This window comes from Candoia aspera, chromosome 11 (genome assembly GCF_035149785.1).
Source record: "Candoia aspera isolate rCanAsp1 chromosome 11, rCanAsp1.hap2, whole genome shotgun sequence".
NCBI classification, from domain to species: Eukaryota; Metazoa; Chordata; class Lepidosauria; order Squamata; family Boidae; genus Candoia; species Candoia aspera.
This window is the reverse complement of record NC_086163.1, coordinates 7,439,238-7,542,597: the sequence shown is the minus strand read 5'-3', so window position 1 is coordinate 7,542,597 and position 103,360 is coordinate 7,439,238. Positions and strand designations below refer to the sequence as shown.

Here is a 103,360-nt window from a genome sequence, read left to right as displayed (position 1 = left end):
TGGAGCAGACTTGGAAAATCTAACTTCAATTCCTCAGCATTTCTAGGCATAAGAATCAAATTTTGGGTCATCGGTATTTTTTTTGTTTGTTTGTTTTAAAGAGCTGAAAAATTATTCCATTTATCTAAGAGGTTGGATTGCCAAGCAGCTAGAAGTAAGGTAGCCCTGACTGATAAAGTCACTCTTCTGCATTGGAAAAAAAGTGTGGAATATCAGAGGACATGTTACCATATCCACAGCCCTTTGAGATTGGCCAGGTCAAGCAATAGATACTGCAGAGATTCCAGAAATGATCTTTATTGTTGTAGGGCAGAATAACAGGATCTTGAAAGCCCGACTTAGTTTCTCTCTGCCCCATCTTATACTGAAGAAAATTAAGGCAGCATTACTATGAGTTTCTTTTTCACCCTTTCTTCTTTCCCGGGACAGAGAACTCTTTTCTGAAGCTCCCCCCTTAACAGGTTGCTCATTCCTTCCCCATTTCCAAGACCAGGTGTACAATCCTTCACAGAGAGCTAAATCTGCTTTTCTGGCTGTTCCTATATCACATTCCATGGATGTTTGTTCCAAAATAAATGGTCCTGCAGAACAAGTATGCATACTAAGGGTGCATAGGATTGTAGCCCTTTGGTTTCAGTGACTAACCCTGTTCCTGGCAAATAGAAGATAAGCTGGTTCAGACCAGAGGTCTACCTTTCCTTTCCCTGGCTATGTTCAGATGGGGGCTGGACACCCATCTGTCAGGGATGCTTGAATTGGGATTCTGGCATTAGCAGGTTAGACTCAGAGGCCTCTGACACCTTCCAGCTGTAGGATGCTGTTTTACTTTCTAGTCTGTCACCTAACTGGACCTTACTTGGCTCAATCAGAAGAGTCAAGACTCAGCATATTAGCTGCGTATTTGTGCTTGACCGCAATCTCTCTCTTGCTGGGGGAAATATACAGAGCCATAATAACTAATAAGCCTGCGCAAAGTCTTTGGAGGGACATTCCACAGGAGGAGAGAAGAGCTCTCCAAAGCTGCTACTCAGAGTATCAAGGTGACCACGTCCCTCAACAGCTCAGCCATTCGAGGTCCCACCTTGAATTTCTGAGCACAGACGCCACTGATAGCTTTGGTGGGCACGTCGGTGCAAGCATCTTCGCTAATGCAGACAGATGCTTTGGTTGCTCTGCAACCAAATATTCCCCTCCCTCCCCCAAATACATTGCCCAGGCCATTAACTAGTAGTCACTGATAGCCTTACTCACCTTGAAATTCTCTAATCTCTTTTTAAAACTGGATGAATCAGGTTCTAGCATTGGAAAAGTGGGGAGGGGGGGAACACTTTTTTCCTATTTGCTGTCTCTTAATCAAGCATGCTTTTTCTGGGCTTTGGACCTGGATGATTAAAGAAGAAATCCTGTTCATGATCCAGTGCTCTCACTTAGATTCTTGATGCTGGGACCCAAGGAACTAAATGTGGGAAATTATTCTTATCGTAGCCTTGCCTGCTGGATTTGTATATAAGAACTCTGTTGAGGCTTAAGTGTTCACCCTGTGAATATATCACTGTGTCTTTGGCTGTATCCACATTGGCATTCTTTGTAGGCATTGTCTGCGTTATTTGACTGCTGCTATTTATCATGGCTGCAGCATCTGCTCCCTGTGAAACACCAATTAATTATGCGGGAAAGGTGTACAGTGCATAAATCACAGCAGTAGATAATATAGAAACTTAAGAGAAAAAGGAAAGTTTTGATGTTGGGAAAAAGTATGGAATTAGAATTTCGAATTGGTTTTCTATCAGCTGCCAAGCAAAACCTTTCTCTTTGTTTTAAATTCTTGATGGTGGAGGGACACAGAGAAAGAAGGTTCACACTGAACGTTGATATCTTTTCAGCTCTTTTAAGTAGAAACTTAGTAAAGGCGTAGTGCAGGTTGTTTATTTTAGCAAAGTCCTATGTGATCAGGAGGTGATTAAATTTAATCCTAAAGGCTCAAGTGAAGTGCCCTCTTCACCTTGTGAATTATGAACTGGTCTGAAGAAAAAAGGCCCTATCTTAAATGTTATTTAAGTAGATTTCCAAATATTGGCGGAATCCTAGCCTCGTTTAAGTTCTTGGGGCTATTGCAGTGGACCTCTGTTTTATTGGCTAAATAGAAACCCCTTCCTCCAATGAAAAACTGAAGGAGATCGAGCATGACCCATCAGTGCTGTCGGGGACACAATCCACTGATGTCTTGAATTGTTGGAGGTGCCCAAGACCCCCTTCAACCAAACTGGCTTAGAAGAACCCTGCAGTGGATTGTATCCAAGGTTTTTTGTTTTTAGTAAAGAAATCCAATTATTTTTTCAGCAGCTGATGGCTGAATACAAAGGTGCAAAAGGAGCAGTGTATTTTAGCACAGCTTCTGATTGTTGCAAACCATTCTGCATTTAAGTTTTTCAGCATTTATGCTGCCATCCTCTAGCTGTTCCTTGTGGTATTATCACAAGCTGGCAAACTACAGTGCATGGCTAGTGAAGTGTATGTGGCAGGCCTGCATTAAGGTAAGGCTCCCCCATCTGGGCTGCAAGACATGCTCCTGTGTAATCGTTGTCTAGATGCTTGCAGCCCAACCCTAATTCAGCTATAAGCTATTTTGACTACTGCCCATTCCTATCAGGACCAATGCATATTTAGATAGGGAAGGTGTTTATTTTTATATAACAGTGTTTTAATAATTATCAGAAACATTGAGAATAACGTGTGTATACATAGATACAGATATAGATATGTATATGTACATATCTTACCTTTATATATCCAAAGGCTATCTTGAGCTTGCTTAGTTTGAGCCGAACTGCACAATCAAAGCTCTTCATGATCCGGTCTAGCTAATGCATCCCTTTTCTTGTTATCCAAAAGTCTTAACACATGCTTGCCTATCAGATACATGACAACAATAATATTGCACTAGTTGCTTAATAACCAGCGAAGAATATTTATGATTTACGCTGCTGACTCAAATTCCTGGTGTTATAGAGTTAGCTTTCATGTACTGGAGTTAATGCACTTTGGTTTGATGGCTGTTAAGCCTTCCTCACCGATACTTAATCCTGGCATAACTTTGCCCCAGCAGCAGAGGGTTGTCAAAAAAGTCAAGATGGTGGCCACCACAGTGCGACTCACATAAAAACAGGCAGAGTTTCTATTGTACCATTGGGGCTGTCATCCTGACTGTTTGATTGTACTCTGCCTGGCAGCCTCTTTTTTCGGCCATGTCCCCACGATGCCCCCCGCTACATCTCATCACCAGCCCATGAACTAGGCAAGCTTAATTGTCCTTAGCTGCCCAGTGCTAAAATGCTGTCTTGCCCCATCCAAGGGCAGTGTGTGTCAGATCAGTTGGGTTTTGCCATGATCTTGGAAGGAAGTTGGATGATTGGAAGTGATGGAGGACAGATGCAAGTGGGACAGGGGAGGGATCGGGGTGGGAGTAATAATCTCACACCAGTATAGTTTTTTTTCCAATTCAAGGATGACTAGAGATTGTTTCAATTTGGCTGTGGAGAAAGCCCTGAGTCTCTAAAGGCAGATTGCCCAGAAGAAATGGACTGAGCTAATGCAGAGACCATTGGTGTCGGCTTCTGTTTTGGGGGGCCCTTGCACAAAATTAAGTGCCCTTATATCCACCCCTTTGTCCATACTGCCAAGGCTCATCTCACATACATTTCATTCTGAACTCAGCCTTATAACCTTCCAAAGAAAACAGTATTTGGGGGTTACCGCTGTTTCCTTCACCCCGCTGAATCTGCTCACGAAGCAGTTCTAAATCAGCAGCCAAGAGGAGCAGGAGCGAGATCAGGAGGATCCGAACCCTGGTCCTGGAAGCAGGGGTGGAAGATCTTCCCTGGTTAATTTCTGCGTATTGTAAAGTCAAAGACGCAAGAAAGGACAGTGGGAGCATCCCGGTGTTCAGGTCCTAGCACTAGCCACGTTCCTAAAAGATTTTCTGAATCCTAGCGGGCTTACGTGCCCATGAAATTTTATAGAGCAAGGGTAGAAATAGATATCTTTTGGGAATCTGTGGCTTCTCATCTGATAAGTGGTTAAGTTTCTGTTTTAATTGCATTGAAAAGAGCTGATGTCTCTCCTCCCCACCCACCCATTTCATCCCATTAGTAGCTGAAGAATGTTCTGATCTCTTAACAATCACTCTAGATCTTGATCTCCTGGGGACCACTCATTAGTAAGTTAACTGATAGGATTGCTGATAAGCACCATCTGTTCTTAGCACATGCCTAGACATTATGCATCAAGCCTTTTAAGACTTTAGCTCTGGGTGTGTAAATCATGATTATTTTCTACAGATGTACTGAAATGTACCAATAACAATTGCTGGTACAGTTTTTGCACTTTCCTAAGTACTGAATTACTCAGCTTTGATGGATTGAAATGTTCAAAATTGCTCACTATACCCAGGACTGTTGAGCAGCATTTTAGAATGTTTGTTAGCAAACATTGAGGCACTGAGAAAAAGCACTTTCCCAAATGGTTTGCTTTGCTAAACATGTCACTGCAGTCTGGATGTAAACAAACAGTAGCTGAGGTCCCTGTCTCATGACAGCCAAATGTTTTATACATTGAGAACTCTTTAAAGAGCAAGATTTGTGTGTGATTTATTGGATCAAACCCACGTTAATTTCAGTGGACACTGAAATACCAGGCATTTTTTCTTGTGAACCAAAGGTGCATAGTACTAGCATAAAACAAATATCCTCTTTTCTCTTTCTCTTTCTCTATGCTCCCCTCCTGATGGTTGTTAAATACTATATAGTTTTTAAATACTATATATTTTTAGAAAAACTATCTGTTGTATTGTGTCCTTCTCTGTATGCAAACCAGCAGACTCCTATCCTTTTTTAGCAACCTTAGAATGACTTTTCCCCAAAGCAATATTTAAAGCGGATCTCTGCTTGGATGAACACGTGTTAAATTCAAATGGGGTTTACATGTTTGCTGCTTAGCATGTTGAGTCAAATTGGCCAGTTCAGGTGACCTGACATTCTGGGTTTGGGGTCTAGCGTGCTCACTGATCCTTCAATAATCGCTTAGGTTGATCTGTGAAGGCATTTATAGCTCAGGAAACACTGGGCTTCCCAGGAAGTTTACGAGGGGTTTTTCAGTGGAAAAAAAAGTAAGTAGGCATCAGACAATCTGTAACGTGTTACAGCTTTACCTGTAGGAACTGCACTAGGAGGGCTAAGGTTAGAATCGATAACCACAGCTTTAAAAAGTTTCCCCGAGATGCAAATCCCTGATTCTAGCAGGGATCGTGATCAGGTGCCAACTCCCTGAATTTCCAGCTTGGGGGTGGCAGAACTATAATTTCCCACTTCATCCAAATTGGAAAAACTGCAGTTAACTGTTTTAAAATAAGTGAAGATATTTACCAATGGTTTGAAAATGGCTTAATAGTATGTTTTTTCCCCCAAAAAAAGTTTTACCCCTCATCTCTGGTTTCCGATAAGGAGTATAAGCATGAAGAAGTCTTTAATTTGTCTCTGATTGAGGAGGAAAGCAAAGGAAGTGTGTTTGTTTATCTGCCAAAAAAGTCAAGACGTCCTTCTTCAAATGCCAGAGGTAAACTAGGGCATGGCATCCAGGGCCTCTGCCCTACGTGGGTGTGCAGCAGAGTTTGAAGAGATCAAATATAAAAGAAAAACCCAAACCTCCCTATCTTTGCATACAGTATGCTTTTTATTTTTAGCTTTGCCTTTTTTTTTCTTCCCAAATGAAAAGGGCTTGCTGTCAGTAGAAAAAAACAGCCGTTTTATGGAAGCTGGCATGTATACGGCAAGAGAACAGGTTGCTCAGTCGAAAAAGTTTCCAATCAGTTCAGTGATGAGATAACAGCGTTGACTTTTCCCTTCTAAGCAAGATGAAATGCCAGCCTAGGAGTTTCATCGAAATGAATGATGCACAGGGAGGAGAATAGCTATAATGCTGAATATCAATTGCTCTTGAATGTGAGGCGCATACCTGAAAGATCCATAAAAATGGTTGCACATGGTTAGGTTGGTACCCACATGGATGCTCTTGCCTATAAACGGTCAAATGGAGAAATGGGCGCTCGTTCATAATGCTATTCTTTTCTCCTTTAGATGAAGCCTACCAGCAAAGATCTGCTAAATATAGGGGTATCTGAAGACATTCTAAACTTGCCGCAAATTTGGATCATTTAGGTGCTTTCCAAGGATAACCATTATTAAAATACTCAGTATTGGCTCTGTTCTTTAAACAGTTCCTTTAAATCAAAGGTGTGTCTTGTACTACTGTGCATCTGCTTACAAGGTATTAAAACGAGACCTACCATTTGCCAGCCTACCCTTCCCCCAGTGTTTTCAAAAAGCCGAATGGGTTGTTAAATTTTTCATGCTATCACAGTAACAAATGTTGTAGGGATAACTGTGCTCTACATGTCCATTACAGTAACTATGTACTGGGCTTAGGAAAGAATAATGTGAATATTACATCGTATATATCAGATCTTACATCAGTGTAATCAAGTTCTAGTTTTTTAAGCTTTGGTGCAGAGTTTATTTTATGAAAGTGGTTTGCTCTTATGCTGCATTTGCACTCTCACTTGGAGTTTCTCTCTTGCACATGTTGAAGCATTAAAAAAAACACACATTTGCCGAAGGACATTGCTTCCCCATTTTTGCACGGCTCTTTAGCAAAACTTGAATAAACGTGTTGTATGTTGGTCTTGTGGGCAGTCTGAGTTGTTGGAAAGTCTGAATTTTAAGTCGCTCACCTTGTACCTCATCGCAAATGCAATAGCCTTGGCACTCTCTTCATGAACCCTTTCAGAACCCATTTAATTTTACTGTTAGATTAACTTTTTTAAAGCTTTCACTCTGTGGAACCATAAAGTATTGCCTTGTCTCTGACCAAACAAGCGTGCAAAACAAATGTATTTAGAAGGAAATATGCACTAGCACTTCCAAAGAGCATTTCCTTTTTCTTTTTCCCCTTCATTTTTTGTGGTTTGTGCAACATGGCAATGCTTGGGCTTTGTGTGGTTTAGAAACTTCCCCAAAGTACCTTCTGTTTTGAATGAAAACATGTTGTTCATACCAGGAATTTCTCTATGCAATAAGCTGCCCATTTCTTCTGCATGTATTTTGGTTTCGATTCAAAGAAGGAAAAATGAAAACATGAAAAGATTTATGCATTGAGCACTTTATAAGGCTGCCAGCCTGAATATGAGGATACATAAGGATAAATCCCAATTAACATGGGAAGAGGAATGTTAATTTCTGAGTAAATAAGTGTAAGAGTTTATTGTCTGTTTGGTGGGAGGAACTATGAATTTGTGTTATTTCTGTTCTGAGCCACTTTGCAGCACAGGACCTTCAAAGTGCAATCAGTCTTCATCCAAGCTGGGTTCCATTGGAAGAAGGAGAAATTCTGATAATAAACCAGATAATAGCCTTTCTGTAACAAAAATCCTTGGATCAAGACAATTGACTTTTACAGTAAGGATTTATAGTGAAGTTACACTATAAGTATGATCTGGAGACCAAAAATATATCTGGCAATGATTAACACTGTCTCATCTATGTGGGATAAATAAGGTTTTTTTTTTCCTTTTGAAAACTGGGAAAGAAAAAACACTCCCATTGCAGCAGTCTGTTCAGTGGAAGAGAAATTACTTATTACTAATTTTTCAGGTTAATATTGCAATCCTGTCTTTAATCCTGCAGCTAAACCCTATTGATTTAATAGAGGCAAGACTGATTAGACACGTTCATTTCATTTCTGCATATTCAGTTACATATTGGGGTCATGTTCAGCCTTTTGAAATAGTTTAAGGGTATATCTCCACCTGCTTGTGTTTTTTTCCACTAATCACTAAGATTGCAATCTATACATTTTAGAGGGTGTTACATAGGACAGTGTCTTGTGGATTGTACCCATGCTTGCTAGTCCTCAGAAAACTCTTACTTAAAAACACATCTGTGTTGTGACAATGTAACTTGGTTATTTATTTCCACTCACTGTGTTCAACAGTTGATCTCTTTCCTGCTGAGTGTCTTGAAATGTTTAGATTTCAAGCATTGGTTGATAGCTTTTTTCTGATTCTTTTTCTTGGTAAAAAAGGGTTTCATGCTATTTTATATTACTGTCTTTTACTTTTTCTGAAGCCAGTGAATATCAGTGTGATATCTTGCCTTATGATAATATTACACGTCTCGTCTAAAAATGTTACCCAGATTGTCCTAGTACACTGAAAATATATATTTGTAAGTATGTAATTACTAAATGTCATTAAAAACTGGTGCAAAATGGAGTGTGACAGTGGGGAAAAAAAACTTTTTTTTTTACAGTGTGCAGTCAGCTTAAAGGAAAATCTGGGTTCCAATTGCGGAGCCATGGGCTAAAATTGTCATAAAGTATTGACAGTGGAGAATCTAGTGGTACAATTCTTGCCTGATTTCTCCCACCGGTGCAAATAGCTAAGCAAACCAAGAAACCATGCCAATCTGCTTCACTTGGGATCTGAACCAGGATTTATTTATTCATTCATTTATTTATATTTTCTATCCCACCTTTATTATTTTTATAAATAACTCAAGGTGGGGAACATCCCTATTACTCCTTCCTCCTCCTATTTTCCCCACAACAGTGACCCTGTGAGGTGGGTTGGGCTGAGAGAGAGGGATCTAAAGCCAATTTTATTCTTGTTTTCCCTTTTCCTGGTGTGTTGCAGAGCCCAACTCAGGTGGAATGGAAGATGCCATGGTTCCCCATGCTGGAAAATGAGCGTGGATCATTCCAGTTGAATTTGCACCAGAAGTCAACCCCAATATCCAGTTCAGAGCAAGAACACGCGTTGCTCAATACAACTAGGAAAAAGCATAGCTCGATATTTATTAAACATTGGCCGACGGACACAAGGGGATAAAAGTAAGGGGGAAAGAGATGTGAACAACAGGCAAGAGAGGAAATTGCAGAGGTCTTAAGATCACTGACTCACGTGGTCTGGATCCTTGTCCCAGAACTTTTCTAGAGCCACCAGAAATAATACTGTGGATAATTAGTGCGGACAATGTCAAAGGGGTTGGCCCTTGGTTATTCCAGCTGCACCCCTTTTAAGCACATAACAGCATCAGAACAGAGATGGAAAATAAGACATCAGACAATCCCTCTAGCCTGCACCATACAAGAAACAATTTAATGGATGGGAGGTGATGTATCCAACGTTCCAGAATGATAATTCACTGCAGTTTTGCTTTATCGTGAGAAGCAAATCAGGTCATTCTCTCTTGGGGTAGCCAATGACTAACCGGGAAGTATTCCCAAGATGGAAAGATTGCTCTCTGCAGCAGAAGGCTTGCCAAATGCATCGTTTAGGTCTCCTGTAGAGCCTTGTGCCAAGGATGCAAGGAGCTATCTTTCACAGAGCACCGCATGCTAAAATTCTTGTTTTGCCGGAAAGAACAGACCAAAAAAAAAGGCCAGTCAGACACAGCCAGAATCTGTAACAAGGTTGCTTTAAATTATCTAATTATTGCCTTTATTATGTAAGTGCAACTTGCAACCAACTGGAAGTGGTGGTATATGAGTTTCAGCCAGCCAGGTTAATCGTTGATTGGTTTCTCTAGTGTCCCTTCTGCTGTAAGGCTTAAGACATTTCAGTAATTCTTCCAAATTTGGAGGTTTCAGAGTATAGGCAAACTGCGATTCTTATCTGCTTTCTCTTTGTTCAAACACGGCAGCTTCTGGAGGTCTGATGGCCTCCAGATCAACAGCTGGGACATCCATTCAGGCATCTGAGCAAGTCACATTTAACATACAGATGCTGACTCCAAATTCTTCAACCATGAAAAGTTATACAATGATGATTCATTAAGTGCATTAAACCACGGTTAAGGGTTCCGTAAGTGTGGGCTGAAGTGAAGTATGTATTCAAATGACCTGTCTATTCAAGGGGCTTTGTAAGGCCTCGACCAGTGTGTGAGTAGATGTACAAAACTGAGAGACCATATGCAACATTCCCAGCATGTAGCTTTTCCATCTGCCAAGATTTCCTCTTTTGTTTCCATACAATTCACATATCGCTCAAAGCTTTGTTTGGTTTGGGCTTTGCCATTGTTGTTTGAAGCCTAGCTGGGTGGTTGCGCTTCACTAACCTTGGCTGGTGTTAGAAAGCTAAGCAAGGTTAGATCTGGCTGGGACTTGGATGGGAGAGTTCTGGGAAACCCTGGGCTGCAGTTTAGAATAGGATGTTGGACAACACATCCTAGAACTTGACCAAGAAAGCAGTATGGACTATCCCGTTAGCCATTGTGGTTCATAAATTATGGCTTAGCATGTTTGCTACCCTACGTTTTTGCATGTCTGGCAAAAAAAATGACAACAGCCTAGTCCAATGAACAAACATAACCTGACTTTAGTTTGCAAAAAATAAGAATTATAAGCTACAAAAAAAAAGAATTATAAGCAGAGCCAGTGTTATGAACCAGGAGTGTCTTCAGACGGGTCCAAAAAAGTATAGATGGTGGTCATAACCATATGATTGAAGACCACCTTTTATATGTGAGTTGTGACATGTGGTGACTGCCATCGTGACTTTATTGACTCCTTGTGGACACCCTATTATGAACAGACTGGATGTGTTGCTTGTTTTTGAACATATTGGGCAAACTATCTCAGTTTTAATTCCCCTTTACTGAAAGTAGCGGTATCAGCCCGTTGGAACAGGCCTGTCTTGGAAATCTCCATCTTTAGCTCTTACTTCCCCATAATGCAGCTTTTTAAAAAAAAGATGGAAAAAGATAAAAGCCACATACTACCACCACCCCACGTGGTAAAGAGTGAAGGTGGCAGGTAGAGTGGCTTAGCCAGCAACTGAGACAGCTGAGCAAATTCTTGGATTCATCCTATGCAATAATACAAGGTTCTTTCAAGGTTGTTGTTGTTGTTATTATTTGCATGGTTTGTCCCCCTCCCCAGCCCCCTTTGCTTCATTTCTGGATTGGTGCTTTGTAATCGAAAAGCCTTTGATCATATTCCCATGCTGTACACCATTCAAAGAGAGGGTTTGCATGTTACGGCCCTATTCTGCGCTGGCCTCCCCCCTCCACCTCATTTTATGGTCTGTTTGCTCTGCAGAGCAGTTGGCCCATAGGATCTTTGAAGACACTGAGGGGTGGGGGAGATGATCTCCCACAGCACCCCTACCTCCCATCTCCAAGCATGTAGTTTTCTTCCAGCCTTTCCCTCTTGCAGTTCACTTCCAAATATGGAAAATAGCAAAAGCCAACTGTGGGTTGGGGTTAGAAGACATTGTGGTGGATGTTTTAAAAACGTCAATGAGCGGAACACAGTTTTTCAGCCAGTGCACGCTGCTTGCACCCGAGTGAATAAATTCTACTTCCCATCAATGTGCTCAGGTTTTTATAGGTGAGACTTTGCACTCTCTTTTGAAGGCAAAAAAGAGTTTGGATGCAGTTCTCTGTACACTTGAATGAGATCTTAATTCCTTGTTGGTTTTATATCCAAGTCAAGCCTGTATGGGGTTGGGCTATTTCACCGCCTGCTTTTGAAACTCCCATTGTTGCTGAAGAATGAGATGTAACAGGAAAAAAAATCAGAAGGATCAACTAAAGAAGCTAATCCTTTCCCCTCCATGGGTGTGTGTGTGTGTGTGTGTGCACGCCTGCGTGCCCGTTTTAGATTGGGAGAGGATGCTCTTGGTTTACATCCAAGCAAGTCTCCGTGGCCTCTTTTGCACACAGTGATAAAGATCCCTTCCAACTCCTGGTAACCTCATGGACACCTCTGTATGGGTTTATTGGCAGCCAGATAGAAGTGGTTTTCAGTTGCCTTCTTCCCAACCTAGCTTCTAGTCCTGGGACATGCTGGCAGTCTCCCATCTACATATTAGCAGCTTAGCTCCTTCAAGATTAGCCAGGTACTTTCACTTGGCAAATAGTGTCCATGCATGTGTGTGTGTGTTTAATCCATCAATTGTGTGGTCTGATTCTTGGAGACTGCCCTGCAGTTTTCTTGGTGAGGTTTTTCAGAAGTGGTTTGCCATTGTCTGCTTCCTAGGGCTGAGAGAAAGTGACTGGCCAAAGGTCACCCAGCTGGCTTGGTGCCTAAGGCAGGACTAGAACTCACAGTCTCCCAGTTTCTAGCCTGATGTGTTAACCACTATTCCAAACTGGTGTGTGTGTGTTCCTTGACTTATGACCACAATGGGGACCATAAAATTCATCATTAAGTGGTGCAGTTGTTAAGTGAAGCATCACGTGACTGCACCTGACTTCATAACCTTTTTGCTGTGGTCATTAAGCAAGATACCATGTGACCACAACTTGCGACCTTCCCTGCCAGCTTCCACATTGACTATGCTTGTCAGAAACTGGCTGGGAAGGTTGCAAACGGCGATCTCGAGGCCGCAGAACACTGCAGCTGTCGTAAACTGTGGTGTGACAGTTACCAAGCACCCGAAATCAGGCAAATTACCTGCAAGGGGAGGAACTATATGCTGTATAGGGTATCTGCAGGAAGGGGCAAAAACAGATCAAGATGGCAGCCACAATGCCACCCCTTTTTATGTGCATCCGACCCACTTAAAAGGGGGCAAGGATTTGACTGTGCAGTCGTGGCTGCCATTCTGAATTTTTTTGACCTGACCCATGGATGCCCCTGGGTATATAACAAGAGGTAGCCAGCAGAGATTCCCTGAGCTTGGAGATGCTTTGCTTTCAGCCAATCTTTCTGGCTTTAATTTTTGAATAGCAAGCCCCCTCAGAAAGCTGCTTTTCTTGTTTTTGTTTTTCATAAGCCCCCTGCAGAGGCTGTCCTCTGATTGCATTCCCTGCGGGCAGATTTCCTATTCTGGAAGACATCCAGTGCCCTTAAAAGAGCATTAAGGTTCTTTTGTCTAGGCACTGACTCCCATCAAAGGAGACTTTAGGCAAAAATCAGTAGCAATAATCAGATTATCCAAACTCGTAACAATATTTTAAAGTGAAATGGTCCATTGGTCAAAAAGCCTGACACATAAGCAAAATAACAAATGTATCTACTCAGGAAAAACAATTATTCTTCTGTAATTCCTTCCCAACTTCTCCAACTCATTTTTTCCCCCAAATAATAAAAGAGAGAGATGCTTTTGGGAGACATGCTGTAATGTAGAGATTAAACTACTGAATTTACGCCAAAGGGATCTGGGTTTAAATCCCAAGTACAAAGTTCATGTACAAACCATAATCCTTGGACAGTCACAGTCTAAATTTACTCATTGCATTTAACTACGGTTTGGTTAACTGATTGGCCAAATAAACCACAACGTGCTAGAGTCACACATTGTGCCACGACATAAATCATTGTTTACAAACCAGCATAGCTGGGGTCACTCCCTTAGCCAAATCCAAGCCGTCTTGTGGCTTAGTTTAATGCAATGGGCGACCTCAACCACCGTCTCTGAGCTTTGTTACCAAAGCTTCTGTTTAGCGTTTTCTATTTTCAGGACGTTTAAGAATCGATGAAAAAGCTAGGAGACTAAAACAGCCTACAACATTAATGGATAAATTAAAACCCTAAAAGCACTAAAGAGCATCACTGCCAGCATTGGACAAGCTGCAAAGGGCTTGACCCTGAAACTGATTCCTTCTTTGAGCAGTAAAGCTAAGCATGCAGGGAAATCCATACCATCTAGTATGGTAGCCCACCTTGGAGAAGGCCAGATGGAATAGGTAGGGAAGGAATGTCTCCTGTCCTGCATGCCTTTTTTTTTGCTTTTTTTAAAAAAGCAATTTTACCCTCGCTCGGTTCATAAATCAAAAGTATTGCTTAATTATCATATTCTCTGACTTAGTCACTCTGAGACTTCTTTCTTCGAAGCCTCTTTGGAACAAGCCATAAACCAGAGCCATCAATTTTAACTCACTTAGATTGGATTTTCTTTTCTCCTTCTGTTATATAATCTGCTATCCATATAGAAGGAGAAACCTTGACTACCAGCTCCTTGGAGGAACTGCTGCAATTATACCAGGCTGCTGAAATAATTATCTTGGTGGTGTGTTAACTCTTGAACGGGGGCCTTCTGCTTTTAAAGTATGTCTGTTCAGCAGGAGCACAGCTAGCAGAAGCAGACAAATGTGAAAAAGCCAAATGTCTAGCTTGCAACTCAGGGCAGCCCTTAAATAAAACCTGGAGTATGTCACGTAGACAGATCAAGGCAGATTTGCAGAAGCTATTTTCTTCTCCAAGTCAATACTGGCAAGACCTCAAAGTGCAGCCTAATTCATGTACCAAATTCTGAAGTTGGACCAGAGGAAATACGTTAATCTTACAGGTTTTTTAAAAAGTAAATATAGCTTTATGCTGCCTTGATAGGCTAAATCCTGCTTCACGTGTGTCTCTATCTGAATCCCTTCTCTAAATTGTGACTGAGCTACAAAATCTGGGCTGCAAAAATGGGCACAATTATTAGATGGCAACAGAGAGAAAGAGGCTTTCCTAACACTTGCCTAACCCTAACCCAATCCAAACCCTAACAGACCCTGGGAACATGAAGAAGCAGCAGGACAGTAACAGAAAAAAATCCTGCAATGGTTTGTGGGAAAGACCTTGGGAGAGTGGGCAAAGAGGTGCTGCCAAGGGAGCGGTCAGATAAGAGACAGCATAACCCGCAGCTGGATAGTAGGCAGGGCAAGAGGCTCAGAGGCTGAGACCCTCCTTAGTTTCTTGGGCTATAAAGGAGACAGTGGGAGAATTGTGCTTTCAGTCTTTCGAGACTTTGTCAATATAGCTTTACAATAAAGTAGAATTAGCTCATCTGGTCATTTCTCCTGTCTGGTCTACCTAGTAAGGTGACATCAATCTCGCAAGTCTGAAAGGACAATTCGACACACACACCCCATCTCCTCTACTGTCTTGAGAAACTAGGGAGGGCCTCTTCTGAGCCTCTTGTCCCACCCACTATCCAACTGCAGGCTACGCTGTCTCTTATCTGACTGTTCCCTTGGCAGCATCTCTTTGCCCAGTCTCCCAAGGTCTTTCCCACATTCCATTACAATTCCTTAGTCCAAGGGAGGAAAGAACATGAGAGACTCAGGGGAAGTCCACCTTAATTACACTAGGTATAAGTTGAGCTGGATAATTGCTTTGACAGGCTTTTACGGTTCTGTTACATTACTCTACTAGCAATAAAGATCATTCCAGAAATCCAACGGTTTCAAAGGGCCTGACAGTTGCAGTATAATAAACTTTGGACTTAATATTGGTTTTTAGGCTACAGCTCTTCAGATCTCAGGTAAAGAGCAATTTTTGTCTTAGACTTTTCCCCAGTTCTCATCTACCCACCAGCCCTTCCATCGGGTTCCATGGCTGTGCAGAGATTTTGCATGCTTAACCATCGCTTATCCAGCAGCTCTTCCATAACTCTACTTGAAGTTTCTTCATCCCAGTTGATCTTGGTAACCTGAGAACTGTCACTTGAGGGACTGGGGCCTGAGCATGGCGTGGTCTCTTCCCTTGGTATTCCTTCCCCATTTGCACTGTATCTTCAAGATTATAAATCCGAAAGCAGGACAATATCTCGTTACTTAAGCTTTAGTTATTTTTGACTGAAGGGCAGAGTAAAAAATGCTAGAAATAAACTCATAAATATAGACATGGCCATCTGCTCAGGTGGCTTTCAAGAGGAATGAAGTTAAAAAGAATTTTGCAGGAGGAATGCTAAATATAAACACTGTGAAATGGGCTCGACTGAATGCCAGGTGCAGGGGAAATCAAGTTCAGCAGCAGAGTCCTACTTTTCCATCCAGCTTTACAATCTTCCTAAAAGTGTCTCTGGCCACAAGAATGCTCTACTTGATAAACTTTTGCTATCACAAACAGTCACAGAAAATACAGGCTGTGATCCCTGTCTCTGATTCTTGAAAAGCAACAGGGAGTACCATTTATATTCACGTAGGAAGAATAAAATGAAGCAGGTGGCATTTCCCCTGCAGTCATTTTGGACTGCAAAAATCCTAACCACTAGATGGCAGCAAAGATGCAGAGTTCCCTATATCTCTTTGCTCCCATCTGGTGGTCTTCTGGAACTTTGCAAGCCAAATTTAATAACCCTAAGCAACAAACCACCATCACAACTGGAGTAGCTAAGCAACTACCTTTCTGCTGTTTGCAATTCAGGAACATTATGGCCACAATCAACCACACAAATAAGAAGGGATTATTTTAACCAGAAAAGGCACTGCCTACAAGCTAAGGAAGTTTTGCTGTCCTTTCCTGGCTGAACAAAAGAGCCAAATCCAATTTCTCCTGAATTGTCTATCATCCTGAAAGACACCATTTGAATCTGTCTGGCTAGGTAAGTTCCTTCCTGAAGAAAACAATGCCAGGATTAATGTGACAATTAAAAAAACCAAGGGGCTACTTGCATGAAACATGCTAATTACAGTTTGTTTTAATCTTGGTTAATTTTCTCTGAGGCCTAGCCTATTGTGTTAATCAGCCCATTTGATTAATTTACATTTCAGTGTATTGTCCACCCCACCCCTCCACTTGGTTATTTCTGTAATCAGCATGCTGAACAAACAACCAATGATTACTAGTATGATTTGAGAATAATTTCTATCACTCTCATAGCCAATATATATGAAAAGTGCTGGTAAACCTGAAGCCAAACTAAGCTAGTTAAAAATAAAATATCTACATGTTTGCCAGGGAGTGTCAAAAAAAGCCAAGGTGGCATCTGTGATTATGTAATTGAAGTCCTGCACATTTTTTACATGTGTCACATCCACAACACACATAAAAAGGGTGTAGGGCTTCAACTGTGTGGTTGCAACCACCATATTGACTTTTTGACTCCCTCCCTGCCCTCTGGATGCTCTTGAAGACCCACAGGTGCAAAACAAGACAGAGAATCTTTACAATAAACCTCAGCCCCTTGAGGGCCAGAAGAATGAAAACACTGGTGGTGGTGGGAAAGGTCTAACTGGAACATTTATGGTAGGAGAAAGTTATGCAGTCGCACCATCCTAGAAGCATAAAAGTTGGAAGTCATTAGATCTGATTCCCTGCTCCATACAGAAATCCAGAGCAGAGACTCTTCACAACAAATGGGTCCTCATCCTTCAGCTGAAAAATTCCAAACAGAGGACATGGTCACTTTGCTGAGTAATGGTTCACTGTTCATGATAGGTCTGGCTTGCATTGTGTTTTTGATCTTAGTACTGCAATGCTTTAACTTCAACTTTCTGATTGGAAAACCAGCGTACAAAAGTTACATCAAGCCCAAATTGCACCAGAGTGCTCAAGATGCATGTTTTATTTGCTTCCTTTTCGCTTTATCTGAACATTGGTTGCTTTTCAGCTGCATGAAAATCATTGTTTTTCAGATTGATGCCTTTGGAATGCTAAGTTTTAGGAATCAAGTGGGAAACCATGACCGCATCACTGCTAAGAGAATCGATGAAGCAGGAATGGAAAGAATTGTTTCATTAGTTCTTAATGGGGACTTGCTTTGGATCATATTTCTTGGATTCTATTTGTAGCTCTTCATCTTTGGGTACAATAAAAAGACCTACCTTGAAAAAACAGCTTGTAAGCAGAACGTTGCTAACCTCTGGGCTTGGAGGTTAAACAAGGCTGGGCTCGGTGAGTACTTGGATGGGAGGTGACCAGGAAGTCTCAGGGTGACAGGCTAGACCAGGAAGTGGGAACATATCCAGATGAAGTCAATGAGAAGCTACTTTCATATGGCTGCCAAGAAAAGCTTATGGGTGTCGTGAAGTCCCCTGAGTTGAGTTCAAATGGAAGGAGACTTAGCTACTTACCTTGCCTGACCCATTGGTGGGAGCTGGTCCCTTCCAGACATTTTAGACTTCAGCTTCCATCTGATGCATCCAGCCTGGCCAGTGGCAAGGATTTATGGGAGTTATGGCCCCAAACACCCTTTCATTGATGTCACTCTTTGCCCTGCTCTGTGTCTCCCAAAGCCCCAGCTCAGTCTGTGTTTTCTCTCCCTGGACCTCTGCCAGGGATAAAACATGGAAGGCTTTATATTTCTACCAGAAAGGTTGCCAGAGCTGTGACCAGCCTTTCTCAGCCCATCCTGGTGATGCATGGCTTGTCTCCGTGTCCTTTAAATGTCGGTTTCAATTACTCTGCTGGGATTGTGCACCAGAGACAGGAGGCTGAGAGAGTCATAAATCTCACAGCGTTCCGAGGATAAACGAGCAAAAGAGAGTCTTTCTCTCCTTTGAGCTACTGACCTGGAGGCGCCAAACTGAGGCAGGGCCAGAGTCGTCCCACCCAGTGGGGAAGGCATCAAGATGCACTGCCTTCAAAGCTGACATAATTGGCTTGCCTTTAATGGAATCCGGGATGAAGGGAAGCTGCCTTGGCCCTTCCGATGACCCAGCTAACTAAGGAGGGGCCCCCTCCATCCTGCACCAAACGCTGCACATTCTCTCTCCTTTGGGCAGTGTTTCTCAACCTCGGCCACTTTAAGATGGGTGGACTTCAACTCCCAGAATTCCCCAGGGGAATTCTGGGAGTTGAAGTCCACCCATCTTAAAGTGGCCGAGGTTGAGAAACACTGCCCGTGGGTGTGGGACTGTAATGGTCTGTGGGAATGACCTTGGGAGACAGGAGGGAGAGCCACAGACTGAACAACCAATGTGTAAAAGGTATTTCAGCTCATAGGAGGACAGAAGGTGTAGGAAGCATTTCAGAAGGGACCCTCCCTAGTTTTCTAGTTTTCTTTCAGTCTTGCAAGATTCTGTTAAGGTAAGGTAAAGGTAAAGGTTTCCCTTGACGTAAAGTCCAGTCGTGTCCGACTCTAGGGGGCGGTGCTCATCTCCGTTTCTAAGCCTTAGAGCCGGCGTTGTCCGTAGACACTTCGGTGGTCATGTGGCCAGCATGACTAAACGGAACGCCGTTACCTGCCCGCCGAAGAGGTACCTATTGATCTACTCACATTTGCATGTTTTCGAACTGCTAGGTGAGCAGGAGCTGGGACTAGCAACGGGAGCTCACCCCGCTGCGCGGTTTCAAATCGCCGACCTTCCGATCGGCAGCTCAGCGGTTTAACCCGCAGCGCCACCGCGTCCCTATTAAGGTAAGGTAACCTTACAATAAAGGTAGAGCTGGTCCTCCTGGGTGTGCTTCTTGTCTGGACTCCCTCTCAGGGCTAACAGTGATGCTGTTTAGGTTGCAGTGCATCTTTTAAAAAAAAGTTTCAGGCAATTTTCTAGAGCAGGAGTCCATATTACTGTGAGGACAGGGGCCACATTTCACATTTTAAGTGCATAATCAGGATGCTTTCACAAAATGGCTGTCACAGTGGCCATTGCCAGTCACAGAAAATGAAACCCATTCCATGCCCTTTCGCTTCCCAGCACATCCACCTTGTGTGTGAATAGGCATCTGGGTGCCTACGTGTGTTTCTGGAGATTTCCCAGGAGAATGCCAGGACGTAGCCTCCTGATACTTCTTGAGAATGCTTCTGGGGTTATGCAGACCCTTGAGTATTCTTAGAAATAAAGCGGAGGTATCAGGTTGAGGTTTAGTGTTTATTATTTATTTTAAACAAAGCAGCCAAATATCCAAAAATCAGTTAGGACAAGGTACCTTGTGGTGGGTTCTCAGTCAGCTTCTCCTTAGAAAGATTTGTGTTTGCAAGCATCACGTTGGGGACATGGAGCATAAGACATAGCCAGTGACAATGAAAAAGAAACAGACATTACAGTCCCCGCCGTGACATCAGTGAGTTGTCTGTGGTCTTGGCCAGCCATTTATCATGACTAGCAGATGCAGGCAGACGGAAAAAGCCTGCCCTTTGATCGCTCAGACTCAGACTCTGCTTTTAGCCAGAAATGGCTGCTAGCAACAAATCAATCAGTGGAGCAAAAAAATAAAAATAAAGAACAGAGGAACAGAAGCGCAGCCTAAAAAGCAACCTAAAACCAAAGAGAAGGAACACAGCAAGTTAAAAATAAATTCAGCTCACCTTTAAGCAAGCTAGACAACCAGCCACATTAGACAGACATGTCCTTGCTCGGGTGTTTTATACCACCATCTACCCCAAAGGACAGGTATAGGTTTTCTCCCTCTGATGATACTCCATTGGTGCTGAAAGCTCTGAATTAGCCAGAGAGTTGCATTGAGTTCCTTTACTCATCTCCATTGATCTTAGATTATATTTACCGTCAACACTGTCGGAGCAGACCCGTGTTAGTCTTTGTACAAAACATCAGGAGGAGTACGTGGTAGCACCTTTTCTGTCTAACAAATTGTATTAAAAGGCTGCAGACCACTTCATGAGATGCAATGAAAAAACAGCTAGACCAGGTTTCTCCACCAGGGTTCCGTGGCACCCTCGGGTTCCGTGAGAGGTCACTAGGGGTTCCCTGGGAGATCATGATTTATTTTAAAAAGTATTTCAAATTTGGGCTACCTCACATTAAAAAGGTAAACTTCATTCTTTACTTTTAGTTTGAGAACACTGTGAATGCATATAGACAGGCCTACACAGGAAACGAATATAATATTTTTGTAACTTCTGGCCTATATTTGAGCCTGAGTGTGCAGGAGTTCCCTGAGGCCTGAAAAATATTTCAAGGGTTCCTCCAAGGTCCAGAGGTTGAGAAAGGCTGGTCTGGACTGATGGAGGGTTTAAACTGGGATGAGACACAGGGAGTGGGGGAAGGAGGGAAGACAGGCTGGTTATGTAGATGCAGATGACATGCAAGTTGCAGGTCATGAAAGCTTTGCCTTTTAATAAAATTTGTTAGCCAGAAAAGGTGCTTCTAGACTCCTGCTATTATATCGCCAAGCGGATGTTTGCTTTTCTTTTGGTTTTAGGGCCAGAAGTTGCAGAAAGAGAAAGAGAGAAGGACTGTTGTACACCACTCTCCATGGGGAGCTGCTTGGAAATAATAGTTGTGTCAGCTGCAGCTGTTATTTTCCCAGCAAGTGTTTTGCAGCCCAGCGATTGAAAATTAAGGTAATCAAAGGGAAAATGTTTCCTTCAGACTGATTCCATAGGAGGCCCATGCATTCCAGCTGATGGGCGAGCCCTAAATCTTGGCTGAGCAGACCAGTGATAAGAGATGTGGACCTTTTGCTACAGGGACTTCATGGATAGTCCTTTCATTCCACTTAACATTTCCTTGTTAGCGTGTTACACCGGGGTGCGTAGCCTGAAGTCCTCAAAACCCTGAAATGTCCAGAACCCCTCCAAAACTGCCACCAAATATAATTAAGTATGACCCATCCAATGAAGATGAATCATTTCTTGTATCTCACCATCAAAATGATTTGCAGGCCCTTGTAAAGATACATTAAATCAGACCAATTAAGCTTTTTGTTCCACCCTTCCCCACCGCCCTTCTTTTTGGAAGAATGGCTTCTGTACCCAACTCAAAAGCCAAGGGTTAACGCACAGCTTGAAAAGAAGCTTTAGGCCCACAGCGACTTCCTTTGCATAACGTTTCTGGTTTTCTATCACGCATCTGAAAAGTCTTTTCGTTTTTGGGTGTGCAGCTTAAGAACTGCACTTGTCATAGAGCAAGAATGAAAGAACTTTTAATTAAAAAAATAAGCTTGATGTTCCGTTTTATGAATTGCAACCTCTGCCTGCAGACCTGTTCTGGGAGTTGAAGTCCACACCTCTTCAAGTCGCCAAGTTTGAGAAGCACTGACCTTGGTTGTGGCACAAGGATACATGTTAAGAATAACTTTGGAGAAATTTCAGGGCATACATTTCATAAAGGGACAATTTTCTCTCAAAATGCATTTGACTCCTAGTGACGCTGCAGATCAATAAAAATGAGGTAGTTGTGAATCATCGTTGTTTGCTGGTCTATTTCATCTCTAAAGAAAGCTTTTTGGGAGAAATAAATGTTTCCATGTGGTAGGGTAATGTAGCCTTGTTCCTGAGATAGGTAGATGAAAATTTTATTTATTTATTTATTTTTCAAATTTCTATCACCGCCCATCTCTCCTGAAAAGGGGACTCTGGGCAGTTTACAATAAGATCAAAATTAAAACATATAAATTACAATATAAATAAGAGGGGCCGATCAAGGGCAAGGTGGATGGAGGATATTCTAGAGGTGACGGACTCGTCCCTGGGGGAGCTGGGGGTGTTGACTGACAGGAAGCTCTGGCGTGGGCTGGTCCATGAAGTCACGAAGAGTCGGAAGCGACTGAACGAATAAACAACAACAATATAAATAGATCAATAAAAAGATAAATAATAGATATAAAATCCAAGCGGCGCAGATCTTATTTGTTGGGAAGAGCTTTATGGTACTAGCCACCCCAAGATGAACTGGTGCCCCTCCCATCCCAAGCGAGGCGGCAGAACCAGATTTTCAAGTTCTTCCGAAATGATAATAGATAGATAGATAGATAGATAGATAGATAGATAGATAGATAGATAGATAGATATAGATAGATAGATAAGATAGAGAGAGAGAGGCTGATGGTTTTTCTTTAACTCATTTAGTCTTACAGAAAAGAAAAACTTTAAAGAGTTCCAAAATTGTTCTGTTATTCATTGTGGATACTGTCCAATAGATTCCCATCAAAACTGCAAACATTTCTCACGATGTCTTTCTATCTCTGTCCCTCTGTGTGGGTCTCTGGGTCTGCATGTGAGAGAAAAAGAATTGTGGAATCACATATGAAACAATACCAAGGTTTTTAAAACTGATTTGTCGAAGAAGACCTAGTAGTCTTGTTTAGACGTGCAGCTAAGCCACAATGGGTTTACATTTTGTAGCTAGTTTACATACACATTATATATAGTTAATTGCGAATCAGAGCCCAATCAATCTTTATAACAGTCAGCATAATGTGATTATTATTGTTGTTAATGTAACAGTAATCATCATCATCATCATCATCATCACATTAATGTGAATCCAGCTACTGTGGTTGGTAAAATACATCCAAGCCTAGACAGTGGGGGTTTATTCAGTAAACCACAATGAAACAAGCACTGGCTTAGCATGATATATGGACCTGGTCATTATACAGAGAACTACCTTTGCTTTCTCCAGGAAGTAAATTTGAGGACTATGCAAGACTCGCAAAATAAATGTTTACAGAAATCAAAACTGGGCCTTGTGGCACAAATTTCTCCAAAGTTATTCTTAACATGTATCCTTGTGCCACAACCTAGATCAGTGTTTCTCAACCTTGGCCACTTGAAGAGGTGTGGACTTCAACTCCCAGAATTCCCCAGCCAGCAAAGCTTAGCAACCTAAGCAGCTGCACACGCTTGATGCACTCCAGACCCTGTGGGGTTAAAGAGACATTAGGATGCCAAGCAGTAAAATCTGTTGCTGCCTGGAGTCTGAATTGCGTGTTCACCCATGTGTACTGTTCTTCCACCCTTCCCCATGCTGGTGCCCTCTAGATGCATTGAGATACTTGGGGAACTCCGGTTGCAGGCCCAACACAGCTGGGAGGTAGCACCTTGGAGAATACCACCTTAGTCACTTGATGGCTGCTTAGCAAGGCAGCAGTGCCCTCTACTGGAGGTATCCAGTACCTGCTCTCTTTCCAGAGGTTGACTTCCTGGCTATTGCAAGTATGGTTTACTGTGCTGGTGGGCATCTAATGGAAGTCACAGTGATGTCACGACAGGCATGATGTCACTTCCCTGCTCATCCCAACTTGCAGATGTGTGTGACTGTGCTTAGCCCAGACTTAGGGCCTTTTCCCTCTTGTATTTTCCCGAGTGCTCACCACTCATCTGGAGTCAGCAGAAAATCATGCTGGCATGACATGTGCTGCCCACACGGCCAGTCCTTCTTTTGCCTCAATCTCCTTTGCTTCAGTGGCCGCAATCAACAGATTTCCCTCCCTTGTACACCTTGAGGCTCCCTTTAAATGGAGCTGGAATAAAGCGGGACATGCAACTTTACCATCAGCACGGCTCAAGATGGCTTAAGCCTGCTCACTCTTGAGTTTTTCCACGCCGCACCCTTAAGCGGCTTGTTTCCTCTGTGTAAACTGAAATGAAAACCAGATTAAGAAAATCCTTTCTGGATTTCAGCCCCTTCTGCTCTCATCACAGCAACAGCCTGATGTTACATCCAGGCCATATTTACCATAGCCCGATTGGTAAATTCCCATTTCTTTATCCCTCCAGGACTGGTAAAGAGAGACATTATCATTTTTCCTGTCTCTTGGGGCAGAAGAGCGGAGGAGGGAGGAGCAGGAACAGGAACAGTCACCGAAGTGTCCTGCCGGCCTGTGTTGTTAATGCTTCTGTTTTCTCTTGAAGAAAGTTAACTCTAAAGGGGTCTAACCCTCATGAGGAAGCCTGGAAAACTCTTTCCCGCACAGCCATCCATGTGCCTGGACCAGATTTGCACATGTTCTTATTAGTACTTCTGTGAGAGACCACCAGGACTATGGATTGGACTGGGAAGTCAACAGCCCTGTTGTCCCTTTAATCCAATTTTGCTAAATGGTCAAAGCAGCTTGTTTTTGTGTTTGTTTTTGAAGTAGGACGAGGCCGCAATCCAAAACTGAAGGGTCCGACAGGCAACAAGCTCTTTCTGCGAGACGCACAAGCTTCACTAGAGTCTACAGTTGATGCTTACTCTTTTCTTGTCTCGCCAAAAAACACATGCAAGAGTAGAAGTCACAGCTAAGGCAACTGCAGTAGTGAGCAGCTACTCAATGCTGCCAAGCGTTCTAGGACTCTCCAGAACGTACTATTTGGGATTATCAGCAAAAGTAATGCTTCAGCCAAAGTACTGGGTGATAATCATCTTGACGAGTATTATTTATTACCAAGGTGTTGGACTAGGAACACAAAGGACCAGGTCCTAGTCTGCCCTCAGCCACAGAAGCTCATTGGCCAGTCCATCAGTTTCAGCCAAGAGCCAGCGTGGCACAGTGGAGATGCTGGGCTAGGAGCAGGTTCTAGTTCCCTGGGGGATTTTGGGCGTTACTCATCCTACCTCGCAGGGAAAGAGCAGGGCTTTTACTGGGCTTAGAACTATAAAAATTAAAAAATGCTAAATACAATCCAGATCTTACCGAACTTCGATTCCCAAATTCCTAGAAAGCAAAACCGGTGGTAAAGAATGCTGGAATTGGAGCGTGGCAACATCTGGAGGACACGCTTGTCTATTGCTGTCCTAAGCTCACTGTGCTCTGTGCACAACTGGGAGTGGCTGATCCATTTTGCTATGTGCATGATGAAGCTGCCATTCGCAAAATTGGTTCCTCCAATCCAGATGTTCTATCAACAGTTCGTGTCTCAAGCAAAGTCTCATGTTGAACATGAAAAGGGTCAGGGCTTTGACCACATGGGCACAGCTATCATCTTGATGATGTTTTGGACACTCCCTGCAGACATCCCTAGCCCTACACCAGTTTGCACCTCCTCCATTCCAGTCTTGTTAAACTGCAGCTCCTAGAAGACCTACCAGCATGGCTATGGCTGAGGGAAGCTGGGAATTGTAGTTTAGCAACATACACAGTCAGGACCCTGCCCACCCCCCAGCTTGCTCTGAATATTTATTGCAGATCCCCAGCAAACCCAACCTACTCCATTTTACAACTGGAGAAATGTTAAGGAGAGCCTTCCCCAAGCTGGTGTCTTCCAGATGCACCATATTGGAGAAATTTGATCTCTATCTGGCCAGGAAGACTGGCTTTGAGTCGGTGCTGACATTGACTTCCTAACTTTCCACTAAACCACAAGGTAAAAAACCCAACCTCAGTCTTTTCACCACTTAACTATTAATCCTATGAAGAGCCCACAACAGGAACAACAAATACACTTGGTAAAGTCAGGATTTTTTATTAACTTCCGTTATCTTATCTGCTGCAAGGCAGAAAGCTTTAGCTGGAGAAGACCTCCACGCCTCCAGCCCGGCACTTGCACTTCGAACCATGAAATCCAGTCCTGCTCTACTCTCTCTGAGGACTTTCACTAATACCAAAGGCAGCACACAGCTTTTGGATGACCAAAAACTGACTGAAAACAGATGCCCTGGGAAGAATGGTGGAAAGGGAGGAAAATCTGTACAAATAAAAAGGTGGAATTAAGGCCGTTGCATCGTTTTCCACGCCTATCATTAGCAACAGACCGGGTTCATTTTAGGAACAAAGGTCATTCTACCCCAGAAGGAATGATGGACTTCAAACTTCGACCTCATGGGATTCATTAGGATGGGTGGCGGGGGGGGAGAGAGAAAAGTTGAAACTACTTATAACGCTGCCTAGTAAGAGAAGCTACAAATGTTTTGATTTACAGACATTTGTGGGCAATGCTTAGCAACTTGAAGAAAGGCAGTGCTCTTCTCCTTGAGGACTTCCTCCACCAGCTGCTGCGCCAACTTCTCTTTGTGCCACTAATTTAGGACAATCTACATCGAAGAAAGCAGTTGGTACTGGCTCAGCTTGGCCCCTTCTAGCTACTCCTCAATGGATTTGATGTATTTTTCATACGCGTCTTCACTCAAGAGGTCTTCGAGTTCAGAAGGATTATCCACGGTCATCTTGATAAGCCAACCTGCAAGCCAAAAAACAAACCAGGTTTAAAAAAAAGCCACCAGGATATCCAGGGCTCCTGTAGTTCTAGTGAATGCTATTCTTAGGTCCAGGAGTTTCTAGTCTTAACTCTTGTGCTTATCCAACAACACTCGGTTGGATAAGTTCCAATATTACCATCGCAACATTCTGCAAAATATCCTTCAGAATCCTTTGGAAAATGGGAATGCATTCTCTTACCATCTTGGTAACAAGATTTGTTGACAAGCCCAGGGTTATCAGCAAGGGCGGTGTTAATTTCTGTGACTTCTCCCGTGATGGGGGAGTAAACTTCGCTAGCAGCCTTCACACTTTCCAAGGCCCCAAATTCATCTGAAACATAAAACGGGAAAGACATTGGCACAGGAATCCAAAAACGAGAGTCTGCATTGGCATGACGTGGACATAACTGTAAATCTGCACCTGCAAGACACAAGCAATCCACCTGAGCTTCTATCAACAGAAGCTGATGGAGAGTGAACACCCTGCTAAGCTACTATCTACTTAATATTGTCCCCTTTGGTGGCAAAGTTTGGAGAGAGTTTAAGGGCTGCACCCATCTGGGGAGCAAGGGGTGCACACCGCCTTGCTAAATGACCACAGAGGTCTACATTTAGTTGTGCTCTTTCTGATACAGGTAGTCCTCGACTTACGACCACAATTGGGACCAGAATTTCCATCGTAAGTCTTTGCGGTCATAAGTCGAGTCACCATGTGACTGGACCTGATTTTACCACCACTTTCATGGCAGCCATTAAGTGAATCATCAGTTGTTAAGCGAATCACTGCCATTAAGCAAATCCAGCTTCTCCAATGGGCGTTTTTTGCTGGAAAACGGCAAAATAGTTGCAAAATTCAATCACGTGACCACGGGATGTTGCAACCAGTTGTTAAGGCAAGCCGGTTGCCAAGTGCCCAAAATGCGATAATGTGACCACGAGGAGGCGGGGTGGTGACATTCTGTGATGCTTGAAAGTGCTTTGCATGCCGTAAAGCACCCATTCTGAGGCTGTTGTAACTTTGGACTGTCGTTAAACAAACGGTCGTAAGTTGAGGACTACCTGTATGTTTTCCTAAAGCAGCTATCATTTCAGAAATAACAGTCTTTCAAAGCCTGTTTTTCCTGTCATCTGGTAAGGCAAGGGATGTGGGGGGGGAGGCCTGCTGTTCAAAGTAAAGGGGAAAAAAAATCTTTTGGGCATACCTGTACCCTTAAAAAAAACCCTAACCTAACTTTATTCCTCCAAGGATGACATTGCCGCTTAATGTACCATTTACTTTTGGGGGAGAAAAGGGTTTTTTTGACATTAAAAATGCTTACCCTGTTTGTTCAGCTTTGTCCCAATTTCTGGAAGACTGCAATAAACAACATCTCCCAGTGCTTCCTGAAATGAGAAGTTCCTGCATCAGCAGTGGTTCAGAGAAGCAGAAGAGTTGTGGAAAGCTAAGCATAGAATTCAAGCAGAAAGCAAGTCCACCACCCTCTGTCAACTGGCCAGGCAAGGCCCAAGGCCTAACCCCAAATGTGAGCAGCTTTCTCAAGGACAAAATGAGAAGTGAGAGTAAGCTTCTCATATTTGGGGTCAGGTCTTGGGCGTTCTCTAGTCTTCAAGCAGCCTTCTCTAACTTGCAGAATTCCTCACCAATCTGGCTGAGAATTCTAGGCGTTGTGGTCCCCAGCAGAGACTGTTCAGAGCAACCAGAAGGTGCTTTCACAAACATAAGGACAGCAGTTGACATTAGGAGAGTGCTGCTAACCCATTCGGACAATGTGAGGTTGACTTTGAAATGCTGACATAATAAAATAGCCTTGAGTCTGCCTGGAGGGGTGAAAAAGGAACAGAAAAGCAGCTGGGAAATCTCTCAGCATCCTATGTATCCCTTCCCATGTGCAATTAATTGGACAGAGTTCTGTGCCCCAGCTAGTGCAGAGAAAGCGCCAAGTCTACTCCTCCAGTGCATTTACTGGTCACACTCAAATGGCGGAACCAGAATTAATCTAACATAGTAAGATTTTAGCTGGTTGGCACTTTGGGGATTTTAGCTACATCACAGGTGTATCTGCCATGATGGGTGTGTCCTAACCCCAGGCCTGGGCGCAGAACCACATTTTCATTGGCTTGCAGAACTCATGTAGGGTAGGAACTGTGTGAATCTCTGGGAGGATACTTCAGAGGGCAGATGCTGCAATTGGGAAGGCATACTTCTGGGGTCCCACACTGCTGCATTTTGGACCAGTTGTAGCTTCCAAATGTTCTTCAAGGGCAGGCCCCTGTAGAGTCATTACAACAGTCCAGCCATGAAGTGAGTAGGCATGAGTGACCATCTGAAGGACCTCCCGTTCTAGCACTGGGTGCAACTGGCACACAAGATGGACCTGTGCAAAGGCCCTCCTGGCCACAGCTGGCACCTGCTCTTTGAGCAGCAGTTGTGAGTCAAAGAGGACTTGCACACTAGTCTCATATGGGGAAGTTCCACCCCATGCTGGTGACTATCTACTCCCACTTAGAGAAGGAGCCAAGCAGGACTATTCAGATAAGCTAGGAATACAAGAATCCAATGGGAAGTCCAGGAAGTTGTCCATGCAGTTCCACTTCCTTGAAGTCAACATTTGCTCTTGAACAGTGAAGATTCTGAAGGGGTCTGCATAGATACAGAGGCAGTGACTGTAACGAGCAGAGAGGGGACCTCGTCTTCTGCTTAAATTTGCTTTATTCTTCATAGACGGAGAACGGAATCACTGCTGTTATGTGAGCAACAAAGCTCTTGCAGGCAACTTGCCAATCGTCTGACCCACCAAGTGGAAAGCAGGCAAAAGAAAGGCCACAGCATTCATTTTAAATGGGAAAAGTTCTTATAAACACAACAAAAAGTGAATGTAAAGTATATGCGTGCAGGTCTATAATCTATGAACCAAAATATCTTCATCTCTTAGGTTCCTGCTTAGGAAATTCACAGCTTGTCAAATATCCAGAAAAGGAACCACTACTCCTGGAATTTCCAACACAAGATGTACCTTAGGCTGCATGGACCCCTCAAACATCTCACACCTCCCAGATGCTCATTCCTTTGACCACAATTGCCAAATATTGAGAGCATCACGGCCACCAGTTTAAGATGAGAACACACCAAAATATATGCTCTGAAACCCCTAAAATGGGATTAGCATAGTTAAGGGGGGAAATAAACAGGATATGTTGGCCTTATCCATGGATCTAGGACAGCCTCATCTATTTTAGTCACTTTTATAATGAGATGGGCAGTGTACATATTTAATAATAAATAAAAATAAAAATTTTGGATCATTGGCCAGCCAACTGAAGCCTTCATGCTCCCCACTAAAGCAGTAGTAGTATAACTTCATTGATTAGTCAATTGACCATATCAAAACACTGAAGTGTTAAGTATTGTTCCTGCTTATCTAAAGGTTGCTTGGCCCTGTCTTACACTATAAATGTATTTTCTCCAATGAAGCGAACAGAAACTAATTGAAACTTTTAGCCATGAGTCCCCGCAGGTCCTAAGTTTATTGGACTGAGGCCAAGCCAGTGAGGCAGGACAAGGGCAGCTCGAGCTGTCAACCGTGTTTTCCAGGCAGGCTTTGAGGTCCAAGTCCACATTTTGGCTCTGCAGGCCGAAATGGCAATCAGGACAATCAAGAAATCAAAGAACAAGGTCAACCGACAATGCCAAGAACCAGGAAGGGGAAAAGCAGTGCCTACCTGTGCAAAGTTGCTAATTCCTATGGTTCCAATACCATTTTCAACGGATACCCATTCATGCTTGTCTGTGAACCGACGAGCTAAAAAAAATCCCAAGTGGGTCAGCTTTAAGACATTGTATTTTCAAATCCCTTTGCAATCCTACCATATCCTTATATTCTCCTAGTACAAACCCCAAAGTGAAATTACAGTTAGGAGACCCATTTTCGTTTCTGGTGTAAATGGTAAATGATATTTAAGAATTATTTTTATTTATTTATACCTGCTTAGGTTATACTTCAAGGCATACTTTTATTCCCCTCCTGCACTTACAATATGTTCTATATACATGCTGCATTGCTATGCAATATTATTATTATTAATGTAACTATTACTAAGTTGCAAAGGCCGAGCTCCCTTGAGAAGGGTCTAATGCTGGGAAAGGTGGAAGGAAAGAGACAAAGGGGACAACCAGCAGCAAGGGGGATGGATCTGATTGCAGTAGTGATGGGGGCACCGTTGGAAGAGCTGAAGGACCAGGTTGAGGGCAGATCATCTTGAAGGAGGCCCCAATCCCACTGACTTTGTGAAAGGCCTTGAAGACATGGCTTTGCATCACACCTGGGGATCCAGTGGAGGAATGGAGCCTGCGAGATGGTTGCATTGTTTCTAATGTATGGACTGTACTATTCCCCCAGATTATGTTTCATTATTTTAATTATTTTATTTTTTTTGCTTTGTTATTATTTGTATTTGTTTATTGTTTCAACTGTAAGCTGCCCAGAGTCATGTAAGATGGGTGGCTACAAAAATTGAATAAACAAACATCCATGTGGTCTCTAAAAGTCAAAACTGACTTGATGGCACATAATTGATCGATCAGTCAATCTGTAAAAACTACCAAGTATTATGCAAAGGCACATGTTTCAATCATATTCAACATAATGGTAGAAATGGATAAATAGGGCAGTAAATAAAGTAAGCAGAGATTTTGTTCTCCCACCACCATCACACTTCCAACCAACACCTTTTGGTTGTAGCCCACTTCACTGTCCTGCCCTTTGCACTGCTTCCTTTCCACCTGACACTCAAGATTTCACAACTACTGAGCACACTCAGCTCTCTCTGGACCAGTGTTTCTCAACCTCAAGCAACTGTATGATGTGTGGACTTCAACTCCCAGAATCCCCCAGCCAGCATGCTTGCTGGGGGATTCTGGGAGTTGAAGTCCACACATCTCGCTTGCTGGGGGATTCTGGGAGTTGAAGTCCACACAAGTTCCTGGGGTTGAGAAACACTGCTCTGGACCAATCTTCAAGAGATACCATGGGCATCCCTGGGCGCATTTTATTGCAAAAAAATAATATATAGTAATATTCTATCTAGCTAACTCACAGAATGTATTTGTCTTTATAGAATCACAGAGTTGGGAGAGGCCATTTTGGTGATCAAGCCCAACCCCATCAATGCCAAAATCCAAATGGCATCCTTGAGAAGTTGCAATCCAACCTGTTTGGACGGCGAGACCACCACCTCCCTCAATAAATGGTTGGAAGACCTGAAAGACCAGGTTAGGGACAAATCATCATGGAGAAAATCTATCCCTGTGGTTGCTAGGAGTCAACAGCAACTTACATAATCAATCAATCACTGTCAAACTGGCCTTACTATTAGGAAAGTTTTCCAAACTTTGAATAGGAATCTGGTTTCCTGTGCCTGAAAAGAAAAATCCATGACTGTCTTCCAGATCAATAGTGGATAGATCATGGCTGCCTTCTGCATGTCTCCCTTCAAAACTTGGAAAGTCCTAGCAAGTCTTCTCCCATGGGTCATTCCTAAAAGCTAAATATTGCCAATTTTCTCAGCCTCCTTCCTCCCAGGTTTGGCTCCACTCCTGTGCCTTATACTGCATGCAGAGACAAGGAGCCACAAAGATGGTCTATGCCAGTCTTTCTCAACCTCAGCAACTTTCAGATCTATCGACTTCAACTCCCAGAATTCCCCAGGCAGCATGCTGCATCTGAAAGTTGCCGGTTGAGAAACACTGGTCTGTGCACTTACATCTTGCACAAGGGCAAGCCAGAATTGTTCCCAAAGTCCAGTTAATGCCCTGGGATCTGCAACTAGCCTTTTTGATTTTCAACACTCTCAAGGAATACTTTGAAATCCCATTTCACCTGCCGTGGCATGCTATAAATCGAGAGAAAATAATCGTACAGTAATAATAATTCCTCCAACAAGTTCTCTGCACACCTGCTGGGTGGGAGGCAGTTCAGAACTCAGGGGCATTGATTGGAAAGAAAGAAAAAAAATGCCACAATGCATTCTCACGCACACTGAGTAGCTGTGTTCACATAACGTTTCGCGGGTTGAAGCTGAATTAGTCTTGGCTCGGGGGAGGGGGCGGGGAGGGGTTGAAGGCTTAGGACGTCCCGGGCTTAATTTGTTATTCCAGCTATTGCACAACGCCAGAAAATGGGCCCATTCAGTAAACCAACGTACTGGGTGTGCTGCCAGCGCTGGAAAGCAGGGGCCCTAACTTCCAGGAAACAGGTTTCGTCGCGCATTCGCGGGAACCCTAATTCCATTCTCGGGATTCCCACGAGCGTCCAAATCAGCCCGCGCCCAGCTGAGCGGGGCAACGCGCGCCCCGGAGCCCCACGCCTGGCGGGTCCGCCGCGGCCCTCCCCTCCGGGCCAGGGCGCGCAGAGCGGGGCAGGGCTGCGGGCGCACTGCGGCGGGAGCGGTCGGGTCCCCCCTTAAGGCCGGAGAAAGCGCCCGGGAGACCTGCCCCGCTTCGGCTTTCGGGCAGCGGCCCGTTTCCCGAGGGCAGGCTCCGGAGCGCGGCGAGAAGGGGCCGCGGCCAGGCAGGCTCACTTGCTCCCGCCGCCGCGCTTTTACGCACGCCTCTTCCGTGCAATGGCGCAGGCGAGCTCCGGCTCCCCGGCGCGCCGTCCGGCTCGCCCTCCGCTCCTCCCCGCCACGACTCACCGGCGAGCAGCAACGCAGGGCTCGTGCTGAGCCGCCGGGCCGGGGCGCCGCCGCAGCTACTAGGCCAAGCGAGCGGGGAACCGCCGGGCCGGAAGGAACATCGCGGCCCGGCCGCCGCGCCAAGCCCGACCCTCCGCAGCGCTCGCCAAGCCGCCGCCGTCGCCGTCACTGCCATCGCGGGGCCGCTCCGCGGAGAGGCGGCCCGGGTCGGAGGGCAAAAGCAGCCGGGGAAGAGGCGGGGAGGGACGGGGCGGGCCTTCCCGGGCCGAGGGGGCCTGGCCGGGCGAGGGGGAGGGTCTGCCCCCTTTGCCCCGCGCGGAGCGCGCGCGGCTGGGCCGCGATCCCCTTTTTCTCTTCTGCAGGACGGGGGAACAGCTGGCGGGGAAGGTTGCAAGGCGCGCGCTCCCGGCCTTGGAGAACATCCCGGGAAGGATTTACCCTCCAATCGGAGAGATCTTCTCCCGGGTGCTTCAGAGAGCAGCGGCGGAGAGCGAGCGAGCGAGCCAGACGCAAAACAAGCTCCCCCATTTCAGGGGATGGCCACCACCCTTAGCCGGCCTTCCCTGGGCTCACGGGGGAGGCTAAACCGAATTAGACCTGCTTTGAACCAGGATGGAAAGCTGGGAGCTGTAGGCGGGATGGGGAGTTTGCCAAAGAACCTGCGGGGTCATGGCCAACCCGTTCCGTTAAGCCGTTCAGAAAACTGCAAGAATGCAGGCGCCAGGAGTCGAGCTCGGGTTCAGAGTGCGTGGCTAGTCTTCGGTATCGGTGACCCTTTTTTACTTAAACTGTATCACTCCTTAAATCGCTTATCACTCTGTGATTGAAAAGATGGGAATCTCAAGGAAAACATCTTCATAATTGGATAGAACCACTTGAGGAGTTGCCTGGAGGTTCAGAGGAGGAGTGGACGGTTTGGAGATGTTTAAATAGGCTGCACACTGGTTTGGCCAGAACTAAAGATTATATGGAAAAATGGGGGGGGGGGTTCTCCCTCAGGGAAAGGATATTTGCTGCAAATGCTTGCAATATTCAAACAGCTACCCATCTTTTACAGTGCCCTTTGGGACCAACATGCACACAGTGACTTATTGATCGGAAACACCCCTGCCATCAATGTGGCCCGGCACTGGGCTACGGTTATATAAATTTTATATTTTTATTAAATGTTTTTAACTTTTTAGATTTTAATTAATACTTTCCCCTTTTCTATTTCCTGCATTTCTGACACGAAACAAGATGAGATCACTCCTTAGTCGTTTTTGTTTTTTAAAGCACCCCCACCACTAGATAGCAACATGTTCGTTTTTCTTTAGAAAGCTTAGACTTCACATTGAATAAGTATCCATTTTTCTTTTCTGGGAAGTATGTTGGAATCCCCTGATGGAATGTTTTGAGGAGTAATTTGGAACAGAAAAGATGGGTGGGAATGCCTGGAGCACTTCCTAGGCTTGTTTGCAATACAGTAAATCCATTCCCCCAAAAGGAGGGTGTTTTGTTTCATTTTTTTACATTTTGTAATTATATTTACCAGATCTGTAGTGGAAAACTAGACAACCCATGAGCCATAGGGTCATTGCTTCAGAGATATTTCCTTACCAGATTCTCCGATGCCTTCAACAATGGCAGAGCTTCCAATGAACTGCCTTCACTGGAAAGGTTTTTAAAAATTCAGCGACACATTCACAGATGTATCTGCCTTGAAAATAGCCCATGTCATTCATACTGAACTGTACAGCACAGTCAAACATCAGGACCACAGGAATTTTTTTATGACATTTTGTATTATGTCATAAAATGTTTTATAAAATTTGCCAAATTTCAATTCCATGGGAATCATGGGTCCCAGATTTTGGACACATTCTGTAAGTTAGCCCATTTGAGGTATCTTGGTTCAAAAATGGCTGGCCTATGATGCACTGTTTTGGCCAGTTAAAGGTTACAAACAAACAGACATGAGAGGTTTAGCAGTAGATAGATGTCATACCAAAAGGACTGATTCAGCTTCATTTCAGTTTCTAGGGCCTTCCACTCATTCACGATGACTTCTGTAGCCACAGAAACATTTCCAAAGAGAATGTTTTGCAGGAACATGAAACATGTCAATTCCAAATTGGTAGCAAGTTTCTAATTTTAAATTAATTGAACCCCAATTTTGCTTTAATACTTAACATTTATTATATCACACTGAGGAGTAGTGACAGGAAACAGCCATGCACATGCTAAAGAAGAAATCCGTTGTATATAGCTTAAGGAAGTATTTCTGTATCTATTAGCAAGACTCCAGGATTACAGATCAGGCTGAAGCTTTTGATTCCTAAAAATGGGGTCCTGTTTTCTACCATAGCTTTCACAAACTCAGAAATCACAACATTTATAGGTAAGCACACCATCTAGAAGTTCACACGGGAAGCAAGATCATGGCCAAGCCATCACATGTCATTCACAGCTGCTTTTAGCTGCTTGCCACAAGCTGGAGTGCAATCATTTTTGCACTTAATTCCAAGAAAACTGCACATTTTCTTCAGCATGAGATCCACTATCTCTTCTTCTTCTGAAGCCTTAAAAAAGATACAGAAATGTTATGTTGTGTTGTGTTATGTTATGTGTTATATTATGTTACATTGTTTTGTTATGTTATGTTAACACAGGATTGCTAGAAAGAGAGCAGAGTCTCAGTAGACTACATTCAACATTATAGCTCGCTAAAATCCCCAGTAGCCTCAGCCATGGGATTTCAACCTTACTTTTACACCTTCATGGACAGAAAAATAGTATTTTCAGCCTTATCTAATAGAGCATCTATAGGTAGATAGTTATGAATTGTTCTCATTTTCAAGTGGTTTGAGCAAGATGGCTATTCCCTCGTCTCCCAGAGCTCTAAACCCACCAGAGACCGTTATCTTGCAGTTTCCTCGTGAGGAGTAACTGCCTGGAGCGCTTGTGGGCAATCTCAAGTCCTCTCCTTGCACAGAGAGGAATTATGAAGAGCCAGTCTACTCTCTGGCTCCGCTTTTTGCCGAGCCATCTTCCGTTTGCCGTTTCTTCCCCAGAAGTCCCCGGGCATACTTTTTGCATTCCTGCCCCAGTAGCAATTCACAAGCGGTATGTTATATTTTACTGCAGATGAAATCTGGAACTGCATGAAAGGCCCATCAAAAATCAGAGTCAAAACAGGATGCATGGCAGGGATTTGCATTAGGAGGAGCCTATCAGATGCTCTGCGTTCATTTGAGTATACAGTGTAATTTTACTAAGTTCAATGTGATTTACTCCCATTGATACAAAAGGTGGGATGCTTTCAAAAAGCCAGTCATTCGGTAATAAGAGTGTTGTTTAGAATCTTCTGCAATCAATAATTGTGGCCACTGCAAGCTTCCTTGAGAACAAGGAGACTTCCTGAGTAAAAACAGCAGTGCATTTTCAGTGCTAAGGAAAGGGACACACACAACCCAAGTCCTGCTGTACTACCACATCATGGCAGAGGAGGTTCCTGAGGGGAATTAGCAAAGAACATCAGGAGTGCATGCCGAGAGTATATACTCCCGCAGGGTCATGCAAGGTGTGAAGGTCATCCCACTGCCCAGCTAAAACAACCACTTATATTGGGCAGCAGCAATAGAAGAAGATGCTGGAGGCAGATGACCACTTCAGCGACAATGGCAAAGGCATCAATTCATACTGTGCAGGAGAAGGCAATGGTAAATCACTCCTGTATTTTCATCAAGAAAACCACATAGATACCATGGAGAAAATCTATCTACAGGTAGTCCTTGACTTAAGACCACAATTGGGACCGGAACTTCCATCACTAAGCAAGGTGGTCATTAAGTGAGTTACACCTGATTTTATGACCTTTTTTGCCACGGTTGTTAAGCAAATCACGTTGTTAAGCAAATCCGGTTTTACCCTTTGACTCTGTTTATCAGAAGCTGGTTGGAAAGGTTGCAAATGGTGATCACCCTGGGATGCTGCAACCATTGTAAATACATGCTGGTTGCCAAGTGTCTGAATTTTGATCACAGGGACACTCCGACAATCATAAGTGCGAGGACTGGTCATAAGTCACATTTTTCAGCACCATCATAACTTCAAACAGTTGCTAAACAAATGGTCGTAAGTCAAGGACTGTACGTGGTCACTAAGAGTTGACAATTAGGTTGATGGCACATAATCAAGAAAAGGAAAAGAGATTCACATTGTGAACCACAGTGTTGTGCTTATTTAATGCACAGTATCCTACCCTGATATTCTCCAGGTGTGTTAAACCCCAACCACCCCAGTTGGTATAGCCAGTGACTGTGCTATCTAGGATTGAAGGGCATTGTAGTTCAGCATGCTAGAACTTATCATGGGGAAAACCAGCATATTGAGATTCCCGCCAGTGTAGGTGACTGTCTTGAAATCAAGAGTGAACAACCTCTGGGTGAACAGGATGGTCTTGCGCTTCATTGGAGAAGGACAAGGAAGGGCTGCAGAGGGGTGGCAATGATGCCAACCAGACAAAGCCACATCAGGGATGAATTTTCCATTTTTATGGCTTTTTAAAGACTTTCCTGTTTATAAGTGCACTGTGTATATCCGTTTTCAGCTATGCACTATTTTTTTTCATTATTTCCTTCAACAGAATGGCAGAAAACCATACTGCCAGTCTGTGACCATTCTACCAAGCACACTTGGCAGAAGAGTTGCAGAAGACTCCAGAGTTTCTCATATCCCCCTTAAACCCTGAGATTCTATGAACCAACCTGATAATGTTTCTGCTCCTCACTGAAAGCAACCAGGATTACAGAAATGAAGAGGTTCAGCACCACAAACGTCATGAAAATTATGCAGGAACCAATTAAGAAGGACCCCAAGATAGGATTGTAATCCAAGACCTGAAATTCAAGGAATATTATCACTGTATGGAAAAAAGAAAAAAAAAACTGTTTTTATAAACCCTAACACAGCTTTCCTTAACCAGGTTATCTTCCAATGTATGGATTTCATCTCCTAGAATTGTCAACAGTGGCCACGGTGGCTTGGTAACTCTGGGATATGAAGCCCAGACACCTGCAGGATGCTCAAGTTGGGGAGGCTTAATGCTATACTAGGTACAATCCTTTGCATGTGTATGAAAAAGTAAGCTTTACTGCATGTGCTAAGCATGCATAATTTGAACCCCAAATTAGTGTATATTTCAGTTTTGATTTTTTTCCTGAGATACATTTCTCTCTCAGATTTAAATCACAGGTTCCTACTCATCAAGATCAGCCCACATATCTCCATACGCTAAATAAAATAAACACCTGTTTGATCTTTTCATTTGATTGGCCTTATTTATAAGATAGCATACCTCTTCGTAGTTGAAGATTCCTAACTGAAGACTGACCATCGTCTCAGCAGAATCAAACAGAGTCTTGTATGAATTCAGCTTCCAGCCATATATTAGATTTGTCTGCATGTAAAGCAAACCAAAAAACCTTAGATGTTTGGCACTTTGTTTTCTCCATAATATGTACTTCTCATTTGCTATTCAAGCAAGGAGATGCTCTGGGAGGATGGTTCAAGTCTGAACCACTTTGCTGGGAAACGCTTCTGATCAATTAAGAGTCAAGGCAAATATAATCCCATGTAATAGTAGTTGAAGTAGGCTGACCATATTTCCTTGAGACAAAAACGGGACATTGGGATGGCAAAATGGGGCAGGGCTGGACGACGGGCTGGATCGGCAGGCAGGAATTTCTCCGGTTTTCTCGGGCTGGGAATCTTTGGATTCCTTTGTTTGCGAGAGGCAAGGCTGGGCTGGAGAGTCTAGTGAATGGTTGTCCCCGACAAGCCGTTCCTCCTCTGGCCGTGCTTTTACATTCTTCCCTCTGTTTCAAGGCAGGAGCCAATCAGCTCGCCCTTTGATCACCGCCTATCAGCTGATCCTGTTTTTTTCTTTTTAGGTTTCCTGCCAGGTTGAGCTCTGCGGCTTTTTCCCTGCCGTTTCTGCTGAGCTTCCCCTCCTTCCACCCAAAGTCAGACTGCATTCTGACAGGTTTGCAGGAACTTTCAAATTTTTAAGTAAGGTTTTTAAGAAAATGGGACAAAATGGACATTTATATTAAAACGACGGGACGGTCTGGAAAGGTTAAAAAAAGGGACTGTCCCATTCAAAACAGGATGTATGGTCAGCCTAAGTTGAAGTGTTTAACCAGGCTTCCCTGAGCTATGGAAGCTCCCTAGTGAACTTTGAGCCAGCTACTCCATCTCAGCCGAATCAACCTAGCTGTTGCCTGAGAAAATGCTATGTATGCCATCTTGAGTTCCTGGAGGAAAGGACGGATGTAAAACTAATGAATGGATGGAATTAATGAATAATGGAAAAAGCTCTTAGTGGACTGGTGAACAAGAAAGTCAAGTAAGATGCCTGCTGCCATTAAGCAGTTTGTGCAGCCCCTCTTACTGCTCTAATTTCACCTGGTATTAATTAATTTATTTCTCTAATTTATATAGCCACCCATCTCACCAAGCAAGTGACTCTGGGCAGCATACAACAAAGCTAAAGCAGTTTAAATACCTAAAACCATTATCATTATTAATTATCAAAAACATTAAAAACTATAAAAACCAAACTACATCCGAACCGCATCCATCACCACTTAGAAAATGAGGACTCAAGTTTAAACTTTTTGGGTTTTAGCGATCACTCATCTGCAGCCTCCCCATCATTGCCCCAAACTTTCTCCCCAAAAAGTTAGTATGAACAACTAGTGTTCTGAATAACAACATTAATTTACATGTCCTGTATGATAAGCAACTGTCCCAAGCATAATGAACTGGAATAAACAGTAGGAAGTATTTTTTATTAAAATGAGACTGTTGGGGATGTTTTAAAAGAGAGTGGAGTACTGTACAAAAAAAAAAATCAGTGTTCCAACTAAGGTGGATCTGCAAAATTCCAAAACATTCCAAAACATGGACTAATTCTGCCTATAATAGTCTCAAATGTGAGTCAGCAGGAGCTTTTCAATAAGACCAGATTCCCCAACACATTGCCTCATGGATATCTTGCAGTTTAACTTCCATAATTGCTGCTGTAGGTGGTTATGGGATTATGGGAGCTAAATTTAGTAGTAGACTGAAGAAGCTTGTCCTGTGGAAAGCTCCCATTGATGCCAGGAAATGGCACAGCAGGGAAAGTTAAATGTGCTATCCCCATTTCAGTTTTTTTCCCCTACTGGGTGGCAGCTATTTTTACATTAAAACCAGGAAGAGGAAAGCTGAGGTTATCCAGCTGCTGCAGAACTGCATTTCCTATTGTCTCTCACTATTGGCTTTACTGACTGCAGCTACGGGAAGCTGTCGTTCAACAACATCTAGAGGGCCACAGATGTCCTGTCCTTAGAGTGTAGTGATTAAGGTGCTGGACTGGGACCAGGGAGACCCAGGCTGAAGATCCCATTCCTTGTTCCAGTCTCCTCTGACTGGAGAGACAGACGAGATGGACTATTAGCCTGAGGAAGTTGGGACAGACAGATAACGAGGGGCCCATTTCTGGCAGGGCAGCTAGCCCAAGAACATGCCTCCACCTACAGAGGGTGGAGCAGAGATGGTCATCTTGTCTTCTCAAGAAGCTGGCAACTCCCCTGATTAAGCCACACCAGAAACTTGGGCTATATATGTAAGAACCACCACCACACTCTTTCCCTTTGATGAAAAAAATGTACTGCTTCAAACCTGTGTTCCTGCAGCATCTTGCTCAAAGTCCTCCTTGCTTTTTGTCTTGCCCTTGGACCCCTGGCTTATCTTCTGGAGCAGTCCTGACTCTAGACTTTGAGACTTCTGCTTCAGACTGTTCTCATGTCTTTGCCTCTGAATATCTCCTGCTAGTAGCCTGCAAACTATTTAAGTACAAGTAGCTAGAAACTCTTTTAATACACTAAGCCTTAATGGCTCTCTGATACCCGCGTTATCTCCAGCTTCTGTGAAAAGATTTACAACTTGGCAAAGGAGACACTCCGACTTGTTATTACCTTGCTTTGTGTTTGCATGGCATGCAAAGGATGTAATGGAGCCTACAAGGTAATTTTGGACCAGTCCTACTTTCCTAAACTAATCTAACTCATAGGAATGTTGTCCCATGAATAAAATGAGGGTACATGTAACTATGTGTTTCCAGAGGAAAAGAAGAGTGGAACTGAGTATTTATTTAGTATAACATGTAGTTTGCCCCTGACTTAGGGCATTTCCACATAAGGATTCTGAACCAGTTTGAAAGCAGTTCCAGTTCTGTGTTGGAGAACTAAGCTGGTTTACTTCCAAGCTGCAGAGCAGTGTTCCTCAACCTCAGCAACTTTAAGATGTGTGGACTCCAACTCCCAGAATTCCCCAGCCAGTATGTTAAAGTTCTTAACCAGCCAGCTCTTACAGTTGCTGAGGGTGAGGAACATTGCTGTAGAGTAACAGCACTTGCAAAGACTCCTAACATCCAGTTCTGCTCAGGATTTGAAGTTTGGGGAAATGGTGCTGGTGAAAAAATGCCTTTTTTATTACTAGAGTTTTCTGCTTTATGAACAACCCATGTAGATGCTATATAAATTGAACAAACAAACAAGGAGGCTAAGTCTGGTTGAGTACAGTCCCCGGACTACTCACAGCAATGGAATAAGCCAGGAACATGATTATAATCACGGTGGCAAATCCGGATATGTCCCCCCAGGCTCTCCGCAAGGTGGAGGTGATCATGTTCAGCTTGGGGTTGAGTCTCAGCAGGTGCCAGAGCTTCACAGTGGAAAGAAGCACCAGGAAAGCAATCAGGTAGCCCAACACTGCATCCACCGTTGCGGTTTGATTGAAGCTCACAAACCTAAGAAGATTCAGGGATTGTAATAAGCTGGTATGTGGCAGTGGTTAGGGCAACCTTGGCACCTTGGTTCTGGGAGCTGCCATTCCAATCCATCTGGAGGACATCAGGTGAGGGAAACAGGGTTGGAGAATTGGGCCAGAATTGGGAGAACCTGGGTTCAGCTTCTCAATTAGTCCCAAGCCACACCAGATGATCTAGTCATTCTCTTACTGTTTTTCTCATCCTAATCTATCCTAGATCTTTCCTCACAGAAGAAGAATGCAGCAGTTGATTATTGGTTCATGTTTGGTTCACATGTATAAGTGTTGTGAAGAAAATTTGTCCTGCATTTACCTTAAAAATATTCTTATTCAGTCTGACTGGAACAGAATTTACTGTTCTGATAATTTTTTTTTTTACCTCACAAGAGGAAAAATGATGATTTTTTTTTTAAAATGAGGGCAGTATGGGGTTGTGCATGGAACCAAGTTGCAACATTGCTGGCCTGTGTGTGTGTGTGTGAAAGTCCTGTCTTCTATGATATAATCTTCTTTCCAAGCATCTGAAACCTCCTTGGCTTCTCACACTTCAGTCAACTCATATTGGAAGACATTTGGAGAGAGCTTCTCCCTTTTTTTTTCCCAGCCAGGAAGCAAGAGTAACCAAGGAGGATGTGTAGAAAGACACCAGCAACAAAGCAAAACAAAAATCACCAAGAGAAACCATCTCTGCCACCTCTTTTGCAGAAGAAGGAAACTGGACAAAATATCTTAGTTTGTACACATAACACACATGCACACAATTGCCAATTTAATGTATTTGAAAATCATTTCCTCTCTATTGTTGCTGGAACAGTACATTTAAAAAGTGCCAGGGCATCAAGCATACTCATCCTTATGCTCCTGGTAGTAACTGATGTCCCTTAAGCCCAAGATCATCCGCCTTACAAAAACCGACAGGGCACTCCAGCTGATCAAGATGATGGCCAATTCTAGCAAGTTCCATTTGCTGTGGAAGTAATTCCATTTTAGAGCCCGCAGGAGTTTTCCCTGTTGGAACAAGATATTCAGGTCTCAGTAGTACAATGTGTGAGCAATGGTGGAAAAGGCAGCATTTATAACTCACCAGAGTGCAATACAGTCTCATTTAGATGATTATCTATAGACAACTGCAGATGTAATGGTCAGGTTTATTCATACATATTCCCCAAATTCCATTTTTTCCAAACAGACCCAATTGTCACGCTGTTTTTGCAAAACAGTTAAGGGACTGGGACCGGGTGAGAAAGTGGATAGAGAATACAAGTTGTACCCCCAGCCCCCCAAAAAAGATGCTTGAACACTGCAGAATGATTCCATTCCCAATGATGTAATCATGTTCTGCAGAAATTACCACAGCGTCATGTAGCACTTTAAACACTGACAAATTCATTATCGCTTAAACTTTCCCGGCTCACAGTTCATCTCATCCAAATATGAAGTGTTACTCTTTAGGGCACCACAGAATTCTCTGTTGTATTTGCAGAATGATATTATTTTTATTCTGGTTGTAGAATTCGTGCCCGGTGGCTTTTTGACTGAATTCAAATTAATTCATTTAGCTGAGTCATTACAAGAAGATGAGCTCATTGAATTCACATTTATTCATGTTAATGATATTGAAAGGGTGTTTGTTTTTTTTAGTGGAACGCACTTGATTGTTGGGTTTCCCATAAACTCAGTCTTTCAAAAAGATCTTAAGGCTTAGCATGGCAAAGAGCACAGCTTGAGACAACTGGCAACAAGGAAACCACACCCTTCCTCTGGCAGGTAGCTTTGAAGTTGAATTCATGACTATTTGTCAGTTCAAATTCTTCGCTCAGACCTTCTTTATATCCGTATGCTGTAATGCCACTGTGGAAGGAGCCTTGCACAGTGACATCACCGCACATGGCCAGTTGGCACAAAAGCACATCTTGTCCCTTGCTAGCAAAAAACAGGCCGGCCAGCCCATCCGGCTTGTTTTCTGCCAGTAATTGGCAATTATCAATCAAGATCAGACTGGCTACAGTCTGCTGTTGGCCTGTGTTTTGCTTGCAAGGTATCATTGACTGATTGATTGATTGATTGATTGATTGATTGATTGCCACACTCTGCTTGGATTTTTTAAAAACTTTTTTGGGAAATTCGGTTATGCCAGTTGACTTCACAGGCTATAGAGCAGAGACCCATGACCTGGAACCTGGGTCAGCTTGGTAATCAAGCAATTGCAGGCCTTCCATCCAACCTAGCAGGGCTCCTCTTACCTGCTCCACCATGTAGTAGATAACAAAGAGGAAATAGATTATTTCTGCTGCAACAACGAAGATATGTAGACCATCGGTGTATGGATAAAGCCGGATACTTTGCAATTCAGCCCGTGGGAAAAAAGCCCCTATAAAATCAAAGCAGGAATTAGCTCTACAGAAACATTCTGTCCTTTAGGCTGGAGGACCTATATGACTTCAGCCACTTTTCATGGCCTCTGCAGCTTCATGCTGCCCAAACAAACAAACAAAATCTCAGATACCCTTAATGCATCTCTTTCTTTAACCCACCCCCAAATTGCCGTATTTTCCCACAGTGATGACATCCCAGAGGGAATTCCCCAGCTCTTTTAGCAGCTGTAAAAAGATGGTCCATTCCTTGTGGAAGATATGAAAAGCAGGGATGTGAGAACTCACACTGAACTGAAGTGATATAAAATAAAAATGGGTATCCGGGCCATTTGATTTCTGCACAAACTTGATTTGGGTTATCAATACCGAAGCATGCCGATACTGTAGAATGAGTGTACATAATTCCTTTGGCCTTGAACAGTCTATTCTACGATTTTGCTAGAGCTGAAAACTCTTTCACATCACTGATCCCGCAACCCGTCTTGTCATGTGAAAGCTGAGATCAATGACAGACTTTGGCCTGGTTAACAGCAACGCTCACGTGGGCAGAGCCCTTCCCTACCTCCGGATCTCACTCAACTGCGGTCTTGTTTCAATGTTTTTTTCTGTGTGTGCTACTGTGTCTCATGTGCAGGCAGCAGTTGTGCAACAGGATGGCTCAGGGCGTGCATATTGTAAGTGTAATTAAAGCCGCAGGATTCTCACGTGCAAACCTACACAGACCAAAAGCTGTGGTCTTGGCTATATAATAGTTTCATCTTGGGCTTTAGCTGGACTGAAAACATTGGAAAATGTCAGGAAGTTCTTGGCATCATGCAAGGAGACAAAAAAGGAGCATAGCACTCTGCATGCTCCGAAGCATGCTTTGGAGAAAGAATCCACAGCGTTGCACAGCCCTAACCCCAAAGCTTGAGGAAGGTCCTTGAAGAAAGTAAGACATCTGTAATGGTCTAAGACCTCCAGCTCTCACCTAAGGCGCTGGTTTCAAACATGAGGCTTACAATGCAGAACAGGTTCACATTTGCATTGTAGACGGTGAACTCAACAAACACGGCTCTGGTAAAGCTGTCCAGCCAGGTGTTATCAAGCAAGTATTGGAGAATTCTGCCAAGGTATAAATCAATGAGTGGACAATTAGTCGCTCATACAACATTGCAGCCTTACACATGTTAAGACGTGACCAGTTGGGGCAAGAATTAGCAATGCCCAATCTAGGCAGGAAGGAACATCAAAAAGGAGAAAGCCCTTATCCCAGGAATCCCATAATTACATTCAATCCAGCACATTTGTAGTTCCCTATTCCCCAGTGTTGTTATTTTTTTTAATCTGTTCTATTATGTCTGATTCTTGGAGACTGCCTGGACTAGTCTTTGCAGTTTTCTTGGCAAGGTTTTTCAGAAGATTGCCTCCTTTCAAGGGCTGAGAGGGAGTGACTGGCCCAAAGTCACCCAGCTGGCTTTGTGCCTAAGGCATGACTAGAACTCACAGTCTCCCGGTTTCTAGCCTGGTGCCTTAACCACGACACCAAACTGGCTTTCATATTATCCAGTGAAGGGTATGAAATTTATTTATTTCATTATTTATTTAAAAGATTGATTTAAGATATTTGAACTGTATAAATTTTTCAGTGCGCAAACAAATCTCAAATTCCCGGTTTGAGGCAGCTGCACAAACAACCTGAAAAACCCCAGTAATGAGTTTCCTATGCCTGCCAGCCCCCCAAATGTGAAAGACAACAGTACCCAGAATCCAATGCTTCTCAATGTTAACAACTTCCAGGTGTGAGAACTTCAATTCCCAGAATTCTCAGCAATGACTATGCTGGCTGGGGAATTATAGAAGATGAAAGCCACATATCTGGGAGTTGCTGAATATGGAAAATATTGGCTTTCACAAACCCAGTGAATGGGTTAATTCAGCAATTCAGTTTTAATAGGTTTGCATACAACCATAAGTCTTCCCATATAACTCTGCAATATGGTAATAATATCACTGACTTTAAAGAGCTTCTGTTTTATTGCAGTGTTTGTAACTGAATATTCAAAGTGCCCTGACCATACATGCAAATCATAAATTCATGATTAATAACAATAAAACTGCTACAGGACTGAAGAAAACCAATTCATGTGATGAGTTTTAGGGACAAATAGGTCTATTATATCTGTAAAATCTTGAATATGAATAAAATGTTCTAGGGAAAGACAAAGCAGGGCATTTTTTCCTCAGCTTTCTGCATTTGAGAGATGGAGAACAGGCATTTCTAGGTTGTCTAAGAGCATTTCTTCATGACCAATTCTATTGATTTATGATTGCATTTCTACTCTGACTTTCTGTTTATACCAGTGTTTCTCAACCTTGGCAACTTGAAGCTGTGTGGACTTCAACTCCCAGAATTCCCCAGCCAGCAAGGTTGAGAAACACTGGCTTATACCAATTCTCAAAATGGTTTACAGCAAAAATCGTAAGATCCAGGATTACTAACCTGCTAATTTTAAAACGACTGAACAACAACAATTTTAAAAGCAGCTGCTGGGTGAGCCCATTTTAGTCAGCTGAAGTGTTTAAATCAATTGATCTGATTAATTGATTAAACTTTGCCATTTAGGACAATCCCAAAAGAGAGGCAGTTATAACCAAGGTGATGCAGAGATCCGGATTTGAATAGGAAAAGGTGATTTAGGGCATGCTTGGGCCTGATGCTGCTGCTGGTGTCAAGGTTCTCTCTTTCTCTGGGTTTGTGCAGCACCAGGAGAAGATGTGCTCCATTTAAGAAGGAGCCAATAGGTGAGCAGAACACATTTATATACACTCCCAACTCATCCTTTCCTCTTCAAATCCAGGCCCCTGCTTTGCCCTAATAACAACGGGGCCAACAAACTCATGTAACAGAACAAGGTTACCTGGTGGCATTAGTTGAATCCATCCCCAGGTGAACGATGTAGCCCCCACCTCTGTAAACAGCCAGTTTGCCCCAGATGGGGTGTCCTCTCAGCCTTGCCTGGCTCTGATACTGCCAAGCTGAATGGAACTCTGAAGAGTTATCGAGGGAAGACCCATTCCAGTTTATGTCATAGTCTCCCACGTCCTCTGTGTCAAAGGAATAGGCTGCATGACACTCTCTAACGGTCATCTTTAAGCTCGGAGCAATGGGGCATGAGCTGCCCTTGACCCTCACTTGACGAATCCGAGCACTGCCCACCAGTTTGGAGTTGCCATCTGTGATGAAACCTTTGGAGGATTTGAGAAGAAGGAAGGAGTGTTTGAATGTGCCATTCTGTCTTCATTCATTTACAGAGCTTCAAAGTTATTTTCCCCTTCCCAGTTGCTTAGCTTAAAACCAAGGACTGAAAACATGGTGCCTGATGCCCAGAGGTCACAATTCCCCCACCTGTACATGGAGATATGTGTGTGTGTCTGTGTGTGTCTGTGTGTTTTGCTGAAATCTTGCAAAATCATCAGATCTCAGAAGATGTTGGTGTTCTTGCATAAGATCATTGAAGACCTTGGGAATGAGGTCCGCAAAATCTTATGAGATCTCTCTGGGGATCTCACAAGGTTTCAGTCATATGAATGCTTGTAGAAACTACTCTAGATATTCCAGAATGTATGGTATGCTGCGGCTGACTTCCAGTTTAACATAAGCAATTAAGAGAAAAAACTAACAATTCACCTCGATTATTAGAGTTTGAACTGCATTATGGCCGTTAAAAAAGTATTTTGGCTACTCCTTCCTTCCTTCCTTCCTTCCTTCCTTCCTTCCTTCCTTCCTTCCTTCCTTCCTTCCTTCCTTCCTTCCTTCCTTATTGGGTGATAATGCCCAGCACCTCAAAAGTTTGCTGACCTGTAGCATAAACTCTGAGTTACCCCACCAACAAAAGTATCTGTGAAAGAGTTCAGGAGACCTGCCTCCTTGATGGGCCTTATGATGATGATTAGAAAGAAAATCCACCTAAAGCTACACAGAGATAAAAGGTAGTTCACTTGTTAGAATTTTTGTAACCCCATCCTGTTCATCTCAATAAATCTTGATAAAGAAGAACTTTATAAGAGTGGTGCTTAGAAAAATATTCATTTCTGGTTTTAGACAGCTGCCAAAGGGCCTAACTATATCATTATACCTTCATATGGCCCATATAAGTTGCTGATTAAGGTGGTTCTTGCCCACTTGAAGAAATCCTGATAACTTAAAACCTCTTGGAATCCTTCAGTGAAGCTGTTCTCAATATGTTTGTTGAGATAGTAGGAGTTTGGATCACGCTGTCCGTAGGCAACCAAGAGCAACATCCACAAGAATCCCAAATAGGCTGAAGAAAAGATGCCAGACATGAAAACAAGTTATATTCCCAAGTCATAGACTGGTGCTGGGTGAACTCATCACATGATTTTTTTTTAAATCATAGCTCAGGACGGTTCTGTTGTCCAAGGCTTGCTAACACATTCAGATCAGGGATTCTGACTAATCGTGCTTCCTGACGTTTTATGCACCCTCCCACCCACCCCCAACACTTGGTCACCCAGATGTCAGTGATGGACAGCAAAAAGAATCACAGCTCCTGGTGGCAATTTTCAAAATAAATGGAAAATTAAGAATGCGAGGAGGCCAAAAGGATCTGGACACACTCACTAGCCTTGCAAAGTCAGGCTTTAATCTGAAGCTTCCTTTCCTCCACCAATCTTTTCAGAATACAAGCATTAAAAAATACCCAATATTTCCCGAATCAGGGCAAATGCTTTCTGCTCCTTGACGCGGTCAGTCTTCATTTTCGCAATGTCAGTAGCAGGAGGAGGCTGGTAGATGTTATTTCCACTGTCTCTACGTGCCCCAAAGATAGGGTTTGGATCACCTACTCCAAAAAAGGACAGAACAGACTATTAACTGTTCTACAATGTACTAGTTGGAAACAGCAGAGAAGAGAAAACACTTGGAGATCCATCTAGGAGATAAAGGTTAAGTCTATCTAAGTTAAGTTGGAATCCATGGACATATTCATCCAGTTTTCTTGGCAAGCAACAGATGCACTTTCCTATTTCTGCCTTGCTTTTCAACCTCCTGGTCTAGCTACTAGAAGCTAGGGCAAGAAACTGAAATTTAGAATTAAAAAATTTGAAATAGGTACTATGTTACAGTCTTTTGCAGAAAAGGAAACCCCAAGAATCTTGTAGCATTTTAGAGATTAACAAATTTATTTTCACATTGCATTTTCACAGATCTCAATCTGCTTTCTCAAATGCTTGCAGTGAAGTCCCGCCAAAGGGGCTTTTTTATATTCTCACATCTTAAGATGGTAAGAGAAAGAGGAGAAAATTGCCTAGAAAATAAATTATCTGAGAAATTTGTTTGGAACATCAGACCTCATCTGTACATTACTTCCAGACAAAAATCCAGTTCTGGCTGTTTGCAATTTCCCCCCATCTACTGGAATCTACTGTAATTCTCCCTTCCCCCATTTACTGCCATTTCCTGTTCTCAATCTATATGACCTTTTTTATGCTGAGGGGCATATGACCAAAAGTGGGAGAAGTGCAGATAAAAAGATGAGTGGAGTAGAAGAAAAACCATTTTTGATTTGATTTATATCCAGTCAATATTAGATTCATGGAACATAGTTAGCATGCCATTCATAATTTCCCCCTTCTATTGCATTACAAATTATTATTCAAAGGCTAATTCTGGGGGGGTTCTGGAGACCATACATAAGCTCTAAGGATCTTGGTGTGCTGGTCATGCAATCTGGTCATAAAAGAATGATATCCTCTACTGCTTGGGAAGTTTGAAAAATCAGCAGTGCTGCAAACTTGATTTTTTTCTAGGCAGCTAAGCATGCATGCAATGCTACCCAAATTTAGTCCACTTTCCCCTAATGAGTTATCCAACAGATATGTTGCAATGGCAACATCTAAATCTGCAGGTGGAATCTACCCAGAAAATGCAATGTTAGAGAAAGCTGATCTGCTCAGAAGGAAAGGAGACAGATTGTCCCAGGTGGTGAAAAATAAAAATAAATATGAACAGAAATAAAAAATATGAGGTCTATTTTTAAAAAGCCCTATATGCAATAGCACATGTGGACACACACAGACACACACACACATACAGACACACACACAGAGGATTCTTCAGGGACAAACTTTGCAACTTCACTTAATAGTGTATCACAAAACTATAAGTGTACAGATATACCCAGACTTAATTCATTCAGTTACTAAACTGAATTGGAGCTACTTCTTAAATGTACAGTATATACTATGGAGTAAATTCTATTTAACACAGTGGGATTTATCTCCAAAATGTATAAGATGTTCCTTTGTCCTAATACACTATTGACCTGGCTACTTAATATTGTAAAAAATATTAATCAACCACCAATTTTAATTATTCTTCTTGCTGACTGTATAATTACATGAAGCCAAGATACTCCTTTGATCTCCTTGTTTTATGCTGAATTCACTTTCCATGCAACTTGCTTTGAGCTCTTATTGAAAAGAAAAGCAGTATTAAAATACGTGTTCATAACAGATTTCAAAGCCCCAACAGAGAAGCTAAATGTTTAGATATGCAGAATAACAGAGACTTACCTACCACTGCAGATTACAGGCTAAAATACAATAAAGAATAAGAAAGGGATGGATAGCTAGGTAGATAAATGGATATCAAGCAAAACAAATGATCCTACACTCATCATAGCTATCGAGAGGGATAAGGGGAGAGAAAAGGTTCAACATAAGAGGAGATAAAAATAGATAATCAAGAAAAGGGCTAAATGGTGCTGTGCTTTGCTCTTCAAAGACAGTAGGAGCTGGCAGATGGCCAGGTTGGTTTCACTCATTTTCTAGTGAAACCAAAGTTGCCAAAAACACCTTTTCTTGGAAAAACAGACATTCTAGAATGTCCTTTGCATGTTAGGGGGTGCTCACCCAAGGAACGGTGTTATCCCCGGTCTTAGAATAATTGTTGTGATATTAAGGTTGGGAGAGATCTTTATTAAGTCCTCATCTAGCTGTAAATTGATCTAATTTCACTTTTTTGATCCACTATTCAAGCTAAAAGTTATCCTTTCAATCTAAACTCCATGGAAGTTTGCACTAACCCCAGAATAATGGACGTTGGGGAAATCTGCACAAAGGTGCATATATTCATGCAAATAATTCATATTTCAAATTTTGTCACTGCCCATCTCCCTCAAAGAGGGACTCTGGACAGTTTACAACAAAACTAATTGTACTTTAGTTTTATTGCATTGTAAATAGAAATAACGATTGAAAACTACACAGCAACAAAAATGCAAAGAGAAGTGTTGTATACAGTATTTGGAGAAAAACGCATAACGATTTGTAACATTTTGGGGGCATTTTTAAAATCGGTTTCCATTGCCACAATGACAGTCCAAATCTGTAAATGGAATAACAAGGAACAAAGGAACCAAAATTGATGAATTTAGAAAAACGAGATGACAGAAGCTAAAACTGGCAGAATCATCCCTCCCATCCATCTGCTTACCCCTACTGTTTGCGAGCATATTTCAAAATATCAGCAATTGCTTCTAAAACCTCAACAGCATAATTCAGGGGGTAGCCACCTGTTACCCTCCAGGTGTTTTCGATTTCAGTTCCCACGAGCACCATAAAGTATGGCAAAAGGCAAATATTAGGAACATAGTCCAAACATCTAAAGCACATTTTATCATTGCTCCATAGCTTAGATCCAGGCTCAGAGCCTACCACCTCTATAGTACTGTCCACTACTAAAAATCTGAATGATAGATTATCCTCTGTGTTCCACTTTTGATGGAAATACCATATAGTTGGATAGAACAAGGATGATTTTTTGGTCCTTATGCCCAGACTGTGAGGTATCTTATCCCAAGAGATGTATTTCAGCATCTTCCATGCTGTTTTTCATTGGTTGTTGGAGACTTTTTGTGTTCCAGCAAATTTCTTTGTGAAACAGACAGTTTTATTCTGTGGTTTAATTACTGGCCCTCTTTTTATCAGTTGCTTTTACAGTATTTTTGCCTTGTTCAAGTCAGATATTACCTCCCCAGATGTTACTAAAGCAGAGCTTCCAGGATCCCTCACCAGGAGGTGCTAGAAACACATTCAGATTTATCTGGAAAGCCACAGATTCTCTGCTCCAAGTCTCAAAGAATTAAATAGATTACCTGAGACAGACAATGGACCATCAATAGATGTGTTCTCCTCATCTTCTTGTTCCACCTTTTTCAGAACCAGAGCAAAAAAAGCCGCAAATCCAAGAACCTAGAAAAGAAAGGGTACAAGTCTGAAGACAACTTTTGCTGAGATGTTTGGGTCCAAGTCCACATACTACCTTTTCCTATCCTGCTGCCCCTTTTGCATTAGCAAAAAAAAAAAAAGCAACATCCGTTTTGTTTTCCAAGTGGAGACAGAATGTTACTCAATTAACCCACTTTTCTCATTTTGCCTAATACACTGAACTAATTTGAATTAATCAAATTGGCAGAGTCTACAGAAAACACTAACACACACACACACACACAAATGGCTATCAAGGTTGAAACTAGCCAAGCTTAGCATGTTACAGGAATGCATTTGCTACACTTTCATCAAGTATGGTCAAGGGGTGATGCTTGAAAACAACCATGTAGTGCAACCACAGGTCCATATTGTAACTGTCCTCTTCCCATACTACACATGCCCCTGGCTGCAGTAGTGCACTGGGGTGCTGTAGACCATAGAAAACTCCAGGTCCTCTCTTCCATGGAGAAATATGGAGTTTTTTGTCCACTCATTTCACAGCCAACTGAAAAACACACCTTCTTGCACTTTGCTCCTGGGCTTGTGAGCATTTTCTATTCAGAGACCACCTGCTACTCAGTTCATGTTTCAAAGAGCATCTCTGGGAGTCAAGCAAGATGAGGGAAAGCATAGTGGCAATAAAGCACTTTGGGGATAATTTTCAAATCAAACAAGTTTTGATATGGCAAGGCTCATAACTGGATCTTCCTAAATAGAGTTGGGGCCATGTCCTACTTCACAGAGGAATCATGGTTGTCTATGAGGGGACACATGAAAGCCAATGATGACGCATGGAGCATGACATACCTGCATCATTATCACTCCATAGTCATGTGCTTTGCATGACAGTGTCCTGATGTAGATATCATCATTCTGACATCATTGTGGCTTGCTACAGGCGCCTCTCTTTGAACATTGTCCAGTCCAAATCCATTTCAAAAGAGAAAGAACTTTATACAAGACAATAGTAGGGATCTTGAGTTTGCCTTTTGCCAGCTGACCAACTGCTCTTAAGTTATACTCAGTATAACTGTTACTGCTGTCCTGATTTTTAAATATTTTGATACATTGCCAATCTATTTGTGATATTGTTTTATGGGTTATTGATATTATTGTCCTTATTAACTTACTGTCCTTTTTTGGTTTTAACTTGTTGCAGTCTTGTGGTTTTAAATTCTATTCTGTAGAACTCTCTTTGGGGTGGTGGTTCTAGTGATAAGCAAGTAACCAATTTTATAAATAAATTATTTTAAAATTGCATTGAGGCATGAAGATTAGGCATGCAACCTTTCTGTAAACACATGTGAGGTGCACTCCCTCATTTTCAAGGATGAGCTAAAGCACACAAGAAAAAGATACCTTTAATGGCTGGGTGATGAAGAGGCTTTCAAAGAAAGAGATGGCCATGGAAATCAGCCACTTGATGGAGTTATCCTTGCCATAATGCAGTCCATACAGCATCGTGAAGAAACCAGAGACTCCACTGGTAAGGATCACCAGGAACCAGCCCACAAACACGCACCACCAAGGTAAGCCTTTAGGTGTCAATTCCTTCTTACTATCTCCTGGAAGACTTGGAGCTGGTGAGCTCCTGGAGAAGCAAAGAAAATGGGTAGCACCAGGGCTGAACGCCATTTGCAAAAATGTCAAATACATCTGGTGGGAAAATGGAGAAGGAGTATCTTGGCAAAAGATAAAAGGGAGGCCTATTGTGTAGCTGGGACTTCTATCATCCCTCACCATTGGCTTTGTTGATGAGCCAGGGCCAGATATTGCCTACCTCTGATTGATTTTATTTATTAGATACGTATCCCACATTTTCTTTTGTTTGTCAAGGATTTCTTAATTTTGTTTCTAATTAACAGGCAGATCATTGATCAAGCTAGGTGTATGTAGTCTGAGAGAGAGTATATATACGTGTATATGCAACAAATATCACTCTCCCATGATGGAGGTTTATGTAATATGATCATATTTAAATAAAATATAAGCAGGTTCTGAATAATGAGAGTCACCACCATGGTCCAGTATGGACCTTCAAAGATTGGGTTAAAGACACTCTTCTGCCATACTTTGGGTAAGTTAATCTCAGTTTTCTTTCTTCCACAGCTGTACAATGGGCATAGCTGACCTCTTTTACAAGAGAAAGAAAGAAAGAAAGAAAGAAAGAAAGAAAGAAAGAAAGAAAGAAAGAAAGAAAGAAAGAGAGGGAGGGAGGGAGGGAGGGAGGAAGGAAGGAAGGGAGGAAGGAAGGAAGGAAGGAAGGAAGGAAGGAAGGAAGGAAGGAAGGAAGGAAGGAAGGAAGGCCTGTAAATGTCATGCGCTACCTACCGCTGAGTAAAACACAGACGCTGATTCGGAGAAGAGCAGGTTCAGGTTTATTCAAACGTAGTGTCAGACGCGAAAAAAGCTGAGAGTGAAGGGAGCGCGCCGGTGCGGGATTTAAATACCCCGCGCCGGTCAGCGCCCCCTCACCTTGGGTTGCGTCATCCCCCCTTTGTCCTGCATGCTTTCGTGCCGGTAGGTGAAGGGTTGCGGGGCCTCAGCTGGTGCCCCGGGATTGCCCATAATCTGTCTCTTCCTTTAGCCGGTGATTGCTGTCAGCTGGGCGATCTCCGTTGCGCTTTGCTGACAGCTTAGGTGTGCCTCGTGATCCGCCCTGTCTTTGTCTTTCCTTCTTCCTCTTTTGTGTCCTGATGGCTGAATCATCCGGCCGGGGTCTGTGTCTGTTGTTGTGCGTGCTATGCTTATCTTAAGTCCCTTCCTCTGCTTCCTTGGTATTGTCATGTGTGCCGTTTTGCTGATGTCTTCAGCTCAACGGCACTCATGACAGTAAATCATTTGGCAAGTCAAGTCAGGGATGAGTGCAAGCTAGTGCTGAAGTCCTGGATGTTTTTATTTATTTATTTGTTTGTTTGTTTATTTATCAAACTTTATCACTGCCCATCTCCCTCCCAAGTAGGGACTCTGGGCGGTTTACAATCAAATAGAATTAAAACCAGAACAGTTATAAATACAATAAATACAATAAAAGCAAACATGTGATAGAATCTGGATGGGCAAGAGTTCTTTATCAGACCATGAGTATAATAGGTCCATCAGAAGTCGCTCTAGGGCCCTAGCCATCCCCAGGCATGGCTATTCCCCCTCCCGCTGTTGTGCAGTAGGCGCACTATTTACCTTTCACTGTCAGGCATTGCAGAGCAGAGCTGACTTTCCAAAAAGCTTTTCATGTGCTGCACCTGCCTAACTGCCTGGGTGTAGCTCTGTGGGTCCTGGAATCGATGAGGCCCCAGCAGTTCCAGTTCAATCTCCACATGCTGCAGCTGGGCATGGAGGCAACATCTGTAATCCGGATGCTTCAGCCTTTCCCTCATCCCGCTCTCTGGGGTTGGCGTTCTTCTCTTTTCTGAGGGTGGGAGGGAGGGAGGGAGGAAATATATTTGGAATTTATAAAAACATACCACTGTTCTGAAATTCTGTATGAAAGTGCTCGGGAGCAAACTCCACTGACTTAATTTTGCACTCAGCACATGTAATATTGTCCAGAATTACAAAAGACTTAGCTCACTAGAGGAGAGGAAACCGTGCACCGATCACTTGCATATTCCTGCCTGAGAAACAAGTGGGAAGAACAACCAGCATAACTATCACCACCACTAAATGAGATTATTTTTTTAATTGGCTAATATTTCCCTGCATTTATTAGTTTCTCTTCCTCAAAAGGCCTTTGGAAGACTCCAAGAGGTGAGGGATATGTACAGGGAGAACATGCTGTTTTCTCCCTGTATTCCACATCCATTATTTATATTTATATTTATATATTTATATTTATATTTATATGGTAAAGGTAAAGGTTTCCCTTGACATTAAGTCCAGTCGTGTCCGACTCTAGGGGGCGGTGCTTATCTCCGTTTCAAAGCCGAAGAGCCGGCGTTTGTCCGAAGACACTTCCATGGTCATGTGGCCAGCATGACTACACGGAACGCAGTTACCTGCCCGCCGAAGCGGTACCTATTAATCTACTCACATTGGCATGTTTTCGAACTGCTAGGTTGGCAGGAGCTGGGACTAGCAACGGGAGCTCACCCCGTCACGCGGATTCGAACCGCCGACTTTCTGATCGGCAAGCTCAGCTCAGCGGTTTAACCTGCAGCGCCACCGCGTCCCACTATATATATATATATATATTATATATATATATATATTCTCCATGTTCTTTGTCCATTAAGTTCAAGAGTGAGTAATTAGGAACACGGGTAGGACCCTGAAACTCTAAAATACTTCTTGTACTGTAATATTGTGTGTGCCGCTCAGAGTCACAAGCACGAGATGGGCAGCTATATAAATTTAGTAAATAAATAAATATTATTTACTTATATTTATTTATATCCAGGCTGACCTTAGGGGGAAATTATTGATCCATCTGAGAACTACCAATTAAATTAATTAGGTGAAATGCAAGTGTGGATGGCCCCCCTTCATGTGAGTGCCTAAGGCAGCTTCTCAACCAGGGTTCCGTGGCACCCTTGGATTCCGCGAGAGGTCACGAGGGGTTCCCTGGGAGATCACGATATATTTAAAAATTTATGTTAAATTTGGGCAACTTCACATTCAAGAGGTAAGTTTCATTCTTTATTTTCAGTTTAAGAGCACTGCTAATGCATATATATAGGCCTACCCATGAAAAGAATATCATAATTTTGTACCTTCTGGCCTGTATTTGAGCCTGAATGTGCAGGGGTTCCCCCAGGCCTGAAAAATATTTCAAGGGTTCCTCCAGGGTCCAAAGGTTGAGAAAGGCTGGCCTAAGGCATCTGTCCCTATTAAAGGTCCCAATTTCCCTGCAGCATTTGGGAGGGAAGTCAAACAAGTCAATATGGTGGCCATTACCGAGCAATTGACACTGAACTCTTTCTTGATGGCACATGTTAAAAAAAAGATGGAGCTTCAGTTGTGTCATCACAACCTCCATCTTGACTTTTTTGATCCTCCCCAGCTTGTTTTCCTGATATTCAGGATTTCCAGTATGCATCCTGTATTCAAGCACCTTTTGCTGATATCCATCTCAAATACAAGGCATTCCCCATTCCCAGAAAATGTGAACACGCATAAGAATTTCCTACCAGCCAGGCCAGATTCAGTTTTGATGGCACCGTCCCGTTCACTTGTGGGAATCCTGCCATATCTGAAATTGCCGTGTATGACTTACCTTGTAAATCCACCAGCCCGAGGGTAATGATAATTGGGTCGTCTTTCTTTTTGCTCTCATCATAAAATTCCTCTCCCACCCTGTTCTGCTGACAGATAATGTCCTCCACCAAGGCAAGCAGCTTGTTGATGTCAGTCGATTTACTGAAATCGGGATCCGAGGAAGGCAAAGGGGCCTTCAGGGTTTTGAACAGGGAATTGGCAATCCGCCTAATATCCTGGGTGAAATTGACAAGAGGATGATAGTAAAAAAGGGATTGGTCAGAATCATGGGGATGCCACTTGCATGCCTTCCAGAGAACAAACCACATTTTCTTATTTTCTTCTAAAGCAAGGTTAGATGACCTATTTGGGGTGAGAGCTTTGATTTTGCCATGTTGTACTAGGAGACCTCCTCCAGAAATTGGATGGAGCCAGGAGAAAAATTCCAAAACTCTCCAAAATCCAACCAAGCCAGCCATCACACGTGCAGTAGCTAAATTAATTAAATTTGAGAAATAAATAAATAAATAAATAAATAAATAAATAAATAAATAAATAATCTATAGATCCCTATTACAACAATGACATATTTATTCACCTAAACATTAATAGGTCCAATATATTAAGGTTATGTTGTAATGTTATATTGTAAAATATATCCTCAAAAATGTATTAAAAGATAGCTAAACAAAATATTGATAAAATAGAGAGGTAAGCAAAAACCCCTACTTCTTTAACCAGTTTTGCCTTATTATCATTGGAGCAGCACAAAATTTAGCTACTGCACGTAGCAGTCGTGCTGTCTACTTTGACTGGCAGAGGTTTCCAGACAGAAATCTCACTCCTCAATAATGCTGGCCCTACAGTTAGGCAGACTGAGACAGCTATCATAACAGCAGAGTTCTAATAAAGTAATATGGGCATTCACCTCTTGTTTTTAAAGTTATTATCAAATTTGAACAGCCAACAACGGGGAGACATACTTGTGGGACAGTTCCCTCTGTGGGATTTGGATACCATGTTTCATGACTTAGATGCATGTGAGCATCATTTTCTGCTCTGCCATAGAAAGCAAAATGTCTTAGGCTGTTCTTGCTCATCATTCACTACTTGAGCCTCCTATCTGAGATGGGATCTCTTGCATGAGTCAAGCAGCAGTCTCACTTGCCATAAATAATGTTGGGTATTCCAATGACTTGCCTTGATCACAGCTTCAGCAGTGAGCGACACACTTTGGGGAGATTGATGGGGAAGAGAAGGCAGGTCAGGGGACACACGTCCACTTTTCCCTGGTTTCTGCTCTTTCTTAAACTGAGGACGGACATTCCTGAAGATCTGGACGATGAGCAAGTTGATGGGAAACATCAGAAGGGAGCTTTCAAAGCCAATCATCGCTTCTTGCCATGTGAATTCTATCTTGCCTGATGAGATCAAGTGAAAAAGAAATGTCATGTGCTTGTCTAGTTTTGGCTTAACCTATTTTTGTGAAGCCAGTTTTTATGATTTGGAAGCCATGGTTTAACATAATGTGTGAAGGGCTGTAATGCCTGATAATTCTGAGAACTGTAGTTCCAATATATCTGGAAGGTACAAGATTTGGGAAGAATGCTCTCAACCCATCCTACCTACCCTTCACTCTCTTAAAATTATTTTCAACGGTCATTGGGAACATCCATCTCTAACTGCCATTCCCTGTTCTCTTCCATTCCTCCTTTCCTTTTACTTTCATATACCAGACTCCACATCTCCTCTTGGTCCCCTCCAAATACAAACCGCAAACAGGATTCAATATTAGAAACATATTTTGCCACCAATGGCAGGTTCCACAGCAATTACTCTAACACTTCATTCTGGAGCCAAACCACCACATTTCAGATCCGCATTATAACACTGTCTCAGAAAAACATTTATGGAGCAGGTTTCATACAGGTTAAGCATTTTGTAAAGGTTTTTCCCCAACATCTTTATAACAGCCATTTAGCATAGGTTAGTATGCTTATTGTTAAGAGGAGGGATCAAGAAAACCTCTTCAAGGTGCCACCAACTCCAAAGCAAGAAGAAGCATCAGATTTAGAATTTGTTCTCAGTGGCTAGATTTCCATATTCAGCCATTCTTAACTTCTCTAGTTGCCATTTCTACTGTATTCCAAGCGAAGCTGGGATGCTATTACCTAAATCCATTTTCTGGTCTGCCGGATCCTTGGGTACCCCCCAAAACATGATGCTGGTCAACATGGTGCATAGAAGAAGCGAGAAGCAACAAGACACTCTCTGGGCCCGTGTAAAAGAGCTGCGTGGACAACGGTTGAAAATGGAGTACCAGATGTGGCCATCACGAAAGCCTCTGGAGGTCTTCATAAAAAACAGGTTGCTGAAGAGAAGTGAAAGAGATCAGGGGGGAATCATGAGGAGCCAAAACAATCACAAGCCAACAATTTATCTTTTGGCAGCACTGGAAACTATTGCTGTTATTAGCTCTTCTTAAAGCCAGGTTGGTGTAGTGGTTAAGGCACCAGGCTAGAAACCGGGAGACTGTGAGCTCTAGTCCTGCCTTAGGCACGAAGCCAGCTGGGTGACCTTGGCCAGGTCCCTCTCTCTCAGCCCTGGGAAGGAGGCAATGGCAAACCACTTCCAAAAAACCTTGTCAAGAAAACTGCAGGGACTTGTCCAGGCAGTTGCCAGGAGTCAAAAGTGACTCAAAGGCACCCCCCCCCCAAAAGTGTTCTTCTAGGAAGAAGCCACCCCCACTGGGCTTTGCCTGTCCTCCATCCAGTAGCAATTCCAGGGTGTAGAAAAAAAGAAAGAGGCAACAAAACTACTCCATCAACTTCCTTGAATAATTACAGCCATCCTTGTGGGTTGTAAAAAGAACAGCTAATAATTCCAGGTGCATCAAAGCATTACATCTGCATTAGAGCTCATGGTTATAAAATATAAAGCACATTAAGAAATGGGTACATAATATTGGGAACTTAGAATGGAGTGGTGGCCAACATTCCAGGCTACTGGAGATGCACTGGGAGAAAATTTTCCAGATTTTTGTCTCTGCAGCTCCAGACTGAATCTGGCCTGTTTTCTTTTGTGCTCCAAATTTGGTCTTACTCAATTCAGCTTTCAGAGAGTTATCCTGCTGACAGGCAGGCAGATGAACAGACAGTTCTGTTTTTCTTTACATACTTTCTTTCCAATATTCCATTTGGTTAAAATGCATTTTAAAAAGGCTTGGGAAGCTGTATCTTCCCTACCGTTACAGACTGCCTTTAGCAGTCTTACTAAAAATTATGCTAGCCGGTTTTCCTTTTACAGTTGTGTTACTGTATTGCAGTAAACACAGTGAAGACTCTTGTGGCACCTGAAAGATTCCATGCCTCTGAAAAAACAGACTGTGTTCTACAGACATCTATGCAATAATACATTTATTAATCATAAAGGTGCCACAAGACTGTTGCTAGCCAATTGGCTACCTCCACAGTCAATTTTTTTAGTACAAGTAGAAACGTTCTGGAAACTTGACCAAACTTTTTAACTTCTGAGCCTTTACTGGAAGAGGAAAAAGGTATATTAGATACACCACTCAATTTTCTAAAACAAACAAACAAAAACACTGTCTCCCAACATACCTGAATTGTTTCATGTCTTGTTCAGTGGCTACAGGGAACACTTTATCTAAGACACAATCTCCTACATCAATGGCCAGCCAAGAGTTACAAAGAAAATACCACTTCTGATCAGTGGCCACATCGTGGACTAGAACACGATTCACATACCTGTGAATGAAAAATATAAAGGTAATGACAGACTGAGGTTCATACAGTGTTGTAAGCAATGGTTTGTTTAACCAATGTTTGTTAGCAAGGCATAGTATTCTGGTTCCCACATCATGTTAACCATTATTTACATATCAGAATAGCTAGGTTGATACAATGTGTGAACCTACCCTACAGACTTGGGACATTTTACCCTCCACTGCCCAATAAATTCACTTGAAGCTGTCTTGAGGTCTTGTGCATAACCATTCTTAATGTAGTAGATTGGCAACTGATCAACTGACTGTTTTTAGACTCAGTAGAAAGCAGTAATATTTCACTTTTCACACGAGGACACTCTTAACACCAAACTACATTAATTTTTCAACTGGGTGCCTTCCAGATGTCATGATCTACCACTCCCATGGGGTTACCCAGGCTAGAAAAGGAAGATAGAATTGTAATTCAAGAAATTATAGGTCTATGTGTTTTATTGCTGCGCTTTCTGGCCCATAGGCTGTAATAAAGGTTTGACAAAAATTGTAATCCAACATATTTGAGGGCCCCTTAAAATTGGGGTGGCTAAGAATCTTAAATTAAAATAGAAGGTCCCTTCCTTGAAACCTCAGGAAAGAGAAGGGTTTTATTTGTTTATTCATTCATTTATTTGTGAAGTTTGTATGGCCGCCCATCCCGCATCCGTAACTCTGAGTGCTTACAAAGTTCAAAACACAAAACAAGACAAAAAATGACCAGAAACGTAACAACAAAAATCATCCAAAACATTCAAAACAATAAAATCTATTTCAGAAGATGTCCTCTTTACAAAAGGAGGTTAAAAGGATGTTTCTTTTCTGGTCCATCTCTCAGCCTCTTACGTACCAGGAAGGGCTGGCTCCTGAATTGTCATGCCACAGTCTGATACTCTGTAGTTTCCCAAGGGGGAAAAGGGTACACAGAAGAAAGACATCCACACCCCCTCGCTCAAAGACTGGGGTATCGGGGTCCACCAAATGGTGTGGCTCACTCTCTCCTTCCTGGCCATACAAGGTGAGAGTCACCTGGAATAGAAAGAATGGGGAAGAATTGCTTCAGTTCCTCATTTATTTCATTTGCATACTGTATGCAGTATTCATACTTATCTACCACTACTTCCTGTTCTTCTTCCTTCTAGCAAATAGCAAGTCATGAGTGTCTGAGGATCAAACAAGAATATACTATGTAGATAGGTGTCTCCTCTTTATTTTTATTAATTAAAGATGGGGGAGTGTGCATGCCATGTTTAGTTAAGAATGCAATGAGTAGGAAAGGAAGGCTTAGTTTTTGTACAGTCTCATCAGAACAATGCCCTCCACCAATCTATGGCTTGGAGATTTAAGAGAACGTTCTCTTTGGTGCTGATGTAGACTCTGGACAATGTAAGAGCTGCAGCTCTTTCAAGCAACAAGATCCAGGACTCCATTGCTACCTTAGAGGTTGTAGCTGCACCTCGGCGATGTCCAGTATAAAGGGTCACCAAGTAACGATATTGAGCAAAAGGATCATTATCTTCCAAGACTGTTATCTTCACCTAGAGAGAAATAATGCAACTTCAGGAATGATAAGGAGATGATGAACAGAAATATGTAAGTGAACAAAGAAAGATTCCTTGCCAGATCAATGTCTACTGGTCTAAAAAATGTACACTGTTCCAGCTCTACAGAGTCTGAATTAAAAAGGAGATGATCCTCTGCAGGAGAAGGTTCATGAATGGCAAACATGTCATAGTATCATCTTGTAGGTTCTGTAATGGTTCAGCCCCTTTTTACAAGCAAAAGAAAAGTCTTTGTATTGTAAAAGAAACAAATGCCAGCTGACACTATGTACAACTTACTTTGGCATCGTCTTGGATGTCTTTTCTTCTGGCCCAGATCAGAACCAGAAGGTAGGTGAGGAAGATGCAGCCTACCGTTGTCACCACGACGGGGTTGTCCACAAAAGTGGCAAACAGCTCCACAGTTCTGCTGACATCAATGGTGTTTGGCATTACAAAGAAAGAGCTTCCAAAGAAGGTCAGGTGGTTACAGAGACACTGAGTATCCCCAGGGGTTGTTTTGGGGCCAACCTGCAAGCAAGGAAGAGATGGCATTTTGGCCTCTACCTCTATCCCATCTGTACATCACAAACTTCAAGTAGAAGTTTGGGGTCTTTTTTCACATCTGTCAGTGTGGCAGGTGAAGTGCCCAGCTGGAAGAAAGTGGTTAGATCTGTGCCAAGGTCATGGACTGTTTTTAGGGAAGGCAGATAACTCAGCACAACAGCAAGAACACATAAGCAGAAAAGAGGAAAATGAAAATGCTAGAATGTACCTGTAAAGTGGCACATACATGCCTTAGACATAGAATATACTAGACAACCCATGACCCGTTGGGTCATCGTTTCAGAGATATTTCCTTACCAGATTCCTCAATGCCTACAATAATGGCAGAGCTTCTAATGTACTGAAAAAGTTCTTAAACGTTCAAGGAGAGATGTATCTGCCTTGAAAGTAGCCCATGTTGAACTATATAGCCAAGCTCGAACATCAAGAGTTGACCACAGGAAATGTTTTATGACATTTTTATTATGCCATAAAATGTCTTATGATTATTTTTTGTCATCAAATGTTTTATAAAATTTGCCAAATTTCTATTCCATGAGAGTCATGGGTCTCTGATATTGGACACATTCTGTAAGTTAGCCCATTTGAGGTACCTTGGTTCAAAAACTGTTGGGCTATGACACACCATTTCACCCAGTTAAAGGTTACAAAGTATCAAACAGACACGAGAGTTTTAGTAGTATATAGAAAAAGGGAAAGGGAAAGGAAAAGCAGAGAAGGGGGTTATACTTCAGATGCTGCAGGACATGCTGCTGGAGAGGATGTCACCTGGTTAATGTGGAATGGAATGGAGGAATGATCCAGCCTGCCAAGTCTGGAGATCCCAGCCCTGGGACGTGAAGGAAGATCAGGAGGAAAAGACTGGAGTGGCTTGTGAGAGTGTGGAAAGACCAGGATGTTGGACTGTGTTGTGTATATGGAGATTTTGGAGTGTTGTGAGTTAAAGGCCTTGTTTGACAGCAAGACCATTAGGGGGAAACTCAGAGACATTCCAGTATCAGTAATTGAGATAAGGAGCAGAAGATGAAGCCATAATAAATTACAAGCAGAAAATGAGGGAAAGAGACATGAGGGAGGAAACCTGAGTAAGTTAAGACTTGATTTCTTTTATTATATTTCTTACACCATTTGTACATACATAGAAACACATACTGGTTCGTGAATAATACTTCCACTTAAATATATTATTAGATCACACTACTTTATTGGTATAAGTATCACAGGGTCCAGAATAAATCTACTGGTTGTGGGTGTGCATCTGTATCAGCTCCTATTGTGACCTATCCACCCACCTCCCACAATCAGGCGTTTGCTATGAATTAAATAGTCACTTCTGAGTGACTGTTTAACAGGAACTTCTGAGAAGGTAATTTTATTACAGAAAAGCTAAAGTCATTATGAAAGAATTCCAGTGACTGGATTGTATTAAATATAAGCTCTGTTTCTACAGCTAATCTTCAACTATCTTGCTGTTCTGTCTCCAGCCCACTCTAAGTGGACTAGACATGGTTCTCTTTTGGGCAAGAGAAACACTTCCCATTTATTCCTAGTTTCAATAACATCCTGATTTAGAAATAGGTGGTTTACTTTTGACTGGGAGAGAACTAAGTTTTACAATACAGCAGTTGTACATAACCTGCATTCTCCAGAAATGTTAGGAATATAACTCCCAGAATTCAAAAATTGCAGTCCCAACATATCTAAAAGATCTCACATTAGGGAAGAATGTTGCATATCAATAAGTCTTCAATATGCCAGTATTACTACTGCTCTCTACTTACACGGCATCCGTAGCTATTCCAACTTCTTTGGTGCTCATCCCAGAATACACATTGGGATACAAAGCAAGTGACGGAGATGTTCATTTCACTAAAAGCAGGGAAGTCCAGGTCTGTGTCTGGTCTCACTACAAAATAATAGATTCCTTCTCCAAAAATCAGGTCTTCTGGGTAAAGCACCCAGGAATATATCTCATCTGGGTTGCCAAAAAACAAACAAACCAATGCAAAGATTGTTAGTTGTGTGTTTTTTTTCTTTCATGAGTCCAAATTCTATATTAAGCATCATCAAGGCCACACAAGAGTTACAAAATAATTTACAGGCTTTTGGATTCTACAGAGACCAAATTTGGTGCCCCTTGAGTTGACTTCATCTGGCAATGAGAACTAAGGAAGGAAGTAATCAGATAAAGCCATGTAGAGATCAGGTAAATACTTGAATAAATCCCGGTTTTCTGGGCTGCGATTTGAGCAGTGATTTGATATGCAGAATTTTAGCATTTCACAGAATAAAGATAAATACAACTGCCAGTTTATAAATGCAGATTAATTTTAGCACAGCATAGGAGAGCATTGACTGATTAGGAAACCAGTCTTGGAACATACAAAACTATTTTGAAGCCTTTTGTATGTTTATACCAACAAGGATTGGGCAGAAAACCTTGTTTTTACATAACTTCAAGTTATGGGTTTCCAACCATTTTTGGGCTGGTAGACATGTTTGGAATTTGAGATTGACAAAATGGGTACCAGAAGGACATGATGAAATATAAAGACCAGAATCTTATTTGCCATTCTCTCTAGGCCCCTCTCCCCTGAGATGTTCACCCTATTATCTTTTGTCATTTTGAAGGCAATTGGGCACACTTTCAAACATAACATTCATCTACCCATCTTCTATATTTTCTAATGAAGCTTAAGGGGTTGATTTTAGGCTGGAGGTATTCTTGAAAATAAAGGTGACACTGAAAGTTGATACTTTGATTTGCAGAATGCCAATTTCCCATTTTTAATTAAATGTAAAAAAAAAAAAATCAGGCAGGGCAGGAAGGCAGGGGGATACAAAAGGCACATTGACATCCTCAGACCCCATGTTGAGGACCATGGCACTATGTCATAATGCAGTTTAATATGTAGTTTTGGCTTAGTTGTGAGATCCAAGCCATTAAGAGTGAACATTATGGCTTATTCAACAAAGCTTGATTGACTAAGGCATAAAAATGTGCAACCTCTGAAAGTCACTAAATTTTACCTCTAGCATCTCTGTTGTGAGGAAGACGTGCCATCAGTTCATGATCAGTCTCATTGGGAAGATAATCATATCCCAAATAAAGGATAAGTGGAACATTTTGATCCATCTCCAGGTGGATCACTAGAGATGAGTCTACTGAAGTCACATTGACTTGGACGGCTGTGAAATTTCCCAGATTCAATACATTCTTGTCATCTTGGGTTGCAGAACTCCTGGGCAACATGATCTATGGATAAAGTCAACCAATTAGCTCTGGAAATCCATGCATACCCTAAGAGACTTTAAAATAAATCACAGGAATTTATGTGCAAGGATAGCACTTTACTATACAATTTACCCCAACTTTTTATAAAAGTGAAGGGTAGTGGGCCAGACAGAAAGAAAAGATGCTTCTGTCTCCTAAATATTGAAGAATGGAGGAGAGAAGAGTCTGTCTTGAAGAAAAGAAAACAGAGGGATGTGGAGGGATATAGAGCACAGTTAGAATATTTGGAAGGGAAGTCTCCCAAAAAGTCTTTCCTGCTCTGGTTTTTCTCAACCCTGGTATTGCTGCCAGTTTAATAGAGGAACTGCATATGGAGAAGAAGAAGAAGTGGAATCCATCAGGAAACACAGGACAGATTTGTCTTCAACATCCGAAACTACCTAAGGGGTGGAAAGCAAGCAGAGCAGAAAAATTACCTCAATATCTTCCATAAGGTCATGCACTGGAATGACCAGCCCTTCTAGGCTGGTGAGACTGAGGCCTCCAACAGTTCCCTGGATGTCAAAGGAGTCACTTGAAGAAAAGGGGTTCACCGAGAAGCTCACCATCTGCAAGAAGGGATACTTAATGGTCAAGATTTCTTCAGATCTGGGCCACGTTAGACTTAAAAAGGCAGATTCCAGTGTAAGGATTCCATTCAATCAGAAACTCAGCAACAGTAAGGCAGACGATGAGGAATGAACTTAGCATTCCCATTTTGCTCAGGAATTTAGCATTTTTATGTTGCTTCTTTGACCTTGGGCCATTCTTTGTTTAATCCGATTGTCATGGTTCAAGTTTCATGAGCCACATACTATATGAAGAAGGAACCACAGCAACTGTTTTAAGGCTGCAACATTATGGACATTGGGTCAGCATCCAAAGGTACATAGGACTAGTTGGATTATCTCTATCAAGATTGTGAGCAGAGTTCTGGTCTCAGTGAAGGAACTCTGACACTGAAAGTTGACATTCCATGCCAGATTCCATGGCTGTTTCTGAAGTCCCTAAAGATCCAAACTGAAAGAACTGTTGGACCGGAAGGATTTGAACAGACCACTGATCCCCCATCCCAGGAAAGTATTTAGACCAAATAGAGAACCAAAAAAGAGATGGAAGGATATTGGTTTACTTGTTGTTTGGCTGGTTTTGAGAAGATGATAGCAAGATGCAACTGTATCTCCAGCTTTATTTCTGCCTTGTTAGTTGCTGCTTAGAAGGTACTGGAAATATCAGAGCTTTCCAAGAATAGAGCAGAGAGAGAGAGACTTAGGACTGCCTTGCACTTCTCTTTTTTGGACAGTCAGTAAACATAAAGAACTTAGGATTTAAAAAAAACTACAAAACCAAAATATCAGCTTCCCACAATTTCTGCTATACTAGAAATCCTACTAATGGGCTAATGCAGAAGCACAAAATATAACAGATAGCTAATCTAGCAGGCTTGTTCTGGAAGGAAGGAAGGAAGGAAGGAAGGAAGGAAGGAAGGAAGGAAGGAAGGAAGGAAGGAAGGAAGGAAGGAAGGAAGGAAGGAAGGAAGGAAGGAAGGAAGGAAGGAAGGAAACACAAGACTCTAAATGTTGTGCCACCATCTGGCCAACTTTGTCCTTGTAAATATAGCTCATTGGACCTAGTTGTACAGTCCTTTGTATTTGCGGTACTTTGTTGTATGGTACTTTGGATTTGATCTTCAAAAGATGGAGGCCTTGGGAGTACAACTGTAGCAACCGCCTGCAACACCTTCAAGCTTGCTGTGGAATCCTGGGAATGTTTGGCAAACAAGTCCAAAGCACCACATAGCCCTACTAGTTAGTACCTAGGTAAGAGATCACCAGAGAAAAAGAGCTGTGGGCTAGACTGGGAAGTCAAAAAACATTCTGGATAAAGGCAGTAGGAAACCACTTCTCTACGGTTGCCAAGAAAACAACATGGACCTGTTGAAGTCTCCAGCTTCTGAGGTTGACTTGAGGATGTTTGACCCTGAAAAACTTTCACATTTATTTGCATGGATTGTTGTTGTTTATTTGTTCAGTCGCTTCCAACTCTTCGTGACTTCATGGACCAGCCCACGTCAGAGCTTCCTGTTGGTCGTCAAGATCCCCAGCTCCCCCAGGGACGAGTCCGTCACCTCTAGAATATCATCCATCCATCTTGCCCTTGGTCGGCCCCTCTTCCTTTTGCCTTCCACTCTCCCCAGCATCAGCATCTTCTCCAGGGTGTCCTGTCTTCTCATTATGTGGCCAAAGTACTTTGGTTTTGCCTTTAATATCATTCCGTCAAGTGAGCAGTCTGGCTTTATTTCCTGGAGGATGGACTGGTTTGATCTTCTTGCAGTCCAAGGCACTCTCAGAATTTTCCTCCAACACCACAGCTCAAAAGTATCTATCTTCCTTCTCTCAGCCTTCCTTATGGTCCAGCTCTCGCAGCCATATGTTAGTACTGGGAACACCATTGCTTTAACTATGTGGACCTTTGTTGTCAGCGTGGTGTCTCTGCTCTTCACTATTTTATCGAGATTTGTCATTGCTCTTCTCCCAAGGATTAAACGTCTTGCAGTCAGCATCTGCAGTAATCTTTGCATGGATTAGTGACTCTTTAAAATAGGATTTCCTTGGGCACAGAGATCGATATAGAACATGTGGATTTGGCAAATAAATGTTAATAACCAGGTGATGTTCTCTAGGGTTGCTGGGAACCACCCCTGGGTAAGTCCTGGAGCCCTTGAATTTCTTACAGCCCACAGAAATGGGGTTGCCATAAAATAATTATCTAAGTTTCTTTTTAATTATTTTAATTAATTGATATAGTTGCTCATTTCACAAACCCAAGTTTGGGTGGCTAACAGAGTTTAAAATATCAATACAAAATAGCAGTAACAGAATTCAATAAAAACCAGAAACAAAATGTTGGCTTTTCCCCCAAGTGTTGGAATAGGGTGAGTTCAGAGTAGGAGGAGAAGGCTGAGGATTGCAACAGGGAAGTGTGGTTGTGGCACCAGGTTTTTCTGTTTTGGGTTTTATTGTTTTCTGCTTTTACAGTTGTATACGCAGTTTTATTTTTGGGTTGTAGACTGCCCAGAGTTTGGTTATAAGATGGGCGGCTATTCAAATGTTTTATATAAAATAAATAATAAACACTCTGCTGCTGTACTCCTCTCCTGGAACTCACCTTTCTCCTCTGTTTCATAACTTAGACTTAGACTTAGACTTAGCTTTAGAAAAAACTTTCCTCTCCCTATCCATCCATATTTTGTCTTTCCTTTCCTTTCCTCTATATTTCATGGGTTATAATGAAGAGGACAACCAGTTTGATACAGTGGCTAAAGCCACCAGGCTAGAAACCGGGAGACCGTGAGTTCTAGTCCCGCCTTGGGCACAAAGCCAGCTGGGTGACCTTGGGCCAGTCCCTCTCTCTCAGCCCTAGAAAGCAGGCAATGGCAAACCACTTCTGAAAAACTTTGCCAAGAAACCTGCAGGGACTTGTCCAGGCAATTGCCAGGACTCAACGCTGACTCAAAGGCACCAAAGAAAAAAAGGCGGGGAGGTCATATGGACCATCACTGTTATTTCAACCTGTACATTATGATTAAAAATGAAGAGACATCTCAAGACCAGAAGAAAATCCATTCCCAGAGCAAAGAAAGCCCCAATGAAGATGCAAGCTTGCCCTGATGTCCACTGTCTCGTCGCTGTCCCCAGAGATGCTGAGCGAAGAGGCGGAAGGGAGGGTGAACGTGGCAGAACTGGAATTGGAGATTTTAATGGCCGTGCCGTTGACATTCTCTGTCTGCAACCTTTTCAGAGAAGGATGAGAAAACATGAAAGGCGAGAAGACAAGACAAAAGGCAAACACACAAGTCCTAAATGACACACTGCATCTGGTGAAATGGCTAAATTCATGTGAGGAAGGGCTCCTCTGCCGGTCTTCCTTTACGCACTCCTAAAAGTTGAAATAAGGAGCAAGCGAGAAACTGGGTTCACAACACTCTGTAAGCCAGAATGTGGCTGTTTGACTTTGGTTTTGATTTAATACATTGTAGGGACCTAGATAATGTTGCTGTAAACCATGGTTTATGATTTAGCATGTCCTGCAAATCCAGCCAATGATGGCTTATCCCATAAATTATGGTGTAAGAAATGAAGAGTCAGTGTGGAGAGGGAGGGAGGGAGGGAGGGAGGGAGGAAGGGAGGGAGGGAGGGAGGGAGGGAGGGAGGGAGGAAGGAAGGAAGGAAGGAAGGAAGGAAGGAAGGAAGGAAGGAAGGAAGGAAGGAAGGAAGGAAGGAAACCAATGTTTCTCAACCTTGGCAACTTTAAGACGTCTGGACTTCAACTACCAGAATTCACCAGCCAGCATGGCTGGCTGGGGAATACTGGGAGTTGAAGTCCAGACGTCTTAAAGTTGCCAAGGTTGAGAAACACTGCCCTAGACCATCAGGTGAGACCAGAGGTGAGCAGAAAGGGCAGGCATCAGATAAACCTTGGTTTTGTTCCTGGCATCTCCAGTTTGAGGAACCTAAATCATTCCTAGAAGCAACTGCTAGGAAGATAAAAAATGCTAAGCTATAATAAAATCAGTTTATTTTGGGCTTAATATAGTGGATGAATTCAGGAATGAAGTTTATGAAAGAAGCTAGGTCTTCCCTCCTTCCTTCCTTCCTTCCTTCCTTCCTTCCTTCCTTCCTTCCTTCCTTCCTTCCTTCCTTCCTTCCTTCCTTCCTTCCTTCCTTCCTTCCTTCCTTCCTTCCTTCACAACCAGACACCATTAAGAAACTTAGCTTGTTTTAATGTGGCATCTTTTTATGTCAGGATTCAGAACCCTGATCTTGGTGTCCCTGTTTTATAATCCCAACCCTAAACTGCTGCTTCCTTATGTAAATTAAATTAGAAGCTGCCTGTCACATGTCAGTTGACTTTCTGATGCTTTAACAGTGAATGCCACCCTTGGTGGAAAAAAACTGCGTTTGGGGGGCATGGGGGGTGGGATTGCTTTGCTGGCCCCCAAAAGTGGTTTATGTAGCAGTACTGTATCTGGACTGCCAAAATCCCAAGGAGCGCTAGATGGCAGCAAGGGGTTAGACTTTTCTATATTTCCTTGCTGCCCCCTGGTGGTCATAAGAAAGTTTGCAATCCAGATATGGTACCCATGGCCTAGTATGTCTTTCCTAAACAGGAATGAAAAAAGTTGAGATACAGAAATCCTCTTTTTTCAGGTGTTGTGGATTACCTGTTGATATACATAGCTGCAGAAGGAGCTGTTAGCACCAAAGGCTCACTGTCAGGCAATTTTCCAAAAAGGAGAGCACTCTGAAGGTTTTCAACAGTAGATATGAGTTCTTGCGACACTGAATTCTAAGGCAGAAGAAATAAACTATATTCAGTGAGAGTCCTTTACATCAGGTAGAACTGGGGGCCCCAAAGGTATTCCAATGGGCACCAGTGTCCAGCATCCACCTTCCCTGATGTCCATCAAACTGTCTATCCCACAGGACATTGATTTAAAAACTGGCTGCTTCTGATCATTTACAAAGTGGGAAGTGGGAATGCTGCACAGTAAATTACTACCCTCCATTGTCACTGAACGTGCTTTGAAGGTCTCTTAGCAAATAAATACAACCTGCTAATGGTAGCTATTTAGTGAAAAGACAAGTCCTCATATGGCACCCATTTTGTAATGGTACCCACAACATGCTCTCAAATTGCCTAAAGCAGTGTTTCTCAACCTTGGCAACTTTCAGATGTGTGGACTTCAACTCCCAGAAAGTAGCCAAGGTTGAGAAACACTGGCCTAAAATCTTCCCAGCTCGTTTGCCACCATTCTTCTGTTGCATTGAGAAGCCCCTGTGAACTGCAGAAGTACAACCCCAGCATTTTAGCAGGACTTTTTCTCAAAAGCTGTGGCCCTGGTTGCATGTTACCATAATGGCCGGCCTGAAAGAAGGGGGGAAATCATTTATCACCATGCTGCAGAAACAGAATGCTGAAATTCTGGCAGGAAAGGGAGAGTTAGTTTTATGGCTACTTGGACTGTCAGTTGGCTGAAGGTGAGAGTTCCCATAAATGGTGAACAGGACTGCCAACAAGACCTGCAGGGGCATGTAGATGCAAGGCAACACACCTACGTTGCCACACCCTCACCTGTGCCATCTCAGGGGCAGCAGCTTCCTCTGTTCCATTCTGCACAGTAGCTTCAAGGACATTGCTTACTGCGCTGAAAAGGTAGCTGGCAGCTTCCTTGCGCTTTAGATGGTCTTCTCCATCCTCTGTGTCCACCATCAGTAAGGATTCACTGACACTCTTCAGAGTATGACTCGCTTCCACCTGGATAGGAGAAGAGGTCCCTAAGCATACCACCACCCTTGTCCCCAAGCCAGAGGTGGAAACAGGAAAGATCCATCCATCTCTGGTTCCAGGCAATTTCTGCCTGGCTATTACTGTTCAATCCTGCCACGTTGATGACTAATGCTTTACTCTAATTCTAAAAAAAAAAATGAAATTATTTCTGTCCGTTCCCTCTTTGTCCCCCCTTTTAAAATTTTTCCCCTTTTGCAGGCTGTGGAATTCAGGTATTTTCTGAAATGACCCACATTCAGCTTCTCACATCCTCGTTACATCCCTGGTTGCTTTAACCAGAGGTCCGAAAGCCCCTCTTGGCTGGCTGCTCACCTGTGCAGAAGAAGACAGCTCTTCGCTCTTATACGTGATTTCTTTGAGCACTTCTGACATCTTGAGGGCTGTCTGCATTGATGTGACATTAACCACTGAAAGGGTTGTCAGCATTAGCTCTCTAAGCTTGAGAGACAAGGAGACACCATCAGAGAAAGGACACTGAGGCACAGAATAATAGAGGCATATATCCCTCACTGCAAGGATTTTACAGCTGCTGGTGGCTACTTAAACTCTTCTTTTAACATCTCCCCAAGGGAGTCCTTTTGTCTCCAAAGTAATCAGTCCTACTCTAACAATTCTTACTATTAGGACATTTCTCCAAACGCCTTGCCTAGATTTCCTTCCTACCATTTCTACCTATTGATCCTAGTTAGAAAAGTTTGTTTCATGCCATTTTCTTTTGCATTATTTTCCCAGTGTTAAGTTGTGTCTGGCCCATTTTTGCATCAGACTGCATTGTTTTTGGGTTTTAGTAAAAGGTAAAGGTTTCCCTTGACGTAAAGTCCAGTCGAATCCGACTCTAGGCGGCGGTGCTCATCTCCGTTTCTAAGCCTTAGAGCCGGCGTTGTCCGTAGACACTTCCGGGTCATGTGGCCAGCATGACGACACGGAACGCCGTTACCTTCCCGCTGAAGCGGTACCAATTAATCTACTCACATTTGCATGTTTTCGAACTGCTAGGTGAGCAGGAGCTGGGACGAACAACGGGAGCTCACCCCGCCGCGCGGTTTCGAACCGCCGACCTTCCGATCGGCAGCTCAGCGGTTTAACCCGCAGCGCCACCGCGTCCCTTTTGGTTTTTAACCTCTACACGAAAAAGTATAGATGCATACATTCATATATATTCCCCTGAATATTATCTTTTTGAACATATTTTTCTCAGTGTATTTTCATGAGATTTCTCCTAATCACACATTACATTTTAAAAATATAGTTCTTGATAAATGATCCTTAGCAATACCATGCGCTTTGTGCATTGTGTTAGTAAAGGTATGAATTTTTGTGTGTCAAGGGTGCACACAGTTTGTATATATTTCTCTGAATATTCACTCTTCGCATTTTTCTCAGTAACAGCACTTTCATGCACATTTCTCTTTAATAAACACATTTTTGGATGCATTTTGTTCCTAATATATTTTTTTAAAACAGTCTTCTCCAGGGTAATGTTCCTGTATGCATTATTTTCAACGATGTATGCATTTTTAGTGCCTCCTTCACTAACTTCTGGAGCCATCTAGAGTCTATTAAGGATTGGGCAGGGATAAGTCTCATAGGTAAAAATCATCCATCATCATCATCATCACCACCACCACCACCACAGCTTGATGGGTTCATAGTACAAGCTAGGAATTTTGACAGCTGTACTCCCAACTCATCAGGAGTCTGCAGGTATAAGAACTGAGATACTGACTGCATTAGTGTAAATCCCAGCTGTGCTCTCCAGAGCAACAGACAGCCATATTGCCTCAGCTTTGTAGAAAAGCCTTTCAGAAAGTTGAACATCCATTCCAATGTCTCTCCTTCCTCCCTTCTCCAGGCTAAACATCCACAGCTGGTTCATTTATTCCTTGCAAGATTTGAATTCCAGATCCCTTTCCCTTTTCTGAACATGCCTCAGACCTGAATTAAAGCATCCAACAGCTCCAGATAACCTTGCCAATAATGAGGGATGATGGACAATGTGGTCCAACAACATACAGGAAAAGCAGGGGTTCCCCAGCTCCATGAAATTTTCAATGGCCTTCTTTCCCTGACAAAGACCAATTTCTTCATAAAGCAGCAAAGCTGTTAGGCCTTTGTTAGAAAATTTTAAATGAGTTCTCATGATTAAATACAGATCAAGACTTATGTGATAAAGTTATACTCACACAACAACACAATCTGGTTACTGAATTGACTGATTTTCTGGAACTGCACAATACAATGAAACTTAAACTGATCTCTGCCCTGGGTTCACACATCAGGCTATCACCTCCCCCTCAAAAAACCATAACCAGTGTTAAAATTAACCAGCATCCTGTTGCATGAATGTAGTCACCAGGTTTCTAATGGACAGTGTAGATATGTTAAAAGTCTCCACCATATTTAGCAACACATTTGTTTATAACCATCCCATTGATTGAGCTGGCTGCAGATATGATATTCCAGTTCAACCAATGGCCTTTCCAGTGTGATAACAGACTATTATGACCCTTAAGTTGCTTTCCATAACTGAACTGTTACAGATATTGCTTCTAGAACATTGGCTTCTGAATTCAGCCTGACCGGAGCAAATGGTTCTGAAGGAGAAGCTCAAAAAGCCAACCTCTTTCCGCGTATCTGTCTGCAGAGATGCATTAAAGGTTGCTTCTTTTGTTTCTTGATTAAGAACAGAAGATACCGACTTGTACAGCTGAAAGAGGGACATGCTGTTATTATCTCCTTTTAGGATGCTGTTTGATTTTTCCAAAACCATGGCCTGCAAAGTTTGGTTCCCACTGTTTATATCTTCAGGTTGAACCTGGCAAAACAAAATTGCTTTCAAAAAAACATTCGGAATTGTCTGTCCATCCTTCATTCCTACTGCCCAGAGTCATTCAGAGTCCAGCAGCATACAAGTTTAATAGATTATTATTATTGACATAATTACCGGGCTTCTGGCCTAACTCAGTATGCAAATGAAGCCAATTGTGAGTTTATTCAAGAAAGTATTACAGGTAGTCCTCATTTAGCGACCACAATTGGGATCAGCAACTCAGTCATTAAGCAAATCAATCGCTAAGCAAAACTAACTGTGCTTATTATCTTACTTCAGCTTTTCTTTGCTTGACAGACCTGCAAAGGTTGTAAATGCAAGGATTGGTCATAAAGTTACTTTTTCATCACCATCATAACTGAGAATGGTCGCTAAACAAGACAGTCACTAAATGAGGATTACCTGTATTAAACAAACCTAATGCCTCTGTTGGTGAGCTCTTCTGATCACCCAGGCAATACAACATGCTTTCTGAACATGAAGGCATTACCGACTTCCAGGGAATAAATGGTGAACTGAAGATGGCTCCGCTAAATGTGGAGCTGATGACCGCAGAGGAATGAAGAGCTGGCAAGTATGCCAGCTCTTTGTAATTCCTCTCCGGACAAAGAGAGGACTTGGGATCACCCACAAGTGCTCCAGACAGTTGCTCCTCACGAGGAGACTGTAAGACAGCAGTCTCTGGTGGGTTTAGAGCTCTGGGAGACAAGGCAATAACCATCTTGCTCAAACAGCGGTTGGTGCATTTAAAAGGGCACTGGGTTTGCATACTTCCTTTTCTAATCACTTTTGGAAATTGCTTGTTAACTGCTTTTTAGCTATTAGGAATCTTTGGATCGACAAGTATGAAAACACCAGATGAGTTTCCTTCAATCCTTAGTGAAATAGGTTTTAAAAGACATTTAAGGACTTAAAATAATTTTTTTTTGAATAAACAGAAAAAAGGTGATTAGAACTTTGATTTTGGAAAGTTACAAATGGACTAAGTTGTTGTTTATTCGTTTAGTCGCTTCCGACTCTTCGTGACTTCATGGACCAGCCCACGCCAGAGCTTCCTGTCGGTCGTCAACACCCCCAGCTCCCCCAGGGACGAGTCCGTCACCTCTAGAATATCATCCATCCATCTTGCCCTTGGTCGGCCCCTCTTCCTTTTGCCTTCCACTCTCCCTAGCATCAGCATCTTCTCCAGGGTGTCCTGTCTTCTCATTATGTGGCCAAAGTATTTCAGTTTTGCCTTTAATATCATTCCCTCAAGTGAGCAGTCTGGCTTTATTTCCTGGAGGATGGACTGGTTGGATCTTCTTGCAGTCCAAGGCACTCTCAGAATTTTCCTCCAACACCACAGTTCAAAAGCATCGATCTTCCTTCTCTCAGCCTTCCTTATGGTCCAGCTCTCGCAGCCATATGTTACTACAGGGAACACCATTGCTTTAACTATGCGGGCCTTTGTTGTCAGTGTGATGTCTCTGCTCTTCACTATTTTATCGAGATTTGTCATTGCTCTTCTTCCAAGGATTAAGCGTCTTCTGATTTCCTGACTGCAGTCAGCATCTGCAGTAATCTTTGCACCTAGGAATACAAAGTCTTTCACTGCTTCTACATTTTCTCCCTCTATTTGCCAGTTATCAATCAAGCTGGTTGCCATAATCTTGGTTTTTTTGAGATTTAGCTGCAAACCAGCTTTTGCACTTTCTTCTTTCACCTTCATCATAAGGCTCCTCAGTTCCTCTTCACTTTCAGCCATCAAAGTGGTATCATCTGCATATCTGAGATTGTTAATGTTTCTTCCAGAGATTTTAACTCCAGCCTTGGATTCCTCAAGCCCAGCTTGTCGCATGATGTGTTCTGCATACAAGTTGAATAGGTAGGGTGAGAGTATACAGCCCTGCCGTACTCCTTTCCCAATCTTAAACCAGTCTGTTGTTCCGTGGTCTGTTCTTACTGTTGCTACTTGGTCGTTATACAGATTCTTCAGGAGGCATACAAGATGACTTGGTATCCCCATACCACTAAGAACTTGCCACAATTTGTTATGGTCCACACAGTCAAAGGCTTTAGAATAGTCAATAAAACAGAAATAGATGTTTTTCTGAAACTCCCTGGCTTTTTCCATTATCCAGCGGATATTGGCAATTTGGTCTCTAGTTCCTCTGCCTTTTCTAAACCCAGCTTGTACATCTGGCAATTCTCGCTCCATGAACTGCTGAAGTCTACCTTGCAGGATCTTGAGCATTACCTTACTGGCATGTGAAATGAGTGCCACTGTTCGATAGTTTGAACATTCTTTAGTGTTTCCCTTTTTTGGTATGGGGATATAAGTTGATTTTTTCCAGTCTGATGGCCATTCTTGTGTTTTCCAAATTTGCTGGCATATAGCATGCATTACCTTGACAGCATCATCTTGCAGGATTTTGAACAGTTCAGCTGGGATGCCATCATCTCCTGTTGCCTTGTTATTAGCAATGCTTCTTAAGGCCCACTCAACCTCACTCTTCAGGATGTCTGGCTCTAGCTCACCGACCACACTGTCAAAGCTATCCCCGATATTGTTATCCTTCCTATACAGGTTTTCTGTATATTCTTGCCACCTTTTCTTGATCTCTTCTTCTTCTGTTAGGTCCTTGCCATCTTTGTTTTTGATCATACCCATTTTTGCCTGGAATTTACCTCCAATGTTTCTAATTTTCTGGAAGAGGTCTCTTGTCCTTCCTATTCTATTGTCTTCTTCCACTTCCGCGCATTGCTTGTTTAAAAATAATTCCTTATCTCTTCTGGCTAACCTCTGGAATTTTGCATTTAATTGGGCATATCTCCCCCTATCACTGTTGCCTTTTGCTTTCCTTCTTTCTTGGGCTACTTCTAGTGTCTCAGCAGACAGCCATTTTGCCTTCTTGGTTTTCTCTTTCTTTGGGATGTATTTTGTTGCCGCCTCCTGAACAATGCTGCCAACTTCTGTCCAGAGTTCTTCCGGGACCCTATCTACTAAGTCCAGTCCCTTAAATCTATTCTTCACCTCCACTGCATATTCCTTAGGAATATTAGTGAGCTCATATCTAGCTGATCTGTGGGTCTTCCCTAATCTCTTTAGTCTGATCCTAAATTGTGCAAGAAGAAGTTCGTGATCTGAACTACAGTCAGCTCCAGGCCTTGTTTTTACCGACTGTACAGATGTCCGCCACCTTTGGCTGCAAAGGATGTAATCAATCTGATTTCGGTGTTGTCCATCTGGTGAAGTCCATGTATAAAGCCGTCTCTTAGGTTGTTGGAAGAGAGTGTTTGTTATGCAGAGTGAATTGTCTTGGCAAAATTCTATCAGCCTGTGTCCTGCTTCGTTTTGTTCTCCCAGGCCATACTTACCTGTAATTCCAGGTGTCATTTGACTGCCCACCTTAGCATTCCAGTCTCCTGTGATGAAAATAACATCTCTTTTAGGCGTGTTGTCCAGTAGGTGCTGCAGATCCTCATAGAACTGCTCTACTTCAGCTTCTTCAGCATTTGTGGTTGGGGCGTATATTTGGATCACTGTGATGTTAGATGGCTTGCCCTGAATTCGAATTGAGATCATTCTATCATTTTTTGGGTTGTATCCAAGCACTGCTTTAGCCACTTTACTATTAATTATGAAGGCTACTCCATTTCTTCTGTGGTCCTCTTGTCCGCAGTAGTAGATCTGGTGGTCATTTGATGTGAAGTGGCCCATTCCAGTCCATTTCAGTTCACTGACGCCCAGAATGTCTATCTTTAATCTTGACATCTCACCAATAACCACATCCAATTTGCCCTGGCTCATAGATCTTACATTCCAGGTTCCGATGGTGTGTTGATCCTTAGAACATCGGATTCGCCGTTCACCACCAGCACCGTCGGCCGCTAGCCGTCCTTTCGGCTTTGAGCTAGCTGCGTCATCACGTCTGGGGCTAGTTGAGCTCATCCTCTGTTCCTCCCCAGTAGCATTTTGACCATCTTCCGACCTGGGGGTCTCATCTTCCGATGGTATATCGACATATCTCTGGTTGTACTGATCCATTTAGTTTTCACGGCAAGAATACTGAGGTGGGTTGCCATTACCTTCCCCAGGGATCGCATTTAGTCTGACCTCTCTGTCATGACCTTCCCGTCTTGGGTGGCCCTTCACGGTTTAGCTCATGGCATCATTGAGGTGCTCAAGCTCCAGCACCACGACAAGGTAACGATCCTTTGCTGAAGAAATGGACTAAGGGTCCAGATAAATTGGAAATAAGATTTTGGAATTAATTATAAGACTCCTTCCCATAGGAAAATGCTTTTGTTTTGAATTCTTAAAAAAAATAGTAAGATGGGACTTTGAAGGTTGGACACTAGAGGGGACTAAAGATTACAATTAAAGGAGAAGAACACTTAAATTTGACTTACAATTACAGAATGAAGCAAAATATTTTAACATTGGACACACTGAAGGATATTTTTGAACAATGGACCCAGAAGTTAATTTTGAGAGTGCCTCATAGATAGACTGTGTTTAAAAGGTGTTATGGAAGAGGAACAATTTTTATCTAACAAGATCAAGACTGATCTGAAAGTGGATTTTAAAATGACAGGCTACAAGAGTGATGTGGAAAAAGATGGTACACTGGACTTAGAAACTGGCTGATGTCTTAATAATTAAAAGGGATATACAAATAACAAACCAAGAGAGTGACCTGGATAATTTTCCTATACTGGATTTACAAAAGAGATTTGTTAAAGCTTTGAAGAATTTTGTGAGAAGGAACAAAGAAAAAATGAAAAGAAATCAAGTTTGATGGACATTATTTGATGGGACTAGAGATCAAGATTGTTAAAAGTAAAAGGAAGGAATATAAAGTTGGTTTATTTGATCAAGATTAAAATAGATATGTTGTTATCTCTGGTAACCCTTAATGGACTTTTGCTGACATCAGGACTGAAATAACAAAGCTTTAAGGATTGTTTATAGACAAGAGATGGGATATGGGAAGAAGAGATCATTTGTTGTATTTTAAGAGAACGTGATATGTTACTAAAATTGTTTATACTTGTTGTGATGAAGGGGGGAATCATTTCTTTATATATTTCTTCTCTTTTTCCTTACTATATTCTTACTTTTTCTTTCATTTCTATTTTCCTTTGTATTTTTTCTTTTCTGCACCTTCTATTTTTTTCAATTTAATCTTTTCTTTTTTTAGTTTGTATTAGTTTTTATTGTTGTGATTGTAATTTTTAATAAAATTACTATATAAAAAAAGAAGAGCTGAAAACTTTGATGTTTAAGTGACACATAACTGAATTAAAAAAGATTCCTTTCATGAACTTGACAGTGTTATGAAGGTTAAAAGAAGGTGCCACTTTGGAAAAAAAAATCAGAAAGTTGGTTTAAATCATTCCTTTCTCCCTTTCACTAATGGTTAGTCTATGGACACAAAAGCAAAAAGCTGGTGACATAAGCAACATCGTCACTCACCCTGACGGTGGCATTTGTATAAACAATATGGCCATAATTATTGGTCACGGCAATTTTAATCTGGAGAAGAAAGTCGTTGTCTTCTTCTCCCAATGGAAGGTAGACCAAGGGTAGAACTGGATCTTGTCCACAGTGAAGGAGTGAATCTGAAAGGAGCAAGAAGGAGGAAAGTGGACTCAGATATGAAGACTGCACTCACCAACTGTTAAAGAAGTTTTCCTAAACCAAGGGAGGGTTAACAAACCAATATGTGTGCCCTTAAATTGTAGTTTATCAGCTATTCTAAATGCCTAACCTTTCCATGGAAGAACACATTATTGATTCATCCAAGGAAACAGCAATTCACACACAGCACCTCCCAATTAGAGACTTTTGCTGGATTTGCATAATTGCACTCCACCATAATACTATTAAGCCAGGTAGGTAAAGGTAAAGGTTTCCCTTGACATTAAGTCCAGTCGTTTCTGACTCTAGGGGATGGTGCTCACCTCCGTTTCAAAGCCGAAGAGCCGGCGTTTGTCCATAGACACTTCCGTGGTCATGTGGCCAGCATGACTAAACGGAACGCCATTACCTGCCCGCCAAAGCAGTACCTATTAATCGACTCACATTTGCATGTTTTCGAACTGCTAGGTTGGCAGGAGCTGGGACTAGCAATGGGAGCTCACCCCATCACGTGGATTTGAACTACCAACCTTCCAATCGGCAAAAATGAAAACCTGGCTGAAATCTTGTGAGATTGTGATATCTCATCTGCCAAATCTTGTGCAAGCTTCTGTGAGGATGTTCAAGTTTCATCTATTCTCATCTGAACTCTCATGAGATTTCATGAAAGAATTATAAAGTCTTGCATGATTAAATGTTTTCACGAGATATTAGGCCATTTAAAATGTTTGAATTCCACAAAGGTACCTAGGAGAGTTGTGGGGTTCTTGTGGGGCTCAAAAGCACTAATTGCCAACCCCCAAACAAAGCTTTATACCACTGTGGCTTTGCAATATAGGTAAATGAGGCCACTGTCTATCACTGGGAGGCTCACCACATGCAAAAGGTAAAGGTGAAGGTTTCCCTTGACATTAAGTCCAGCCGTGTCCGACTCTAGGGGGCAGTGCTCATCTCCGTTTCAAAGACGAAGAGCCGGCGTTTGTCCGTAGACACTTCCTCTGTGGTCATGTGGCTGGCATGACTACACGGAACGCCGTTACCTGCCCGCCGAAGCGGTACCTATTAATCTACTCACATTTGCATGTTTTCGAACCACATGCAAGCACATGTGTTAATTAAACCAGCTTTATGACTTAGCTTCATGAGTGAACTGGTCAGGTGAGTTCAAGAGAAACCCGAACCCAACAATTATTTTAAGTTGCTAACCTTATGTAGAGGTTCCCAATCATCTAAACTTTCTGCAACTTTCTGAAACTATGTATACTACCCCTACCCAGACTGAGCTACATTTTTTGAGGGATAGCATCTAATCCTCATTATTTGGCCAGCAGATCCCAGCAGCCAGTCCTTGCCCACCTAATCGGAGTGCATTGGATCAGACAATGGATATTTTGTGAAAAAACCTTCTGAGTCAAAGGATGACACCTGATCTGCTTGATGCAGAGTCCTCGCCGCCATCTGGATCTGATAATGTTTCTGGTTTCTCACATCCTTGAGTGCTATCTGGGAACTAACTTTTCTCCATTTGAGGCAAGCATCTTTTGCTGATGATCTTGAAGGGACGGACAGTTGTCCTGTCCTGGAATTGACCCTTGTTGGAGCCTGAAGATCTTTCCCCACTGCTGAACTGAAGTGCTCTCCATCCATCTTTGAACTGGCAGAAATCTTTACTGGCATGAAATGTGTGGACTGCACTGCTGATGCCTCTCCTGTCTCAACTGTTCTCATCACTTCCAGTCATCAGACTTACCTCCAAAAGACCAACCAATGAGACCTTCCTTGTAGTTCATCTGAGCGGATGTCAAAATAAAGGAGAAAAGACTGCTGTGCCACTGGTACAACTAAGAATGATTTAACCCTGTCTTGTCCATATGGGGACAGGGCAGAAAGAAAGAATTCAGTTGCAGAAGTGCCTTCGGTATAGCAACCCAAACACTGATTCTTACTTGGCTCTACATAGAAGCAGTATGTGAATGAAGGGCTGTCAACTGGAGGGCACTGGTCCAGTAGGCAGGAAGGGTGGCAGGAGATTGAGAAGCTGGTGAGCACTGATCCTTGAGGAGGAGATACAGAACATTCTGGGGCAACTGGAGGAGGCACAGAGCTGACAATGTAGGTCACTTCCCCGTATTTGTTCTCACTCATGGCTGGAAAGTTTAGAAACAACAAGAAGTCAAGAATTGGCTTACTGTGATTTACCTCATGAGGAATGTGCATTAAAAGGAGCACATGGTATTTCTAAATCAAAGATACGTGTCTTTGCTAAAGAACAGGTTATTCTCTGGCAGTCTCAGACATTATTACTCCCATCTCACGATTCCTTTCTCAACCTTTTTTACACGTTATTACAGTAGTCCTCAACTTATAACCATTCATTTAGCAACCATCGGAAGTTACAACAGTGCTGAAAAAAGTTACTTACAACTGGTCCTCGCACTTACGACTGACAGAGCATCCCTGAGGTCATGCACTCAAAATTCAGGTGCTTGGCAACTGGCATGTATTAACAACAGTTGCAGCATCCCAGGTCACGTGATCGCTCTTTGCAACTTTCCCAGCCAGCTTCTGACAAGCAAAGTCAATGGGAGAAGCTGGATTCGCTTAACAACCACATAATTCACTTAATGACTGTGGCAAAAAAGGTTGTAAAATTGGGCATGACTCACTTAATGACAGCCTCGCTTAGCAACAGAAGTTCTGGTCCGAATCGTGGTCGTACATTGAGGACTACCTGTACTTATTTCAGCTGAATTGTGGGATTTACAGGGTTAAGATAAAGCTACTTAAAATGTTGGTGTCAACTTTTGAAAAAGGAACTTGGGAACTTCAAAAGATAGTCTCCAAGTTAGCAGCGAGAATAAATTTGGCTCAATATTGGAAGAAAGATACAATTCCAATAATATCTGATTGGGAACTTAAACTTGGATAATAGGCAGCAATGGCAAAACTAACAGTTTACATACACAATAGAAGTTTAGCAAAATTTAAGCAAGAACGGTTCCTGCACATACAACACATTACACAGCATGGCAAATACTTACAGTCTGGCTTCTAAGGTCTGCAAATATTGTAATTTAGCATAATAATAATAATAATAATAATAATAATAATAATAAATGTCTGCAAATATTGTAATTTAGCAGATGTATAAAAAGGGGGAAGTCAGAAACCCAATCATTCTTTTTTTTTATTTCCTTTTTCCTTTTCGTCAGTTGGAGTTGCCTTCTGGTGAACCTGGTGGAGCTTACGATTTTTATATGAATGAATGCTGGCTGTTCTCTGTTCCAGGGAGGAGTTTGAAATGTGGTAATGCTATTTTAATAATAAGAGCAAGATAATAAATACTTGGCACAGTTCACAAGTGTAAAAGAAGCCATTAACAGCTTACTGGTGTAAGAATTAACAGTGTTAACACTAAAAACGGCCAGTTTAAACAACCCCTAAATCAGGCAACGCATTAATTTAAACAGAACGTCCAAATTCTGGTGGCCAATACCTGTTGCTTTGATTTGAAAGGCTTCCCCTTGGGATTGCAAGAACGAGCTGTTCAGGACAAGAACCGCTGAATCGTTCTGAAGAAAAGTGAGTGAACTTTGTGGGAAACCATTTAAGTTACAGCCTGGAGGAAGCACGTTGGGCTGAGGAAAGAAATCAAGTGAAAGTCAAAGAAAAACAGGGATTAAAAAATATCCGTTTTCTAGTAACCATCATCTCTTCCAAGCATGCTAAGTCCTAGGCATGACTGTTTGCTTCATCTCATCCTTAAGTGGTGAAATTAAATTCTTCCTTCTTAAATATTTTAGAAAGAACAAAATCAGCCTTTGTTTGGCTCGTATATCTTTCTATTAAGTCCTCGGTATTCACACGGGATATATTTTAAAAGCAAGCATGTTTTGGAATGATAGGTTTAGGTTTCTAAAAGAGGCACTTCCTTTAACTAAAATCCCAAGTTCTCTCCAGCAAAAATAAGGCCCCAAGAGGGAGGAAAATACACAGAATTAAAAGAAAAAAGAAAAAATCACATGCATCCAGGTCATTCCAGGAAGTGCGGCCGAGAAGTAGCTTTCTTCAAGGAACATTCCACACAATCCACACAGTGAGCACATGGAACATTTTTGTTGAAAGAAGAGGAAAAGAAGCTAAGAGCCCACCCTGTTCTGAACATTTTCCAAAATTCTAAACTAGAATTTCCTTTCTAGAAAGGATGAAAGCTAGGTGCACTATTTTCCAGTCCGTAGTCATACCATCATGGATTCCTAGAAGTGAAGATCTGAAATCTGCTCCCTGCAAAATGACATCGTAAAGTTCTTTATAACCCTACTTTGATCATCTGATTTGTCCATATCTCTTGAATCTTATTTCTTCTCCAGTGGAACATTATGCTCTACAAAATATTCTTTTTCAGAGTGTGTAGGATGTGTGCATACATGGAATTTCTGACCTGGTTGCAGCCTTACCTTTCTTTGGAAGGTATGATCTAAATACCACTTGTAAAGTACAGGTTTCGAGTCTTCCCTCATTGAAACTCTAAGCATAACATCTTCAGTGATATTCACAGGATTGCAATTCCTCTCACAGCTATGAGGAACCAAAAGAAAATGGTATTTAGTGAAAGAAAAAGAAGTGCCTCCTGAGAAAATTACTGGTTCCTACCAAATGGGTTCTAAGATTTGGGGCACAAGGATATCCTCAAGATGACAACGGAGTTTCTAGATTGTTCTTCCATTGGGCAGCATTTTCCAAGAGGTAATGTATAGCTGATCTCTCACAGCACCATAAAAATTCAATTCTCAGTTTAACTAAATTTTAGTAGTTCACAACTTCAATATTGTTTGGTTTTACAAGCATAACAGAAAAAATCTTGGAGCTGGTATGTTAGTAGTCTCACTGGAGGCACAGAAGCAGAGAATGCTGGTCAATATAACTTGTCAGTTGAGAGAGAAGTTTACACCATCACTAATACAAAGACACTTCAAAGCACCGCACTTAATTTGGGCTGCTTATTTGACAGTCATAAGCCACAGACCTCTCAATTCCAGCATCATCTGATTTTGACCTCTTATTAATCTGTAATTTGTTTTAACCATGATTTGTTGAATAAGTCACAATGGCTGGGTCCACGCATCACATTAAATCATAAACAAAAGAAAAGCAAATCATGGGATAATAAGATATGGTCAGGAGCAGATTGGCACATCAGTCATGTGTTTCAAATTAGCATTTAGGTCTTGTCCAGTAGAACAAAATCAAATAATTCCCCTCAGTGCAATTTGTGAAGCCAAGAAGCGATGCCCCGTAATCCATGAATATCGAGGTCGGCATACACAATAATAATTGGGTGTCCAGAAGAGCGTCCCATTCTTTTACATTCCCATGGAGTAGCTTTCTCAAGAGATTTCTCCCCCATCCATCTTAAGGAATAATACTGCAAGGTTGCAACACCTGATTTGCAGGCTCAGATCTCGTTTTGCCGTGATGTACAAACATTGTTCATCCTGCTTCTCCTCTTTCTCTGGGGTTTTGACTGTAAGCTTCACTGTCACTGCAGAGCTGGGAGGAGGCAAGCAATTGGGGGGGATCTGGATCTCTCTTTGTATGGTGTCGATAGATTGCTGCTGCACACATTCATCCCACTGAGGCCAGCAGAACCCTGCAAAGGCAGTTTTCAGCCACGTTATTTGCACTTCCTCATCTACTGCGGAACCAGCACAGACAGGATGGTCCTATGCGTCTTGAGCTACCTCAGAGTTGAAGTCATTTGTTCTCTGTCTGAAAAAGACAGAGTTTGCCCAACATAATAGAGAGATGGACAGGGCCAGATTAAGGCCAACTGAAACTCTAAGCACAGCCCAACAGTGGTGCCCCTTGGCTCTTCCATTGCTTAACTGGCAAGACATTAAGACTCCATACGTGCTGAAAAGAACACGTGGCAGTGAAAGAATTAGTGGCGTGCCAGCTAGGGGGAAAAACTCTGTGGTGCCCCCTTCCCCTCGGTGCCCTAAACATGGGCTTACTTTGTTCAGGGCTGGAGATGGATGAATTTCTCCTTTCGAGATTCAGAAGGTTCTTCCTGGAGAAACTGTAAAGCATCAGACCACTGTTCCCCTTCCCAAAGCTTCATGCTCAGCTCATTACAGATCTCCATTTCTCTGGCCCTCCTTTTCCTGAGATATTCTGCAACCTCCTTCCAAAATCCCACCACTCCCTTTTCCCTCTTAGACCATTTGTATTCTTTTCTTACATCAGGCCTGAAAAATCCAGGTGACCTTTGGACAAGCCCAGATAGGGTATACCTACTTTATTAGTTCATAAAAATATAACTAACATACATCTCCAAGCTCAGAGAAGCCTTGGAAATAGAAAAGGAAAGAGGCGGCCCAGAAGAACCCAAGATATTCAGGTAAAGTACTGTACATTTATTTATATCTATTTAAATAATTTATAAGAGCCAGTCTGGTCTAGTGGTTAAGGCAACAGGCTAGAAACCAGGAGACTGTGAGTCCTAGTCCAGCTTTAGGCACAGAGGCAGCTGGTGACCTTGGGCCAGTCACTCTCTCTCAGCCCTAGGAAGGAGGCAATGGCAAACCACTTCTGAAATCTTGCCAAGAAAACTGCAGGGACTTGTCCAGGCAGTTGCTGAGGATCGGACACGATTGAACGGAAAATAAAAATACAGTAGACTCTCAGTTAACTGGAACTCAAGCAACTGGCACTCTCAAGCAACCGGCAAAAAAAAATATCTGTCTCTCTCTGCTGCCATCTAGTGGGTATTAGGGTTTAATAGTAACTCTCAAGCAACCAGAAACTACATTTATCCAGCATCTACCAATCCCCATGGGTGCCGGTTAACTGAGAGTCTACTATAATGATAATGAAAATAATAATAATGATAATAATTTATAGGGCCACCTACCTTACAACAGTGACTCTGGGCAATGTAAAAGATTTAAAAACCCAGGTGGATTGGGGTACAGAAAGGAATAATCTATGATTTTCAAGTTGCACAGAGGGATATTGTATATCTGATAGTCAACAACACTGGCAGTTCTGCAGATGAGCTCTCTTTTCCATAGGCCTCCCTGGTGTTCTTGAATTCATTGCATATTGAGGACTTCAGCCCTCCAGGTCAACCAGTAAGAGGGCAAGAGAAGACAATCCATTGGTTAGGATACCATAGGCAACCTCCAAAGGTTGCTGAACTTCAACTTGAGGTTGCCTTAAGAAACAGGAAGGATGCTGGGAGATACAGGGCCCTAGATTGGCAATCTTTTGCCTAGAACTTTTTCTTTCTTTAAAACAAGAAAGAAAAAGTTCTAGGCAAAAGATTGCCAACCTAGAGCCCTGTATCTCCCAGCATCCTCCCAACAGCCTAAGAAATAAGGCAAGGAAACACACATACACCATACACACATACTTACCACAAGACCAAGTGTACAGCGAGTTGTTGCTGTCTACCTCAGGCCAACCCAGGATAACTGTTGCAAAGACACCAGCATGGCGGCTGGGTGAAATATATATCCTATTCTTCCCCTTGTCGTCCTGAAGCAACAGCAATGGTAGGAATCAGGTCAGAAACATCCCTCTGCAAAGTATTTTATCAGTGGCGGTAGACCGTTCCAAACCTCCTTGCTTAAAGGCATAACTGAATAGCATAACTTAATAAATAACATGACTAATGTAAGTAACACAAATAAATAACATAAACCACACCAACAGAGAGCCCATTTGGTGTAGTGGTGAAGGTGCTGGCCTAGAAACCAGGATGCTGTGAGTTCTAAGTCTCCCTTCAGCATGAAAGCCAGCTGGCTGACTTCAGACCAGTCCCTTTCACTCAGCCCAACCCACCTCACAGGGTTGTTGCTGTGGGGAAAACAGGAGGCAGGAGATCAGGTATGTTCACTGCCTTGAGTTATATATAAAAAACGCAGGATAAAAACCATCATCGTCATCATCACCATCTCCTTAATGATCCTTGGAAAGGAACCTACAACTATTTTTATCTTGCCATTCTACTCACTGCCTTTTCCCATGCTGGCTGGGGAATTCTGGGAGTTGGAGTCCACACATCTTAAAGTTGCCAGGACTGAGAAACACTGGGTTAGAGGCAACCGCTGCAAATTGTACCTTGTTCCCTGTACTATTAGTCTGTCTTAATATGACACATGAATAGCATCAGTGAAATATTGCTAAGATGAATTTCTCAGCTATCTATCCCCCCTATACTCTTTTTTATGCACTTCCTTTTCTTCAAAGTCTTGCCAATACTCACAACTCTTCTTTTACCATTTGTGCTGGATTGTTCTTCACCCACCCGAGGATCTGTTGAGTGCAAAGAACACAGTAGAGAATTTAAACATCATCAATCAGGATAGGCCTGAATGTCTCTCTATAAAGCATGGATGTTTCTCCCTTGCACAACCCACCCATTTTATATGAAAGATGACTAAAAATGGTTTCTAGAAAGACTGGGTGTGAATAAGTTAAAAGGGAAGAGAGATTTCACTCGGAAGAGTTTCAGTTCCACCGTTGCTAAACCTGGACTTCTTCTGTCCTGAAAATTTTTCATCACTTGGTCTTGGGAGAACAGAACAGTATATATAAATTGGGGTTGCGGGGAGGGAAATAGGGTCCAACCCAGTGCAGCTGATCCTAAAAGTTCCCATTGCATTGTTAAACAGTTTTATCCTAACCAGTCCCTGCACTGCATGATCAAGGACCATGATTACCTTTTTTATGAGAACTGTTAGACACTGTGACGGTTCCAACATCAATACTCATGTTGGAGAAGGCGTTCATCGCAAACACTTTGACCCGAAAAGTGCCTGAAAAGAGCACATGGCCAAATAAATAAATAAATGATGAATAAAATTCACAATTCACTATGAAACTTGAATGTTCAAAGGTAAGCTTGGCAGGATAGAAGGTCTTGGTATTTCAGAGGTCTAGACATAAGGGATGTCAGAGACCGTGGCAAGGTAGAGGTAAAGCCTAACGAATGAAAAGTTCAGTCTGATTGCAAAAGTTTTAGGTTATGCTACAGCTTGGAAGAACTCGAATGAATGAACTTTTCATCCCAACTACTGATGATTTGACAACCAAGCACACTGCATATTTTGGGCAACCTTTAGGAGGAAAAGGGTAGCTTTGTTGAGAGTATAGAGTCCTACTCTCAACAAACTATCCTTTTCCTCCTATCACTACTGAATTTCTGATATCTTCTGCTTCTTCTTTTCAGTCCCATCTCATGGTTCATCATTTTCAGCAACAAAAAGAGAAGCATTAACAAAGCCAGAAAACACTAGTAATTGGCAATGCCCTCCAAGCAGGTATGGGCCTTGGCAGTTGGCCAACAATGCCAAGCCAGGTGTTTATTTCTTCCTGAAAGTAAGATTGGTAAAATGTTGATTAGTTGGCCATGCCCAATGAAACTGAAACAAGATTTTCATATTTTGATCAAGACGCTTCAGAATTTGTCCCCTTTCTTAACCCTCACTTATCCTTTTTACCATGGTGTTTCACCTTTGTATACATTATTTAGAGGGTTGGGCTAGGAATGGAGAAACCTAGGTTTGGCGTCATTCAGAGAAATCCCCTCACTGACTGTGCTAAACATTCTCTTTCAGAGAGAAAAATTGGAAGTAATGTGTTTGGTGCCTTGAACACTTGGATGAAAGGTAGCATATAAATCAGATAGATATAGTCAGAGTCTTTGCATTACAATACCTTCAGAATTCACTGGGATTGTATAAATTCCAGACTTTCCTTCAAGGAAGTCCTTCAGGTGGGAAAATGTTTCATTCATCCCGGTCACTTCAAATCTCACTTTTTCAGGGGAACCACGACGTGCAGAAACTTTGATTTCCAAGTCTTCCCCTAATTCCAAGGAGTCGGAGGTTAACATGGCTTGGAGACCAGAAATTGGCTCAACTAAATGAACAGTGAGGATTTCTATGACCTCTGAATCTGTGGTGTTGCTGGTGGCAACTATTTCAAGGGAGTGCACCCCAGGACCAATCAGCCGTTGAGGCACCCCATCCAAGGTCAGATTATGAGGTACAGTTCCTATTTTTGTGCTGGACTCCATCACAGTCTTGTTATCACTTAATACAGTGTAGGTTACTCCCGTCCCTGAAGACAAAAAAATAAAAAAATCCAAAATGGATGGTGGTGTCAATTATAACAAACTCTATATGTCTTCATTATACAAATGTATTTATTTATTTAACATATTTATACAGTACTTGTTATGGCACATAATCAGTCAATCAAGTAGCCATTAAGATCTGATTCCCAAAAGGCACTTTGAAATATGCAGGATGCAAATGTAGCACCTGTTTGCAACTCTTTAAAGCAACCATATCTTTTCTGCATTTCTGGCACCCACCGATCACCTTGCTAATGAAAGCTAAGCATTCTAAATCCTGGTTACGTAAGAATTGTCTCTCATTCCTGTTTCCCCTTTAATTGTCTTTTTTGCCCACCTTCCTGCAGAAAGCAGGTACACACCACATACACCTTTATATTTATCATCAGATCTTTTTTTTCATCTTAATAAGGAATGTTGTTCCCAGTGGCCAAAAAATCAAAATGGCTGTTTCTCCTTCCGGTTTATGAATGAACCTGAACTTACTTGGCAGTTCATCCTACTGCTCTCAGAATGTGCTGCTGGAGACAGTCTGTCCAGTTTTCCCTACTGGTACAGTTGGCCCTGATTTTGGAATTATAAGCTTTCCCCCCAAAAGATTGTTCTTTATAGGAAAGATTTGGATGCTTTAAGGAATGATTCTGATTAGGAGAAGTCTACAATATGCACTAGGACGGTATATAGTTTGAATGAATACTGGAAGAGAAAGGCTATACTAACCTCCATCAAGTTCTACTTGAATCCATAACGTCTCCTCATAAAGGGTCCTGCAATGGGAGCTGTTCCCCACTTCATATTTGTTGAAGCACCCGGTCACAGTGAGCTTATCCATTTTATCTTGAACAGTGATGAGTTTTTGAGCAGTCACGTGCCACTCACTAGTAGTGCATTCCACAAAGACGGTGAACTCACCCGGCACCGTATAACAATGAGTCACATTGCTGTGCAAGCTGTAAACACAAACTCGGACAAATTATCAGCAGATCTTGAGATCTACAGCAAGACATTGAAAACTGTAATACGTTGGTTCTAGGTCCAGAATGGCCAGGCTTCCCTTTTTCTAGGACATTACATTTAGAGATTAGGTGGGGGTCAATAAAGTCAAGACAGGGGCTGTGACCATCAATCAAAGCACTGCCCTTTCTGACATGGGTTGTGGGGATGCACTGGCTGAGAAGATGGGGCTGGTGGTCTAAACACATCCAGAGGTTCCAATCAAAGTGAATATTTGTAGCTCAGGGTTGAATTGTGGCATCCTTGGTGCTCTCTGAGCCTTGTTGTTTTCTTGCAGACGTTTTATTGCCAGACTAGGCAACACCTTCAGTGCAAAGAGGGAGTGGGCCTTGCTCTCTGTTTATATACCATGGGTTGTCCAGCTTGTGTTGGTGGAGGTGTTGTTCTCTCCTTGGGAGTTCCTTGATTGGGCTGTTTGCTGCTTGGTTGATTGACTGAGTTAATAGTTCCTTGATTAAGGTCTAATGTACTGTGTTATGAAAAGGATAACACTGCAGTACATCAGAAACATCTCAGAACAACACCTCCACCAACACAAGCTGGACAAACTACAGTATATAAACAGAGAGCAAGGCCCACACTCTCTTCGCACTGAAGATGTTGCCTAGTCTGGCAATGAAATGTCTGCAAGAAAACAACAGGGCTCAGAGAGCACCACGGACTCCACATCCAGAGGTTGTCAGTTCGGCAAAATCTGCTCTTGAGTCTGACTGACCCTTAGGAGCAACTGCAGTTTCTTAAAAGTCTCTGCCTCATTTTCTCCAGGAGCTTCCACTGACCTTGGAGGATAGTAAGGGTCCACCGTGTTCCCATCTCCAGTGCTGATTATGCAGGAGAGGTTTCCAGAGTACGGTGAGAGCAGCCACTTTAAGGAGATGGTGACATTTTCCAATATGAAAGTGGTGTCAGTCACCGCCAACCGCAAGCCTGTAAAAGACCACAGAGAATGCCACCCCCTTTGTGTTATTATTCAAAAGCTCCTTAAAGTGGACTTACAAAAAAACCCAAAACTGTTTCTCTTGGGATTGATGGCAAAGCAGCTCGAGAAACAACATGGGACTTGGCTTGTATGCATGATTTTTATATGCACAAAGATGGAAAGAACCACAAATTCCTACAGTGGAGGAATGGATGATGAAACTAATGGAGCTGGCCCAAATGGCAAAGTTAAAAGCGTTGATAAGAGAAAAATACCATGTCTGGATTTGTTGCTATTTGGCAACCACTTTTAGACGACCTGCTTGTGTCCAAAAAAAATGAAGTTTTGATTTTAGGTTTTAATGATTAAATGGTTTGATTTGATAGAATTGTAAATGCATTTACATCTGTATTGGAGAAGGTCGGAAGTCACTTTCGGTTTCTGTTTTCTGTCTGTTTTGCACTTTTATCACTTTTCGTTTTTCTTCAGTCCTGTATTCTATCTTTTCTATATTCTATCTTTTGTATTTTAACTATACTCTGAAAATTGATAAAGTTCTATTTAAAAAAAGAGAGAGAGAATGCCATCCCCTTGTGCATCTGGTGAAAACTCAGGACCTTCTCAAATCTTTATTTCACTCACAGAATGGGACAAAATATCCTCCATGAAAATTATAACCATTTCAGTCGTAACAATGAGACCTGTGACACAAAAGCTAACATTATCAACACTGAATTCTCATGTTAAATCTCTAACAACTTTACAAAGGAGTCCTCAGTGTTAAGTCTAAGCCAGCAAGCAAAGAAGTGAAACTATAATAGAACATGAAATAGACTAATATAATAGTAGACTTTTAAAATGATTAATTTTAATACAAATGTATTGCAGTACTAAATGTTTTGGTGTAGACTCAATAATACGAGTATTATATAAAAACATAGGAAGAGTTGTCATCTAACCCAGTATTCATTTATTTATGATCACAGATCAGAGAGAAATAAAATATACTGTAAATCATAAAATGCAAAGTGTACAATTAACATTTTCAGTTAATTATTTGGAATTTTCAGCCTTTCCAGCTCAATCTTAAGTTCAGACCATCTGCATGATAAGCCACACCATTACTTAGGTTTAGAATTTCTTAAAATAGTATTTTATTTTGATTTTAGTATTTTTATTCTTAATTCATCTTAGATTGTATCATACTAATTGTTTTTCTGATATATATATATATATACATATATATACATACATACACACACACACACACACACACATACACACACATACATACATACACACACACACACACACACAAACATACAGTAAAGATTGTTACTACTATATATTTTGATTGCATCTGGCCTTAGGGCTGTAATAAATAGGACAAGAATTAGATAGTAACAGTATCTAGACTCCTAACAGTAAAGTGATTTGTCTGGTTGCAGCTTAGGTGACTTTGCAAACGTTAAAATCCAGCTTTTTCAATATTAAAAATAATCCCCAGCCAGGAATGCAACATTTGCCAGAATCTGAACAGCTCTGTAAACTAGTATAGGCTGGCTCACAAGTCTCTGTATCTCAGACATCTCATTGCTTGCTGCTGGAAAAAAACAGAGGGCTGGTTGGCATTTTCAAAACTAGGTTTCTACACAGATGTCACCGACCATCCCTGGCCTCCCTGGACTGTGGCTAGAAGCAGTGACCACTTACCTTCCATGCACTGGTATTGGACAGAGAGGTAGCTTCCCAAACCTGGGCATGGCTCTCCGAAAAAGGTTCCATCAGCTGCGACTTGGCAGGCTTGGAGCCCATGACATTGCCCTGCAAAGATGAAGATGACCATGTGAGTTAACATTGCGAAACAGACAGGGCATCGTTTTAAGTCGGAGTAATTTAGACCATGGAACAGGGCTCCAAAAAAATGCAATCCTGCATATGCAGAGTTAGACACACACACACACACCTCTGATTTCAGTTTCTCATTTTTGTGGATGGATGGATGTATGGATGGATAGATATATGTAGATAGGTAGAAGGGATGGAGGTAGGTAGGTAGGTAGGTAGGTAAGTGGGGATAGATAGATGGATGGATGGATGGATGGATGGTAGGGATGGAGATAGATGGACAAACAGATGGACAGATGGATATAGATATAGGGAGGGAGGGAGGGACAGACAGACAGAGATGTGTCTCTGATCTCAAAAAAGCTAAGCAGAATTGGATTTGTTAGCATCCGGATTGGTGAGAGACCATCAGGGAATGCTTGGGCTGCAGGCTAGACCAGGAAGTTGCAAAACCATGGAGGCTGAAGGTAAAGGCATTTCAATATTGCTGTCAAGAAAACAATATGGACATGTTCATGAGATCACAGTGAGTCCAACCTGACTCAAGGTAGTCTTTACTATTACCTTTTTAGGCTTCCAAAGGCTTACCTGCAACTTCATCTTTCACACTGATCCAGCTACATTCTTCTTCATCATCAAACTGCAGGGGAGTCTCAAGGACGCAGTAGTGAGGAGTTTTCCGCCCATAGAAACTGTCTCCGATCTGAATCACTTCTCCCGATCCGCACTGCACGGTGGCATTGGAGTTGTCACAAGCAATACTGTGGCCTGATTCTGGACAATAAGGAAGAATGAAAGCATCCTTCGGGGTTCCTTTACCTTCTTAATGCAGCTTCTCTAATGAGGTTCCCTCCAGATATGTTGGACTTCAATATGTGAAATTCCAGGACAGCCAAAGACCAGGCTGCCTGGGAATTATGGGAGTTCAGTTCCAGAACATCTGGTGGGCCAAGCTGGGAAAGCTTTCCATAACTGGTCCACTTGGGAGCAATAAGTACGGCTGCTGAGAAGCTGGAGGATGCCAAGTCTATGTCAGTTTTGTGCTGCTTTGTGGCACAGTTTCCCACAGTTCATGGTGAATAAGAAAGGATGCAGGTCAGAAATGTTGTGAACCAGCACTCCCAGGAGCCCAGAAGCCTTAACAAGCTGGGAATTGTCTTTCAGCCACATGTGGATGGCTAACAAGAGAGAAAGGCTGAAACTATTGCCGTGATGGATGAATGAATAACTTTATTACAAGTCAGAGATCCATCAAGCAAATCAAAATTAAAAACAATAAAGTAAAATACTGTAAAATGAACAATACAACCCTCTAATAATCTACACAATATAACCAGCAATCAGTTGCAGATTAATGTGCCATTAGCAAAGCACGGGTTCTGTGGGTTGCAAATGCAAATTTAGTGACAGCTTGCATTGTTTTAGAGCTTTGTCTGCCAGGAGTTTCACATTACATTCAACTCGTTGCCCGGGAAATGGCCTAATGAAGGGAGCTGGAAGCTTGCTATGAGTATCATTATAGACATTAAAATGGAGTAACATGTGGGTCAGTGATTCAATGTTCTCAGACTGGCAGGGGGAAATTTTTTCTGCACAGGGAGCTTTGTGAAACTTGCACTCCAGTATAGCCAATGACAAGATGTCAAACCACAAAAATGTAAAGGCCCTACAGAATATATTAACTGTGAGCTAATCAAGATATTGGTCTGAAACAATAAGCCAGGGCACTAAACTGGGATCTCTTGGAAATGGGCCACAAATCTCCACTGGTTCTCTTCTCACACAAAAATGACAAACATCTGGTTGCCATATTTTGAGAATCACTGAATGTCATCGGCCAAGAGATAGACAAAAGGTAAGATGGTAAATCTCAAGGGTTCCCCTGAGTATGCAAGCATCTTTCTCTTAGCTCCTAGTTGCTACAGATTGCCAACAAACCTGCAGAGTTTAGCATCAGCAAGGGTGGACATTTGCCCAAAGAAGAATCCATATTCTACTTAGGAAGATGTTATGCAGCATTAAGTCTTCTATCTTTGCGGACACATTGGGGATTTTGTGAGCATGTTTGGGGCCCCCAAATGGTTGACAGATGAATAGCCTATCACAAATGGTTGCCATGTTGGGTGGGGCCACATGGAAAATACCTTCCCCAAAAAGCAAATGGATGGAGTTATTCCTTGCCTGTATCTTAGTTTCTTTCTGTCTTTCTTCTGAGTGTACAAGCATGCATTTAAACAAAAGCCTGGGTTAAATGTAGCCACCATTTCTATTTTCAGTGAGTGCCTTAACTAGTCCCACAGACCTTTTTGTGAAGAAAGGTGAGCCATATTTCTGTTCATTTATTTATTTTGATTAAAAGGATCTTTATAAATTTAAGATCAGTTGAGATAGAGGAATGGCAGGTACCCAGAGAAGTACCTACATGTGCATCATGTTGCCTGCTTCTACTCTTAGACCTTGGGCAGACTGCTGGTCAGAGAAAGCACTACTGGGCTACATACTAACACTATCAGGGAGAGATGTTGCTTAGATCATGTGCCTGTAAAATACAAGCATCTCTGGGAAAGATGCTTGTTGCAGACATGGAGAATTCTGCTATTCAGTGTAGCCCACATTGAGCTTAATGGACAAATAGCATCACTCAGCATGGTTCTGTGTTCATGTTTGTTCTATCAATACTGAGTTCTTAAATGCAGTTGTAGAAGAGGCATCAGAGAACTTTCCTCTATAATTGCTACCTCCTGTCCCAGCTAACTGTTGCAACCTTGTTAGGACAAAAATAGGTATTATTCTCCATTTCCTTGGCCATCTTCTAGAAAGGAAGCACAGACTAACTCGGCTGCATTGGCCACTGATTCAGACAGAAATCAGCTCCATCTAATTTGCCCTTTTGCCATCTCTTATGCTCACTTTTCCATCCCTAGGTAGCCGAAGCTTAGAAATCAAAAGTTGGCCAATACAATCTAGATGGTTATCTGTGTGTCTTAGAAGGCAAGGGTGTGGGTTCAGTCTCTTACCAAACTCACAAACAAAGTCAAACTCCTGGCTACAGTTCTCCGTTACTCCCCACTGGTAACCAGCATTCTTCAGGATATAGCCACATGAGGATGCAAAGACTGACGGCGGATCTTGGAACCATTTGCTGTAGGTGATATTCGAGGTATCCAGCCAAATCATGGATCCTGCATAGAAGGAAACTGATATAGCATATGGATGCACCACAAAATATTTTATGCTGCAAAAAGAAGTGTCCCAGAGTTGTTGAAAACCTAAGCAGGTGGGACCAGGATAGTATTTGAGTGAGAGACCACTAGAGCATCATAGTTAGGAAGTTAAAAAGAGGAAAAAAAGAGAAGAGAGAAAGAGAGAGAGAGAAAGAGAGAAAAAGAGAGAAGAACAGGCAGTAGCAAACCACTTCTGTAGTGTTGCCAAGAAAATTATCTAGATATGTTCATCAAGTCACCAGGAGTTGAGCTTCTCATTCCCTTTACAATTTACTTCTCAGATCTGTATCTAGGATTCTAACCACAACTTGCTGCAGCCACACAACTGTCCTCAATTTTTCTTACCTTCATTAGTTTCATTTGAAGAGGTATAGGTTATACCGATCCACCACTCCTTGTCCTCAGAGATGTGTTCCTCCAAGAACGTTTGAGTCTCTTCATTCCCAATAAAGGCCAAATGGCCACCTCCTCTCTCACACCAGCTCTGAGCACTTGTGAATGTCCGTTGGAGTCTCACAAATTCGTAGCATGAGTGATTGAAAGCCACTTGATACTTTGAACAAGGGATCTCTTCTGCAAGGGATAAGTCCTCTGCCGTAGACCAGGAAACAAGGAGTATGAAAATTATACTAAGAAGATGCATGACTGGATCAATGGTTGATCAGGCTCCTACATTGAGAGGGACTTATTGGTGAAGCCCACCACCAATTCACCACACTTTTCAACTTGGTTTTCTAAACCTATCCCTCTGTTTTCAACCTCTTTTCCTATTGCCTGCAACAGCCTGCAAAACCTTTTGCTTCCAATTTAAAAAAAAAATGAAGCTTCTGTGAGTGGTCAGAAAAAAATGGCCTGGTGCTAATAATGTACCAATGGATTTGAAAAAGGCCATTGTGCAAATGTCTGTTACAAATCAAGAAGAATAAACAGCGAGCTTTAATGGATACATTTCCATGTGAACCGACAAGATTACATTGATAAGTGTGCACACCAGCTGTATGGCAACCACAGATAAAAGACCGAGTAAAAGAAGCTATTGTATTTTTAGGTGCTGGGCATTTTACTCCAAAATAAGAATTTAAAAACCCAGAACATTGACTCATCACTGTAATCAGCCAGAAATTCAATATCCATAGTGAGATGCTGACATACACCATATATGTCATGTGAGAGACACATATAACAATCCAGGCATCCAAGTCACTCCCTCGTCCTACCCTTTGGTGTCCACTGCCATTAAGAGATTTCAAATTTTGACCTTGGTTCCAAAGCAGCCAATCGCCACTCACCCGTTGGGCCTTGCTGCCAGCCGATTGGGTGCAGGGGCCAGAGGGAGGCAGGAAAGAGGTTGGGAATACACCCATGACGGTCATGTGACCTCAGCTGACTGAAGCAGCATGGCGGGACGTCAGCGTGGCAGCGCTAAAGTGTCCACAACTTTCCCAAATTTCAATCCCATGGGAGTTATAGGTCCTGGATTTTGGACGCATTCTGTAAGTTAGCCCATTTGAGGTACCTTGGCGGAAAAAGTTTTGTCCTTATGATGCACCGTTTTGCCCAACTGAAGGTTATAAACTATCAAACAGACATGAAAGTTTTGTTTGTTGTTGTTTATTCGTTTAGTCGCTTCCGACTCTTCGTGACTTCATGGACCAGCCCACGCCAGAGCTTCCTGTCAGTCGTCAACACCCCCAGCTCCCCCAGGGACGAGTCCGTCACCTCTAGAATATCATCCATCCATCTTGCCCTTGGTCGGCCCCTCTTCCTTTTGCCTTCCACTCTCCCTAGCATCAGCATCTTCTCCAGGGTGTCCTGTCTTCTCATTATGTGGCCAAAGTATTTCAGTTTTGCCTTTAATATCATTCCCTCAAGTGAGCAGTCTGGCTTTATTTCCTGGAGGATGGACTGGTTGGATCTTCTTGCAGTCCAAGGCACTCTCAGAATTTTCCTCCAACACCACAGTTCAAAAGCATCGATCTTCCTTCTCTCAGCCTTCCTTATGGTCCAGCTCTCGCAGCCATATGTTACTACAGGGAACACCATTGCTTTAACTATGCGGACCTTTGTTGTCAGTGTGATGTCTCTGCTCTTAACTATTTTATTGAGATTTGTCATTGCTCTTCTCCCAAGGATTAAGCGTCTTCTGATTTCCTGACTGCAGTCAGCATCTGCGGTAATCTTTGCACCTAGGAATACAAAGTCTTTCACTGCTTCTACATTTTCTCCCTTTATTTGCCAGTTATCAATCAAGCTGGTTGCCATAATCTTGGTTTTTTTGAGATTTAGCTGCAAACCAGCTTTTGCACTTTCTTCTTTCACCTTCATCATAAGGCTCCTCAGTTCCTCTTCGCTTTCAGCCATCAAAGTGGTATCATCTGCATATCTGAGATTGTTAATGTTTCTTCCAGAGATTTTAACTCCAGCCTTGGATTCCTCAAGGCCAGCTTGTCGCATGATGTGTTCTGCATACAAGTTGAATAGGTAGGGTGAGAGTATACAGCCCTGCTGTACTCCTTTCCCAATCCTAAACCAGTCAGTTGTTCCGTGGTCTGTTCTTACTGTTGCTACTTGGTCGTTATACAGATTCTTCAGGAGGCAGACAAGATGACTTGGTATCCCCATACCGCTAAGAACTTGCCACAATTTGTTATGGTCCACACAGTCAAAGGCTTTAGAATAGTCAATAAAACAGAAATAGATGTTTTTCTGAAACTCCCTGGCTTTTTCCATTATCTAGCGGATATTGGCAATTTGGTCTCTAGTTCCTCTGCCTTTTCTAAACCCAGCTTGTACATCTGGCAATTCTCGCTCCATGAACTGCTGAAGTCTACCTTGCAGGACCTTGAGCATTACCTTACTGGCATGTGAAATGAGTGCCACTGTTCGATAGTTTGAACATTCTTTAGTGTTTCCCTTTTTTGGTATGGGGATATAAGTTGATTTTTTCCAGTCTGATGGCCATTCTTGTGTTTTCCAAATTTGCTGGCATATAGCATGCATTACCTTGACAGCATCATCTTGCAAGATTTTGAACAGTTCAGCTGGGATGCCGTCGTCTCCTGCTGCCTTGTTATTAGCAATGTTTCTTAAGGCCCACTCAACCTCACTCTTCAGGATGTCTGGCTCTAGCTCACTGACCACACCGTCAAAGCTATCCCCGATATTGTTATCCTTCCTATACAGGTCTTCTGTATATGAAAGTTTTAGTAGTATATAAATTGCAGGTAAGCAGTGGGCAGACTTTCTTATAGAATTGTCAGTGATAATTTAAGGAGATTCATTTCCAGCTTTGTGGGAGAAGAACAATATTGAGACATCTGTAGATGTGAGGTCTGTAAGACTTGGAAAAAAGTTTGTGTAAATGGAAAGGCAAAGGAGATCAAATGCAATAATTGCAGTGTCTCTCTCTCTCTCCCTCCTTCCACCTGTAACTCTTCTTTCTTTTGAACAGGACATGGTTGCAAATGAAGTCCAGTTCAGACCTGTTTAACACATAAAAAGATGCTACATTCCAATTTAAAAAGTGAAAACAGAAATTTTTGAATTCTATTCTGTCAAGATGTCTAAGAGCATGACACAATCCACAAAATTACAAGCACTTCTGGTGTTGAAGGAAGTTAGTATCCTTTAGATAAAAATGTACAAAGCATCCTGAGAGTGAATCATTGAATTTCTGTATCAGGTAAGAATCTTCTTTTCCTCCACCACCCGAAGTGGAAATTGGAAAATGCTGCTTAAGTCTCAATGAGATGCAGAAAGAATCTGGATTAGGAATGGAAAAACTGGATGATTTTCCAGGAAAAGCTGTAACTAATTTAATTTCCTATAGAAGCAGTAATCAGGTGACCAATTTATTTTAGTTCTAATATTTCTATTCTTAATCGGAATGGAGCTTTTAATTTCTTTGTAGTTCCTTTTTTCTAGGCCTGTGGATGAAACTCACCAGAAGAAATGCATGTGGCTGCCAAGTCTTTGACAGATGAATATACAATGAAGACTATTGTGAAACTTACCAAGAACGCTTGCTGTTGTTTATTCATTCAGTCGCTTCAGACTCTTCGTGACTTCATGGACCAGCCCACACCAGAGCTTCCTGTCAGTCGTCAACACCCCCAGCTCCCCCAGGGACGAGTCCGTCACCTCTAGAATATCATCCATCCATTGCCCTTGGTCGGCCCCTCTTCCTTTTGCCTTCCACTCTCCCTAGCATCAGCATCTTCTCTAGGGTGTCCTGTCTTCTCATTATGTGGCCAAAGTACTTCAGTTTTGCCTTTAATATCATTCCATCA

At 42.3% G+C, this 103,360-nt stretch overlaps 2 protein-coding genes across 2 annotated transcripts; both read right to left on the bottom strand.

Annotated features, from left to right (window-relative positions):
* Window positions 1-25,821: 25,821 nt before the first annotated feature.
* On the bottom strand, window positions 25,822-33,450 carry GCSH (glycine cleavage system protein H). The gene is made up of 5 exons (XM_063312742.1): window positions 33,261-33,450; window positions 30,291-30,370; window positions 27,890-27,953; window positions 26,770-26,901; window positions 25,822-26,551 (listed from the first exon to the last, which is right to left on the bottom strand). Exons 1-5 carry the CDS (start codon window positions 33,433-33,435, stop codon window positions 26,454-26,456), a joined length of 549 nt encoding a protein of 182 aa, XP_063168812.1. The 5' UTR covers window positions 33,436-33,450; the 3' UTR covers window positions 25,822-26,453.
* Window positions 33,451-35,197: 1,747 nt separating this feature from the next.
* Window positions 35,198-99,963, bottom strand: LOC134503936 (polycystin-1-like protein 2). The gene is made up of 41 exons (XM_063312906.1): window positions 99,942-99,963; window positions 99,417-99,662; window positions 98,865-99,029; window positions 96,436-96,621; window positions 95,713-95,823; window positions 93,860-94,007; window positions 92,787-93,016; window positions 91,646-92,050; window positions 90,649-90,744; window positions 87,365-87,617; window positions 86,380-86,500; window positions 85,419-85,560; window positions 83,869-84,069; window positions 81,758-81,903; window positions 73,782-73,907; window positions 73,248-73,436; window positions 72,343-72,467; window positions 70,785-70,911; window positions 67,556-67,687; window positions 66,875-67,100; window positions 65,626-65,819; window positions 63,578-63,808; window positions 63,173-63,274; window positions 62,587-62,765; window positions 61,579-61,725; window positions 60,130-60,329; window positions 59,159-59,379; window positions 57,978-58,194; window positions 55,953-56,174; window positions 54,125-54,330; window positions 52,651-52,747; window positions 49,195-49,335; window positions 48,610-48,795; window positions 47,392-47,719; window positions 45,462-45,595; window positions 44,360-44,487; window positions 42,964-43,124; window positions 41,886-42,096; window positions 38,599-38,700; window positions 38,009-38,140; window positions 35,198-35,821 (listed from the first exon to the last, which is right to left on the bottom strand). The coding sequence occupies exons 1-41, from the start codon at window positions 99,961-99,963 to the stop codon at window positions 35,693-35,695; spliced, it is 7,065 nt and encodes a 2,354-aa protein (XP_063168976.1). The 3' UTR covers window positions 35,198-35,692.
* Between the last annotated feature and the right edge of the window lie 3,397 nt (window positions 99,964-103,360).

Coding starts and splice junctions, on each gene's coding strand:
- GCSH (XM_063312742.1), bottom strand. CDS start 33,435: ATGGCAGTGACGGCGACGGCGGCGGCTTGGCGAGCGCTGCGGAGGGTC. Junction 27,954..30,290: donor GAATTAGCAACTTTGCACAG/GTAGGCACTGCT, acceptor TTCTCATTTCAG/GAAGCACTGGGAGATGTTGT. Junction 26,902..27,889: donor GACAAAGCTGAACAAACAGG/GTAAGCATTTTT, acceptor TTTATGTTTCAG/ATGAATTTGGGGCCTTGGAA.
- LOC134503936 (XM_063312906.1), bottom strand. CDS start 99,963: ATGGCCTTTTTCAAATCCATTG. Junction 95,824..96,435: donor TGTGAAAGATGAAGTTGCAG/GTAAGCCTTTGG, acceptor TCATCTTTGCAG/GGCAATGTCATGGGCTCCAA. Junction 45,596..47,391: donor GATTCAACTAATGCCACCAG/GTAACCTTGTTC, acceptor ATACCTTGGCAG/AATTCTCCAATACTTGCTTG.